Source organism: Enhydra lutris, unplaced genomic scaffold, assembly GCF_002288905.1.
Source record: "Enhydra lutris kenyoni isolate GAN:26980312 unplaced genomic scaffold, ASM228890v2 scaffoldscaffold73, whole genome shotgun sequence".
Classification (NCBI taxonomy): Eukaryota; Metazoa; Chordata; class Mammalia; order Carnivora; family Mustelidae; genus Enhydra; species Enhydra lutris.
Window position 1 is genome coordinate 4,877,691 of NW_019154157.1, and position 139,181 is coordinate 5,016,871.

General features: G+C 42.1%; 1 protein-coding gene across 2 annotated transcripts; it reads left to right on the plus strand.

Moving 5' to 3' along the window:
* The first annotated feature begins 47,343 nt into the window (after positions 1-47,343).
* Positions 47,344-111,625, plus strand: LOC111160003 (phosphatidylinositol transfer protein beta). Of its 2 annotated transcripts, XM_022522760.1 has the most exons (12): positions 47,344-47,426; positions 52,169-52,199; positions 55,006-55,151; positions 66,270-66,361; positions 66,974-66,981; positions 67,491-67,565; positions 69,299-69,382; positions 89,298-89,375; positions 102,520-102,630; positions 104,683-104,805; positions 108,316-108,401; positions 109,597-111,625. In XM_022522760.1, exons 1-11 carry the CDS (start codon positions 47,407-47,409, stop codon positions 108,361-108,363), a joined length of 816 nt encoding a protein of 271 aa, XP_022378468.1. In that variant the 5' UTR covers positions 47,344-47,406; the 3' UTR covers positions 108,364-108,401; positions 109,597-111,625. The 2 variants fall into 2 exon arrangements, with proteins under 2 accessions (XP_022378468.1, XP_022378467.1); XM_022522759.1 differs by lacking the exon at positions 108,316-108,401.
* The last annotated feature ends 27,556 nt before the right edge of the window (positions 111,626-139,181 follow it).

The following is a 139,181-nucleotide window of genomic DNA, read 5'->3' on the forward strand; positions in this document are numbered from 1 at the left end:
TCCTGGACAAATGAGCGGACTGTCCTCCGGCTGTGACAGTACAGGGAAGTTGAAGCCAGCTGAGACGAGCAGTAGTCTGGGTGGGGGGGGCAGTGAGCATTAACTTATAAAGAAATGAAATGCTAAAAGTCCTATTAGTACTAAGTTTAGTGGGAGAATTTAAACTCTTTTTACATAATTCTAAAACGAAAACCTGACCACTCTCCCCACGAGGCGGTGTCCCACGCCACATGGAGTAGACAGGCAAGGCCTGGCAGGAGACCTCCAAGGAGAGATTTTAACCTTGGGTAGGATCTCACTTTCTAAACATACCATTCCTCTGTGTACCCTGAAAAGAGGAAAGGAGAATATTTACTCAGCTATGTCACAGCAGTCTTTGCCTTTACCCCGTAGCCATGTTGGCAAAAGACACTAAGGATGTCCCATTCTAGCCCTGACCCCAACACTGGAAGACAAATCCTTTATAAAGAAGCAAGTACTTGTGTGGTTCTTTATATCAGTAGGGAACAAATAAACGGTAATAAAGTACCAGCGTAGCCAGTGGAAGCAAGTTTATAGCACTGTACGTTTAGATAGCAAAATCAGGTCCTCAGCAACAAAAACGAAACCTCAGTCACTTTCTGAACTGCGTAGATAGTTGGGCTGTTCCTTTCTCAGCCTCTTTCCCAAGTGCCAAGGAGCCCTGGAGGACAGGCCTAGGGTCTGTGCCCCCTGTGAGCGCACCGGTTTGCCCACCTCTACACACTCTCCGCGCCCCCCCCTGCTTCCCATGGTTACCAAGCCAGCGAGGAGGACTCGTGGACCCCAACCTGGTTTTAGTCCTAACTATGTTGTCGTTTTAGGTTTCATGTTGGAAAACCAACTGGTGTGATTTTTTTTTCTTTTTTCGGGTCATAGATAGAAGTTTTGATGAAGGAAAGCAAACGTGATAAAAATGGTAGGAACAATCTGAAAATCACCGTAGAGTTGCCACTTCTTTATGTTTACTGTCAGTGTCGGTGTTTTCCTTGTGAGTGAGACGGACGTCACATCAAAGTTCCTTTTTCAGGCTCCTCCCCTGAAAAACACGTGCACCTAAAAATGACGTGAGACTGTTTAATTCACAGACTTCTTTGTGCAGATCAGGGGCAGGCAGACGATGACCCACAGGCTACGTCTGCTCAGAGGCCGGGGTTGTTAGAGCCACGAGAAAGGACTGGATCGGACGTGTTTAAATCGTTCTGTCAGCACCGGCGTCATATTCTTGATTTTGCCTCGTGGCCGACAAAACCTAGAATACCTAATGCCTGACCTTTTAAGAAAAGGTTTGCTGACTCCTGGTGTAGGGGACAGACAACATAATTAGAATGTTTTGTTTCTACGGTCTAGGGAAAGTGAGTGGCAAGTTGTGGTTAAACTTGTTATGCGTGGGCACCTGAGCCACGTGGTGAGAAGCGGAGGCCTCCCGCACAGCCCATGGCTCTCCAGCCCATCTGGAATGAGCCAGTGGACGTGGGTAAAATTTACAAAAAGATCTTTGCCTCACTATATGCGGAGAGCACTGGCCAGATTTCTTTCTCAGCTCAGGAAACTGGACTGTCCTGCCCCTGTTCCGCTCCACCAGAGGCAAATACACTCAACACGAGCAATAAAACGTCCCTCTCCTAGGAACCCTGGTAGGACCACAGAGCCAGGCAGATCCTGTCTGAATCCGCACCAGCAAACCACTCAGCTCCTTCACTGACTTCAGTTAAGTCAAAAATACCAAGACAAAACAAACTCCAAAACTTACATTTTGAGCCACGTTAGTGTGTAGTGAAACAAAGTCCTCACCTGCGTCCCGTTTGAAACGCATCGTGGTCCACGCGGATACTCCCTGGGTCTCGGCAGGGGAGGAGGGGCTGCGCACACTGTCCTTCCCCTGCTCGTGCTGTCCCAGTGTGTCTCGGTGGGGGGGGGGGGTCACTGTAGCAAGTCCCCTGTGGGGCTCCTGTCCCACCGCCTCCCACGGTCACTTTCTTAGTTTCAATTCAGTTTAGAGAAAATACCATGCAATACTCTGGTTGCTTTTAGTAAGCAGGCAGAGGGTGAAAATTGCCCAATTTTCATCACACACATTGTTGTTTTACCTACAAGGATTGTACGTGTGGTTTGTGGACCAGGCCCTTGTTTGCGACAGATCTTTCAAAGATGGTCCATGTAAGGACACAGGCGCTCACCTCTCCCCTCCTCAGACACCTCCCCCACTTGGCACTCACCCCCCCCTTGTATGCAGTGTTAGCCATCTTTGGCCTATGTGGACTTTTTTTTTTTGTAAATTACAGTTTCCAGATGGCATTAAACTTTTTATATTACGAAATCTACCATGTAAAAAGAACTTCATATTTTTATTGAAATTGTTAAGGCACTTGGCCTTCCTTTGTGATTTCAGTGTCTATTAAAGCATGAGTTCCCTCGGTTTTAAGTGCCGTTATCTGAATCGCTTCCTGTACATGTCCCACACTTTCTGGGTTTCTTCGAGCACACGGAACGGTTGTGTGTCATTAACGAGCAGTCAGTCAGTCTGAAATCTCCTGAGACGTACACCGTAACCTCATGTTTGCTGGGAGGAAAGCTGGGGGTGCACACGGGCTTCGGCACCTCCGAGGCATGGGGCCCTGGGGTCGGTGGTGAATGACAGGACTGAATGCTTCTGATCTGTGATCACAGTTGGAGGACCAGAAAATTCCACAGTTGTGTAAGTGTGCTGATAAACAAAACCAGAGTTCATTACCACCAGATCCCTGTAACTAAAGAAGCTTCCAAAAGAAGTATTCCAGGAAGAAGGAAAACAATCCTCCGTGTAAAATCTGAGAGGCATGAAGGACTAGTGGACAGATAACTGAGTAAATGTGACTAAATTAAGAAAATATACTGATTGCATAAAAACAAACATCTCAGGGCGCCTGGGTGGCTCAGTCGGTTAAGCATCTGACTTCGGCTCAGGTCATGGTCTCAAGGTCCTTGGATTGAGCCCATGTCTGTCTCTGCTCTCAGTGAGAAGCTGCTTCTCCCTCACCCTCTGCCCCTATCCCCACTTGGGCTCTTTCTTTCTCTCTCAAATAAATAAAATCTTTAAAGACACCTAACATCTCATTGGAGTAGTAATAAAAAATATACTGGACAATAAAATGTAAAACTAGGAAGTTAAATTGTTATAGGTTGTTTAGGAAGGGAACAAAGAGTAGATTATTTGTTGTGAAAGTTAAATACATGAAAACACACAAATAGAAATAGAAGGTCATACCAAACTAGCTAGTGGAGGGGAAAAAAGTCGTTTTAAAAGCTTGGTTGATCTAAAGGAATAGAAAAAAAAACAACAGAAACCATTTTTAAAAAGCAGGACAGATGTTAAACAGCATAAAAGAAAGATTACTAGTAATTATAAATGTAATTTTTTAAAATTTTTTTAAGATTTTATTTATTTATTTGACACAGAGAGAAAGATCACAAGTAGGCAGAGAGGCAGGCAGAGAGAGAGGGGGAAACAGGCTCCCTGCTGAGCAGAGAGCCCGATGCGGGACTCGATCCCAGAACCCTGAGACCATGACCTGAGCCGAAGGTAGAGGCTTAACTCACTGAGCCACCCAGACGCCCCCATATAAATGTAATTTTTTAAAAAGATTATTTATTTATTTAACAAAGACAGAGCAATAGAGGGAACACAAGCGGGGGCAGTGGGAGAGGGAGAAGCAGGCTTCCTGCCGAACGGGGAGCCTGATGCGGGGCTTGATCCCAGGACCCTGGGATCATGACCTGAGCCAAAGGCAGATGCTTAACCAACTAAGCCACCCAGGCGCCCCAGTTATAAATGTAATTGAATGAACTAAACAAAAAGGAGAATGATGATGGCACTACGCCACATGCTCCTTAAAAAACAATATGCCTCTCCGGGGGTGGGGGGGACAAACAAACAAACTTACCAAGCATAAGGCCCAATGGTTGACAACCAAAGGATCAACAAAATAGATAGAAAGTAAAAGGCACTAATAAAAACCAAGAAGACCCATTTTCTAATGTTAAAAAACCTTAGCAGAAGGGCAAAATTCTAAATTTTGTATGCAGCTAATCATATCATTTCAAAATTGATAAAGTAAAAATTGACAGAACTATGGGTTTGGAAGACTATACTGTTATTATTACTATTATTATTTAAAGATTTACTTACTTATTTTAGAGAGTGAGCAGATGGGGGAGGGGCAGACAATTCTAATGCAGGCTTCCTGCTGAGTGCAGAGCCCAACCTGGGGCTCGATCCCAGGACACTGAGATCATGACCTGAGCCAAAATCAAGAGTTGGCCACTTAACCGACTGAGCCACGCAGGCACCCCAAGACTATACTATTCTAATGGGAGATCTCACCTTCCACTCTCAGTAATTGCCAGATGAAAGATGCCACGCAGTGAGCATACAGTAGATCTCAGCAGCTCAGCCAACAGGCTCGAGAAATGGAGCCGCAAAGAACCTGGCCCCTGACGGGAATCTACATTCTTCCCAAGCACACGTGGGACATATGATGGAAACCAATCCTGTACAGGCCACGGAGCAATCCTCGGCAAATCCTGAGGAATCCGTTATCACAAAACAGTACAATTCAGTTAGCATGAATAACAAGGTGATAATGGAAGTTTCCAGTCACTTAGATATTTTTAAATGCACGACACAACACATGAACCATAAAAGTGCTCCTAAGAGAAATGAGAAAATACTACAAATCCAAACTGGTAGATGCCTCCAGAGCCACCCTGGGTGTTTGTGGGTTTTCCTTTATTAAAAATGTTTCTTATTTAAGCCCAGAAATCCAAGCAGCAGTCCACAAATAATTGCATTTTCACCCAATAAAGTACAATAGATAATTTTATTTCTGCTTCCATGCTTTCAGGAATATGTAAATTATAGCATAGCTTAAGAATAAAAGGAATCTAACATCCCATAAAAAACTAGTGAGATGCAGTTACAGTAGCATGGAAAAGAAAAACTTGTAGCCCTAAATGTTGATATTCACAGGTGGCATTCAAAATGCGTCCCTGCCGGAGCCCCAGCTGATAAGGAGGGGCGTCAGGCTAGGCAGCCCCAGCGGTGATGTGCGTGGGTGAATGTTAGGGAAGAGCAGCCACTGCGAGCTACGTGACCCCGCCCGGAAGAGATCAGAAGAGTAAATCCATAGAGAAAAGAAGGGCGTAAGAAGAGTAAGAAACTGAAAAGCAATGCAGAAGATTGAGAAGGCAAAGCTTGCAAAAAAGATACAATATGCTCATTTCTAGGGACTGATCGTCTATGGCAACATGTATCTGTGGGAGAGACAGAAAAAGGAAAAAAGAAAAAGTGGACATGACTAAAAGTGCAGCAGAGATTACAAAACACTAGGAAAAATGTTGTGGCAATATATGTGAAAATGCAAAGTGGCACCTAACATGGTTCAGGCACGCACATGTGGCTGAGGTGTCTAGAAATGTGGGGACCGACAGACGGGGACTGCAAGACGGTGGCGCCTCGTTGGGGACAGGAGCCAAGGGAGCTCCAGCTGCGCGGCGGGCACCACACAGCTCTGCTGGTTCCGAAGCACACGCTCCTCCGTGAGGAATTTCAGGAGGAGTGAAAAGTACTATTACCAACGGTACAATAGGAAATCAGATTCTCTCAACTTTTAGGGAAAACATGAATAAAGAAGAAGGAAAAGAAAAAAACAAACACCCAAAGGCTGGGAAGCTAAAATGGCAATCGTACCCCCGTGCCTTTCACCCAACTCTTCAAAATCACACAGGCCCAGACGGCTTACCCGTGTCCCAGCAACTCTCCGAGGGCCAGAACATCCCTTATCTTTTCAAATTATTTAAGAAAATATAAAAATAAGAAAAGATACTCAAATCATTTCATGATGGTATTCTTAGTTCTCAGATCAACAACAGATCATATAAGAAAAGGAAACGAAGGGCCATTTCATTTGTGAATCCAGACATAAATACCCTAAACAAAATACCGGCCATTAGTCCCTGTGTTTTTGAAAGTAGGAAAACAAACTGAAAGTGGATCTTTGCATGAGTTCCTGGAGCATGAGTCTTTGTTGCCCGGTGAACACACACACGGTGTTCCCGAGGGGCCAGAGCTATGAGCCCAAGGGCATCTACAAACTCACTCAGATATGGACGACCGACAACCATTAGACGCCGGGGAACTTGAGAGTTCTGAGAACTGGGGAGGCTGGAGTCTATGGTTCACACTGTAATTGGACAAGAAGCAAATCTATTATACTCCTCCCACAAGAACAATGAAATATGTAAGTCAATGGAAAGGAAATTCCTTTTTTTTTTTTTTTTTTTTTTTTTTTAGCTGCGGGGAGGGGGCAGAAGGAAAGGGCAAGAGAGACTCTTTTTTTTTTTTATATTTTATTTGTTTATTTGACAGAGAGAGAGATCACAAGTAGGCAGAGAGAGAGATGGGGAAGCAGGCTCCCAGCTGAGCAGAGAGCCCGATGTGGGGCTCAATCCCAGGACCCCAATATCATTACCTGAGCCGAAGGCAAAGGCTGAACCCACTCAGCCACCCAGGCGCCCCACCAAAGAGACTCTTAAGCAGACTCCATACTCACGCTCCAATGCGCCTAACGTAGGGTTCAATCTCATGACCCTGAGATCATGACCTGAGCAGAAACCAAGACTCGGACGCTTAACCGAATGAACCAGCCAGCCGCCCCAGTGTGAAGGGATTCAAAGCAGTTCTACCATTTCTTAAGAACTATATATCCTGTATTACTGCTGAAGTAGAAATCGATTTCAGTATAATCCACAGAGTGAATCTGAGCACCACACAAGGATTTATGAGCAGGACCGTGTGGTCCCTACTACCTTAGGAAACACAGTTTATGTTTTCTGTTCCTGCTACAAAGTCTGCACACCCAACTGTGGAATATAAGGTTAGATGATTCCTGGACGGGGAGAATGGCTCTTCATGAGGATGTGGTGATGTGCTCGGGGACCTCGGCTGACAGCTAATCCAAAGATGGGGACAAGCAGGGCTGCCTGTGGCCACTGTAGCTGCTTCTCAATATTCGTATTCTAAACATTTATTGTCACTTTGTTTTGTTGTTTTTAACCTCAGAATTTCTGGGCATGGAGTGCAGCTTGGTACCTTTCTCAGTTTAAAGCCTTTCTTACATGCACACTCACGGTGTCTAATAACACTAAATAATGGTAAACAGCAGGGAACTGACAGGCTAATGCTGCATCCACTCCAGCAAATGAGGTCGAAACATCTGGATCCAAACACATTAAAGGGACAAGTTAGCATTAAGGAAACATTTTGCCTCTCAACTGAATTTGCATCCAATCTCAAGATATTTATTAAATTTGTAGCAACTGTGCATTTGGGCTTCAGAGAATATAATATTCTTAAATATATAAATATTCTCAATATATTTATATGAAATAAAACGTTTTAAAATTCTAAAATAACTTTAAATCCCTGTGGCAGAACTCAAAAGTCTACTTTCTTCTCTAATTGGGACAGGTCAATGAATTTGAATTCTGATTTGCGTTGGCAGCATTTTGCCAGAAGTCGAATTTTCTTCATACACGGAGCTTTCTGAAGTACAGCATTTTTTTTTAAAGATTTTATTTATTTATTTGACAGAGAGAAATCACAAGTAGGCAGAGAGGCAGGCAGAGAAAGAGGGGGAAGCAGGCTCCATGCTGAGAAGAGAGCCTTGATGTGGGGCTCGATCCCAGGACCCTGGGATCATGACCTGAGCCGAAGGCAGCGGCTTAACCCACTGAGCCACCCAGGCGCCCCCCAGCATTTTCTTTTTGAACCAAAAGCACAAAAGGAAATGAAAACTGATATGTAATTCAGGAAAGGCAATTCTTTTTTAAAAATTTTTATTAACATATAATGTATTATTAGCCCCAGGGGTACAGGTCTGTGAATCATCAGGCTTACACATTTCACAGCACTCACCATGGCACATACCCTGCGCGATGTCCATAACCCAACCACACAGGAAAGGCAATTCTTATTGATCATTTCAAAAGTCATTCATTCTACAAGTATTTGCTGAGGGTCTGTTGTGATAAACAGAATGTAACCAATAAAAAATAAACAAAAAGTTAAAAGAGATGTTTACAAGTCCGTAAAATAAAGCTTGTATATGTCACTTAATTAGATACCACTCTCTCCGGGATCATACGCAGAGCTCCAGGAGAAAATCCCTGCAATCAGACTCCTTTTCTCAGGAATTCAGTCCAGGCCGAGATCAGGTCTTTGCGGCTGCAAGGGGAGGACGTAAACTGTGGTCCGTGGGGCCAAGAGAGCCGTGTGCGCACAGCCAGAGTCACGGAGGTGCCAAAACTGAGTGAGCAGAGGAAGCTGGTGGTAGAGAAAGGAGAAAGGAACAGAAGCAAAGGCATTTTGGAAGCACAGGAAGTCCCTGAGAGAGCCGCGTTCCAGGCCACTCTACACTTCCACGTTCAGTTTCTTCCCATTTGGGGCAGCCTGAATGGGACTCTTTTTCTTTTGATTTAAAGGCCACATCTGTGGATGTTTGAACTTATGGCAGAATAAAAGTAGGAAGTGGAACAGGGAGGGAGGCTGTAGAGTCAGACGAACTGACAAACCGAAGACAGAGGTGACAGTAAAGGAGGTAAGATGTGCACGAAACAGAAGAGCACACAAAATATGGAAGCCTGAGTCCATCCGGTACTTCTCCTTGGTTCTGGACACGTGGATAGAAGTAAATAACAGAATCAATCAGAAAAGAAGTCCATGTACCTTCTTATGACTCATGCTCACCTGCCCCCGTTCTTGTCGGGGGAGAGCCACGGGGCCGCTCTCCTGGGCCAACAGCTCCACTAGCCAGACCCACTCTCACTTGCCTACCAGCAATGAGCGTGTCAGTGACCCCCGATCTCCTGCACCGTCAGACTTCTCCTCCCAGATGAATCACTCCTATCAGCACATTAACATGCTGTAATCTCTCCAGTTTAGCTCCGTATCCCCATCCAGTGAACACACCATTTCCTGCGTCTTTCAGAACCAAAAACTTCCTCCTTTTCGTCATTGTTGGTGTGGCCAATTCCACTCCTCCTCTTCTCTCTTGAACCACCCCCTTGAATCAAGACTTTGCCCTCAGGACAAGATCAACAGCTACAACCATGTTGCAAAATCTGTGGTCAATTCTTAGTCCTTCGTAATGCAGTACAAAGGATAGAGCATCACTTACAGGTAGTCTTAAAAGTCAAATCTGCATTTCATTAAGCTTTTAAATATATATCACTTTCAACTGACTGTTAAATACAGAGATTATTAGAATGTGTTACACAACATCATGAGAAAATGATGAGGTGACTCCAGAAGGTGGGGCCACCTGAGAGCTTTTCGCTACAACTCCCTGCAGTGAGGAAACCTGTGGTATCTGATACAGCAGCCACTAGACACATGTAGCTCTTGAGCAACCAAAACATGGTGTGACTGAGAATCTGAATTTTCATCTTAATAATTTATATGTACGTATAAACAAACCAATATTATAAAGAAAAAAAATAGAGGCTAGGGAGCCTTCAAGAATAAGAATTTTAAGAGACATCACAACTGAGTGTAAATACAATCATAGCTCTGTAAACCAGCAAAAAACATCAGAAAATAAAACTTGTTCTGCTTACCATTACATCAATCAAGATAAAATAAGCAATTAAAACACACTGCACTGTCTAGGTATAAGAGGCATAGTTTAGAATATGTAAATTATACCTCAGTAAAGTTGATGAAAAAATAGATAAAATGTAACAAAAGAGAAGACATCTACATTGAAAACTATAAAACATCACTGAGAAAGAGTATAAACTGAGAGAGATACTATGTTCATGGCATAAATTGAGAGAGATACTATGTTCATGGATGAGATATTTAATAGAGTCAACATAATTGAAACCAAAGTATTGGCAGGAAAAAAATCGTAGCAGACTTTTTATCAGAAACTGACAAGTTACATCTAAAACTTATTGGCAATGCTAAGAATCTAGAAAAGTCAAAACAAACTTGAAGATGTTGACTTCAAAATTTACTTTAAAGCTATAGTAAATAGGACTGTGTGGTTTTGTCATATAAACTAGTAGATTAGTGGACAGAGTCAGAAATACATGAAGAGAAAAGAGCCCAGACATACACGGTCAACTAGTTTACAGTAGAGTGTCAAAGTAATCCAACCGGGAAAGAACAGTATTTTCAAAATATGGTACTGAAACAAATGCATATCATCTAGAAAAACAAACAACTACCTCAAACCATACTCAAAAATTAATTCAAAATGGATCATAAACCTAGATGTAAAGTGATACAACTTTGTACACAGGAGAATATCTTTGATCCTGAGTCAGGCAAACATTTCCTAAAACACAAAAAGCACTAACCATAAGAGAAAAAAGTTAATAAATTAGAATCTATCAAAATTAAAGCTTTCTTCTCTTTTAAAAGATACCACTAAGAAAATGAAAAGGCAAGCACAGCCTAGAAGAAGATATTCATAATTTTTTGTGGTAACTTGACCTGACAAAAGACCTTTATCTGGGATCCTTTGCCTCGAGCAATGAAGGCAAAAGATGTCAACAGCACTTCACAAAGGAAGATATACAAATGGCCAAAAGCACATGAAAATGTGCTCAACCATTAGTTCTCTGGGAATGCAAACTGCAACCAAAATGAAGAAATTCTTCCCACGTTTAGAATGGCTCCATTAAAAAGATCAGCCACACCAAATGCTGGTGAGTCTACAGAACAAGCAGAACTCGCATACCTTGTTCGTGGGAGTGTAGAATGATACAACCACTTCGGAAAATTTTTCAGCAGTTTCTCATAGGACGTAATGTACACCCACCCAACCCCATGTCTAGGTATTTGCCCATGAGAAATGAAAAGAGATGCCCACAAAGAAACTCATACAAGAATGCTCATGGTTGCTTTAATCATAGCTGCCCCCACATGGAAGAAACCCAAGTGGCTATCAGCAGCTGAATGGATAAACCACTTGTGATACAGTCATACAACGAAATGCTCTATAAAAATAAGGAGGACTGAACTGAGGTACAAACCATGAGGTATTATCAGAAGCATTAACTTGAGCAAAAGTAGTCAAGCATAGGGTGCCTGGGTGGCTCAGTGGGTTAAGCTTCTGCCTTAGGCTCAGGTCATGATCTCAGGGTCCTGGGATCGAGCCCCACATCGGGCTCTCTGCTCAGCGGGGAGCCTACTTCCCCCTGCTCTCTGCTTTCTTGTGATCTCTGTGTGTCAAATAAATAAAATCTTAAAAAAAATAGTCAAGCACAAATGAGGTCATACTTCAATTCCATTTATATGAAGTCCTAGGATAGTCAAAACCAACTTATGGTGATGACAGATTGAAAGACTGTCTCTGGGAGGAAAGGGGGATTGACTTGAAAAGGGCAAGACAGAACTTTCTCTGCTGCTGAAACTCTCATATCTCGACTGCAGTATGGATCACATGATTGTATACGTTTGTCAAGACTCGTCAAACTATGCCCTCAAAATGTATACATTTTATTGTGTGTAAATTACATAAAAAGCCCCAGAAGGAGTTTGGGTAGAAATTAACAGGCTGATTCTAAATTTTATATGGAAATCCAAAGGGGCCAAGAATATCCAAGGCAGTCTAGGAAAAGAACAAGGCTGAAGAAGTTCTGCTGCCAGAAATGAAGCACTATTATAAAGCTGTAACATTGAAGACAATGTGGGATAGGTGCAAATACAGACAGATGAGTGAAACACCACAGGAAGTCCAGAACCAGACCCACACGCCTGATTTATGACAAAAATGACACCATAAATTGGTGGAGAGAGGATGGACTTTTCAGTAAATGGAGCTGGGTCAACTGGTATAAATATTTGCAAAAATTCCATCTTGACCTCTACAAACCACACACCGATACCAGTTCTTGGTGGACTGTGCCACCAAATTTAAGAGGTCAAAGTAAAAGGCAGAAAATCCAGGGAAAATATTTAGAAGAAAACACAAGAGGGGTACCTGGGTGGCTCAGTGGGTTAAGCCTCTGCCTTTGGCTCGGGTCATAATCTCAGGGTCCTGGGATCGAGCCCCATGTTGGGCTCTCTGCTCAGTGGGGAGCCGGCTTCCCCCTCGCGCTCTCTCTCTGTGTGCTGCTCTGCCTACTTGTGATCTCTCTGTGTCAAATAAAAAAGAAAGAAAGAAAGAAAACACAAGAGACTCCCCACAATCTGAAGGTAGGCAGGTGTTTCTCACACAGGACAGAAAAAGTAATAAGTGCAAAGGAAATGTTTGATAAGTTGGACCATCAACGAGAGAATGCACGGATTCACCAGTGGTGTATTCACCCAACGGCACACGACACAGTGACCAGAGTGGGCGACTCTCCCAAATACAAAGAAGCCAGACAGAATACATACTGTACATTTCCATTTCTATAAAGTTCAAAAGATAGCAAATGGATGGTGTTAAAATTTAGGATATCGTTTACACTTATGGTGGGAGTGGGCTTGCTTACTTGCTTGGTAAGAATTCATCACGGCGTACAATGCTGATTTGTGTATTTTTCTGTGTTATACATCAACACGTATAAAGTTAAAAACAAAACAAAACAAAAACACCTGATTTTCTCCCCAGTCTTCTTCCCTCTGAAAACTTCTACATTTTAGTAAAATGGCAGCCCTGTCCAGTTGTTAGGACAAAATCAACGAGGCTGTGCTCAGCTTTTCCCTTTCTCACACTCATCACACACAGTCCCCTGCAAACTGCTGGGCCCGACATCCTTGCCCCCCGCTGACAGCCCCCATCATCGATTGCCTGGACTCCTGTAATGGTCTCCTCACTGGTCTCTCCCAGGCCCACCGGCCTTCTTCCCTTCAAGCTGATCTACACATGCCGCCACAGCAACCACTGTAAAGCAGATGTTGGCTCACCTCACCTGTGTGTTCCAAAGCCTCCAAAGCCAAAGGCCTTCTAGAATGCCCACGAACTGCTCTGGGATCTGGCCCCAGCACTCTCCTCCCTGCCCACATCACTCCAGCCAGAGATCTTCTTGCTGCTTCTTGCATGTGCCAAGCACAATCCTACCCCAGAGCCTTTGCACTGGTCACCTTCTCGGATATGTACATGGCTGACTCACCACCCCCTTCTGCTTTCTGCTCTGGTGTCACTCCTCAGGGCCTTCCCTGACAACTTTAAGTTTTTAATTCCAATTAGTTAATACACCATTCTTTTTTATGGATGAACAATATTCCATTACACAGACACACACACATATCACAACTTTATCCATTCATCAGTCGATGCACACTTGGGCTGCTTCCATATTTGGCTATTGCAGATCATGCTGCAAGGCAAGCATGCGGATAAAGGGGAACCCTCTTGGGCTGTTGGTGGGAATGCAAACTGGTGCAGCTACTCTGGAAAACAGTGTGGGGCTCCTGGGTGGCTCAGTGGGTTAAGCTTCTGCCTTCAGCTCAGGTCATGATCTCAGGGTCCTGGGATCAATTCCCGCATCAGGTTCTCTGCTCAGCGGGAAGCCTGCATCCCCCTCTCTCTGCCTGCCTCTCTACCTACTTGCGATCTGTCAAATAAATAGATAAAATCTTTAAAAAGGGGGAAAAAAACAGTGTGGAGGGTCCATAGAAAGTTAAAAATAGAGCTACCTTGGGGCACCTGGGTGGCTCAGCGGGTTAAAGCGCCTTCGGCTCAGGTCTTGATCCCAGGGTCCTGGGATCGAGCCCTGCATCGGGCGCTCTGCTCAGCAGGGAGCCTGCTTCCTCCTCTCTCTCTCTGCCTGCCTCTCTGCCTGCTTGTGATCTGTCTGTGTCAAATAAATAAATAAAATCTTAAAAAAAAAATAGAGCTACCTTACGATCCAGCAATCACACTACTGGGTATTCACCCAAAAAATACAACAACACTAATTTGAAGGGGTACATGCACCCCCATGTTTACAGCAGCATCACTTACGATTCCCTGGCAATGTTTTAAACCTCCCTTGCCATGGTGTTCAATCCCCTTTACTGCAGCTTTAGTTTTCATCATCGTTCTTCCTACTACAAGGTAATGTATTAAATGATAATTAGTTAATATATTAGAAAACAAATGATAATTAGATCATTGTCTGGTATCTCACTGTTGGAGTTACAAATATCAGAAACTAGAATGAACCCTCTATGGTGCTGGATGGAAACTGAAACCACTGATGTAAACTCATGGTTTACATCTCCTTAGTGATGTATCTATCAACTGATGAATCAATCAATTGAAAGACATATATATTCCCTCGCTCTGACTGGCAGCAGCAATACCCTCATACAAATGAAAACACCTAGCATTCATATCCTGGCTTCCTTAATACTATTCTTCTCTCCAAGAAACCAGAGCTCCTTGGAAAACGGTTGACTTCAGGTTGATTTTCAGATGGCACAGATGACAACTTTAGGGGCTTCCACTGGCCGGATCAAGTACAATTTGGGCATCAAAATAAATAATGATAGTAAGTCATAATCCATTAAATAAAATGGAAAACTGACTCCATACAAAAAAGCACAAAAAATGAATAAATTGAAAGTTAATGAAGAATAAGATAGTTTCTATCTGTAGAAATATTTGGGAGTTTGGGGGCTTTCTTGTTTTTTTTTCATAAGATTTTCGTTATTACTCCTTACCATGCTTGTGCTCTCCTCTACCTTGGAACATAAGAAATATAATTGCTGTTTCAATGTCCTTGTTTAATTCTATCATCTGTGCCATTTCTTGTCAGTTTTAAATGAGCCTTCTCCTCGTTAAGGGTTGTATTTTCCTCCTTTGCATCCTTGGTGATTATCGGTTAGATGCTGGACATTGTAATTTCTACACTGTAGTTGCTGGGGTTTGGGGGGGAGGATTTTCCCTGTAAATATTCTTGCACTTTGTCCTGGGACATCATTACGTTACTTGGAAACAGTTTTATCTTATCAGGCTTGCTTTTAATCTCCATTAAGTTAGGACCAGGGCAGTCTGTAGTCCAAGGCTAATTCAGCAACACCACTGAGGTAACCATCTTGGGAACTCTATCCAATGCGTGTATCATGAGGTGTTTCCACTCTGGCTGTTGGGAATGTGAACTATTCCTATTCCCATCCTTGTGAGCTCTACAGATTGTTCTGCCTGTTCATTATGGTGGGGCTCTCCCCAGCCTCTTGTAGTTTCTCACAGACTTGTCAGAGTCTTGAGGAGAACCCTTTGCCTATCTCCAGAACTGTTTTACTCTCTCCTCTCTGCTACTCTGTTCTGTGAATTCTAGCCACACTGACCTCCCCATATTTTCAACCTCAACTCACAGAGACCACGAAGCTTGTATGAGTCCCCTTCCCTGTGATGAGGTCTGGAAACTCTCTCTAGGCAAGCACTTAGGGCAATCATGGGGCTCCCCTGGTCTGACGGGTCAATATCCAACTGTTCCACATATTCTGTTAGATTTCTGTTATTTTTTAAGACTTCTGGGTAAGTTTGGACCCTGTTATTTGGTCGCGGCTAGGAAGTGCATGTGGAGAATGGGCTATTTACTTTGTTTCAAAGGAACTCTCCACAAAATATTTCCCAATTACAAAGAGAAAAAGAGTAACTTTACATAGAGAAGCCTGGCAGACATCATTGTAACGAAGTGACCAAAACAAACATCATCAGAAATGGGAGAAAATGGAATCATGGGCCATTTTATAACAATGGTCCTTAACTGGATGTGCTGAGAAGATCACATCTTTACTTCTGTGATATTCTTGCCAAACTTGAATCTAATCACAAAGCAACATCAGCCAAACTCAAACTGAAAGACATTCTACAACACAACTGACGTGTGAACTGTGTAAACATTTTAGGAATTAACTGGTAACAACTATGAAAGATGTTTATAGCCTATGACTCCACAATTTGATCCCTAAGTATATATTCTATAGAAACTGATACATGTGCACAAAAGAAACCTACTAGAACATGCATTTGGTATTATTACAGCAGAACGTGAAAATCAACTTAAGTACCAAGAGAATGATGAAATGCATAGCACTGCAAAAGAATAAACTAGAGCCACACATACCAACATGGGTAAACCCCCACCAATGATGAGTAAAAATAATCTATTACAGACAATGCGTGGGAATTATGACAGATTTACAGAGTGGGTACGGAGGAGGAAATATGATCTGGAACATGCCAGCAGTTTTGATTGTATTTATAATATTTCATTTCCTAGGATAGAGGGTACACATGGATTTTCATTAGGTTATTCTCTTTAAGACTGAAACTTTTTTTTATTGAAAATTGTTGCTAATCTAAGTTGGAAACATTTCCATCCAAAGAAGTTAAAATAAAACATTGCTAAAATGGTTCCATTTATCATGGGTTTTCCGGAAAATGTACTCACACAAGGAAGTTCAATGCAGGTGTTCTCAGATAACTTTCATCGGATTAAAAATAATTTCCAAAACATCTGGCTAATTTTGACAGCAAGGTTATCAGTTTCATTTGGAACCTGCCCAAGTTGATAACTGTCCGGATTTTAATAAATGACAAAGCTTTATTATAACTTAAAAGGCTGAGTGGGATGGCCGTTATCAAATGACACTGAAGAGTAATAGAATATAGGACATTGCCATGTGGCTACTTCATCAAAAAACATTAACTTACCAACCAAAAGCTTTATTTTTAATTAGGAGTCATGAACACACAGCAGATGAGTGTACAGGATAAGAGAACATTCTGGAGTTTAAAGTTTCCTGTCAGAGGTAGCATGGTAGGGTTGTTTTTTTCCTACTCTTTGGGCAAAAACAACTGAGTGAGAAGTGAAAAATTCCTCTGGGCTGGCCATATAGGCTTCAGAATGGTTATTTTCACTGTAATCTTAAAAAAAAGAAAAAAGACCCAGTAAAAGTGGTTATATGTACAAGTTCTGAAAATGCCAATGACTTCACAACTGAATAGATAGCAGATTGCTTTCTAAGGTCATCCCAATCCCCAACCCTCCGTACGCCGTTCTTACCCAGATCCTAACACACAGAGAACTCCTCTGTAGCTTTCCAAACTTTCAGAATTTCAATCTCTCAGAAAGTTTTTCAAACTTTCAGAATTCACAGAAGGATGTTGCCATTTCTATAGAAGGATAGGTTTTGGATACATCATCCTGGCCACAAAGCAGCACCTGGCATTTACCATATTCTGTTTGAAAAATAAGTTGCAAACAATGGCTTTCTTCTTTGAAAATTTGCCATCAAAGAATTCTTTTGAAAGAAAACCCACATGCAATAAGATTTGCATAATGCCGTCCATAAATCTTGAAAGACCTGTTTTTATGTGTATGTTAATTTGGATGTTCTTGTTAAATCACATGTGCAGAAACACATATACATACACATACTCTTCAACTTCCGAGAAGATTTTTGAGAAGCTGTAAATAAAAGCACAGAATCAAATCCATCCACACAAAAGTAAGAGTCAAGTAATGAGGAAGGTGAAGGAAGAAAACGAGTTACACTAGAGGGTTTTATCAGGTGGTGGTCTGTGGTCAGACACATGAAGCTCCCAAGGGCTCCCCTAAGCTGGGACGGTGTAGAGCAGCAGACACAGCATGGTGCTCTTCTCACTAAGACACTGAGTCAACACTGGCAGAAACTGGCAATACTCTCCATGCTCAGAGACTTGGCTTGTGGCCCACACCCTGCTGCTTCTCAAGGCTTCCACCAGCAGCCCCAACAAGGGATGATCAGGTGACTCCTCTACCCAAAAGGCCAGAACTCTTAACGTTGCTCTCTGTTACCTTTTCTTCAATTTCCCCCCATGACTAAGTTGGCCTTGGGAGGACTTCTAGAAAATATGTCTGGGGAGTCCCTACATCTTTGAGACCACAGACAAGTTGCTAAGTCATTGAGAGGAAGTCTTGCCATAGCCAAGCTTTGGGGGTCCCGGCAGGGCACTAAGCACTGGACATTTGTCATGAGCTTGAGGATCAAAAGGTTACTGAACATTTCCCGCTTACTACTTTCTGGAGTTTCTGTTCTGACTTTTTCCTCTCTCCCTTGCTGTGCTCTGAACTCCAGGCAGAGGATTTTATGTTTATTGTAGAATGAACCGATAAAGGGAAATGGTGGAACTGGGAGGACTTTGTTAACGTGACTCATAAACTTTAATGGTTTATTATCCTGAAAGACATCCAATTACCACAGCTCTAATATCTTGCTAATCTTGTATTAAGTTTTTTTAAAGGGCAAAATGCCAATGAAAAGTATCTCTACTTTCCATTTTCTGAAAATTAAGCTGAACCTTAAAATGATATCATGAAAGTAAAATGTTTAACTCATCAGATTAAAGTATGGTTAACACATAAACATTTTCTTACTATTATTTTCCAGATTCACTTAGAATTCCCCTTTCAACACAGCATATCAGAATAATTTGCCAACAATATTCATCATGACTTAAGGAAACATCAATATATTCTAAATTTCTTAATGTGAGAATCACCTTGGATTTGCTGGTCCACAGGTGACATAAAGCAGAAATGCTACTTATACATTTAAGTATAATTGAGAAATTTTTCCTCAGTTGATCATGAAAGAGAAATAACACTGCTCTTTGAAATAATAAGTGATTTTTTGTCAAATTACATTGATAAATGCATATGTAGAAAGATAAAATATAACCAAATCAAGAGGTTATCTCAAGTCTTATTTTTGTCAACTAATTCTGTATCTGTAATAATGCCTAAAAGTTGACAACAGGGAAGTGTTTTTCTGCACAACCAAGCACAAAGTTGTGGTTCCAGAGGTTGGATTTATCATAATGAGATGAAATAAATTTGGCATTTCCCTCAATATTCCCTAAGGGTAAAGAATGAGAATCTAAATTTCGAATTATTTCTAGGTTGTTTTTAACACAGTAAACTGACCCATAGAATTGGTACCCTCTACCAACACCTAACAAAAATTGTTTCTCATTCTGAAGAAGATATTATCTTCAAACGTTCCAAGTTTTGAGTTATAAACATCCAGACCCATTAAAGAAGAAAAACAAAAACATCTTCAGGTAGGAAAAATTTCTCTAAGCTTCTGTTTTATCAAACTGGATGTCATGAAACCAGGTTTCATTTTCCACTAAAGATGGAACTTTGAATGGAGGGAAATAGACTTTTTTCTTTTTTTAAAGATTTTATATTTTTATTTGACAGAGAAAGACAAAGCAGGAGAGGGAACACTAGCAGGGGGAGTGGGAGAGGGAGAAGCAGGCTTCCCGCCCAGCAGGGAGCCTGATGCGGGGCTTGATCCGAGGACCCTGGGATCATGACCTGAGCTGAAGGCAAACACTTAATGACTGAGCTACCCAGGAGCCCCTTAATCCTTTTTTAAGTGGCAGAATTCATCAGCAAAACCATCTGGGCTGAGGCTTTTCTTTGTTGGATGACATTTAAATACTAATTCGATTTCTTAACTTGATATACATATATGCAGAGTTTCTATTTCTCCTTTAGTCAAGTTTTATTTGTGTTTAAGAATTTATTTATTCCATTGAAATTATCTAATTTCTGATGTTTAAGTTGTCCAATGTCCATTATGAACTTAAATTCATAATATTCTTTTTCAGTTCCTTTTAGGGTTCATAATCAGGTTTCCTCTTTCAGTTTTCACTTTGGCAATTTGGGTCTTTTTTCTTGCTTAGTCTAATTAAAGACAATATTTAAAAATCTTTTCAGAGAACTAATTTTTGGTTCCATTGATTTTCTTTTGTTTTTGTGTTTTCTATTTTATCGACCTCGGTTCTGAATTTTATTATTTCCTTCCTTTCAGTTACAGGAGATTGATTTGGTCTTCTGTGTCCAGCTTCAAGTGGAAGTTGAGCATATGAATTTCATAGCATATGAAGCTATGACCTTCCAAGCACTGCTTCTGCTGCATCTCATAAACTGTTTTCATGTTGTGCATTCATTTTTAATTCAGTTCAAGATGTTTTATAGCCCTTGTGATTTCTTCAACTCATGGATTTAAGTGTAAAGTTTAAAATCCAAGTGCGGTGCCTGGGTGGCTCAGTTGGTTGGGCGTCTGCCTTCAGCTGGGGTCCTGATCCCAGGGTCCTGATATTGAGCCCCATATCGGGTTCCCTGCTCAGTGGGGAGTCTGCTTCTCCCTCTCTCTCTGCTCCTCCCCCTGCTTATGCTCTTTCTCTCTCAAATGAATAAATAAAATCTTAAAAAAAAAATCCAAGTGTTCAAGGATTGCCCAAATTTCTATTGTTAATCTCTACATGTGATTGAAGAATGTAACTTTTTGTTTTCTGATTTAATTCTCTTGCACCTAATATAGGATTTGAATAATCTCAAACCTTTAAGCTTGTTGACGAAGCTCTATATGTACTTTCAAAGCACGTATATTCTGCTGTTGCTGGGTGGAGAGTTCTATATTTTTCAGTTAAACAGAGTTGGGACATTACTCAAGTTTTCTATATCCTGTCTACCTTTTTTATTAGAGTATTAGAGTATTGAAATCTCCATCTGTAATGGCTGAATTTATCTCTTCTTCCTTTGAACTGTTTTTGCTCCATATATTTTAGTGCTGTTATTGGATGCATTTATGGTTTTTAAATCTGAAGTTTTGTCCCTTCTATCAATATGAAACATCTCTCCATTGTTTCTAGCTGTTTTTTAAAAAGTATACTTGTCTGATATTAATGTAGTTCTTCCAGCTCCTTTGTGGTTACTGTCCTCATGGTACATATTTTTCTATCCTTGTATATTCGAGCTATTTGTATTTTTGAATTTAAAGCCTTTTCTATATAGTATAGATTTTGGATCTTGTAGCTTGACACACTTTGCTTTTGGTTGGAATACTTACTTCATTCATACTGAATGTAATTACTGATATGGCTAGGTTTACATGTACCAATTTATTTGTTTTCTAGGACTTAACATTATGATTATTAATAGATACACAGACCCAACAGTATAAATAACCATAATTTACTTAATTAAATTCCCTATTTTAATTTGGGTTTTCAATTTTTCACTCTTATAAATGATGTTGAGATATTAAATAACCTAATATATATACTGCCCAGTCTAGGTCTAGGCATATGAATGTTTACTCTAAAATTTCTCCCACTTTTCTGCATGCTTAAGAATCTTTCAAAATGGGGCGCCTGGGTGGCTCAGTGGGTTAAGCCTCTGCCTTCAGCTGAGGTCATGATCTCAGGGTCTTGGGATCGAGCCCCACATCAGGCTCTCTGCTCAGCAGGGAGCCTGCTTCCCTTCCTCTCTCTCTCTGCCTGCCTTTCTGCCTACTTGTGATCTCTGTCAAATAAATAAATAAAATCTTAAAAAAAAAAGAATCTTTCATAATAAAATGGTGCGGGGGCACCTGGGTGGCTCAGTTGGTTAAGGATCTGCCTTTGGCTCAGGTTGTGATCCTTGGATCCTGGGATCAAGTCCTGCCTTGGGCTCCCCACTAAAGGGAGAGCCTGCTTCTCCCTCTGCCTCTTTCTTGGTCTCTTATGAATAAACAAACAAAATCTTAAAAAGAAAATGGTGGGGAAAAACCTACATATGCTTCTGGCATTTTAGTGGCTTTTTAATTCAATGCTCCTGCCAGAGATCCACAGTTTTATGTACTGCAGTACACTCTAGTATCTTACAGAGAAAGTCTTTTGCCTGCCTCATCTTCAAAAATTTCTAGGCTCTTCTCTTCTTGATGAACTTTTTTCTTTTCAAGAGAGAATGGGAGAGAGAGAGACAGACATATGGCGGGGGCGGTGGAGCGGAGGAGAGAGGGAAAGAGACTCTCAGGCAGGCTCCATACCCGGTGCAGAGCCAACATGGGGCTCGAACTCATGACCCTGAGATCAAGAGTTGGATGCTTAACCCACTGAGCCACCAAGGTACCCCTCTTCTGGATGAACTTTAAAATAAACTTATTAAACTAAAATACCTTGTTTTTTCTTAAAATAAACTCAAACTTCCACATAATGCAATTCCAAACAAATCAAAATGGGATTATGTACAAATATTATTTTAGGAAAGTGTTATAATACTGTTGTGCTATTAAAAATCTTATTTCCTTTATTAAAATTCCATAATTTTCTTCTAATATTTGTACTCTTCTTATTAAATTTATTTTTCCTAGGTTATTATAGTTCTGTTGCTATAGAAAGTGGGGTCTTTCCTTTTATTATATTTCTTACACTGTTCTGGTGTGTAGAATAACCACTACTTTTTTTTTTTTTTTAATCTGCTTATATTTGGCTGTGTTAGTGCTCTCCGAGTTGATTCTTTCGGATTTTCAAAGTACCCATAAAATATTTGTGTTTTAATGATGCAATTGGATCTAAACAAGTGACAGGCAATAGAGACAGACAACAGGAGGAGGAGGTTAAGAGTTATATCATAGTATCAAGCTAATACTTAATGTTTAGGACAAGAAGCTTTGCTTCATTAGAACATATGGAAGACTAGTCAGAGAAGTAAATAGTTATACACAGAAAGGGACACATCGCTAAAAGCACTTTAATGAATAATTGTGAATGCTTTTATAGACACTGTGAGATGCTACTACATTAGTAATAACTGTATTATAGCTACTGCTGTTTTACTACACAATGTTATTTTGAGTATTTTTTTTTTTTAGATTTTTTATTTATTTGACAGAGAGATCACAAGCAGGCAGAGAGGCAGGCAGAGAGGAGGAAGCAGGCTCCCTGCTGAGCAGAGAGCCCGATGTGGGGCTCGATCCCAGGACCCTGAGATCATGACCCGAGCCGAAGGCAGCGGCTTAACCCACTGAGCCACCCAGGCGCCCCTATTTTGAGTATTTTAATCCTTCAAATCTAAAGCCAAAAATTCTAGTATTCGAAGTATAAAGTATGCTTTGTGCTTACTTAGGAAGAAAACAGATGTTCTCCTGTCGCTAATTTATACATTTAAGACAATTTTAACTTGGGATGCCTGGGTGGCTCAGTCAGTTAAATGTCTGCCTTAGGCTCAGGTCATGATCTGAGGGTCCTGGGATTGAGTCCTGCACTGGACTCCCTATTTGGCGGGGAATCTGCTTCTCCGTCTCCCTCTGCTCCTCCCCCTGGCTCATGCTTTCTCTCTCTCAAATAAATAAAAACCTTTAAAAAAGGACAAATTTAATTTAAAAAAGAAGTTTCTGATTAGTACTGGGCACTATTTTGGAGGGCTTTGTCATTGTTCAACTAGATGGGACAACTCAAATGTTCATTTGGAAATAAAAAAGGTAGAAATATCTAGAAAAACTCTGCTGAGGAAGGAAAGAAAGAATGAAGGAACGGGGCACTGGCTATACCAAACAGTAAAAGCCTTAATTAAGAAAGTGTGGTTCCAGCACCTAATAGGCAGACAAATGAAACAAAGCTGAAAGAATGGAATTGGACTCTACTACATGGAAAGTTAATACATAGTGGAGGTAGCATTGCAAGTCACTAGGGCAGAAATAGGCAATTCAGTAAACCATATTAGGATAATGCACTACTTAAAAAACTATACACCAGGATTCCGTATGGAATCAGAGTTAAATGTAAAAAATGGAAAAATGCTTTACTAAAGACACTAGAAAAAATATGGCAAAGTTCTGTAATAACTTTAGACTGGGAAGGGCCATTTTTTTAAAAAAAGATTTTATTTATTTGAGAGAGAGAGAGAGAGAGAGAGAGAGAGAGAATGAGCAGTGGGGAGGGGGAGAGAGAGAGAGAGAAGCAGACTCCCTCCTGAACAGGGAGCCCAATGGGGGTCTGGATCCCAGGACCCGGAGATCATGACCAGAGCTGAAGGCAGATGCCCAACCAAGTGAGCCACCCAGATGATCTTGGGTGAATCTTTTTTTTTTTTTTTTTTAAAGATTTTATTTATTTATTTGACAGAGAGAGATCACAAGTAGATAGAGAGGCAGGCAGAGAGAGAGAGAGAGAGAGAGAAGCAGGCTCTCTGCTGAGCAGAGAACCCGATGCGGGACTCAATCCCAGGACCCTGAGATCATGACCTGAGCCAAAGGCAGCGGCTTAACCCACTGAGCCACCCAGGCGCCCCAATCTTGGGTGAATCTTTTAACTAGATTCAAAAAATCCATAATCTGTGGAAGATATTTAACCTTATAAAAACAAAACAAAAAAAAACTATACAGAAAAAAAAGTCACAAAAGCAAACTCAAAATACAATAAACAAAGTGGGAAAAATAGTTATAATTCACATTGCAAAAGGCTAATACAGGAGACCGGCAACTTAAGAGAAAACTAACCAAAGGATAAAACTAAAATAAGATAATTTTGGTAAAAATCCAGAAACTTGATAACACATTTTGTTGGCAAGGGTGAGGGGAAATAGTCCTACTCATGTAACAGTGGTTAAGAGTGTAAATTGGTACAATCTGTACTGGTAGCAATTTGCTAACACTACTCTTCAAAACTAAACATGTACCTTTCATTTTACCCAGCAATTCTATTTCTTGGAATTTTCTCTAGCGATACCCTCCACACACATGAAGTGGTTTTGCCTTGCAGCATTGTTTGTAAGAGTAACAAAGTTAAAAATCTTAATGTCCACCAGAAGGGGACCAGTTACATAATAACTTATGTACTCAGTGGAATATACTCTGAAGCTGTTAACAGAACTCCTAGGCCAGTGGATAAAATAAATGCATGTGTAATTTTTTTAGAGAGTACCAAATTCCCCTACACGAGGGTTGTGCCATTATGTACTACCACCAGTTATGGGTGAGGTGCCTGTTTCTCCACAGCATCTCCAACAGTCTAATTTTTTGCTAAGCTAATAAGAAAGAAGTGACATTATAGTGTGGTTTTGATGGTTTTAAAATTCAAGGTTTTTTTGAGGTAGAATTTACAAACCATAACATTCACCTTCTTCGGTGTAGTCGGATCGGTTTTGTTAAACATGTTCACATGACTACCAACATAACCAAACTGCAGAATATTTTCATCACCCCAAACATTTCCCTCCTGTCCCATCCCACCACCCCCAGCCCCTGACAACCACAGATCTGATTTTCTAAATTTTTGCTTTTCCAGAATGTCACAGAAACGGAATCATAGTAGGTAGCCTTTGTGGCAGGCCTCTCTCACTTAGCATAATATCGGTATCAATAGCTTGTTCCTTTTCAATGCCAAGTGGTATCTCAGATTGTGGTGTCCATTTGAACTCCAGTTACTCTGAGTGGGGCTGAACATCTTTAAATACGTTCAAATGCCATTTTGACTCTCTTTCCTGTGAGCTGGATGTTCAAGCTTCTGCCCAGTCTTTACCGGGTTTCTGATCTCATTTTTTGAGAGCTCTTGTAGTTTAGTGAGATCAGCCGCTGTAACATTGGTTACAAATACCATTTCCCAATTTGCTATTTTTGGTATGCAAATGCTCTTTAATATTTATAGAGTCACAGTTATCAATCTTTTCTTTTATAGCTAGATTGAGCCAGAGTTAGAAAGTTTTTTGACATCACCAGGTTATAAAGGAAAGTCATCTGTTTTTCTTTCTTCCAACTCTTGTATGGTTTCATTTTTTACATTTATCTCTGACCTATTTGAACTTATTTTGGTGTGCAGTGTGAGGTTTAGATCCAACACCTTTTTCCCAAATTGTGATCCTGTGATCTCAACATCACTTACTAAAAACACCATCTTTGATTTGAGATGGCAAATCCATATACCAAGTCTCCAAGTTTATGGGTCTATTTTTGGAGTTTCTCTTTTTTCCCACCAATACATCTATACCGTTACCATCTCTTTTTGAATTGTAAAGCCTTTATGGTAAATTTCAATATTTGGTAGGGTTAATCCACAATCCAATCACTACCTTTTTCAGGGATTTCCTCATTATTTTTGCTTATTTATTGCTTATATGTATTTTATAAATAATTTTTGTTTCCTTGAAAAAAAAAACTTGTTATTTTTTAGGATTGTGCTTTTTTTTTTTAACATGGAGAGAAACTGACATCTTTGTGATACTGAAACATCCTTCTAAAGAACACATAATATCTTTCCATTTGTTCAAGTCTACATTTGTGTATTTCAAGAATGTCATAAAGTTGTCTTCATGTAACTTTTAAACATTTCATTAACTTCATTCCTAAGTACTTTATTGTCTCTGAAAATGAGAATTTCTCTTTCACTGGTCTAGGCGGTCCTTATATATATGAGAAGGGTACAGATTTTTGTGCATTAATTTGAAGAAAACATACTCTGAGCTATATAACTTACAGCAATTTGATTTCAAATTAGATTAAAAATTGTTGAATCAAAAGCATTTTACACTTGAAGTCAGCAAATTTAGAGTTTTCATCTTGTTTTCTGTAGAAAAGCATTTACATCAGAAAAAGCATCCATAACAACTACACATTCTATTAATAATCCTAAGAAGCAGCTAAGGACAAAATAAACCTGAAAGAAAACTAGACATCTTTTAAGATGGTCTTTTGAGATTAAAATTAATACAAATAGAGAAGAATGCTTATATTATCACCTGTGTGGGGAAAGAACTTTAGAAGTAATCATGTTAATATTGTCACTTTTTTTAAGATTTTATTTATTTATTTGACAGGCAGAGATCACAAGTAGGTGGAGAGGCAGGCAGAGAGAGAGGAGGGAGCAGGCTCCCTGCTGAGCAGAGAGCCCGATGTGGGGCTCGATCCCAGGACCCTGGGATCATGACCCGAGCCAAAGGCAGAGGCTTTAACCCACTGAGCCACCCAGGCGCCCCAATATTGTCACTTTTAAAAACATGCAATGGACTTCAATTAGTAGAGAGAAAGAAGCAGTTGGTGTTTCTCCTGTATGACAGAGATACTAATAAAAATATTTGAATTAATATCTGTCTTAAGCTGCCACAGAGCATATAGACTTTATACTAACATTTAATGCAAAAACATTTTCATGCATTATATTAAACTGACCATCAACCAGCCACAGAAACGAGGACTTAATTCCATGGAAAAATCAACACAATAAATAGTAAAGGCATGTCATAGAAGAAGTTCACTGTTGATGTACACAATAGCAATAATTTTACTATGTATCCATTTTTATAAAGTAGAACATGTTTTCATTGGCTAGGATTTGGTATTATTATGAAGGGTGAAAATTGCATGGTTTTTCCTTTATTTTTTTCTTCCACCACCCTGTTTGTCTTTCACTTTATAGGTATGCCATCAAGGTACTCCAGTGCTGCAATGCTGGCTCAGTGATTATTTATTGATTGCTTCCTAACCAGTTTAATTTAATAACAAATATTTAAAAAACTTGACACTTAAAAAACTATGTTTTCTGGAATCTCTCTCTTGCCACCACTTAACCTTATGAGAAGTGAACTGTAGGAAAAATTAGAGAAACCAGAAAACTTTACTTATTATAAATGGCAAGGAAAGGAGAACTCAGAAGTCACTGTCCTCCTCCAGTTTAGCAGAATATTCCCTCCAGCACCAAGTCTTATCTCTAATAGATAATATGTGAGAAGATTCTACATGAGTAAAAACAGAAAATGCAATTACATTTTATTGCAAGAAATTTGGAAAACGTATTTTTAACAAAGTTAGCTATTCAAAAGTGTTACCTTAGGCTGTCTCTTAATAGCTCTTTTTCACAAGTGTGAAATTTAATGAAGGCAACTGCACTTACAAGCAAGACCAAAATGGTATCTTAATTACTAGCTGCATTTTCTTAGGCAACAAGAGATTAAATGGAAAGAGAAATTAGTTTTACAAATGGCATCATACATCTTTATGTTATACCCCCCTCCATCAAGTCACAGATGGTTTTGTATCTGAAACTTCCTCATATACCAGGCAATTTTCTTTTCCTTGGGTACACCCAAATCCATTACTGTTCTAAATTATATAGTATTTTGAATCATTTATAAGACTGAAGCGGTTTCTCATAATGATTTAACATTTACTGACCACAGGGAATGGACTTTTCTCTCCCTGGACTCTACATGAATACAAAACTCAAGACCTGTTGAAACTCCTGGCCCTATAGTGTTGCAGCGTCCTCATGACATACAGTTCAGAGAAAGAACTTGATCTAATGCTAATAAAGGGTCCCTGGTCCAATTACTACTGCCAAATCTCACAGCCAAAGTTTATGGTAAAGTGATGTCTAATACTGTTGCCTATCATGTAATTCAGGTCTTAAGATAGGGACTCATGAGAGTCCATGTGGAACTGCTCTCCTCAGATGTCTACAAAACTAAGGCATTAAAAAGAGCCAGAGATTTTGCTTCTAATCATGGCCAAGTAACACCTACAGGAATAACAGTTCCACATATAACAATTAAAAACTCTGGACAAAATTTTACAAATTACCTAAAAGCACTGGAGAGGAATCAAAAGAAGGAAAATTCTATAGTGGAGTGTTGAGCACTGTGGTGGGTTTTGCATTTTCTACTATGGGCAGGCCCCAATCCATGCCATGTCAAGAGCCAAAAATGCAGTTTTTAAAAATCTATAGTGTTCCTTGTCCAAGAGGAAAGATTTCAGGGCAAATGCAGCAGCTGGTGAGAAAGAAAATGCTACAAAGGAGAGAACAAGAGAGGAGTACTGTAAAGCACTTAAGTCATATGTGACTTAGGAAATGTGCAAATAGTACAGAGATCTGTAGGAACCTTCTCTGGAAACAGAAGTGCTGGTGAAAGCCATTTAAAAAAAATTTTTTTTTTTTAATTTATTTGAGAGAGAGAGAATGAGTGGGGGGTAGCGGGCCAGAGGGAGAGGGGAGAAGCAGAGTGGAGCATGGGGCTTGATCCCAGGACCCAGAGTTCATGATCTGAGCTGAAGGCAGATGCTCAACCAACTGAGCTACCCAGAAGCTCTGGTGATTTTTTACCCTCCTTCTACCTAGCTGTTCTAGCACTGGTGGGTGCCATTTCTGACATTTTCCATCTACCTTACTAGAACTGCTTTCCCGCCCTGGTGTTCACCTTTGGATCTGTCCCTATAACCCACTCGCCCTAGCAGGTAACCCTCCAATGTGGTTCCCACCCTACTGGACACAGCAGGGAGCCTTGGCTGGAACTCCTGCACCCCCAAAGTGGCTTTCGCCCAGCAGCACACCAGCCCACCAGGGGCTAGCCCTGCATACCAGCACACCTGCAGCAGCTGAGTCTGGGCCTCTCAGCCAGCTGTGCCAGGAGCCAGCCCCACGCACCAGTGTGTGTGTGTGTGTGTGTGTGTGCGCGCGCGTGTGCAGCAGTTGCTGCTGGGCATTGCAGCCAGCAGGCTGGGGCACCGTCTTGCCCACCAGCATGCCTGTGACAGTCACAGACCAGCCAATAGGATGGTGCACACAGCCCACACAAGGGCTACCCCTGGAGCACCTGGTTCTGGTGACCAGAGGGAATTATCCTTTTGGGCCCCACAGGACACCTTCTCTATAGGGTCACTCCTTCAAAACCTGGAGATGAAACTGATCTACCTAACAGACAAACACACACACAGAGTCAGACAGATGAGGAGACAAAGGAAGATGTTCCAAACAAACAAACAAAAAAAGATTAAAACAAAACAAAACAGGAAACTACAAGAACAGAGATAAGTTGTCTACCTGATAAGGAGTTCAAAGTATCAGTTGTAAAGATGGTTACCAAACTCAGGAGAAGACTGGATGAATACAGTGAGAATTTCCAGAAAAAGAAAACATGGAAATGAACCAATCAGAACTAAATAATACAATAACTGAAATAAAAAACACATAGAGACTCAAATGCAGATTAGATGATAGAGAAGAACTGATCAGCAGTCTGGAACACAGGGTAGTAAAAATCAAGCTGAGCAGCAAAAAGAAAGAATTTCAAAAACTAAGGATAGTTTAAGGGACCTCTGGGACTACTAGATCAAGTGTACTAAAATTCACATTATTAATTTCTCACAGAAGAAGTGAGAGATAAAGACAGAAAACTTATTTGAAGAAAAAGCTGAAAACTTCCCTAAACTCAGGAAGGAAACAGGTACCTGGTCCAAACAAGATAACAAAGAGAGCCCCAAACAAGATAAATGTAAAGAGGCCTACACTGAGACACACAGAAATTAAGTGTCAAAAATTAAAGGGAGAGAATCTTAAAAGCAGCAAGAGAAAAGCATTTAGTTACACACAAGGGCACACCCAGAAGGCTATCAGATGACTTTTCAGCAGAAACTCTGAAAGCCAGAAGGAAGTGGCGGGATACACTCAATGTACTGAAAGGAAAAAACCTAAAACCAAGAATAATCTACCCAGCAAGATTATCTTTCAGAATTTAAGGAGAGATAGAGTTTCCTAGATGAAAAAAAAGTTAAAGGTGTTATGAACTTTAAATGGCCTTATATGAAATGTTACAGGGACTTCTTTAAGCTGAAAAGGTCATAACTTGAAGTAAGAAAACTGTGGAAGAAAAAAATCTCACTGGTAAAAGCAAACATATAATAACAGTACTTAAAAACCAAAGTAATAAAAACAACTATAATAATTAGTTAACATATATACAAATAAAAAGATGTAAAATAGGATATCAAAAGCATAAAATGGTTGGTTAAAAATGTAGCACTTTTAGAATGTAGTTGAACTTAAGCAACCATCAAAGAATAGACTGCCATATACAGAGGGTGTTAGAGATGAACCTTACGGTAACCACAAACCAAAAACCTAGAATACTTACACAACACACACACACACACACACACACACACACACACACACACAGAAAAGAATCCAAACATAACACTAAAGTCACCAAATCACAAGGAAAGAGCAAGAGAAAGAAAGGACCAAAGAAAAGCTACAAAAACAACCAGAAAGCAACAAAATGTCAATAAGTACATACCTATCAAAAATTACTTTAAATGTAGGGGCTCCTAAGTGGCTCAGTGGGTTAAGCCTCTGCCTTTGGCTCGAGTCATGATCCCAGGGTCCTGGGATTGAGTCCCGCATTGGGCTCTCTGCTCAGCAGGGAGCCTGCTTCCACCTCTCTCTCTGCCTGCCTCTCTGCCTACTTGTGATCTCTGTCAAATAAATAAACATTTTTAAAAATTACTTTAAATGTAAAAGGACTAAACGCTCCAATCAAAAGGCACAGGGTAATCAAACGGATAAAAAACCAAGATTCATCCATATGCTCCCTGCAGAGCTTCACTTCAGACCTAAAAATACATACAAACTGAAAGTGAAGAGATTGAAAGAGATATTCTATGCAAACGGAAATGAAAAAAAAAAAAGCTGCAGTAGCAATACTTGTATTAGACTAAATAGACTTTAACACAAAGACTGTAACAAAAGAAAAAGAAGTGCATTATGATAAAAAGATAAATTCAATAAGCTGATATAATAACTGTATCTATGCACCAAAACAGAAGCATCTAAATACATAAAGTATTAGCACTTATAAAAAAAACAACCTGACAGTAATACAACAGCATGGGACTTTAACATCCCACTTACATCAATGGATAGATCATCCAAACAGAAAGTCAATAGGGAAACAATGGCCTTAAACAATACATTAGACCAAATTTTATTGATATACACAGAATAATCCACTCCCAACAGCAGAACACACATTCTTTTCAATTGTACATGGAACATTCTCCAGGACAGATCAGGTTATACCACAGAAAAAAGTCTCAATAAGTTTAAGAAGATTGACTTAGTATTAATCATCTCTTTTAACCACAACAGTGTGAAGCTTAGAAATCAATTACAAGAAAAAAAAAAATGAAAAAACAAACCCTGAAACAAATAAAATGGAAACAACTTCCAAAATCTATGAGATGTGGCAAAAGTAGTTCTAAGAGGGAATTTTAAAGCTATAAAGATCTAACTCAAGAAAAAAAGAAAAATATCAAATAATCTAATTTTAAAACAAAGGGATGAGAAAAAGAAACAAAGCCCAAAGTTACTAGAAGGAAGAAAATAATAAAGATCAGAGTGGAAATAAATGAAATAGAGACTGAAAAAAAAAAAAAAAAATAAAAAAAAAAAAAAAAAAATCAGTCAAACTAAGGACTGCTTCTTTGAAAAGATAAACAAATTTGATAAATCTCTGGCCAGAATCTGCTCCTTCCCCCACTTCCCTCCCTCACAAAGAACCCAAATAAAATTTTAAAAAATGAAAGAAAAGTTACAAATGACACTACAAAAACAGAAAGGATTAGGATTTACTATGAATAATTATATGCCAACAAATTGGATAGCCTAGAAGAAATGGATAAATTCCTAGAAACAAGTAATCTTCTACAACTGAATCAGGAATAAATAGAAAATCTGAACAGATTGATTACTAGCAATGAAATTGAACTGATAATCAAAAAACTCCCAACAACAAAAAAAAAAAGTCCAGGATTATAGAGCTTCAGGTGAATTCTGCGTAGCATTTAAAAACTTTATACCTATTCTTCTCAAACTACTCCAAAAAGCTGAAGAGGAAGGACATTTCCAAATTTATTCTACAAGGCTGGCATTACTCTGACACCAAAATCAGACAAAGAAAATACAAAATAAGAAAATTACAGGCCAATATCCTTGATTAGTATAAATAGATACAAAATCCTCAAGAAAATACTAAAGGAATCCAACAATACATTTAAAGGATCATATACCATGATCCAAGTGGCGTTTATTCCAGGGATGCAAGAATGGTTCAATATTCATAAATCTATCAACATGACACACCACAGTAAAATGAGGAATGGGGTGCCTGGGGGGCTCAGTCATTAAGTGTCTGCCTTGGGCTCAGGTCACAATCCCAGCGTCCTGGGATCGAGGCCCAAATTGGGCTCCCTGCTCAGCAGGAAGCCTGCTTCTCCCTCTCCCACTGCCCCCTGCTTGTATTCCCTCTCTTGCTGTCCTGCTCTCAGTCAAATAATAAAATCTTAAAAAAACAAAAACAAAATGAAGAATAAAAATTATATGATCACATCAACAGATGCAAAAAAAAAAAGGCATATGACAAAATTTAACATTCGCTTATGACAAAAACTCTCAACAAGGTGTGTATAGAGGAAATATATCTCAAGGTAGTAAAAGCCATACATGACAAGCCCAAAGCTAACATCAAACTTGACAGTAAAAAGCTGAAAGCTTTTCTTCTAAGATGAGGAACAAGGATGACCGCTTTTCATTCAACAGTTAATCACCACTTTAATTCAACATAGTACTGGTAGTCCTGGCCCACAGCAATCAGACAAGAAATAAAAAGCATCCAAATTGGTAAAAAAGAAGTAAAACTGTCACTATTTACAGAGGACATGACATATATAGAAAACCCAAAAGATTCCATCAAAAAACTGTTAGGACAAATTCAGTAAAGTTGCAGGATATAAAATCAATATGCAAAAAAGCAGTTGTGTTTCTATACACTAATAATGAACTATCAGAAAGAGCAACTAAGAAAAATAGACAATTTATCAAGATTAAAATACCCAGTAATAAATTTAACCAAGGAGGTGAAAGACCTGCATTCTGAAAATGAAATGAAAATGAAATGTCACCATGTAAGAGTTTCAAAATGTATTTTAAAAATCAGAAAAGATGAAGGCTAAACAAACAATCTGGCTTTAATCTATTAACAAGAGCCACACTTAAAACAGAAGGTTGAAAGTCAGGGAATGGAAAACAACAATAACACTTGTAGGAAAAATTATATGGTATCTTGAATTTGCATTAGAATATACCCCAAAATAAGTAACCTGGGAAGGGAGAGTGGATGAAACAAAAATGCCAAATTGATCACTGTTGAAGGTGGGTGATGGACACATGAGAATTCATTATACTCTTCCAACTTAGATACTACAAAATTGCTTTTCTAATAATAAACAGGTTTAAAAAGACACAGAAAAAGACATCCCAGGACAATACTAACCCAAAGCAACTTCCTATAGCTATAGGAGTATCAGAAGAAAGGTGAAAGCATTGCTAGAAGGGTATTATACAGAATAAGAGCATCAATTCCTGTGAAAGATGTAAAAGTTCTACTTTTTATGTACCTAAATGTATATCCTCAAAAATAGTATGGAAAAAAATGGAAAGAACTAAATATGAAGAGAAAAAAATATATCAATCACTACATTGGGAAATTTTAACATGTCTCTTCCAGTAATTGTATAAACACACACACACACACACACACACACCCACCCCACTCAGGAAATTTGAACCACACAGAGAATAAATTTGACCTAATAGTCCAAATACAGGAGAAAATGAAGTTTTCAAGAATAGTCACACATTTTACAAAACTGTCACATGTAGAGATCTTGGAAAAATTCTGATATATCAGCATATATATCAGAGGAAAGACTGTTCAAATAAACTATGGCAAGACTGTTATCCATGTGAGGGGAAAAAACATTGGATCCCTATAGCTCACACCATACACAAAAAGTAATTCCAGGTAGATCAACAACCTAAATATAAAATGTGAAACTTTAAATTTTAGAATATCTTTATCATCTCTGGATAGAGAAGTTTATTATTTTTGAAATAATATACTATTAGCTTAATCTACAATAATTCAAGATGGTGATTCTTTGAATAGAAGGCAAGAGATAGGAGGGAGATGCAATCATACAGGTATACATGAGGGCTTCAACTTTACTGGCAATGATTTCTACATTAGCTGGTAGGCACAAAGATATTCAGTATATTATTCTATATTATTCTTCACGTCAGAAGTGTTTTATAAGGAATTCTTAAGAGAAAACAAACACTTGTCTACACTATGCAATACACACTATAACAACAGTTCAATCATGAGATTAAGGTGAAATGGATTAGATAGTACCTATGTAAATGGAAAAGAAAACAACGTGGAAAAAAAAACTTACCAAAGGAAATCCTAGTTAAAAGATAGAAGAAGTGGCAGGGCATCTGGGTGGCTCAGTTAGTTAAACCACTGCCTTCAGCTCAGGTCATGATCCCGGAGTCCCCGGATTGAGTCCCGTAGTGGGCTCCCAGCTCCGTGGGGAGTCCACTTCTCCCTCTGACCTTTTCCCCTCTCATACTCTCTCTCACTCTCTCGCTCTCAAAAAAATAAATAAAATCTTAAAAAAGAGAGAGAGAGAAGAAGATATAAGAAGTGGGAGTAGTTGAGAACATCTTTTCAGGGGTGCCTGGGTTGCTCAGTCAGTTAAGCATCTGACTCTTGATTTTTGGCTCAGGTCATGATCTCAGGGTTGAAAGACTAAGCCCTGTGTGGGGCTCTGTCCTGAGTGTGGAGCCTGCTTAAGATTCTCTCTCCCTCTGCTCCTCCCTGCACTTCCCCACCCCATGATCACACATGCTCTAAAATAAAATCTTTAAAAAAAATTTAAAATTAAAAAAAAAGGAACATCTCTTCAGATATGGAGGTTAAGAAAATGAGTGGAAACCAAGTCTCTGAGTAGTGTTAATCTGATGTAACAAATTATATATTATTACTACGTTACTATATTACAAATAGGACTCAGATATTATAAATGGTACAGCTAGAGTTTTCTCGGCTCCCCCAAAGCCAGTACTTTCTTCCATTACAACATGCTTTCATAAAGAGAAATGGCCCAGAGGGAAAGCTAGCACAAATGCACATACATGAATGATTACCAACTAGTCTTAAAAAGATGTTTGCAGGGGCTTCTGGGTGGCTCAGCTGGCTAAGCGTCCAACTCTTGGTTCAACTCAGGTTATGATCTCAGGGTGGTGAGATGGAGCCTGCCTCAGGCTCCATGCTGCTGAGCTTGGAGCCTGCTTGGGATTCTCTCCCTCTCCCCCTTCCCTATGTTCATGTTCTCGCTCTCTCTTTCAAAATAAATAAATAAATAAATAAATAAATAAATAAATAAATAAATAAATAAAACACACACACGTATCTTTTTTTAAAGATGTTTGCATACAATAAAAATTATAGGTCTTTGAGCACAGTAGTGTTAGTTGTCTCACTGGGATCTTGTTACACAACCAGCCTCAATCAAATATTCAAAAGATTTTGGAGGTTATTCAACCTAGCATAGTTCTGGGGCTTGATCCCAGGATCCGGAGACCACGAACTGAGCTGAAGGCAGATACTTAACCATCTGAGCTACCCAGGCACCCCAAGATCAGTCTTTGCATGCTAGATCCTATCATACCAGATACAAAGGAAGTTATCAAAGACTATCAGGAACACTCAAAAGTACTCAGACTACTTGAAGAGGCTCGACTGGCCACAGATAGGAGAGTGTGGACAACAATACAAATAGTATAGAAAACAGCACTTCAAATTTGTTTAAAGCTACACTAAAAAAACAGTAATTGATTACTTTTAGAGGATGACAGAAAACAAATTCTCATTTTGAAAACTGGTTTTAAAAAAAATGGATAAAAATCAAAGGTTTATTCTTCCTTTCCTACATAAATTGTGCCACTAGATAGCCAGTTTCTCTTTATAGAAGCATTCTAGCCAACACATCAAGAAATGATTGAATAAAAAAAAAATCATGACTTTGCAATCCCTAATAAATTAATGGATTTAAGCATTTAGCAATAATGGTAATGGCTACCATCACTACAAAAAGATAAACTGTGATCAAAACTATAAACAAAGGCAAAGATGTGATTCATGTAAAAGTCAAGAAGGGAAGAGGGAGTTGTAGCTAGAATAGGTACATGGAAAACTTACAAAGAGACTGGCAATGTTCTCTTTCTTGATCTGGCAGAGATAACAAGTGTTTATAATTAATAGGCAATGTTTTATGTAAGATTCTGTATCTATATTTTACAATTAAAAGTTTTAAAAAAATGTTTGAAAATACGTTCAAATAGTTTGGGATAATGGGTACTCTCCTATACATTGCTGATGGGAGCATAAATTGGTAGTCTTTATGGAGGACTCTAAGGCAAACCCTGTAAGAATTACAAATGCACATACCGTTGACTTAATAATTCCAGTTTCAAGAATTTACCTTACGATTACTATTCCACACATATGAAACGTAAAAGGCTATTTACTGCAAGACTCCTGTAATAGCAAACTACTGGGTACAACCTAAGTGGCTACTGGTAAGAGACCAATAGGAAATTATAGTGCACTATACAGTGGAAACATCATGTACCTGTAAAAAAAACTGAAGCAGCCCAAGGTGATCCACACATTTGCTACAATCTCTACAAGATACCAATGCAGAAATAGAAAAACCTACCCTAAAATCCGTAGAGGGATCCCAAATAGCTGAAACTATCTTGAAAAAGAACAAAGCTGGAATACTCACACTTCCTAATTCCAAAACTTACCACAAAGCTACAGTAATCAAAACGGTGTAGTACTAGTACAAAGGCAGACATATAGAGGAATAGCCCAGAAATAAACCCTTGCATATATAGCGAAATGATTTTTGACAAGGTTACACAGCCATTCAATGGGAAAAGGAAGTCTTTACAACAAATGTTGCTGGGAAAACTGGATGTCTACGTGCAAAGGAATGAAGTTGGACCCTACCTAACATCACATACAATAATTAACCCAAAGTGGACCAAATACCTAAATGTAAGAGTTAAAACTTAGAAACTCTTAGAAGAAAACAGGGCAAAAGCCTCGTGATCTTGGATTTAGTAATGATTTCTTAGATATGACACCAAAGGCACAGGGAATAAAAGAAAGAAGATTAATTCGACATCATGAAAATTAAAAAATTTTGTGCAAAACAAGACAGTATCAATAAAGTAAAAACACAGCCCATGGAGTGGGAAAAATATCTGCAAATCTTTTGATAAGAAATTAATATACAGAATATACAGAGGACTCCTAAAACTCAACAGTAACAACAACAGAACAATTTGAAAATAAAGGACTGGAGTAGAAATTTCTCAAGATATTCAAATGGCCAATATGCACATGGAAAGATGCTCAACATCACTGATCATTAGAGAAATGTCAATCAAAATTACAATTAGATAGCACCTCATACCCATTATGATGGCTACTATCAAAAAATATGAAAATAACAAGAGCTAGAGAGAATGTGAAGAAACTGGAAACCTTATGCACTATTGGTGGGAACATAGAATAGTACAGCATTTACAAAAAACAGTACAGTGGTTCTTCAAAAAATTAAAAATAGAATTACCATATGGTTTAGCAATTTCACTTCTGGATATATAACCCAAAAGAAATGGAAACAGGGTATCAAAGAGATGTTTGTACACTCATGTTCATAGCAGCATTCTTCACATTATTCAGCCAAAAGTTGTAAGCAACCCAAGTATCCATCAACAGGAAGATGAATAAGCAAAACATGGTCTATACACATATACAAGGAATATTATTCAGCCCTTGAAAGGAAATTCTGATGCATGCTATACTATGAACCTGGAGGACATTATGCTAAGTGAAACAAATGAGTCACAAAAGGACAAATACTGAATGATTCTATTTATATATTTATAATAGTCAAAATCATAGAGACACAAGTAGAATGATAGTTGCCAGGGGCTAGCAGGGAGAATGAATTTACTGTTTAATGGGAATGTAAGTTCAGTTTTACAGGATGAAAAGAGCTAAGGAAATGAATGTATGACATTATGAATGTATTTAACATTACTGAACCATTCACTTAAAAGTGGTTAACATAATAAATTTTGTTATGTGTATTTTACAATAAAAAATAAAAACTTACTTGACATGGATTGTAGATCTAAATGTAAAAGGTCAAACTTTTAAACTTCTAGAAGAAAGCATAATTAACATAAAGTCTTTGGGACTTTGGGATAGGGTAGGTAAAGATTTCTTCAGCAGGACACAGAAAGTGTGAATCATAAAATAAAAACTTGATAACCTAGACTTCATCAGAATTTAAAATCTGTTGTTTAAAATACAGCAACAAGAAAATGAAAAGGCAAGCAGCTGGCCGGGTCAAAATATTTGTAACATCTACGTCTGAGAAAGGACTCACACCTAGAATGTATAAAGAACTATCATGACTCGATACTGAAAAGATAAACCAATTTAAAAATAGGCAAAAGTTTTTATTTATTTCTTTGAGAGAGAGATAGAGAGGGAGAGAAAGCATGCACAAGTCAGGGGAGGAGGGTGAGGGAGACTCCCCATTGAGCAGGAAGCCCAACCTGGGGTCCTGGATCAAGCCCCTAGGATCACCTGAGCTGAAGGCAGATGCTTAACCAACCGAACCACCCAAGCTCCCTTAAAAATAGGCAAAAGATTTGAACAGATACTTCACAAAAGATATATGAATGATCAATAAGCACATGAAAAGTGCTCACTTGCATTAGTCTTTAGGGGAACGCAAATTAAACAATGAGATATCACAACATATCCATCCACTAGAATGGCTAAAATGTGTTAGTGGGGATGTAGAGGAACTAGACTGGTATATTGCTGGTGGGAATGTAAAATAGCACAACCACTTGGCAAATCAATTTGGCAGTTTTTCCTAGAGTTAAACATATACTTCCCCTATCATCTAAGAAAATTTTCCCCCAAGAAATGAAAACATACTTAAAGTTTTTTTTAAGATTTTATTTATTTGAGAATGAGCAAGAGAGAATATAAGTGGGGTGAAAGGCAGAGGGAGAAGCAGGCTCCCTGAGCAGGAAGCCTGATGTGGGACTTGATCCCGTGACTCTGGGATCATGACTTGAGCTGAAGGCAGATACTTAACCAACTGAGCCACCCAGGCACCCCTACAGAAAGACTTCTGCACAAATACAGCAACTTTATTTATAATGGCCAGCTACAAGGAAGAACTCAAAAGCCTATCAACAAATAAATGGACAAACAAAATCTGATATATCAGGGCACCTGGGTGGCTTGCTCAGTCATGTCTGCCTTTGGCTCAGGTTATGATCTCAGGGTCCTGGGATTACGCCCAGTGTCGTCAGGCTCCCTGCTCAGCAGGGAGTCAGCTTTTCCCCTTCTCTGTGCCCCTCCCTGCTGCTTATGCAGTCTCTCTCTCTCTCTCCCTCTCATATTTTTTTTTAAAATCTGATAGATCTGAGCTTGAAGTCCGGAATTGTGATGCCACCAACTTTGGCTTTCTTTTTCAATATTGCTTTGGCTATTCGAGGTCTTTTCTGGTTCCATATAAATTTTAGGATTATTTGTTCCATTTCTTTGAAAAAAATGGATGGTACTTTGATAGGAATTGCATTAAATGTGTACATTGCTTTAGGTAGCATAGACATTTTCACAATATTTATTCTTCCAATCCAGGAGCATGGAACATTTTTCCATTTCTTTGTGTCTTCCTCAATTTCTTTCATGAGTACTTTATAGTTTTCTGTGTATAGATTCTTAGTCTCTTTGGTTAGGTTTATTCCTAGGTATCTTATAGTTTTGGGTGCAATTGTAAATGGAATTGACTCCTTAATTTCTCTTTCTTCTGTCTTGTTGTTGGTGTAGAGAAATGCAACTGATTTCTGTGCATTGATTTTATATCCTGACACTTTACTGAATTCCTGTACAAGTTCTAGCAGTTTTGGAGTGGAGTCTTTTGGGTTTTCCACATATAGTATCATATCATCTGCGAAGAGTGATAGTTTGACTTATTCTTTGTCAATTTGGATGCCTTTAGTTTCCTTTTGTTGCCCGATTGCTCAAGCTGTCATCATCAAGACAGCATGGTACTGGCACAAAAACAGACACATAGATCTATGGAACAGAATAGAGAGCCCAGAAATAGACCCTCAACTCTATGGTCAACTAATCTTCGACAAAGCAGGAAAGAATGTCCAATGGAAAAAAGGCAGCCTCTTCAATAAATGGTGTTGGGAAAATTGGACAGCCACATGCAGAAAAATGAAATTGGATCATTTCCTTACACCACACACGAAAATAGACTCAAAATGGATGAAGGATCTCAATGTGAGAAAGGAATCCATCAAAATCCTTGAGGAGAACACAGGCGGCAACCTCTTCGACCTCAGCCGCAGCAACACCTTCCTAGGAACATCGCCAAAGGCAAGGGAAGCAAGGGCAAAAATGAACTATTGGGATTTTATCAAGATCAAAAGCTTTTGCACAGCAAAGGAAACAGTTAACAAAACCAAAAGACAACTGACAGAATGGGAGAAGATATTTGCAAATGACATATCAGATAAAGGGCTAGTGTCCAAAATCTATAAAGAATTTAGCAAACTCAACACCCAAAGAACAAATAATCCAATCAAGAAATGGGCAGAGGACATGAACAGACATTTCTGCAAAGAAGACATCCAGATGGCCAAGAGACACATGAAAAAGTGCTCCACATCACTCGGCATCAGAGAAATACAAATCAAAACCACAATGAGATATCATCTCACACCAGTCAGAATGGCTAAAATTAACAAGTCAGGAAATGACAGATGCTAGCGAGGATGCGGAGAAAGGGGAACCCTCCTACACTGTTGGTGGGAATGCAAGCTGGTGCAACCACTCTGGAAAACAGCATGGAGGTTCCTCAAAATGTTGAAAATAGAACTACCCTATGACCCAGCAATTGCACTGCTGGGTATTTACCCTAAAGATACAAACGTAGTGATCCGAAGGGGCACGTGCACCCGAATGTTTATAGCAGCAATGTCTACAATAGCCAAACTATGGAAAGAACCTAGATGTCCATCAACAGACGAATGGATAAAGAAGATGTGGTATATATACACAATGGAATACTATGCAGCCATCAAAAGAAATGAAATCTTGCCATTTGCAATGACGTGGATGGAACTAGAGGGTATCATGCTTAGCGAAATAAGTCAATCGGAGAAAGACAACTATCACATGATCTCCCTGATATGAGGGAGAGGAGATGCAACATGGGGGGTTAAGGGGGTAGGAGAAGAGTAAATGAAACAAGATGGGATTGGGAGGGAGACAAACCATAAGTGACTCTTAATCTCACAAAACAAACTGAGGGTTGATGGGGGGAGGGGGGTTGGGAGGGGGGGTGGGATTATGGACATTGGGGAGGGTATGTGCTATGGTGAGTGCTGTGAAGTGTGTAAACCTGGCGATTCACAGACCTGTACCCCTGGGGATAAAAACAGATGTTTATAAAAAATAAAAAAAAAAAAAATCTGATAGATCAGGGTGCCTGCGTGGCTCAGTGGGTTAAAGCCTCTGCCTTGGTCTCAGGTCATGATTCCAGGGTCCCGGGATTAAGCCCCGCATTGGACTCTCTACTCGGCAGGGAGCCGGCTTCCCCCACCCTCTCTGCCTGCCTCTCTGCCTACTTGTGATCAAATAAATAAATAAAATCTTTAAAAAAATGTTAAAAAAATCTGATAGATCTATACAGAGGAGTATCACTCAGCTGTGCAAAGGAGTTAACTACACACAACACTGATGAATCTCAAAAACATTATGCTGAATGAAATAAGCCCGATACAAAAAAGTGCACACTATACAATTTGATGATATACTGTAAAAAAAAAAAAAAAAAGAAAAAGTCTAATTTATAGTTACTGAAAGCAGTTCCATGCATACCTGGGGCTGGGAGTGCAGGGTCACTGACAGGACAGGGGCACAAGGAAAACTTTTATAGAGATGAAGAGGTCTTGCACCTTGATTGCTGTATTATCAGAGTATCTATTTGACATAACTCTTAAAATGGTATATTTAAAATAGTGCATTTTACTGTATGCAAATTATAGCTTAGTATATAGTTGGTTAACATTTTCTGCACATTATAAGACATAAACCTGACTTCTCCTTATAAAATAGGGATAACAATAGTACCTATTTTCTATGTGCTGTGATGAGTAAATAGGTTAGGGTTAGGTTATGTGAAACACTTAGGGATTGGAATATAATATGTACTCAAAAAAATGCTAATGGGATAAGATTTTCTTAAAGATAAATAACTGCATAACAGAGACTATTAACCAGTGACTTTCAAACAGGGGTAATTTTGCCCCCCAGGGGACAGTGGGCACTGCCTGGAGAATTTTTTTTTTTTTTTTAAGATTTTATTTATTTATTTGAGAAACAGAGAGAGAGTGAGAGAGAACATGGGAGGGGAGAAGGTCAGAGGGAGAAGTAGACTCCCGGCGGAGCTAGGAGCCTGATGCAGGTCTTGATATGGGACTCCAGGATCATGACCTGAGCTGAAGGCAGTTGCTTAACCAACTGAGCCACCCAGGTGCCCATGTCTGCAGAAATTTTTGATTGTCATGACTGGACAGGTGCTACTGGCATCTAGTGGATAGAGGCCAGGGATGCTGCTAAACATCCTACGAGGCACAGAATAGTCTCCACAACAAAGCATCATCAGACCCAAAATGTCAATACTATAGAGATCAAGACACCCTGCTACAAACTACATGATAAAACCACCCACAGATAGAATCCAAAATAGCTATGTATATATTCTTCTATAAATCAAAAAGAGGAAAACAAAACCAATAAGAAAACAAGCATATAAGAACACAGACAGTAAACATGGAGATCCTGACACTGCAGGGAAATGTCAAGTGAATACATGAGATAGTATTCTAAAACCAATAAAAGCCACAAAAATGAAAAATTCTGACAATACCCAATGTTGGTGATGATACAGAACAGAAATCTGTATCATGCTCTGTAGGTGAAGGGGTAAGGTACATATATGAATATATGCATACATACATGCATTCTTATTCATTCATTAGGATGAACAGTGATTAATGATAGTAGCTACCTCTAGGAATGAAGGGAGATGGATGGGAGGAACTTAATTATATATTTACTGTTCTGCTTTCTGAAAGCTATATGCTTTAAATGATTCCCATTCATTGAACATCTATTATGTATCCGGTAGTAACAGGTTCTTTACACACTTCGTAACTTATTCCTCACAATAATTCTATGTTATAGGTATTCTTTATAGAGACAGTGTCTCTGAGAGATTAAATAATTTACTCAAGGTACACAGGCAGCAAGTGGCAGAGTCTGGATTCAGGCCAAGGGTTTTCTACTTCAAAACCCCATCCTACGTCCCCAAAGTGGCACAATATCATGACCGATGCCTTAAGGTTTGATAAAATTAAAGCATTCTTGGAAATATTTCTAGTTTTCATAGAAATAGTCTCAACTAAGATAATTCTTGAATGGGAAGAAGGTTAAAAAATAGGATGGCAAAATGCAGACTAAGCAAGGCAATGTAAGCTACAGACTTCTCCCCAGGAAAAACGGACATAAAATTATATAATTTCAGTGGCTCACAAATTCCCTAATATACACCAAAAACTCCTGGTTAAAAATATCTCCTTTGGGAAAAAAAGAAAAAGGGGAAAAATTGAATTATAATATTTGAAAGACTGTTTGAATCTGAGAGTCGTACAACTAGTATATACATGTTCCAAATATAGCTTATGGTCAGAAATCTTTTGATCTGCCTCAATAAATCTAGGACTATTCTTACTCTAATGAGCTCTTTGCTCCAGAATGATACAAAGGAGATTGGTGATTATACGAGGCATGTAGAATTAGTTAAATTCAATTGTACATCTTGTGTGTAAAGTTACCTTTGTTGAGGGCTGAAAGTTAGAACAAAGAACAAGGGACACCAGGTTCTAAGATGTTGGATTTTTTCTATATCCAAAAACAATTACTAGTAAGTTATATCCCATATTATGTCCATATTTACAAAACGCACAAGATCTAACATCTTCAGTTTTAAAATAAGATATGCCACACAATCTTTATTTTTTATGTGTAATGATCTTTTTCTTTATAAATCCTTTCTCATTTTGGGGTAATGGTGCATGTCTTTGCTGCTCCTAGTCCTCTTCAATATTCCCTCATTCTGCCATTTCTATCTCCCCGGCAGACAGAAAGCACAGTATCTAGATTTCATGTTTTCTACCAACCTAGTTAATTTTGAATTAGTATTTTTTCCCCTCAAACACATCTAAACTGGTTACTTTCTTAATTTATCTTTGTAGTTTGTATTGAATGTTTTATACTTTTTTTTTTTTTTTAAAGTAGAGAGCATAAGAGGGGAGAAGAGAGGGAGAGGGAGAATCCCAAGCAGACGTCACACTCCGCTCCCAACCCCAACATCATGACCTGAGTGAAATCTAGAGTCTGACACTTAACCGGCTGAGCCACCCAGGCGCCCCTGAATGTTTTATTTAATACGAATCTTTGGATGGCAAAGAGAAACATCCATACCGTATAATGGTTCACAGTTATGCTCCATCTAGCACACGGTCTCTTTATTTCACAAACATTTAAGTGTTAACTATGAGCAGCAACTGTGCTATGCAGACAATGGAGTCAACAAACACTCGTGGGAAAACTTCAATTAAGTTATACATCCTAATTTTTCTTAATGATAAAGGAGGTCAACCACAAATTCATCCACGAAGTTTTTAAAGCTGTATTTTCACCCTGCTTAACATTTAGGGAGAAACTGTGACATAAAATGGCTACAAGTTTGATAATATTACCTCCTTGGATCTTAGAAAATATTACACCCACACACATAGGCATACTATTCCAATTTGTACTTTCTCTTTCTGCTAAGTAACTTCTAGATTTTTAACCATAACCTTTTTCTTCCTATAATTGAGAACAATTATTTGTCATAAAGTTGTCTGCATGCCCCAACTTCTTATTCATTTTTTTTCTAAACAAAACAAAACTCAGTGTAGTGGAAAAACCAGACTTTGAGTTTTCAAAACCCAGATATGAAACCTGGTTCTGTAAACAAGGTGGCTGAATGACATCTGCACAGATCACTTAATTTGGCTCCCTGAACTTCGTTTCCTTTCCTTTCTAAAGCATGCTAAAATACCTATATCATTGCCTTCTTCTCAGGACGAAATGAGATAAAGCATCTCCATTACTTAGCACAGTACCTAACATAGAGATAGGTGCTCAGTCAATGAAAGCTACTCCCAGCTTCTAACCTCTTGAAAGAAAACGTTTCCTTGACTCGTCGCCATCATACCTAGCAAAGTGCTTCACACATCACAGAGATGATCCCCCAGATAGTGCCTTGGGAGGAAATCTTCAGCTTTTTAGTAAATATTTCACTTCTAATACTTTTGAGGCACCTCTAATTCCACTGGATGTCTTCTAGTATCAGATACACCACACAGGTTTATAGCCAACATTTTAATGTTCCTTTCATTCTTCTAATAACTTTCTAACAGCTTCCCATGGTTCTCAGAATACAATTCAAGTTCTTTACTATGGCCCAGTGACCTATTTAGTGGCAGCTTATCTTTCCCCCTCATTTAAAACGCCACACCTACCCTCTACCGGCCCCTCAAATACTCCGAACTTTTTCCAGGCTCAGGGACCATCTCCCTCTAACTGGAGTGTCTCCCCCACCATCTTCACAGGCTGGGCTATTCCTAACCGTACACTCAACCTTCGCTTCCTGAGAGTCCTTGTCTTGATGATTCTGCATCCTGGGCAGTTACCCTGTTTCATTCATTTACGGAAGAGCGCTTCCCGCTAAACCGAATCCTCTCTTACTGATTTGTTCCCAAGGGAGGTCAGAGACCGTGCGGATTTTGTTTTCAGATGTATCCCCAGTGTCTGGAACTGTGCGTGGCACAACATAAGCGAGTGACCCCCGGGTCACCACTCATCCGAAGGTCCTTTTTGGCTTTCAGGCAGGTTGGAGCCTGGGTATGGGTAGGAGACTGTGACCGAGCGACCGCCCTCCCACCCAGCTCCCCTTCCTGGGTCTTCTGGGCGAGCACCCCTCGCCCTCACAGCGGACGTCGTCGCCAGTGGCCGGTGCTCCTCCCGTCGAGCCACTGGATTCTGGGGTGGATTCCGGCGCTGGGGAGGTCGTGTGGCCACAGCTGCTGGCCCTAACCAGTAAGCAACGTTCACACGGCTGCACTCACGAGGCTGCCGGAATATGCACGTGAGCCACGAGCCAGGTAACCTTTTTCGGTCCCGCGGAATCCGACGGAGCCGGTCATGGGAGAATGCGGTGGCGTCGGCCTCCCCAACCCGAAGTGAAAGCTCAAGGAGAGGACCTCCTCTCAAAAGCGGTGGAAGGAAGTTTAACGCTGGTCACTAGGAAACGACTTCCAAAGAACTGACTGAAAAACTCACCAAAGAGCGTAGGTTCCCCACACGCCCCGGCCAAACTCGACCGGAAAGAGGAGCCGCAAGAAGGGGACCAGGGAGCGCGCGCCTCAAGTGCGCAGCGGCAGTAAAAGCTGCACGACCGCCTCTCAACCAGCTGCGCAACCGCAATGGAAGCTCCGCGAGCCCAGGATGGGGTGCGGACTAGGGCGGAGCTAGCCACTCGCGAGCGCTGACGCGACGAGTCGCGGCGGAAGGGTGTGGACGCGCAGGCGCCGCGGTGGTTCGGGAGGGGGGAGTGAGGAGGCGGGGCCGCGCAGGCGCCGTGAGGGGCGGTAGCGGCGGCGGCGGCGGTGGTGGTAGCGGCGGCAGCTGTGAGGGGGTTCCGGGAAGATGGTGCTGATTAAGGAATTGTGAGTGGGTCGGTGGGTGCGAGCGAGGCTACGCGACGGCGGTGGTGGGAGACTCACTGATTGAGAAGTGGTGGAAGCGGAATATTTCTAGAAAGGAGCGATCCTCTGTCTGGCCGCTCCCTGCGCGCGCCCCCTCCCCCCGGGCCGTGCCCCCGGCCCACCGAAGGCCTCACCACGGCGCGTTCTCAGACCCTCTCCCCTGGCGTTGCCGTGGTAACACCACCGCCCACTCCCCTGGGGCGGAGGCGCCTGGGTCCCGGCCGGAGCGCGTGGCTCGGGAAGGCGAGGCCGGGAGTTTCCGCTGGGACCCGCCTTCTCCCCATATACCCCCCACCCCCCACTTCCAGTCCCAGCCTGGGCCCACTCGCAGGCCCGTCGCTGGGGGAACCGAGCCCGGGACCGAGTCGGAGCCCGAGGGTAGGGAGGCTCGGTGGGTCTGACAGTGATTTGTCGTGTGGGGTGGAGCCTACCTGTAGCCCGCGGAAGATGGGCTTGCCAGGTGAAGACAGTCCTCGTGTCGCGACTCGAGGTGGGACGTAGGCGCCCTGAAGTTCAAGCAGGAGCTGGGAGTTCGGAGAACTGCGCTCCCCGAGGCAGCGCAGTTGTCTTAATCGGGAGAGCCCTCTCTTCTGCTTTGAGTCTCAGTTTTCACATCTTTAAGATGGGGTGACGCTGGGTTCCACCTCCTTCACGAGGTTGAGGTCAGGAATTGTTAACACGTGGCCTGTCAGATGGAAGGGCTTTCAGGTGAGTTAGACCGGCGGAGTGCTTTTACTGAAAAGTTAAGGCATTTCCCACCGGCAAGCACTATAGCTATTACAGGAAATCTGTTAGCCATGATTGTTGAGCTGTCACAGCTGATTCGTATCCTCAGCATCCTGTGGGCAACTAGGGATTTCGCGTATGGCCTGTTAGGTTTTTTTCAAAAGCTCCTCTCACTTTAAATTCTTAAACGTACATTTTGGTTTAATTTAGTTATCTTAAGACGACTTATCTTTAGTGTTCTCAGATTTCCTTTAGAAAGTCACTTCTGTCACTTCTCTGCTTAAAACTCTCCAAAGACAACCCCCCCCCCCCATCTCACTGTGAATAAAAAAGTCCTTACAGTAGCCCACGAGGTCTTAACATTATTTTCTGTTCTGGTCTGATCGCATTTACTACCCTGCACGTTCCCGTGTCCATTTTAAGCTCAAGCTTCCTAATAGTTCTTTCATTACTTCAGGAAAAAAGCTCAGTTCAAGGCCTTTCTGCTTGCTGTTCCCTCTGCCTGAAGTGCTCTTGCTATGCTGCCTCCTGCAGGTCTTAAGTATCGCCTTCTTAGGGAGTCCCTCTTTGAAGACCTAATTGCAACCCCCACCGTTTGGTATTTGCGTTTCCTGCATTGTTGTCAGTAGCAATTATTACTGTCTAACATGCAATACAGTCACTTTTTTTTTTTCTGTTTTACCACCTGTATTCTCTTGCTACATGCAAGCTCCATGAATTTGTCTCTTTTGCTCACTTCCATATTCCCAACTCTTAGAATAGTTCTTGGAGCATAGTAAGGGCTCAATAAGTACTTGTTAAGTTAATGAAAAATCACTTTAGTCAGTCACAGGGATCCTGAGAAAAGACACGTTTTTGGATAAAGTTTATTTATAGTATTGAACCTCTGGATAAAGCTTTTCTTCCAAGTATTTTATGCAATGTATCGTGAAAGTTTTATTTATTACTCTGACATCTTTGTAATGTAGGTAGGTGGCAGATACTAAGACAGATGGAGGAAACAAGACAGAAGGAAATTGACTTGGCCCAAGTCACATAGCAAGTGAGTTGCAGAACTGATCTTACATCATAGATCTCGTCATTTTTATTAGAGTTATTTCCTCCCTTCTAAAATGTGAATTAAGTGTTCAATAGATCCCTTTGACAGTTAGTGAGGAGTATCAAGCTAACTCATGGAAAGCAGTTCCCATTGGGAATTTGCACAATATGCTTTTTGTGAAACCATTACTTTCATTATAAAAATTTAAATGCGCCAAGGTAACAAATGCTGAAATGTGCCCAAACATAATTTTTTTTTCCTAAACAGTTATAAATTACATTTCTTGATGTTCACGCTTCATGTGTGTCTCCCTAGACTTTTTTTTTTTCTTTCTCCTTTTAGACTTTTTAAAAGCAGAGTCTGTTTTTATTTTGTTTCTAGTACCCGGCGTAGCATCTAGGCCAGCATACTGTAAGTGCTCAGTGTTGTTGAATGAAAAACAGAATTCTTCCTATTTGTGAGTCAACTTTCTAAAATCATTTTTGGTCAGGAGCACTGAATAGGTCATTCCTATGTGAAGATGTTGGTAAACTGTAAAATACTTTGGCAAATGTTTGTTGTCTTAAAAAATGTTATCTATTTTTGACATAAATAAAAAGGTTAGAAATGACTTTTCAGGGTGGGGAGTTCCCTTAAGTTGTTACTTAAGCAATAAATGAAGTTGCCATTAGTGTAGAGTCCTAGTTTTAAAGAACTAGTTGCTAGTTCCATTTGGAAAATTATTTTCCTGAGGATTTTCAGAGAATTTTGAAAATTTTCAAATTGTTGTAAAAGATGAATGAGGCTTTGAGAAAAAGAGAAAATCAAACTCTGTCTATTCCTTTTACTTTTGGTAAGCAAATAGTGAAGAATTTGACTCATCATTCATCCAGAATGTCTTAATCAGTCACTTTGATTTTGTGAAATAAGTTTTGCTCTAAGTGTTGTTATATTAAAACAGGGATCTTCCCACTAGTGAGTAGTTGTTAAAATTACTCAACAGTGATTCTTTGGTTTTGTGAAAGTTCCAGGAAGTCTTTAACTGTTTCCTCTCTATTCCTTCCATTTCTTCTGCAGTCTGTCTTCTTGGTTCAGGCCTTTGTAAATCTTTGCCCAGCCTCCCCAAAGATGGTTTTTTCCTCACACTCCTGCCTCTCAGTGTTTTTTAAACAGCTACAGATGACTTCTTTAGATTAGCTGTAGTCATGTCACTTCCCTTTGGAACAACCTTCCTGGATCCCTTGTTGCCTAAAAATGTAATAGATTTCTTTTCATTGTATTCCAGGTCCTAAAAATATGCTCCCAACATGTATCTCTGTCTAGATCTTCTTTCCCTTTCAGAATATGCTCTCAAGGGGCACCTGGGTGGCTCAGTGGGTTAAAGCCTCTGCCTTTGGCTCAGGTCATGATCCCAGGGTCCTGGGTACAGGCTCTCTCCTTGGCAGGGAGCCTGCTTCCCCCCCTCTCTCTGCCTGCCTCTTTGCCTACTTGTGATCTCTGTCTGTGGAATAAGTAAATAAAATCTTAAAAAAAAAAAATAAAAAAGTAAAGATAAAAAAAAAAAGAATATGCTCTCAACCTATATCTTAGTCTGCCTCTCCCCCCTACCACACCCTCTTGGCCCCAGTTTATTTTCTGTTACTGAAACAGTGAGCAAATCCGTGTGTATTCTGAGGAGACAGTTAAGAGGATTAGGTATGCAAGGATTTTTTTTGTATAACAAGTTTATTTTTGATGAGAATAGGAGTTAGTAATCATGGTGTTTGAGAATGTTCATTGTCTTTAGGTGACAGAGAGTGATGAGTGACCCCAGATAGTGACAGGGGAGAATAACAGGAGGCATGTTTTATACATGCTGGAGGTCAAGGTGATGTGAAGACTCAGGCATCGATGTTTGAGAGAATAGGGAGAGAGGTATGGGTGGACGTGCAGCCGAAGAGAAGTTGGAATGAGGAAAAACTACTGGGAGTTTTCTATAAAATGAAAATCAAGGTGACCATTGTGGGATTTTTTTTCCATTTTCTTATAATAGAAAGTTAAAATGAAAATTTTACGTAACATTGCTATGGTACCCTAATAGTTAGTAGGGAAAAGTCTGAGAAAGACCAGGCCAAAAAAAGAAGTTGCTGTCTTGGACACCAGCTGTTATCATGAGATAATTGCTAGGGATTTTCAGAGTTTATGCTGGAGATAAGTTAAGGGTCTTCCCTATAAAAATCTGGTGATAAATGCAATATTCTGATATAATTTACCATAATATTCTCTTTTTGGATTATATCTTTAGGGGCATTATGCCTCCATTTCAGTCCTTTTGTTGGTCTAGTAACAAATTTTTGGACAGAATCACACACCAGTCAACCTTACATTGTGCTTGCCCTGGAAGGTGTTCTGTTTCTAAGGTTCAAAGTATTTCCCTTGGTAAAGTCTTTTCTTGTTACATCTAAAGGAATTTTTACTTGTTTTTCTCTTAATAGAACTGAGGAGTAATCAGGTACTGGGGAAAAATTTTAGGAAGCATTCATTCATGAGATTCAAGACCTACATTCTATGAGAAATAACATAAAAACAAAATATGTAGTACATAGAGAATGAAACCATACTAAAAATTTCATGAGGGCAACCTGACCAGACATTCTAAAAATAATATTCAGAACCCTGTAATTTTCAGTGATGAGTTTACTCTTGTTTCTTTTCTCCTCACAAGAATCTCTACAGCTGTGTTTTTGGGGTCCTGATATAATGAGGTCACTAAATGGGAGTGATCATTGAGACCCACAAGTGGTAGTTTTACTTCCCCAATTTAAAAATTCTTATTTAGAGCCCGAGGCATTGCAAAGACAATAACATCCTTGTATTACGCTATCATTGGATTTAAGCAAAATTTCTTCTAAGTGTAGAGATCTGTGTTTTAAAGCCAAATATTTCATATGTGACATATTTTTTTCTTTTGTTGTTTTAGCCGTGTGGTTTTGCCATGTTCTGTTCAGGAGGTAAGTCTTCCTTTTTTTCTGTATTTTGCTGATATAGCTTATTTCAATATGTTAATCTAAAGTAATATTTTTGTTGTATTTCCTTACCTTTACATTCCAGTTTGTGTGACAAAATGAATTGTGGTATATTACAGATAATTCATTGTAAACGAATTTCGATACACTGCCTTGTTTCGGAAAGCTCTAAAGACTGTGGTTTAATCTTCTGCCAGTTCAGAAATTCTGGCTACAGTATCCCAGAGAAAGGAGGTTCCAGCCTCAGCATAAGCACTTTAAGGCTAAGTAACTTGCAGCTTAGAGAAATTTTTTACTGTTGGATATTTTAAACATTTGTCTTTAAGCCAAAATTTGCTTTCCTGTAATGTTTGTTGTTTACAATTCCTTCCACTTGTGCAGTGGGAAATAAGCCTGTTCTGTCTGGCATATGGTAGCCCATCAGGTTTTCTCCTGGCCATTCTCTCGGCTCCCCTCAAGTTCTTTTGTTCCATCTTCTCTGCATGAGGTCACAGGTTAAACATTCGCAGCACGGTCATTTGGCCTAGTATAACATGACCTCTAGATTTCCTCACCAGCTGGTGTCACTACCTCTTGCACTGTAGTTGTTGCTCTTAACTGCAAACAGTATTCCAGATGTGGTCCGACCACCATGTAACTGTGAGAGATTATTGTCCTCCTTGATCTGCACATAATAGAGAAATATGCTACCTGTTCAGAACGTGCATGTCCTTCAGTTGTAGCTATTTGTGGTAGAGCCAGGAAGAGGATAAAAGCAGAGAAACTGAGATATATGTAGCAAACCCCACAAAGCCCGCTGGGTTGTTCGATAACTTGCACGCAGTTTGCACTTGCTCAGTTATCTCGTTTTCCTGGAGCTGACAGTAGATTAGAAGCAGTGCATTGGAAGTGGAACAAAACAAACTGATAACCTAAGAAGTGACAGCTGACAGAAGACAGAAAAAAACAAAAACAAAGTAAAATGCAGGAACTAAAAATGAGTAGCTCTCTGGCACAGCTTAAAGTAGACTTGAATGTAGCTGTATATATCTCAGTAGTGCCCGAGGTTTCCCCATATTTAAACACTCTAGACAAACCAGGCACTCCTGTGCTTTGCTTGGGCAATTGATTGTTTGAACTTGAATGTAGAAATTGACATTCGTTTTTGTTAATTTTTTTCTTTTGTTTCAGTTAGTTGGATCAACTTGTCGAAATCTTTCCGAGTCTTGGTGTTGTCACTGAAAATAAGCTCAGTTTTTTCTTCTTTTCAGGCTTACTAACCATGCCTTCTGTCTCTATTTGAATTAGTCTTAAAAATGAGAATGACAGGCTACTGGCATGTCACAAAATAGCAGTCATTAATAACTTTTTTGGATACTGTTGTTTAGTTGTTTCTTTGTAAAGTTCTGTTACTCTGTTTCTGACCAAGATTAAATTTACCTTTTGATTAAGACATTTTAATTATACTTTAAAAATATGACAGTGTTGAAAAGTACATTTTAAAGGACTTAAGGATTGTAGCATTATTGGATTAACCTGGTATTATATCACAAAAACCAAAGAAATACACCCTCCCTGCTGTCTAAAATCCCTACAGAAATTATTTCTGTTGCTTTTAAGAAATGTGTTTGGTTCTACCCTCCTAAACCCAAACTGAGTGATTGAGTTAGTGTGTATTTAAATTAACCTTCAAGATAGTGTCATATTCTCATGGACTTTTTAGATATAAATATTTACTGAGCTTACAACTACTCCTATTTTTTGTCTCACATAAAATGTTCATTGAATGACTAATCGAATGATTAGTTTTTAGAGAGAGCTTTTCTTTGAAAATGTGCTTTAAAACAAAAGCATTTCTTCAGGCTGTCCTTGCCGGGAGGAAGAAACTTAGCCAAATTTGAAGAGATTGGAGACAGTGCCATGATTGAGTCACTAGAACAAATTAGAACATGAGAACTTTGCTTTTTATTATTTGTTGTAACTGTTAGCAGCTCCAGATTGGCACAGAACAATACTGCCCACTCACAGGTATTGGTTCAGGCCATTGAGAACTCTGGTTCAATTTAAAATGAAATAGAAACCACTGTCAGCAATTTCTTGCCTTTTATAGTAATTCTTGTGTATTTGTAATACTTTAAAAACAGTTTCTGTTTACTGGAGAACTTTACAATTAACAGTTTGGATCCTGGATACCCAGTACTGCTTCTATTGAGGTGGAGAACAGTGAAATTGGGCATGTCAGGCATAAGTCATGGGAAAAAAGACCCCAGAGCTCTACTGAAATTTGGACTGTAATAGTTCTTTATATTTTCAGGCTTTTTTATTATACTTCATATACTTTCTCTTTATCATTGATGATGGTATTCTGGTCGCTCAGCTTTCTTAATTAGCAGAGTAACAATTATATTCCTTCATGCTTTTTTCCCCTCCAGAATTCTGTGAAATTAAATGAGATAGAATTGATCTGAAAGTGCTTTGGAAAATACAAATGTACGTTATACAAAAAGTTGGGCCAAGCATCAAGATGTTTTCTTGATAAGTGGATAGGACATATAAGGGCACCCCAGAGTATTTGTAACTAGCAGTTTTCCCAAATCATGGAAATCTCGTAAAATAGTTTCTTGAGGTTGTATGATCATCTATTGTTTAATCTTCCTAAGCATATTAATTTTTAATTTGAATCATATTTTCATATGGAACAGATGTGCTGAATGGTTTGGATAAGCTCTATATCATATGTGGTAAGATTTTAGCATAGGAAATTTCTGCAGGTACTATTGGCTTAATGAAATTCTGTGCTCTGAAATTCCAGTATCAGGTTGGGCAGCTTTACTCTGTTGCAGAAGCTAGTAAGAATGAAACTGGTGGTGGAGAAGGAATTGAAGTCTTAAAAAATGAACCTTATGAGAAGGATGGAGAAAAGGGACAGTATACACACAAAATCTATCACCTAAAGAGGTAAGCGGATTGTTCACATCAGATGCTTAGTCATTCTTTTAAAGACGATGCTTTAATTCTCTAGCTTATTTATTGAGCGGGTAATTCCCTAACTTCCTGGGCTGTATGCTGAGATGCTTTTTAAATTTTACTCTGACAATATGTTGCATTTTAATTTTTTGAGAGACCCCCCCATTGATTGTTTTTAAATTATAAAAGTGATATAATTGTTTATAAAAAAAAAATTCAAACAACAGGGAAAGTTATAAAATAAAAACTTAGTCCCGCCTCTTGCCATCACATATGCATAACCCCAGGGAGAACCACTAGTAACAGTTCCTCCTTCTGGATCATTTTCTATAGATATTCAAATAAGTTTTTAAAAATAGACATACAGAGAGCTCTATTACTTGCGTTATTTTTTGTTTTCTATGGCAAACGGGATCCTGTCACACATAAGCTTCTGCAGTTGGCTTTGTTTTTCATGGAGTGACACATTGTGAACACCCTGTGGTGTTATTTAATGTCCATGTCCTTGTTTTGAAGGCTGAGTGACCTTTCTTGCTGTGAACAAAGCATAGGTGATTTAACCATTCTCTAAATGATAAGTCAATTTAGGTGTTTTAGGTATTTTCCTTTTTGCATGTTACAAATAATATTTCTGCGAACATGGTTGCACATGTCTTCATGCCTTAGGTTACTGTTTCTCCAGGAGAAATGTATAAAAGTGAATTTTGCTGCAAGGATATGCTTATTTAAAATTTTGGTATTACTGCCAGATTGCCTTCCAAGAGTTTGGTAGTGTTCATTTTCCGTATTTTTCTCCACTTATTTATTTGCCAATCTGATACACAGAAATAGTCTCTGGTTCAAATTTGCATGCTTTATTAGTGAAGTTGAATGTATTTTCCTATTAGTAGACTATTTGAATTTCTTGTGCAACTTGACTGTTGAAATCTTCCATTCATTGTTTTTATCTCTTTGGTTTATAGAAGTTCTCCTGAGTTTGGCACAAATATTTTTTGAAAAATACTTTATTTATCTCAGAGAAAGTGAGTGAGTGGGAGGAGGGATGGGGTTGGGGGAGAGAGAGAGAAAGAGGATCTCAAGCAGATTCAAGCAGATTCTGCGCTGAACTTGGAGCCTGACATGGAGCTTGATCATACAACACTGACATCTTGACCTGAGCCACCCAGATACCCCTAGCTAGCATAAATATTTTAGAATAGAATATGCATGCCAGTATTTGTCCAAGGGCAAAAGATCAGTAATGGTTTTTAAGAGTCTATTTTGTCAGTGGTCTCCCTAATTTACTAAAAGTAGGAGGGATCGGGACATCTAGGTGGCTCAGTCAGTTAAGTGTGTGCCTTTGGTTCAGGTCATGATCCCAGAGTCCTGGGATTGAGTCCTGCTTTGGATTCCCTGCTCAGAGGGGAGTCTGCTTCTCCCTTTTCCTTTGCGCATCCCCCTCTGCTCATGCTCCTGTGCTCGCTCTCCTTCTCTCTGACAAATAAATGAAAATTTTTAAAAAGTAGGAGAAATCTTTGGTCTTTTCTTGGCTTTACTTCTTCATAATGAAATGAGTAACACCCATTTTTGTAGACTTTTTTTTTTTGTAGTGCTCCTTAAAGTTGTAGGTGAGCTGTGTGATAATAAGTCTTTTCTGTTTTCTCAGTTTAAAACCATCACTTGGTTTATACTGACACATGAATATAAAGTAGGTTATCACTTTATAGAATCTTAAATTTTATTTATTTATTTATTTATTTATTCTCCTAGAATGCAGTGTTTCTTTGTTTCTGATGCAGGTTTGAATGAAGGCAGTAATTCTGATCAATCAATTATCCATAGAGACTCTTATTTATTCCTGTTAATTTGTTAGTTCCCTAAGTATATCTAAAAAAAAAAATGTGTTATTTGGAGAAAAGTGTGGCATTCTAGATAGTATGATCTACAGAGTATTTATAGTATTGAATTTGTGTATACTTAGTTTTATTTTTTAGTATTTTACATTTACTCATTAATTGGATTTTACCAACACATAAAACTTTTTTATTGTAAGCATTTAACTTTCTTTGGGGATTCTAAAATTAACCAGAAAGTTCACTATATAAAACTTTCTGTTGGTGTATGATGTCCATATGTGAATAATCGTGAAATAGATTCAAAATACCCTTCATTTGAAAACTGAGAGTTGGAAATTGAAGAAATGTTTGATGTATCATTAAATGGAAAAGATTAATTGCTAAATATGTACATAAATATAAATATGCAGTGCATTACATGTATTTTTAAAAAACTAATCAGAGAAAGGCCTAGAAAGAGACTCATTAAAATGTTAATTTTTTTCTCTTGGTGGTGGAATTATGGGTGGTTTAAATTTTTTTTTTTACTTTTCTCTATTTTTAATTAGAAAAACGATAAATATTTTGAGGCATCTGATTCAGATGACATTCCACTCATAAATAATAAATCTCTTAATTTGAAGAGGGCTGTATAGATACAGTTAGTTCAAGAGATGTTATTGTTCTGAAGAGCGTATTTGGGGACAAGGTTCAGAATTCCTCTCAGGCTTTTAATAGATTAAATAAAGAAAAACCATGGCTCTCTGGAGGCCAGCCTCCCAGTACTCTCTTGGCTTCTTCATTCCTAGAAGGAGCTGAAGTTATTCCCAGTATCCTTTGGTTTTACCCTGTCATGCACTCATTTACTCCTCATTACTCCTATTGAAAAATAGGGGATATGCCTGTTGTACCTAAGAGGATACCAAAATGCATGTTTGCCCAAAGTCACACAGCTAGTAAGTGGCAGAATGGTAACTGTGATCTGGATTCTCTGGGTTCTAATCCCATGATTAGATCACAGTTAGGCAGTCCTAACTCCCTGACAATAAGCACTCAGGACCTGATGAACACAGGTGTGCCATGAGAAGGAGGGGAGGGGGTCTGATTGGATGGGAAGGGCTGTTTGATGCCCATAGAAGGCTGGCTTTGTCACACAAAGAAAGATGGCAGCTGGGGACAGAGCGTGGAGAGGCCTGAGACTGGAAAGGAATAAAGAGGATGGCATTAATGGATCTCAGTCAGTGTGGTGGGTAGTAGCCTCTCTGACAGTGGTGAAGAACAACCAAAAACCTGTCCGGTAGTGCAAACAAAACCAGGACCAACTGTTGCTGTAGTCTGGGGGAGGGAGTGCAAGGCAGTCACATGTCCACATGCTCAAAGGCATCCGTGTTTTGCTGAAGGCCCAATAGCTATGGGATAACTAGATTATGGAAGGGCAAAGAATCATTTAGCAGTGAGTGCTGAGGCCTTCACTGTGCCATAGGGAAGATAGCAATCATGACATAGGGCTGGCTGCATAGCCAGTGAGACCTCAGTATCCTGCAAGCGCATCCTGCAAGTTCAGCATGCGGGAGACCTCCCCACAGTTCCTAGAGAGTTTTAGAGCTCTCTTCCTGAGGAAGTTAAGTTTGTGTCCTGTAATATATATTTCCTTTTTCAGCATGTGCTCCTTGGGTAACTTCTAGTGCTGTGTGCACTATCACTGTATAGCAGCAATAGAATTGCAGACTTGACTGGCTAAATCTATTGCCTGAAGCTACCCACACTTTATTGTATGTTTGAAATACTTGAAATTCTGAGATCCACTCTACCCAGTGGAATCAACATCTCTGGATTCTCTGGCCAGTATGCTTTCCCATTTTGGCAAAACACTTCTTGGTGTAAGATACACACACTTCATCTTAACCAGAAGATTGAGAAACATCTTGGGAAGGTATTAAAAAAAAGACCATAGTTTAGTGACCATTGACTTCCCCGCCCCCCTTGAATCTCAAATAATAATCTTAGAGGATAATGAGATTCTCTCCATATCCTTTGATAATTTATAATAAGTAGTTGCCCATGGTAATTCTAAGCAGAGGATCTAGTCCTTATTGTGTTCTCACTATGTGCTGGTTACTGTACATGCTCTAGGTCAGAGCTCAGTGATTCCTCATAGCAGCCGTTTCTAGTGAGGAAATGAAGGTTCAGAAAGGTGTAAGTAACTGGCCCCTCTGTCACAGGTGTTGGTAGCAAACATGGGCAGTGAACCCAGGCAGGCATTGTGACTCTAGAACTTGCCCTCTTAATCATTTTGCTATACTGCTGAGCCCTGTGGGAGGGTTAGAATATTTTCCGTTTTCAGAAGTAAATGCCAAAGAGGTTTGCAGAGAAATTCTTCCAAGGCGATAGTTTTCACTGATTCCCATGTTCCCATAGTCTTTGAAGTCTCAAGTCATCTTCCAGAATAAAGTTAAGTTTAATAAGCTACTCGAGATTATCCATGTCGCTCCAGTTGTTATAACTGTCCAGAATAAAAACTATTAGCTCTTAGCAAGCCTGACTCTTCATTGTCTTCTAGAAGTGCCCTGTTCAGCCCCTAAGGTTCTTTTCTTCTTGTGATGTGGGGTTGCCCGTAACCTGTTTCCTGAGCATAGCTCAGCTCTGTCCTGTTTAGAAGCATTCCTAGACTACTTTTATTCTTCCCTAAACTTCGTCACTTTTTGTCACATCTACTCATTTTAACACCTGATCATGTGTACTTCATGTCTATTTGTCTTATACCCTATTTACCATAAAAGTTTGAGTATGTTTCTTTATGATGTTCAGTATACACTTAATAGTGGATGATGGGGAGAGAGGACAGACTGTCGGGCAAAAAAATTTGAAGCAAGGCAAGGAAATGTGTTGCAACCTTTGAGATGGTTATTTCGGAGAAAAACTTGTAGCTCTCCTGAGACTTTGTAGGAAGGAATACACTGACCAGTCATTTTGTTGTTTTTTCTCCCTTCTTGGGGAAAATCAGCTTTACTGTTTCATTCTTTATAAGCATTATATCTTCACCATCTCCAGTCAGTCCTGAATGACAGAGAAGTCATAAAACCATGCCCCTGAATGGTCTTGTTCCCCAAAGACTGAAACAGCAGAGGTTTAATTGAAAATCATTTAAAAATTTCATGTAGTTCCAGTTAAGAGCTCATTTTTGTATGCAAAAGAGTCATTTGCCAGGAACTAAAGTTACATTCATGTTTAAAAATGAGAAGTTTAAATCACCTGAGAATGCACAGATCGATTATATCTGATGATTCACAACAGAGCATCTTTGCATAAGTATACATAAGAAATTTATAAATACCAGCCCAATATAGTAATTCATTCTTAAGTCGAGAATTAGTCACCAACGGAAAGGTTTTTCTTTGTGTATAGTTCTAAGTCTTCAGTTTTACACAGTTCAGAGTTTTCTAAATAATGACCCTATTCCAGGGGAATATCAGAAATACTTCTGTAATGCATTGTTTCCTTTTTATGGTATGTTTCTCATTGGTATTCTGTTTCGTTATGTGGAAAATACTTCTTTCCCTCTCTCTTTTTGTTATTTCTCCAAAACTTTAAAGCCTTGTTTTACCCTGAAAGTTAGCCAATTTGTGTCTGGTTATTTTACTTCTTTCCTACAAATCAGGATTTGAAGTCATTTTGTAATTTTTTCCTATTGTTCTACCCATTTTTTCCATCTCCATACCCACCACGTTAATGCACGTTACCATTATCTCTTTCTTTTGAGCTTTTCCACTTGTTTCCAGACTGATCTCTTGCCACCCATTCTTTTGACTCTTATAAATAATGCTGCTGTGAAGACTTGTGTACAAGTTTCCGTGTAGACAAGTTTTTATTTTTCTTGGGTGTGTGCACATGTGCATACGCACACACACACTCACTCATTCTCTCTCTCCTAGTTGGAATTATTGGGTCATATGGCAACTCCTCACTTTTTGAACTTCCAGACTGTTTCCAAAGTGACCGAACCATTTTACATTCCCCCCAACCATGTGGGAAGGCTCCAGTGTCTCAGTATCGTTGCCAACACTCGTTATTATCAGGATTTGTTTTGTTTTTGTAATAGCCATTTTAATGGGTGAGAGGTGGTATGTCAAGGTTTGGATTTGCATTTCTTTGTCGATGCATGATGTTGAGCATATTTTCACGTGTTTACTGGTAATTTGTAGATCTTCAGAGAACTATCCGGTCAAATCTTCTACCTGTTTTTTTAATTGGGTTGTCTATTTTAAGAGTTCTTTACATATTCTAGATAATAACCCCTTGTCAGGTACATGATTTGCAGTTTTTCCCTTTCTTGAGTTTTCTCCTCACTTTCTTGACAGTGTCCTTTGAGGCATTAAAAGTTTATAATTTTGATTAAGCCCAATTTACTTCTTTTTCATTCATCATTTATGCTTCTGGTGTCCTATCTGAGAAACCATTGTTCAGTCCATGGTCCCAAAGATTTATATCCACATTTGCTTATAAGAATTTTATAGTTTTAGGGGCGCCTGGGTGGCTCAGTCAATTAAGCATCCAGTTCTTGATTTCAGCTCAGGTCATGATCTCAGGGTCATGAGATCGGCCCCACACTGGGCTTCATGCTCAGCAGGGATTCTGCTTGAGATTCTCTCTCTCCTCCTCCCTCTGCCCTTCTTCCCACTCGAGCTGGAGCTCTCTCAAACAACAACAACAACAACAACAAAGAATTTTACAGTTTTAGCTCTTAAATGTAGATCTTCAGTCCATTTTGAGTTAATTTTTGCCTCCATCCACTCTTGCCCTCTCCAGTTAATTTTCATTTACTAACACGACTCTACTAAATTGACAAAGAATGTTCTTAAAACTTAAATCTAGTTGTGTCATTCTTCTCCTTAAAGCCTTTAGTAGCTTCTTGTCATACAAAGACTAAAACCCAAACCCTTTGGCTTATAAAATGGGCCTCATTGTGATCTGTCTGCCCTCTGCTCTCCTCAGGATCCTCATCTTATGTCCATCCCTCTGTTCCTCCTTCACTACAGTCTAGCCATGCTGGAGGCCTCAGAGTGACCCAGGCAGACCAAGTGTTTAGCTATTTTAGGACTTTGGGGCCTGTGTCTTCATGTGGCTGGCCCTTCTCACCCTCAGATCACCATTGTATTATCACTTCCTCAGGGAGGCCTTCTTGGGCACCCTTAAACATGGTATTCACAATGTCCTGTGCTCTCTTCCTCGACTTTACTGCACTTCAGGAGAGGTAATTCACTCCTTTTGTTATTTCCTGCTCTGTTTTCTGCTTCTTTCCCTGGAAGGTGAGCTCAGAGTAGGAGTTGTCCATTTGCACACTGTTATTTATGTAGCCCTTGGCACACTGGACACTCAGTAAATAAATACTTAAGTGAATGAATGAGTGAGGTGGCCATGTATTTAAGGTATATTTCATTTGATTATAAAATGAAAGATTATTTATGGCAAATTAATCTCATCTTCATAATCTTTCATATGTTTTTCTACATTTCGATGTTTACAGTAGGTTGTAGGATGGAAAAATAGAACTGTACACTTTGCTCATTTTGTTTATAAGTGGATGTAAAATTTTCACAGGAAAAATGCAGTTTGAAATGATTTGCCAAGATGTTATGTCTCAGGAACAGATTTTAAAAAAAAAGAATGCTATTAGGTCAGAGGTTCAGTGTACATTATGGTCATTTATTATGTATCTTTGAAACCATATAAGCTCTTTGTTTTACTCTGCCACCATGACAGAGTTGTCTTACACTTAACAGGTTCACAGCCATTGTTGTAGAAGTTAGATCTTCATTTTATCTCCTGTCAACACAGTTGATGGAACATTTTGGTTGAATTTTACCCTGAAGTTAAATGTTCTTCATATACATTTAGAGTTGGGATGGGAAAAGGACTATGTATGGCAAAGAACTTTTTGTGCTCTTGGACATTATTTTATGCCTGACTCTTAGACAAATCTAGAAGTGTTTAGCTTGAGTTAAGTTCTGTCATGAGTTTGGTTTGTCATGAGAGACTGTTTCATGATTGTTGGGAGAACAAGAAGAGGAATGTCCTTCTTCATCTGTTTTTGAAGGCCTGTCTCCCTTTTGTTAATTCACTTAATATTTGTTCTTTTTCTGAGACTCTAAGCTTCCAAAACAGAATTTCCTTGGTAAGTAGGTGATAGAAAACCAATGTGTGTGCTGTCAATTATATAAATGGCACATTTGCAGCACCTTGTTAGGAATATTTTAAAGTTGCCACTAATGAAAATTTATCTCCTTTAAAGCAGAATTGAAATTTAGTTTTATTTACTCCATGTATGCATTTTCCCTATGTTTAGCCCATAATGGGATTCACTGAGGGGAGAGGTTTGTTAGTGTTTTCATGTTAAATGTAGAAAGCGAGTCAATTTGAAATAACTGTTTCAGAGGTTTGGTCATTCTCAATTAAGTAAAAAAGTTGACTCTTGGAATTCACATAGTGGAAAAGTATCCTGGTGGAAGTAAGAAAATAGGCATTTGGGAGCAAAATGAAGACATGTTAAAACTTTCTTTTAGATTTGGTTCTTTCTGGCCTTTAGTGACTGCCAGTTTTCTGTTTGGATCAGTAAATTTTAGAGCTTTTGATGAATGTTTAAGGTTTTTAGACTATTGGGTACTATGGGAATAAATAGGATAATTAAAATAGGTTTCTGAGCTGGTATGTAACTTTTTTACCTGCCCTTTTTTTTTCTTTTTAAAAAACGTTTTTTAGAAGTTTTATTTGTCAGAGAGAGAGAGCAGATGCACACACAAGCAGGGGTGCAGCAGGCAGAGGGAGAAGCAGGCTCCCTGCTGAGCAAGGAACCCTATGTGGGGCTTGATCCCAGGACTCTGGGATCATGACCTGAAGCTTAACTGACTGAGCCACCCAAGCGTCCCTCTTTTTTTTTTTTTTTTTTGGAAGAATTTACTTATTTGTTTTAGAGCATGCATTTGCCTGTTAGGGGGAGGAAGAGAGAAGGGGGAAGAATCTTTAGCAGACTCCCCACTGAGCGCAGAGCGGGAATCCCAGGACCGACAGAGCCTGACCTAAGCTGAAACCAAGAGTAGAATGTTTAACCACCTGAGCCACACAGGCACCCCTTTCCTGCCTTTTTCTACATGAACCACTGATAGAGCTGTTGGTCATACTTTGAGATTGATAGGTAATCTTGTAGGTATATTTTAAAAATCACCCAAACGTGTTACATTATACCCAGATGAGACCTCTCCCAGTTAAAGGGATTTTGGTTTCAGTACTTGAGGGATGGAAGAAATAATTAGGATTTCAGGTATTCATTGACTTTAAATGTGAAAGTATTTTCAGGTAGCTTGGCTTTATTTTTGGGAGGCTGTGCCCCTTTGCATGAATCTTCCCTAGATTTGAAAAGAATGGGGGCTCGAAGAATTAGTTCTCCTTTATTGTATCTTTTCAGGGTGTAAAGGCATAGGTAAATCTCTTTATGCCATTGGACTCCTATTTATAATGTCATGTAACAGTGCTTCAGCTTTTCTTTGCCAGTGGTTTAATTTGCCACAGTAGTGGAAGCTCCAAGACAGGCACATGATTTTGTGTACTGAGGAGGCAACGAAAGGGCTGTCCAGACTACCTTTTCTTTTTTCTTTTTTTTTTTTAAAGATTTTATTTATTTATTTGACAGAGATCACAAGTAGGCAGAGAGGCAGGCAGAGAGAGAGGAAGGGAAGCAGACTCCCTGCTGAGCAGAGAGCCCGATGCAGGGCTCCATCCCAGGACCCTGGGATCATGATCTGAGCCGAAGGCAGAGGCTTTAACCCATTGAGCCACGCAGGTGCCCCCAGACTACCTTTTCTATAGTTGCATGGCTCTCTACCTGGTGGAGGTTCCTTACATTCACCTTACTTAGCTTCCAGAATTCATAGGGATGCTTCTGGCTACCCGCTCCATCTTAGTACAGAGGCAGAAGTCCTTTCTAGGCCCCAAGTCTCCTTAGTTTGTTCTTTTTCCTAACTTAGGAAATGAAGTTGTATGTGACGGTTCTCAGAGAAGCAGTTCTGATACAGAAAAAGTATATAGGGCTTCAAGTTGGAGGAGGTAGTTTTGATATGTAGTTATTTAGCCACTTAAATGCTGGTTATATGGAATAATAAATGAATGTGTACCTTGCAGTGCTGTTGGAAGATATAAGTGAAGAAGGGCACGTGAAAGTACTCAGCTTTATGTCAACTTATAATTAAAGAGCAGTACCTACTGTTTATTGAGCTCTTCCTCTATTACACAATGTGCTAATAAACACATATAGGTATTATTTGGTTGAATCCTCCCAATAACCTTGCAGAGGAGGTAATAGGAACAGTGTTCAACTCATGGGGAAGTTCAGAGAGCCAAGTGATGTGTCCAAGATCACACAGCTTCTAAATGCTGATGTTGGGATTTGAATCTGATCAGTATGAAAAGCCTGTGCATGTCAAACTGCTTTCTTTAAAATCATTAGAAATGGTCATTCCATTTGCATTTCTCTGAAGACTGAAAAGACTGATTTTTCCATTTGTTAACCAGTTTTGTGTTTTCTATTTGTAGCGTGTCTGTGGATGTCTTTTTTGCCCACTTACCTCTTGGGATCTTTGCTGATTACCTGAGGAATTGGCACAAACTCCTCATGTATTATATACTTAACCCTTCTCCCACTATAGTGGAGGCATTCACTTTCCAAACGTACAGAATTCTATACTTGGATATATTTTAAGATCTCCTTTCCATCTGGGTTCCTCAGATTGTCACTTTTAAGTTTATTCTGCAAAATGTATTTGAAGATTTTTATTCAGAGATACTCCCATATTCTAGGGACTCTTTCATGTTAAACAATGAGTGTGATCTAACCACATGCATAGCCTCTGAATAGCCTCAGTTAACTCTCAGATTTCACTTTAGGGGAATAGAGCAGAAGCCAAACACAAAATTGTTTCTTTTTTTCCTCGTTACATCTTGTATACAGCTAAATGTTTTTAATTAGCAATAATCGCGCCTCGGATAAACCTCATTGGCTACGATACTGCCACTGCGCAAAGCTACAGCTAAATGTTTTTAATCATGTTGTTGTTTTTACATTAATTTTCCACTTGATTACTTTGGGATTGACAATGAAACCTATTGATAACAATCTTGAACATTGGTTCATGGAACTTAGAACATAATCACCTTTGATGACAGCACTCTTTGAGGTAGCCCAGTAGATGCCAACAAAGAAGTGATGGTACTGTTGAAAATATATTCACTGTTCCTTTCTTCACAGCAAAGTTCCTGCATTCGTCAGGATGATTGCTCCAGAGGGCTCCTTGGTGTTTCATGAGAAAGCCTGGAACGCATATCCCTACTGTAGAACAAGTAAGCCTGGTTGCTGGCAGTCATTCCACCCCGCTGTCCCACTGCTGATGAGGAGAGGGACTCTTGGTGCCAATGCCTTTGAGAAGTGTGGCGCCCAAGAAAGTCCTCTGCGGGTTCTTGGGCAGTCCCTGCAGGTGCTGTGGCAGAGGAGAGATTTCTGTGTTCCTCCTCCAGACCTTTGTGAGGGCATTGGTTCATTCCCAGAGGTCCTTGCTGACTGCACTGGCTTCAGGGGTGAGACCCGAAAGTCATCCACACTCAGAAGTGTCCTTTGGTTTAGTTTTAATAGTTTTTTTCTCATATTGCCACATAGAGTAGGAATATGGCAGACTTCTGGAACAGTTCCCTGTTGTTTGCTAAATTGGCCTTAAAGTGATATATTGCTTTTACGACATTATTCTATCATTGTTTTAAAATTAGATTATTCACTCTAATCTAAGGCAGACTGTAGTGTCCCTTGTGTAGAAACTTTTGCAGACATAAACTATTAAATGCTCTGTTTTCAGGTAGTTTAATCATTGTGACATTAAATAATATGACTGATTGTTTTGACTTGGTTTAATATTCTGAAATTTTTCCCCTTTTATTGCCCACCTGTCCATTATGCCTCAGTTGTAACGGTGAGTAAAACTATTTTTGTGTCACTTACTCTTCGTCTTTAAATTTTGCTTTACATAGTAATTATTTTCAGTCTTTCCTTGCTTTTTAAATTCAGACTGCCCACTGCTGCATGGCCCTCCTCTGTGCTCTTTCCACCAGCCTACACTCCACCACATGTTCCCAGTGTTAATGGGTTTTTCCAGCCTTGTCTCAAAATCTCCCTGTTGACTTTATTTTGCTTCTGCTACTTCCTTTGAATGCTGTATTTGCTCACCAAACCTCCCAGCTTCTTTAATATTAGCCCTGTATGCTGCATGACAAGTGGGGTTGTTTAAATTATTTAAAAGCATGCAGCATTTGGTTTGCCTGACAAGTCCATAAAAACAGGTAGCTAATGATTCTTTGTCACTTGAGGATTAGTCTTATATAGTCAAAGCACGGATGCTTATGCTGGGGAAGGCTCCTGCAGACAAAAGCCCCAAAGAACCGGTGAAGGATCACTGTCATTTTGCTGTTGTGTTTTCTGCAGAATGAATATATGAAAGATGATTTCTTCATTAAAATTGAAACATGGCACAAACCAGACTTGGGAACATTAGAAAATGTAAGTTTCAACTCTGGGCTTTCAGTGCAGAAGCCCCTGGAAATGGGAATATTGTAGTCCATTCTGTCATCATCAGAGTGATGCCACCTGCAGGAGACCAGTACCTGGACACACCAGGGCATGTCCGATTGCAGTGAGGCAGGCCAGCAACCAGCAACAAATGGGGCTTTCCCTCTCAGCCTCCTTGCCTTCATGCGAGAGTGGACGGTGGGGAGAGTTGGTGTTTTTTATCAGCACTCTTTACCTGGGACAGGGAGAGCAGAGATAAAATTCACAAGCCTATTTTAGCCGTTAACTTTAGATATCTTTCATCTTTTCATCTCTGTATGTTTGTCAGAGCTACTCTACAAAGCAAATTTGACGCTTTAATTTTCACCTCCGCTCTGCTTTGCAGGGTTGATGTCATAAAAATGGCCAAAAGGTGAATGGGAGGAGCAACTTTGAATATTTTGTAAAAATATTGGCAAGCTTCTTATTTTTACAAGTTGGAGCACATTTATTCCTCAGATGTCAAGAAAATCACTTAAGACTCATTGTAATCATTAACTTTTGATAAGATGTATCAGAGACTTAGGGGAAGGCATCTGGTGTTGATCGGTGCCTTTGGCCCAGTGACTGTCCAAAGTGTGATCTCTGCAGCAACATCTGGGAACTTGTTAGATGCGTGCCTTCTCAGCCCTCACCCCATACTTACTGAATTAAAATCCCTGGTGGTAGGGACGCCTGGGTGGCTCAGTTGGTTAAAATCCCTGGTGGTGGGGCCCAGTATGCTGTGCGTTGTGGTGCACGCTCCAGTTTGAGAACTACTGTTCCAATCTCACCCTATGCTGTTAAGGGAGAGTAAGTTCATGTTGTGGTAGATGATGCTTTTATGTGATTGGTGCCAATTAATAGAACTTTTTATTTATAATTGGTAGTATTTGACTTGAGTTTTTCTTCCGGGTGATCATTTGACATTTCATGTCTTTTTTTCACAGTAATTCTAAAATTTCGAATTTAGATGAGATGATTGGATGTGCGTTAGTCTGTTTTTCTTCCGGGTGATCATTTGACATTTCATGTCTTTTTTTCACAGTAATTCTAAAATTTCGAATTTAGATGAGATGATTGGATGTGCTTTAGTCTGTATGAGTTGATCTGTGTTTTCCAGCTTCCAAATGGACAAACTTTGGCAGTGTGTAAACAGTTCTTAATTGGTTCATAGGGGGAGTTTTAGAAATAAATGATTAATTAACATGAGGAATGGAGGAATTGCTTTCCTATCAAAACTGAAAAGCTTTGGGATAATCAAATTCAGAATAGGTTTTAAACCTCCCAGTGCAGCTTCTTGAAATCTAATTATAATGTCACCTTACGTTTGTCTAGGACTTAAAGGTTACAAGGACTTGGTCGTGTATTACTGGGTTAAACATAGGTTAGGTACATTTTGTTATATAATTCTTCTCTAAGGACTACCAGAGAATAATGATGACACATTTCTGTTAATTGGGCAGCATCCTCTCACACCACCCCCTCCACATGCTTATTTTTTAGGGATACAAGGGTAACACAAGATTTCTAGATCCCTTAAGGCTTCAGATTTCTAATTTAATGAAATAGCAATCTGGATTTTTAAAATTCTTTGTATTGTGGTCTAAAAGACTCAGATAAAGATTACATATGTAAGTGTAGTCATTTGTCTAGTAAGAATAGTCTACGGTTTGTTGTGTTTCATTTCTCTTTGTCATTTATAGGTACACGGTTTAGATCCAAACACGTGGAAAACTGTTGAAATTGTCCACATAGATATTGCAGATCGAAGTCAAGTTGAACCAGCAGTAAGTACTGAATACTCCCCAATGACATTTTAACCTGTTGCCTCTTACATTTAAAAATGATCATCTTTCTTTCTTGTATGGCCTGCGTTTCTACATTGCAGGGAGCCTGGAGTTTGGGTATGGGTCTGTGCAGCAAAAAGACCATAGAGTAGGAGAGAGGGTTATTTGTTTGCTTGTGTGGATTTCACCTTTGCACAAATGATCCCTTTGAGAAATCCCAGTATATCTGAGATATATAGAGGTTTCTTTTCGTTGGCAGAGGTGGGGGTGGAGACTAACATTATTTTATAAATGAATTCTCCTTTGGGCTTCTATAAATATTGTGGGTCCCTTATACTTTTAAAGTGGGATTGAGAAACCTGAACAGTTGTGTAGCTTTCTAATCTTGATTTTTACTAGATGTAAATATTCATAGGCTAGGCTTTTGACTTAATACCCACCCCCTAGAAGTGAAGACCTGCATTCTCCCAAAGTAAGACCCTTTTATTACTTCGCCACAGTTTGAAAATACTAACTCAGTTCTTAGAGTATGCTGGTGCTGCTTGCTTTTGCAGGGCACAGTTGTGGACTTTTCCTATGTTAAGACAACCATTGACCCTCTTTATGCTAGTGTAGAGAGCAGAAGCTTTGAGACAAGATTTCTTCTGTCATGGTAAAGCCCAGCATGTTCAGTTAGCATTTTTATTTCATGACTTTTCCATTTCATTTTTAGTGCTCATTGTCTGAACACGAGCAATGTTGTAGGCTGTACAGAAATAGAAATAACCCAAACACAAAATGTCTGTTTTTGCTGTTGAAATTTAAAGGTAAATCTTCTAGGAGCACCTGGCTGGCTCACTGGGTTAATGTCTGCCTTCATCTCAGGTCATGATCCTGGGGTCTGGGGATTGAGCCCTGCATTGGGCTCCCTGCTCAGTGAAGAGCCTACTTTTCCCTGTCCCTCTGCCTGCCGGCTCTGCCTACTTGTGCTCTGTCTCTCTGTCAAATAAATAAAAAAAACCTTTAAAAAAATAAATGAAGATCACCCTTCTAAAACCCAGGTCTCCCACCTTTTCTCTGAAATTGCTGGGTTTGAGACTGCCAGCTTTGACCCCCTGCTAGGCTGGGTTCTATTCTGGTAGGACTCCCCTGATTAGAAATGTGAGCACTAATGAGGGATCTTTGTTTGTAGAACTTCTTAAATTTTAGTTGTGCTATGATTTGACATGATTTCAATTTTAAGGATAATTATATATTGAAATTATGTAGGACTTTGAAATTATATAGGACTTTTTTTTTTAATCCTCAGAAGTGAATGTATGTTCTGTTTTAGAAACAGTATTCAGATGTCTGTTTTGTCCTTTTATTTCTCTTGTCTTTTCCAGCCATGTTTACTGCATGTGAAAGAATGATGGTAGGAGGAAAAATCCTTGGTAGTGAGCAATGAGTGAGTTGGTTAATGGGCTAGGTCAGGGTAGCCTACGTGCTTGGAGCAGGTCACAAGATAATGGCGAGCGGCAGTATGGGTGACCCCGGGAAGGCATTCAGGTTATATTGTTGGTGTTTGAAAAAGTCCTGTCAGCCAGACAAAACGACATGATCTTGTGGTTCATGGGTTTGCATTCTAGGTTGTTCTCCAGCAGAATACAAGGCACCTTTGGTTTTGCTGGGGTCATAAGAGTTCTTTGTTCTTGTTCTCAGGCTAAAATGGATGCTCAGTCAGTGTTTGCAGGCATGAATGCAAGTAGATAGAACAGTTAAGGCCGATTGTGTAAGAGCCCTGGAGGCCCCTGGTCTCATTCCTTCCAGGTCTCATTCCTTCCACCCCAGCCTAGACCAGTGAGGAGAGAAGGCGCTGCTGGCCTTGAGGGGTGTGACAAGGGCACTTGAGATTGGTGCTCCAGGTGGAAAGCACTGTACATGAGCAGAGGCCCAGCGGGTGCTCCCCTGTGTGGGATGTCATCTTGGATGGATACATGGGGAAAGAGAAGGGATTGGGCCCGAATGAGAAGGGTCTGTATTCTGAGTCCATAGAGCTGTGACTAAAAGCATATGTTCTGAAACTAGATTGGCTTTGGGTTCAGATTCTGAGGTTCTTCTACCTGCTGGCTGTTCAGTCTTGGATGGGTTGCTTCCTCTCTCTGTGCCTGTTTTATCTTGTGTAAAATGGGGCTAATTATCTCACAGCATTAAGTGTGAGCACTGGAGCAGTGCCTAGTTTACCCAGTGTTCACCATCATTGGCATTGTGATTGGCCACGGTTGTGCAGGGGTTCTAAGAACTCTTCACACCAAGCATTGTTTGGGGAGTAAATCAATAGGTATATGTGGTTTTGTTTTTCAGTGTTGGCATCTCCTGTTTGCCAATTACATTGTAGAGATTAGTAAGATACAAACTTGTTTTAAAGTTGACTGAATTCCCAGTAGTTTATTTTATTGATGAACTACACATAGCATTTACCATTTTAACCATTTTAAAATGTACAGTTCACTGGCATTTAGTACAAGTACCTTCATACCATTACTGTCTAGTTCCAGAACATTTCATCACTCCTAAAGGACACCCTGTACCTATTAACAGTCACTCTCTACTCCTCCCTCCCCCCAGCCTTTGGCTACCACTAAGCTGTTTTTGTGGATTAAGCTATGCTGGATAATTCATAGAAGTGGAATCATAGCAATATGTGACTTTCATTGTTGGCTTCTTGTACTTTAGGCTGTTTTTATTCCTACTGTGGTGTGTGTCATTACTTCATTTCTCTTTATGGCTGATAACAGTCCATCCTTTGTGTATGTATTCATCTGGGGAGGAAGGTTTGGGTTGTTTCTACTTTTTGGCTATTGTAACTAGTGCTGCTGTGAAAAACTGTGTCACAGTGATCATCTATTTTCTCAGTTGTGAATCCTGGAAGTAAAACTGATACCATGTAGGGATTCTTAGACCTTTGGATGTAAAAAAGGAACCCTGACATGCATATTTGGTGCAGAAGGGAACTCTGTGTGCTAGGAGGCAAGGGTACCCTGGGCAATTTGAAGCCTGGGGATGAGGAACAAGAGCATTGAGCTGCCTGAGGATGTGTGAAGGCTGAGGGGGTGTGGGGTGGGGATGGGTTGTGGGGCCAGTGCCCATTCTGGCAAGGAAGTGGGGAAGGAGGGGGGCAGGGACCTTGGGTCTGCCCTTTTCTTCTGCTCCTCCTCTTCTTCCCATACTTTGGGAAGTTTGGGACATTCACCCTGACACTCACCCTTTTGGTTCTACCCCATCTATTTTTGGCCTTGAGTATAATGGTTTTGTTTTTTTTTTTTTAATTTTTTTAAGATTATATTTATTTATTTGACAGAGATCACAAGCAGGCAGAGAGGCAGGCAGAGAGAGACAGGGGAAGCAGGCTCCCTGCTGAGCAGAGAGCCCGATGCGGGGCTCGATCCCAGGACCTTAAAGACCATGACCTGAGCTGAAGGCAGAGGCTCAACCCACTGAGCCACCCAGACGCTCCGAGTATAATGTTTATCCTAGGAATTAGCTTCTAATGCGAACACTTGGACCACCTGGCCATCCTTACTGCTTACTAGATCCAGTTTGTTTTCTGTTGCATTTATTTGTTCTTTTGATTCTGCCCCCCCCCTTTTTTTTTAAGTTTTTATTTATTTGAAAGACTGAGAGAGCGAGCTCAGGAGCAGGGGCAGACTGAGAGGGAGAGAGAGAAAGAATCTCAAGCAGACTTCTCTCTGAGCTCAGAGCCCAAACGTGGGGCTTGGTTTCATGACCCTGAGAGCATGACTTGAGCTGAAATCAAGAGTCAGACACTTAACTGACACTTAACTGACCAAGCCACCCAGGCAACCCTTGATTCTGCACTTTCATGTTCCTTGAAAATTTTGGGCTGTGGTGTTGGGAAAGGGAAGTTAAGCACGTATTTGCAATTCTCAAATGACAGTGTTTCCATAGCAGTTAACAGGCATTGAGTGCCTGTTCAGTCTGTGCTCCTGGGGTATTCCTGTAGTAGCTGTCCAAGATTGGGATAGAACCTTTGAGAGGCTTGCAGTCTGGGGGAGACAAGCCCACCACAGTGAAACAGTGAACAAATGGCAGAGGCTTATGCATGGTCCAAAGTGCTAAAGGATTTTGGAGGAAAGAGTAAATGATCTGTTTGGACAAAAATCTGGACAGACTGAATCGAAGAGTCGTACCAGGAGGGAGAGTAGGATTTGATGGGTGACAAATTTTTTCTGTCACTGCAGGTGGATTATAAAATAACCCCCCACCCTCGTTACACTTTTCTCTCTTACCCTCATTACTCTGACATACTATAAATTTGTTTACTTATTTTTCTCTTCTCCCTGAGTAGAGATTTAAACTCAGAGGGAAGAATCTTTGTATTTTTAACTTGTCTCCCCAGCTCCTAGAAGAGTGCCTGAGCTATACATAGTAGATTCTCAGTGAATGAATGCGGTGTAGGGAAGCAGGGGTGCGGCTGTGTTATCTGACACTGAAGGGAAAGTTGGAATAGTTTTTAGAGTTAAAGGGGACCTGAGCTACTCAGGCCACATTGCTTTTGAACAGTGCTTTGCGTAATCCTAAGAATTTCTTGGAGCCCACCAGTTTCTCAGGCTGTCAGGATGGAGCGACTAGAACTGGGGCTGAGGAGTTCCCTCTGTCCCCCTCTCCCAGCACAGTTCTGACTCTCTGACATTAGTCTTCACTGTGCAATTTACTTTGAACACGCAGTTCTGCAGATACAGAAAGTTTGATTTCAGGGCTAACCACCCTGTTTTACAAGTGAGGAAACTGAAGCCCAGATAAACTAGTTTCTCTCAAGGTTGTTTAACCAGTGCCAGAAGTAGAAATTCTAACTCTTCAATCCAGTGTTCGTTCTTCTCACTCTTGGTTCCTTTGGCGCCAAGGCCCTGCTTTGTTGCTCTTCAAGCTGCTGTCTTCCTCTCCTCGCTGTTTGTTCTGGCATGCCTTCTGGGACTTTCTCTCTATCCGAGGCCCGTGTGTCCTGTAAGACAGATTTCATTTTCCCCAGGGAGATTTTGCCCATGTTAGAATCATCTACCGCTCTGCTTTCACTCATTTCATTGATGTATTTTGTTCTCCATGGTCAGAAACCCATCCCCTTTTCAGAGTGAGTACTTCATCAGTATTTGTAGAGTGAACCTGATGAGCTTGAGGATCATGATGAAACTAACTTTTTTGTATCAAGAATTTGTATAAAATCAATTTGATGTCAGTTTGTAACACCTGGGTTGGCAAGGGGTGTGGAAACAGACACTCATATACATTGTCCCTGGTAGTGTAAATCAGCATAACCTGTTCTGCAGAATTAGAAATGTACATGCTTTTTGACCCAGCAGAATCCTGTTTCTAAGAATTGATCTACTCAGGGGTGCCTGGGTGGCTCAGTCAGTTAAGCGTCTGCCTTCGGCTCAGAGCATGATCCCGGGGTCTTGGGATTGAGCCCCGCATCAGGCTCCCTGCTCAGTGGGGAGCCAGCTTTCCCCTTTCACAGTCCCCTTGCTGTGTTACCTCTCTCTGTCTCTCTCTCTCTCTCTGTCAAATAAATAAATAAAACCTTGAAAAAAAAAAAAAGAATTGATCTATTCGTTAAGTGACTTTTATAAAATAAGACTGGAAACATTCTGGAGTCTAAATGTCTCCCTCCAGAAGAATTAAGGGAGTGAGCGCTACTTGTACTGTTTGGGAATCCTTCACAAGGTAATGTGGCTGGAGAAAGATAAAAAAGAATATTATAGGATACTTCCGTTTGTAATATTGTAAAAGGGGTAAAATATATCTCTGCATTTATTTGATTGCTCATGTATAGATGGTTGAGAACAATGTAAGATGGTAGGAAGCGTGATTCCTTCATGAACAGTGGTGAGGGAGCTAGATGTCTGGGGAACAGGATAGAAGAGTTGAGGTCTTTCAGAAATGTGTGCAATGAATTGGGAATGGCCTCTTCTCACGTAGTGTATTGGTTTCCTGTTGCTGCCTGACAAATCACAAATTTAATGGCCATGTAACGCAACTTAATCAAAGGAGTGACAGCCCTTCTACATATATAGTCTCTTGGTGAGAAGCAAGTCACAGGTTCCACCTGTGCTCCAGGAGGAAGCTTATACAGGAGTATGATTCATTGTGGGAGTCATCTTAGGGGATGTCCTCCATGCCATTGATCAATTTTTAAGAACTAAAACTTGCTTTCCAGGGATTAAAGGGACATTAGAATTGACAGCTTGGTAATTCTGACAAGACCAACAAGGTGGATTTTTGGTAGGAAGACCTTGTGAAGGTGTGGTGATCTCTCAAAGTTCAGACTGTGGTACCTTAACCCCCAGAGGTTTTGGTCTGTCTCAGTCTGTCTGAATCCATTGATTTTCATTTGGTTGTTAATAAACTCTGGTTTTTCCTGAATGAGCTAATTTTTCCAGAACTTCTTAAATGGTTGAATTTCTGTCCTGCCTATTACTTTAAAAAAAGTAAAAGCAGTTAATTAGTAATTTTGAGAGGATAAATAGCCAAATCTCCTTCTCAATCAGGAGAAATATGAAATAGTGGGAGTTCATTAAACCCAAGAATTTGGAAGTGAGGCTTGCATCTTTTGCCTCCACCTGGTGGGGGTTTTCTGTCACTGCAGGTGGATTTAATTCAAATACAGCCCTCAACGTTTTAATTCAGAGTGACTGTTGATTACTTTTAGGATTTACTCTCTTTGCTGGGTTGCTGGTTTCAGACAGATTGTATGTCACTCTCGTTGTAGACTTGCTGTTTTTTTGATCATGCTTATGAACTGTACTTAACCATGCATAGAATGGATGTGATTGAACCTACAGAGTAACTAAATATTTCAGTGGATGCTTTGACATATTTATGTAATCGAAGGGTGACATTGTCACAATAACTCTAGGACTCAAGGATTTGTAGTAAAAGTTTGTCAGTGTGCCCCAGGGTCACAGTAATTTGCTTCAGAAATCATACGTATGTTTAAATGTGTGGGTTATTCATTTTTTTGTTGTTGGTTAACTTTGGAAAGTTTGTATAGAGCTGTTACTGTAGCCACCATTCTCTGTAATTTTCTAGAAGATGAGTGATTGCCTAGTGAAACAAGCTGAGGAGTCTAAGATTTCTGCCCAGATGTCCCCACTCATTTTCCTTTGTCCGCTATACAAAACAGGTTTCCTATTTGGGGGGAAAGCAGCATTGTAGTCAAGGGTTAAGGTATTATATCCCTTAAGAAGGAAGCCTACTTCTACTTGGTATGCTGTTCTAGAAGAACACATCCCTTAAGCCCCCACACCCTTCTGGCCCCTCCTGCATTTCAAATCTAACCCAGGAAATGCTCCTGAAAAACCTTCCTTTTTTCCTGCTACCCTTACCAAAGGGTAAATTGGGTACCCTTTGGGGGCCCAGACTATACTGTACCTCATCATCTCTGTGTTTCCAGGATCTAGCAAGATGCTCAATACAAGACATCAAGTGAACTTTTCAATAAAGATTTGGTGAATCAAAAAGAATTTGCAGATTTTTCCTTTGTTGTGTTTTTAAAAAGGGGAGTGGGGAAAAGACCATTTGGAGGAATTGAGGTTTTTATCATTCAGATATTAAATGGACAAAATGCTACTCTATTTCCTTCTTTACTAATCCTGAGTGATGAAGCACATGTGATATGCCTTTAATTCTAAAAATTCATTTCTAAATGAGCAAGTATCTTTCTGTCATATTAAAAAGTGTTTTCATTAGACCAAACTGTAATGAGTCAAGGTTTTATCTAGCATACAAAAGATACCAGAATATAATTTTTTTTAATTTCTAAAGTTTTTGATACAGAACCGCAGTAAAAAAGTTGAGAATTCTTTAAATGTCCTGATGAAATGCGCATGTATATCTTCAACTCATTTCCAAAACTTACACAAATGAGTCAGTTGACATCTGCTTCTGCTTTTTTTTTTTTTTTTAAGGTATAAATGTGAATCTGACTCCTTTTAATCATCTCCAGCACTTTGTCTAAGTAGCCTTTCATGATTTGTATACAAAAGTCACTTCCCAGGAGAGGAAGACTCTTTAAAGTATAAGCTGAAATATACACACGATTAACATGAGAGAGACCTTCGTTTTTGGAAGTAATTTGAAAGAAAATGAGCATGGTTTGAAAAAAAGAAAAATTGGAACCACATTTTTAAGTTATGTGTAACCAGAAAGGACTGTATCAGTCTTCCTCTATAGTGTATATTTCCTCTGCAGTGTATGCTGTGTGACTTCATCATTTCCAAGAATTTATTTTCATAGAAATAATGTTTAATTGATGCTTTTAAGGCTCATAAGTCCAAAAGTGATATAGTTTCATATCCAGCTGTTTTTTAAACATCAGTAAGAAGGAAATACTAATGATATGAAACTCTGGTGATGTTTCACTGAAGATGATATTCCTGCCAGTCGTTTCTGGGTTACAGAAAGGATGTGTAGGGTGTGCTGTGACTGATAGGGTCCTTCTTAGGGACTTCCCCGAAGAGCTTGAAGGGTCTCTTTGACTGTGACTGACCCAGTAAGCTTATGTTTTTAAGATAAAGCTCAGATTTCATTCCTACCTCTTCCTTCTTTTGTTTTTTTAGCCCCTCTTGTTACCCTCTTGTTGTTTCTCAGTCATATTTAACCCAAGTCTCCATCCTTTCTTTCAGTCCCTCTCCTTTGCAGATACCCCCCTGCCCCAGGGAGAGTTGGGATAGGTGTGTCCTGCAGCGTGGTCCCGAGTGTTATAGCCACCCTGCAGCCCTGATGCCTGCTCTGCAGAGCCAGACTTCCTGGGCTGTGGTCCTTGGGTCCTCACACTGCTGAACTCTGGACCACCCTCTGTGCCACCTCTTGGCAGTACAACCCTTCTCCCAAGCAGTTTTTCAGCATGAGCTTCTGGACCACTATGTGGCTCCACTCCCTAGTCACAGTTCTTTCCTTGATACCTCACAGAACACAGGCATTCCCAGCTGAGGGGGTGGGCTGCTGATAAAGTTTGCCTTTCCTTCTGGTACCTGGAATTGCCTCCCTCAGTCCAGCTCACTTGGCCTCACTCCTCTTGTTTATTTTCTTTTGGAGAACACCCCCTATGGTGGCTAGAAGGCAGGTCTGTACATGTGGGAATCCCAGTTGTGGCTGAATCTGCCCACAGGTCCAGTTCTCTGAATTTGTTTGGAAGCGAAGAGGTTCTTTTTAGGGTTCCTGAGGCCCTCTGTGGAGCATTGTGACTAATTCCCAAGCTTGCCTCTCAGAGCCTTAAAACTAGGACTCTAGCCAAAATGCTTGAGGCCCTTTTCTTTCCAGCTGCCCAGAGACAGCTTGTTGGAAATGCAGATTTTTAGCTCCCTCCCTGGTCAGTCTCTGGGTGGCCTCTGGGCTCCATCCAGCTCTCTGGGCAATTTCTGCGCATGCTCACTTGGGACATGCCTCCAGTACACTATATACCTGGTGAAGATTGTACAGTGTGCACTCTTCAAAGATTTTAAAAACGGAAGGAATCTCACTTGGAGGCCAGGATCCAAAATATTCACCCCAGCCTTTATTTTTACTGTTAAGGAGTTTGAGCCCAGGGGAGGTGCTATAACTTCTCTAAACCACGTAAGTGCTTGAAAGGGAAGTTAGGGACTCTCTCCATCTCCCCTGGTTCCTGGAAAAAGCAGTTTCATCAGTGGCCTCGGTCACCTCCTCCCATGACCACTATAGACTCTGGGATAGTTTGAAATTTGCAGATGTGCAATAGAATAGTAAAAGGATTAGAGCCCCTAAGATGTCTTTTGGTTTGGGTGCTTAATAGAGAACACCACTCATGTGTTTTCTCATGTGTTCACTTGGCAAATAATCTATTGGAACTTGCTGTTTGATCTGTGTGTGTACGGTAAATATTTTTCCAGATAGAAGAATAATTGTGTCTGTCTAAGGGAGTGCAAGATTCTTAATCAGGGAAAACTTTAAAGTATTTCTAAGTGACTTGTAGTTGGTTGCTTGTTTAGCGTGGTGGTGCTAAGTTCCCCTGTACCTTGGGGTTTTTTCTTTCTTTTTTTCCCTTTTCCCTCACAACTGATACAAACCAGTGCTGGGCTCCAGGCTGCAGCCAGAGTGAGAGTTCGAGGGCTGACTAGAACCTGGAAGCTTGGAATTTTTGTACTTTATACTAAAAGAAGACTGTGGCCCATTTTCATTGTACATCGAAAGATAATAATGGAATTGTTGGGCTCTTCTAAACTGCTCACTTAAGCCATTTGTAGAAATCCCTTGATAATCTTTTTAAATTTTTAGAAAGATTTTATTTATTTATTTATTTATTTGAGAGTGCATGAGAGGGAGGAGGGTCAGAGGGGGAAGCAGACTCCATCCTGAGGAGGGAGCCTGATGCGGGACCCCGTCCTGGGACTCTAGTATCATGACCTTAGCCGAAGGCAGTTGCTTAACCAACTGAGCCACTCAGGCGCTCCCTTGGTAATCTGTTTAAGGATTGTCATGTTTTGAGTTTGTTCTTAAAATTTGTGCTTTTTCTTTGTTCTTTCTAGAATCGCCCATTTGTTCTTTGTTTATGAACGATTTGTTGGTATGTTTTGGTAGGCGGAACAATGCCCCATTTTAGTTGAGAGCAGAAATAATGCTGAGCAACACCTCATTTTCTGAAATCCCATTTACCTTTGTAAATGAATATATAAAGGCCTGCTTTTCCTTGCATTTAGCCATTTTTACTTTGAACACACCATTCACTTGTTTGACTGTTGAACAGTCTGACACTTTTTAATTGTTTTAAACTGTGAGGGTATATTGTTTTTAGGTATTGCTTTTTTTTAAAGAGACTTCTTGAATGTCAGCCTTGGAATGCTGATGAAACTTGGTTTAATTTATTTAGGCATGTAAGTTTGGTCACACCTTTAGCAATGCTTGTTTCTGGTGCTCAAGGAAGGATTCAGGCATATCTTTTCTTTTGATCAGACATTCCGTGAGACAGTGCCCAGATGTTACACATTTGAGTATATTCTTGGCAACATATGCTTTACTGTATTGCCTTTAGAAAAAACGTCATAATTTTAAAGAAATGCAAGAATCATAAAATGCACTTTCTAAATCTTTTTAAGATTAATTTTTTTCTTTAAAATTAAAAACATGAAATCTGGCTGGAAAAAGCTAAATATTAGATCATACTTCGTGAAATTGTTAGTATTTGTCAGCTTTTGAGCACATAAATGACATTTTTGGGGACCAACCTAGTAGACCTTCCAAATTAATCTTTGATGGATGATAACGCTACCAGTCAACACCGGTTCATTATCTCTCACAGCTTTCAAAAAGCTTCGCAGTTGTAGATGTTGCTTTCATTCCAGCTCTTGCTGCTTACTTCCTAAGAAGGCCTTCCTGCTTCTCAGAGCTGTGCAGTGGCAACCCAATTCTTTAGCCCTGAAGAGAGCTTTTGTTCCTTAGAAGTCCATGGCTGAGATCCAGCAAGTCCGAGGAGAGCCTGTGTTTGCCAGTGCTGCTTCCGTTGTTCTCTTTGGCATGAGCAGACACTTGATCTAGTAAAGTACCTCTTCCTTTTACCATAAATGAACCTAGACACTCAATTTCTATCTTAAAAGTTTGTAACATATCTCTAAGATATGTGCAAGAGCTCCAAAAGCTCTTTGTTAAAGTGCGTGCATAATGAAGAGGTGAGACGTCTGACCCAGCTCCTAAGTGTATTAGTAGCCCCCTTGAATGCAGAAAAAAGCAAAGCAAAACAAAACATGGGTTTTCAGATAGCAGTGATTTTGCATTTGCTTACGAAATTTCCCCTGGTCAGATGCTCATCTTGTCTTGCCTTTTCTGTGCCGTGAAGCATACTGCTATTGAAATCCTTTCTGTAATAAGTTATAGGGGTTCCCCCCTCCTTAAAGGACATATGAATAAACATAAGCGTAGTTTCTATTAAAAAAAAATGTAAAAATGTTTCTCACTTTATTCTGTTGCCTTACACGGTCACCTTTTGGAACTCTTGGAAGATTCACATCCCGTCATGTATTTAGAGAATGTGCTCTAGTGTATTTGAAGGCATAGTTGGATGGCAGTGCCCTCTTGTGGGAGAATAACATATTGCTTATTGCATGCTTGGTTAGATTTTAGAGATTTTTAAATTTCTCTTAAAAATCTGCACGTACGAAGAATGCCTGGATGGCTCAGTTGGTTAAGCATCTGACTCTTGGTTTTGGTTCAGGTCATGATCTCGGGGTAGGGGGAATCAAGCCCTGCGTTGGGCTCTGCTCAGCACTTGGAGTTGGCTTGAGATTGTCTCTCTCCCTGTGCCCCTAACCTCCCTGAGATGACCTTATTTCATGCTTGGTTAAATCTTAAGAGTGCTTATGTGCCTTCTTTCTCTCAAATAAATAAATCTTAAAAAATCTGCATGAACCAGTATATTTTGCACAAAATATTTTTTCAACTAGAACCTATTAACTTAATGTTTATTTTTGATCTCTTCCATATTTTAAAAATAAAGTAGGGAGGGTGGTGGAGGTGGTGAGGTGTGAAGTAGAATTGCTCCAGTTTCTGGGTGGGGGAAAAATGCATTTTTGAGCAGCTGAAAGAAATTAGCGTAAGTGGCTCCAAAATCGAGTTTTTAAAGTGTGCATTCCTTACAAAAGCCCCTTACCCCACGCTTTTTTTTTTGTTTTTTTTTTTTTTAAATAAATCAGTGTTACTCTTTCTTAGGGAAAGTTCTCCAGGCAGAGAGGGAGCCAAGATCCCTTCAGGTACTTGAGTCTTCTCAAATGATAAAATGTAAATCACATCATATTAGCAGTTAAAGTATGGTGTTTGGCCTGGGTATTGACAGAACAGCATCTGAGTCTTGGTTCTTCTGCTCCACAAGGGCAAAGGATTTAATTTCCCCACCCCCAGAAGTGGTGGTATTACCTTTGTTTGAGGGTTAACTGAGAGAATGTGTGTGCCTGACACATAAGTAAGTTCAGATATAGTAGCAAGAATGATGCTATTTATTGGGTTTTGCTCTTGCTGTTAAAAAAAAAAAGTATAATTTTTTTCTGTAATTATTTCCTATTTAGTATTTGTTAAATTAGTGCTGATGTGTTAACTGGGGTCATGGGTCTTAGGAACAGCTGCGTCTGAAGGTCAACTCATAAACCAACATGAACATTTTGCTGGAAAGGGCTCACCTGAATATTCATTACAACTTTCTCCCTTGTTTTAGTTTAAGGAATTAGATATGGTAGGTTTATATTATCTATATTTATCCATTGTCATTTAAGGAAGTAAATACATTTTGTGTTAAGATTTTCTTAAACATACTGCATTTCAGGCATTTGCAATTTAATCTTAAAATATGTAACGTTTAACAAGCACCTTTAACCAAATTGACTTGTTAATGTGTTAAAACTTATTGGTGTCAAGAGTTTAAAATATCTTCATTTTAAAATGCTTTAATAAATATATAAACATAATAATGAATATGTTGTAGTAACAAACATACTGTCTATTTGTGTATGAAATGCAAGCTTACCCAAACCAGTAGTAGCCCACCTACTCTGAAGGCAGGGCTAAGGAGTAGCCCCCCCTGCCTTGGGCTACCCAGGAACCCCCTTTCCCACCTGTCCACATCTAGAGCACAACTATTTGGTTTCCCTGTTGGGTTGTAGATGGATTTGTCACATCAGGCTTTAAAAAAAAAAAAAAAATTTTCATTTGGAGCCCCAGCATGGGGCTCGAACCCATGACCCGTAGATTAAGAGTCACATGCTCTAGGATCTGAGCCAGCCAGGTGCCCTGTCATATTAGGCTTTTGGTTGTAACTTATTTTCAGGGCTGGAATTCTGATTTCTTTCTGTTTATTGTAACCTTCCAGAGGCTTTGGGGATCTGCTTTCATAAGCATGACAGTGTCGACTGTCTCTAAGATACTGATAAGATGAGAAAGAATGGAAGAGGTGCTTAGACTGACTGTACCCCAGCTTGGCTGTTCCCTACCCTGACTGTGCTCTAGCCAGACTGTGTTCCAGCCTGGCTGTGCCCCAGCCTGACTGTTCTCTAACCTCGCTGTCTGTAGCCAGACTGTGTTCTGGGCTGCGGCCACCTTTTAACATAGAGCTCTGTTGACAGCCTCTGCCTGCTTCCTAAGCTCAATGCCATCCTCACCCCCACCCCACATCTCTATGCAGGGTCTCTATGAGATTAAAATGATCACAAAACAAGTGTTCTCTTCAGCCCTGTAGGTTCGACTGCATTTCTTTTCTCAGTGCAGTTGTTTAAAAATTCTCCTTTTAGGATTCATTGGTGGGAAGCCGGTAAGGATTAATGAGAGGGCTGAATTAGAGAATATTTTTTAATGCAGTTTTGTTCCTCTGAGGTACATTCAGTAATAGAAACTAGGCCAACAAGTTATTGACAATTAGTGGTCCTTTGGGAATCTGCTTTAATGAATAGATAAGAATGATTTGTAATTAGCATAATAATTATATGCAAATGAATGCTTCGGAATTGCTCTAAAACACTTCTGAACTGTTTAAACAGCCCTCCTGAGATCTTGTTACTCTATTAATTTGTGTAGCAAATCTTTTTTTCATAGATCACGCAAAGATAAACTTCAGTCCAGCCCCTGTCCGAATTATTATGAATTCCAAGGTGGTAGGACCTGAATTAATGAGATTTACTTATACTATATTAATGGTGCTCTGTGGGAACCTGAAAGGGTGAGGAGTCCTTGGGGAGATGTAATTAAAAATAGGAAAGAAAGCTGCTTATTGCAAATAACTGTTGAAATGAGTTTCTTAAACAAGTTCGTAAATGTTATTTGTCTTTACACCTCTGTTACTTGCTTTTGCAAAATTTAATGCAAACATTTTTTTTAATGGGCTTCCCCTCTGGAGTTTGGCTTGAATTTTGTCAGGTCCAGTTAGTTATGCACTAGGGTCAGCGGTGATCGGATCCAGGAACTCCTTGTGTTCCACGTGCCACAGTGTGTACTGAAAAATGAAGGGCATTGATAATAGATGAGGTTTGTTACTGATCTTCGTATTTAATTTGGTCTTTTCCCACTCATCCTGGTCTTTACTTTTAGGATGTGATTAGAGGAAATAAGCTTTGCTAGGTTGAGCAGCAATACCCATGCATTCTAAACTTCGTGATTATCTTTGAGCTATTTGAATAGACACCTAATTAATCATCTTGTGCTAAAGGAAAGCATTTTACAGCAGGCTGCAGGATCCTAATACCTCTCTCAAGTTTTTATTTTTACCCTGTAGAATTGTTTTTTTGTGGGGGTGAGAGGCAGGGGAAATGCCCTTTTATAAGCAGGTGTGGAGGAGTTGCTAATGCTTGTGGTTTGGGCCCTGTTTTCCTCAGCTTACATTTAGCCTCACCTGTGGTAACCCATGCATGGTTCTTTAAGCAGTTTCTTGTATCTGGAGCTCATCTCGATTTTTCCACAAGCTGTCAAGAAACTCCTACCAGTCCCTCACCTCCTACTCACTTCCCCATTCATAATCATGAGTTAAATCTGGGCTCAAGGACATTTAGGTTGGCTCAGCACAGATTTTGTACTTGCATTTTGGGGAACAGCCACTATGCTAAAAGATTCATAAAACTAATATTCTTTGTCTTCAAAATGAATCTGGTTTCTGTTGAGAGTTTCTGTTGAGAGCTGTAGTGAGTAACAGATGTACACCCAAGAGGTAGCACAACTTCTGTATTCCAGTGACAGAAAACGGCTATTTATAAGAATTTAATGAATGTATTCTGTGGCTTCAGCGTGGAGACTCAGTAAGCCATTTATTTACCATATTATATTTTATTTGTTCTCCAAAGGGTGTCTTGACTTTCACTTGCCTCCTTTTTTTTTTTTACTTAAATAAGAGTTTTCAATTAAATAGAGTTGTATTAAAACTAATCCGAATCTACCTTATGCTGATACCATTGTGTTTCCCTGTTGTTCGGGCACTAGTATTGGTGGAGCGAGCAGTGTCTAGGGACATTACACCTAACTTGATAATGATGGTTTTACTAAGCCCTTATCCTGGCCAGGCCTCTGGGCAATACAGATAATTAAAATTTGATCATAAAAAATTTTAAACACAGTGCACCTTAGCAATAAGATTTTTCTACTTTTAAACGTGATTTTAAAACTCATTTTAAAAATACATTTCCTTGGCCTAGTGAATTTGCTTTCTTTTTTTCCCAAGGATTACAGAAAGTGCATAGCAAATTCAGCCTTCAGAATACCCAGGAGCTGAAGACTCAAGTAGGCTACAGCTGTCTTCACCCACAATATTCTAAAAGAACTAATGAGATGAGAAGTCTGCAGCTGGTGGCAAGCACAATAAACCATGAGCCAAGGGCTTCTCTTCATCAGAGCCTCCCCTTTCCCCATGGGATCCCAAAGGAGACAGAATACTAACAAAGCCAGCAGGCTGTCTCATTCCACACTATTGCTCATTTGCAGCTATAATTGGTAGCTGAGGTTGCATTCTGTATGCTGAAACTGTCATACATGAAGGAATATATTTGTTCATTGTGATAGGGATATAAGTCGGCCAGTTCTCAAATGCAGAAAGACCAGACTAGATACCCAACAATAAAATTGTAGCAAAGACGATTCTGTTCAAAAAAATTAAATGTTTGTTATAAAGGTACAAAACTGAGGTTGTTAAAGTGACACCTGCTTCCTGCTTTTTAATACCTTGCTACTTAATTCACCTGATTAAACATTTACGTATTCAAACTAACATTAAAAAAAAAGGCACAAAAATTCCTAGGTTTTGACAAGATGCATTATCCTCATCTGTCAGGGTTAAGGTGCTATTGTTAATAATTGGGTTCTGTTACATTTTCAGTATAATACCTTTAATATTTGCTGCCTTTTAGTCAAGAGAAAAAAGCCAGGAAGACTTACCTTTGGAGATCTGTGTATGTGTGTATGGTATTTTATATGCACATACTCCCGCCTTACAGGCAGATCTACTTTGATAACCCCTGCTGCTGCTTGGTGTTGCTGGAATGTGCTTTGCTTATCTAGCTCTTCTGCCACCTCCTGTGTGGTGTACTAGAGTGAGCTGGGGACGGAGGCTAAGAGCCATACCACTTCCTTGCTGGGACTGTGGCCTCCTCATCTACAGAAAGAGGCTTCTGGGGTGGTCTCCAAGGTTGGGTTTTCCTTTATAATTCTCTGAGTTCTTAGTTCAGAAAAGTATCACTGAATAACTGGTACCGGTGATGGGGGCTGGGAAGTGGAGTACAGCGGTGTGTTGGGCACAGAGTGGAGAAGTTTTGGAAGCATTATTCCATGTTCTTCATTTAATTAATCTGTCAGATAGGCATTGAGAAGCCCTGAGGTTGTCACCCTGGTGTGGAGCTGGGGTTGGGAAGGGCCTGAAGGAGTGTTGTCAGTGAAGTCTGCCTGATGCACCTGTTCGTTTTCACCCTCACTGGGGCCATAATCGTGTGGTAGTTCTGGAGGCTCCATTTTATCAGTTCTAAGGTTCCCCTGCCCTCTTTTCCTCACATTTTAATACATTTGAAATTAGGGTTTGTCTTCCAGTTGTGGCATATTTTATTGGCTGAGTGTGTTCCTTCTTAATGGCACATAGAAAATGATGGAGCATCCTCTCACTGCCAGCCTCTCAGATTTGAGAAATGTGATATTTAATCTTCAGTGTGTGCCAGGCTCCGTAATATCTCAGATTTTGCATTAAAAAGAATATTTTGAATGGCATACCACAGTGAGGTCACACCTGAGACAGTTTAAAAAAAAAAGTATTTTCCCTTTAATCGGGATGAAATATAAAACACTTGTCAGGCCTCTGGGCATTATAGAGATAATTATAACTTAATCATAAAAATTTTTAACATACACTTTGGTAGTTAAGATTTTTCAACCTTTAAACATGATGTTAAAACTCATTTTAAGAATACATTTCTTTGGCTCGTTTCACTTGATTTCAATTCTGAGTATAATTCACTCCATTCTCTGTTGGCAGTTAATCTGTGCTCTCTGGGGTTTCTGTTATCTTTTCTTTGTTTGCCTCTCTTTCTTTCCCTCAGCCCAACTGTGACTTTCTAGGAGCTAGCCCCGAGTAAGTGTTGGTTCTCCTTACATCCTCAGACTCCTCGGACTACCTCATAGTATCTTGCTTGCTGCCTTCCACAGGTGGTGGCTACGGAAATAAATAGACCTCGATGGAGGGAGATGGTGTCAAAAGTGATTATTTGATAGAATGTTAAATATTTTCAATTTTGGAGAAAAGTGAGCTTGTGTCTAGGTTTCAGTTCTAGGTGTCAGAGCTAGAGAAAATGTTTTCTGGCACGACGTGATTATTTACGTTTGCAGGATGGCGGAGTCTGCACTTTGAACCCAGGTCTTGAGACCACCTGTCCAGTTGGTTCTTTTCTCAGCAGTGAAGTTGTTAATTTTGAGGGTGCGGCTCTAAATTGGAATTTAAGAACTTGTGTTACTTGACAGTAATTGAACTTCCTGCTGATGTGCCCAGACACATGAGTAACTCCAATTCTCCAACTCCTTGCAGACGGCTTGTCCTGGATCACTGTTCCTGGATAATGCTGACTGACCTAATGCCTGTGGCTGCACCACACTGCGTCTTGTAAAGCACTAAGACCCAGTGTAGCCAGCTAAGTGTGCTTGTTTAATAATTATGGTACGCTGTTGGGGGCCTTTCTGAAGTTTGTTTTCTACTCGAACTTCACATTTTTCCTTCTTCACACTATTTACCTATAACTTTGTCAGTAATTATTTGCATGTCATGTGCATTTCCTGAGTAAGTGTTGAATCTTGAGCGGCTGCTTCTTAACATGTTTTCTTTGATTTGTGAAAGTTTGTCATATACTTTAGAGTCTGTTCAGTGCTTGCTGTTTTCTCTAGAACAATGACTTTTCATATTTGACTTGTATGGGCATTTCCCCCAAAATATGTGGTCCTTCCATGAATGCCATGAAGGAACCCTGGCTGAGAAATTCTACTCAAGAAGGCAGGGGCTCTCCTTTTGTAGGATTTTCAACTCATCAACTGACCTCTGCTCATTGGTACCATTAAAACTGATTTATTTTTCTGAATCTGGACTTTCGCTCTTCAAAGGGAGTTTTTTCCCATCGCTGGATTGTGTGTGTATATGTGTGCAATGACAAAAGAACTTTTGTAAAGCAGACAGGCTTAAAAAGATTTACTTCTTTCATTTCCTCCATTCTATATGGAAGAGGATGTTAGGGAAATAGAATTGACACACGCTATAGAACTTTGCTTAAAACCTAAGTCTTAGGGCCGTTCCCCTGTGACATGATATAACTGAGGTAGTCCCATCACAGAGTCATAAGCCTTTCTCTGACCTTCTATGACAACGAGGAGTTGCCATGAGAGCAGTCCCTCTTCCATGAGCAGACCAAGGGATTTGCACTTTATGGGTCTCTGGACAAGGGTTTGGAGAGGCTGGCTTTGTCGTGAGGCATCAGGCACAGACCCAGCCATGAAAGAGATGGGGGTGTTGCAGGATCAGGAGTTTTCATTCTGCGTTCCCAGCCACAGTAGTCGCTCTTGGTCATCACCTCTGGGTATTGTCAAGACTGGGATGGGTACCTTTTATTTCTCAAATATGACTATATATGTATCAAAATGTTGAAACTGTTAAATGTGGGATTTGTTCATGGAGATAGCTGTTCAGTAACCAGTGGTTTGCTCATCAAGACTTTTTTGACTAAATATTATGTAGTTGTCTGGCCTTAACATGAAAGTATAAAGCAAAGAGAACCAAACCATCACTTAATGTTGTAATGAACTATTTTGCTACGTTTACACAAAAGCACAGCAGGTGTAATCAGTTTCTGTCCCATGTTTTAGTAGTGGCAAAGAACTGTTCTGGCAAGGTTAAAGCATTTTCTCTGGGTTTCTTCTCTGCCTCTGACTTTGTTTTGCTTTGCAGGACTACAAAGCTGATGAAGACCCAGCATTATTCCAGTCAGTCAAGACCAAGAGAGGCCCTTTGGGACCCAACTGGAAGGTACTGGCTGCTGACCTTTCTGACAGGCAGAGTCTTGGCAACAGACCACTTGACAGGTCCCGAGTCTGGAAGAGCTGGTGATGTTTAAGTGAAAAATAGAAATGGCACAAAAATAGTTTCATTTGTGATAAGGACTTACAGCCGGTTGCAGTTGGCCAGCAAGTGTGTGCTGTATTAACAAACAGAACACAGCCAGACTGTCACTTTCAGCATAATGTTATTCTGATAACTCTTAAAAGAGACAAGTGATTTAGTCTTTGGGGATTGTAATGTTCTCTTTTGAGACTTGAAGCAGTACAAAAATCCATGTTAAATGAAGGTTTATAGTTTAAATTTAGTCTTAGTAAAAACTGAACAAGTTGCCTTCACCTGAGCTCATGTTCCTGGCCTTTTAATAGTTACATTCTGGAAACCAGGACACCAGAGAACAATTTTGATGGCAAGTAGTCATTTTCTAATAAAGAACACATCCTTAGTTTATTCATGGGAGTAGGAAAAGCAATGTCAAGATAGTCATTTAGATTTCTATAGAAATATAATATATTTTAAAGATATCCACTAAACGAAATGACAGACCCTTAAAGACAGCCTTAATGTGGTGATGGCAAGTTATTACAGTTAATTTGACAGGAGCAGAGGAACATTAAAACCTAAACATGCCCAAAGCAGATTTCCACCAACGTGTTTTAACTTGGTAACTAATCTCTTCATGTTGATGCCAGTCACTGGTCATCGATAAAATATGTCTGGGTGCTAGTTGTTGTTTGCAGAAAGAGGATTACTGTAATTGCCCCACAAATAACCCATTGAGTGGTTCTCCGTGGGTGTTGGACTGTTTTGCAGACTGTCTTGCACATCAGCTAAAATGAAGAGTGGGTCTGACTTTGTTCTATAAGAAATGATTCATAATTGGGGCGCCTGGGTGGCTCAGTGGGTTAAGCCGCTGCCTTCGGCTCAGGTCATGATCTCAGGGTCCTGGGATTGAGCCCCGCATCAGGCTCTCTGCTCAGCAGGGAGCCTGCTTCCTCCTCTCTCTCTACCTGCCTCTCTGCCTGCTTGTGATCTCTCTCTGTCAAATAAATACATAAAATCTTTAAAAAAAAAAAAAAAAGAAATGATTCATAATTACCTTAATTTTGCATTTGTTCTCTGGGTAGAGTTTAGTTCAAGATTGTCCCAATTGAATGGTCATGGCCAGAGACTTTTAACTTTAAGTCCCAGGAAGTGATCTATGTTACTTACAAATTAAGGAACAGATTTGGTATGTGTGATCTAAATTTCAGTGACTGGATTTAAAGAATTTCCCCACCCTTTTGCAGATTTCTAATTGTGGACTTTAGAACTCACACTGAGTCAGAGCAGAAGTCTTTCCCCTTTGAGATTTAACCTGGCCTTCCAAAAAAGCAGGTCGTGTTAGAGCAGTAGATGGGTGGCCACTTCAAAGGCAGCCCTATCTTCTAGAAGGCTGTCTTGCTCCATTAAGTCCTAATGCTAGCTAACAATGCTTTTACAGGGACTAGAGAGAGAGAGCAAAGTTGAGACTAATTTCCAACCTTTTAGAACTTGGAATATGATTTTTATTCCTTTTTTATTTATGATTTTTACTCTTTTAACCAACATTGCTTTGTCTTTTATCATCAGTGATTAATTAAAATTCTATAATAGGTTTAGTTTTTAGAAATGTGAAATTTACATTTTTTTATGTCACATTATAGCATTCTTCCCCATTTTGTGTGTGTGTGTGTGTATGTATGCACATGAGACAGTTGCTTATTATTTCTCTGAGAGGATGCTGGTTGAGTGATCCCTTTCTACCCATTTATCTCTAGGTTATTAACTTCAGCCAAATGATGGTGTATGTAGCTATTCTTAAAAGTGGAGTTACTGCTTAACTGAATTACACTGAATTTTCACAATCCCAGAAATAACCAGTAGTCTGTTATTGTCTGCCCTCACCTCACCCCCTGCTCCCCACCCCCACCTCTGCAGTTTCTCTTTTTGAGGTTTCATTTATCCGTGGCCAACTGCATTCTGGAATTAGTTGTTCCTTCTGAGGTCAGAAGGTCAGTGGTAGTCTGACGCTGCGTCACAGTGCCTGTGTTGTTCACCTCACTGTGTAGGCATTCTGTCATCTCACACCATCATGAGATGGGTGAGCTCAGTACAAGAAGATACTTTGAGAGAGAGAAAGACCACATCGTGTAACTTTTATTACAGTATTTTGTTGTGATTGTTCTGTTTTGTGATTAGTTGTTGATGTCTCACTGATTTATAAATCAAACATGATCATAGGTATGTACATGTAGGAAAAAACATAGTATATATAGGGTTTAGAACTACCCGTGGTTTCAGGCCTCCACTGGGGGATTTTGCAGCATACCCCCCACGGATAAGGGGGACCTGCTAAATTACACCATCTGCTTACTCCTCTCAAGGAAAATAAAGAGTAGAAAGGATGACGGTAACTGGTAATTCAGCATGTAGAAAACTGTGGACTGACTTGATCTTGATCTTGATCTTCTCAGCGGCTCCTGTCTCCAGCAGGCCCAGTTTGTCAGTAACTATACTCCTTATGGCACTGAGGACAGCACTGGGTGATAGTTGCAGATTTCTCTGCTTCTGAAATAGGAGAGAAGGCAAGGAATACATGGTAATTAGGGCAAGAAGGATGAAGAAATGCCGTTCTGGACCCACTTACCCCAGTGTGTGTGTGTTGGAATGTTCCTGTGGCAGAGCTGCTTAGTAGCTCTGCAGCTGCTTGAGAGGCCTTCCAGGTGCCATCCCACCCTCACTCTTCAGTCTCCCTTCCTGCGGCCCCTCGGGAGAAACTCCCCTTATAAGAACATATTCATAAGTCTCTTCAGCACTAAGTGCAAACTCTGTGATCTCTCTGAAACTTTTCCTTACTTATCCCACACTGGGGTGTTCTTCTGACCTACTGCAGTATTTACTGCTTGTCTGTATCAGACTGGAGAGTGGAAAAGAAACTTCTCCTTTGGTGCCAGGCACTATGCAAGGTCGTGTTTAATCTTCACGAACTTCCTGTGGGGTAAGTACAACTGCTTCATTGTATAGGTGAGAAACTTGGTCAGAGAAACACAGTTAATAGCTGTAGGAGAAACAACAGGATGTCTCCCATTTCCATAGCACTTGATTCAGGGCTTGGCACAGAGATGTGTAATGTGCAGAGACATAGCAGTTTCTGACTCAGAAGCCCATGACTCCCCAATCACCAGTGCATCTTTTATACCCTGTTGCCTCAAGGCACTTGTATGGCTCTCTGTATTCATGGCAGTTGTATGTTTCCAATGGTCAGGGAGTCTGTGGGTGAAATCCATTCCCTTATCCCATATGTTACAAGTTGTGAGTTCAATAACTCAGTCCTAGCTCTGGGTCTGGGTTTCCACATCTCTGAAATGGGAGGGATGTTATAACTGCCTCAGAAGGTTGTTGCCAGGACTGAACGAAGTAAGGCATGTCACGTTCCCAGTGGAGAGGAAGCTTTGGTCTTTGGGAATGAAAAGCCTCATCATACCTAGGGGTTGATTATGCATAAGCTACCCTGTTTATGACACAGTTATTCCTTGTCTCTGTCTAGTCTCTAGGGCTTCCCTCATTCTAGTATCTGGGAGTTGTCAAACTCTTCTTGACTCACCTGTCCTTACCCTTTATGGTTATGCGTATTTATTTTTATTTTTAAAGATTTTATTTATTTATTTGACTGACAGAGATCACAAGTAGGCAGAGAGGCAGGCAGAGAGAGAGAGGAGGAAGCAGGCTCCCTGCCGAGCAGAGAGCCCGATGTGGGGCTCGATCCCAGGACTCTGGGATCATGACCTGAGCCGAAGGCAGAGGCTTTAACCCACTGAGCCACCCAGGCGCCCCGGTTATGCGTATTTAATGAGTGCTTGGCTTGGGTCAGCCATAAAGCAGAGGCTGCATAAAGTTGAGGGAGTCTTTGCTAGCAGGGGATCATGGGGATGCCAGGGAATAGATTTTCATATTTTCCAATTGGGCAGTAGATATTCATATTTTCCAATTTCCAGGGTTTTCCCCCCTGCCGTGGTATGATACATACCTTTTATTTTTTGAAAACTTCAGACCCAGAGATGTCAGCCTTAGTTATGTATTCATTTTCCCTCTGAAAAGGTAATTTTTTAAAAATCTGAGTGCATGAATTCTGTTTTGTTAAGTAGTGTTCAACATTTAAGTTATTCTGTGCCTAGTAATAGAATGATTTATAACCTGATAAAGATTTTTACTTCAAGGTAGATTTGTGCATTTCTTATGGATTTAAATGTTTATTTTGTTATAGCACTGCATGCACATGCTTGTGTGTGTGTGTACATGCTTTGGTTTCTTTTTGGTTTTGAGGGCTTTGTGTGTATTAAATCATGGGTATGACTGCCTATTCTAATGGCTTATCAAAAACAACATACATGTGGATTCCTTTAGCCTTCCAGTTTACCTCCTCCAAACTGAAGAGTTGTCATTTTAGCAAATTGAAATACCATCTTTGAAGATTATAGTGTCATTTTAATTCTATGGCAAGGCCTCATTTCTTTCTTCATTTAATCCAGACTCCTCATGAAGACTTAAGCTTCTGTGTCTACATATATAAGATAGTTAATAATTAGGCCTCTATAGGAGGCTTTGCCAAGGTATCTGGCCCTTAGAGTACTTGACATGTCTCGAAAGAGTCATCTTGAGTCTGAACATTGAGGTGCAGGGGATCAGGTCAAATGAAGGTATTGATCTAGAAATTGGGATTTTTATGTTATCTTTATATGTATATTACATGCTCTATCTAACCATAAAGACATGTCTTGTTAATGTTCTAATTCCACTCTGGAGCAGAAGCTCTGGCAGTTGGAGCTTTCACAGCATTATGTCATGCTGTTTACCTGCTCAGTCCTGCTTCAGACTCATTTTAGAATTACCAGAGAGCCTGTTCTGGATCCTTCAAGCTAGTTGGAGGGTAGCCATCTTTGTGGGTTATAGGGACGCTACTTTGTTCCCTGCCCTGCTACCAAGACTCCTTTCTCCTCCCGCCTCACATCTGTGGAAAGAAGTGGGAACCTTGCTTGTCAGTAGCCTGAAGTAAAGATACCTCAAGGTCCTCTTGGCCAGGGATGGGAAGAATGGAAGTGGGGTGAGGGAGAAGTTACAGTTGTGGAAGATTTCAGTTGTGGAAATCTCTTTGAGATAGAGGTTGGTGAGAACATAGCCCAGAGAGTCCTCAGGAGGCTGATGAGCACTGATAGCCTCCCAAGGAGAGAGACTGAGGGTGCTCTCCTGAGGTCTTCTTCTAGACATCACTGTGAGTTCCAGGAAGGATGTGAAGACATTTAAAACGTGTTCCCTCCCTAGAGTCTCACTTTCAAAAATCTATAGTGGGTGACATAAAGATGCTTAATAATTAGTTTCTGGTTAGACCACATGTGGATTATGTATAATAAAGCAGACCTTAAAACATGGCTGTTTTGTTTGTTGAGCATCTGGTTTGGAAAATAGATATTTTTGTTTTGTTTTGTTTTGCTTTTTTAAGATTTTATTTATTTGACAGAGACAAAGGGAGAGAGGAACACAAATAGGGGGAGTGGGAGAGGGAGAAGCCGGCTTCCCGCTGAGCCTGGAGCCTATGCGAGGCTTGATCCCAGGACCTCGGGATCATAACCTGAGCCAAAGGCAGGTGCTTAACAACAGCCAACCAGGCACCCCGGAAACTAGGTTTTTAATACATCGTAAAATATAAGTAACACTTGGTATGTATGAATTATCTAACACCTACAGAGGACACAAAAAAAGCTGTTCCAGGTCTTCAAGAAGCTGAGTGCCCCAGGAGTGATACATGATTAGTTCTCACCTTATCTTGGACACTGAATGCCTTTGTTCTCAGGAGCACCAAAGGATTCAGGCTTGGACAGATGGAGTGTCTTACTTGAGTTCGAGAGGTGACTTGACAGGATGGGCTCCTTGCAGAGTTCTTACTGATGCTGTCAGGGACGATGTTTTCTTCATGGGTATTATCTGAAGGGTGAACTTGTGGTTTCGCTTGTATATAGTGTCACTCCTAGAGTAATTGGCCACAACAAGCATGAAGGACATGTCAGAGTTCTGATTAGTAAAATGGGTGTGAGTGACTACAAAAATACGAAGTTTGGAGACATGGAAAATGTGACTGATTGTCCTGCCCCAGGAAGGAGGCTTTCCTTTTTATTTTCATTTTGCCTATTTTCATGAAACTAGTTTAACCTGTGATTAGTTTCATCTTTTGAACTTTGATTTCACATTTGCTTACTCCATTTAACATTTCCTATTTGCCCAGCCAGACAGGAATCTTCCACTTCTGAACCCTACTGAAGTCCTTTGTTGGTGACCTTTCTCTTGGTACTTTTTGTGTCTCATGACGGGGTACTGGTTTATGTGCTCACCCTGTCTTCCTTCCCCACCTCCTTTGTCCCCTTGTATACACTGAGTTTTCAGCCATAGGCTCTGTGTCTTCTGACCTACTTAATATGGTGCACTGCCTAGCACAGAGGTTTGCTCCTGGGAGAGGCTTAGTAAGTACTTGCTGGATTCAAGTTAACTGCCTTAAACCAAATAAAACACAATCAAATGTTGGACTTGCTGTATACTTACAAAGAATATAATGCCCACTGTAGGTATGTCCCAGTGGCTACCAAAATCTAAACAAAACTGAGGGAATGGTATGGCTGAGTGAGGAATTGGGTTTTGCTTGAAATTTTGCTGCACATACTTCACATATATTCTGTAATCTTCTGTTGGTGTTTACTGATGCATGCACTGGCAACAGCCCCAGCAGTGCATTTATTTTTAATTTTCTAAGTGAAATCTGGGTTGGAAACTTAACATTATGAAATCAACAGTTGAAATTGAGCATTCAGATTGTCTAAAATTGAAAAATTAAAATATGAAGGCAATGCGAGCCTACCAGAAACGCCTGTGTCCTTCCAAAGTATTAACTCTGATTAACTGTAGCACATACCAATTCCATCTTCATCCGAACGCATTTTAGGTTGGAAAAAGTGTGTGGAGTTGCCATGTAGCATGAAACTATAAGAGGACCACATTTTCAGAAAATGAGTTCCCAGAATGCCTTTGGGTTTGTTTTGTTTTTTTCTAATTGTCTTTTACATTTGTTTATATTTGTTTGTCACAGATACAAGAAACTAGTTCTTGTGAATAACGTGGCCTGATTGCGCACCATTCCAGTCACACACGCTGCGTTTTGTTTAGTTCTGTTGCGTGGCTCCAGTATACATTCCTCTCCCTCAGGCCCAGTCCGCATACCTCAGAGTAACCTAATACGCGTCGTTAAATTAAAAACACAATTTGAGTTTGGGGGTTTCATTTATGGTTAGAAACATGAAATGTAAGGAATTCAGTGAATACACAAACTAAATACAATTTTGGAAACGTTTTCGCAGCTAGCTTGTGCTTGCTGTTTTACAGATGAAATTTAAATTATGTCGAGATGAGTCATAATTTGGGGTTCTTCAGTTAGCTCAGGATTTTCATTTAAAACTTGTGACTGTTCTTGTCTTTTGGTGACCAACCAGTCTATACATTTTATTTTCAATTGCTCTTTTAAATTTTCATGCTTTAATCTATATACAACTTATATTTATCAGTGAAATAATTGTATTTACTTCTAGATTTAGGAAAGAGTGAATCCTGTCTTGCTTTAAGTTAGGAAATGTTAAGTTTGGGTTATGTTGGAATGTTGTGAATGATCTGAATTTGGATTTTGGCTTTATTTGCCTTGGGTTTTTGTTTTGTTTTGTTTTTTGTTTTTTGGTTTTTTTAACCTGATGGAAGAGGAAAGAGTTAGAAAACATTTGTATTGTTTAAGGCTAGAGAGGAAGCTCTGCTCGGCCCCAGTGAGCCTCCTGAGAGCTGAGCAGACAGACTGGAACTCCTTTGGGTTCTCTGGATCCTAGAACATTCCTCTGAATGTGGAGGCCCAAATATTTGCCCTGTTGAGATTGTTTACATTTTTAAAATTATACATTTTTTTCACAAGAATATTCCTAATAACTTTGAAGAGTATATATTATTCTGCATGTGGACCTCATTTTTACTTTAGAAGTTTAAGATTAGGAAAAATGTAGTATGGACTGCACTAAAGTTAGATATTTAAATCTAAATTTAGCTTTTAGCTTGATTTTGTGTAGCTTTTATTTATTAAACATCAAAATGAAAAGAAGCAGGAAAACATTTAGATTGTTTATAGTCAAAGAAGAATGAAGATTTGAAATAGTACCCAAGGCAATTTAGGGCAAAATAATTCTTTGTCCTAAAATGCTCAGCTTAGGGTAAAAACTTCTGTAGTGTATTTTTGAAGCATAATTTTTTTTCTTATTACAAAATTATATATATTAAGTTTTGAAAATAAAGAATTATACACAGAAGAAAGTAAAAATCAATTAGTGTTTCACCATTTAAGTATTGCTATTTATTATATTTCCTGATTTATGTAGTTTTGTTAATAAGTGTTTATGCCATGCACAGATAAACCTGTTTCTGTTCAGATTATGCCTTTTTAAAAAAAATGAACATTCTTTAAAAAGATAGGTTTTTTATCTCACAAAACAAACTGAGGGTTGCTGGGGGGAGGGGGGTTGGGGGGGTGGGGTTATGGACACTGGGGAGGGTATGTGCTATGGTGAGTGCTGTGAAGTGTGTAAACCTGGTGATTCACAGACCTGTACCCCTGGGGATAAAAATATATGTTTATAAAAAATAAAATTAAAAAAAAAAGGTGGTTTTTAGTGGCTGGCTGCACAGTAACCCATCGTTAAGTCCAGGTTTTTGCAATTATAAATAAATCTGTAGTGTTTTTCCTTACCTGATGAACTGGGATACGTTTCTGAAAGTGGAATTGCCGAGTTAAAAGATAAGTGGTATACATAGGCAATGAACAGCTTTAAGGCTCTGTAATGATGTGGGGTCAGATCTTACCCCAAGAAGATGGTGCCAAAAGTATCATTTCAGCTTTTACTTAACTACATCTGGGCAATTTCTCAATTTTTGGTTTCACCATTAAGTATGGATACTTTTTTTTTTTTTTTAATTTAAGTGATCCCTACACCCAACATGAGTTTCAAACTCAGGACCCCAAGACCAAGAGTCATGTGCTCTTCCAACAGAGTCCACCAGGCGCCCCTAAGTGTGGAGACTTTTTAAGTCATTTTTTAATTTAACCATTAGTCTTAAGGCCATACATAGCTCAAATTAAGAGGAGAATTCCATGAGTCCTTTTAAGAGCTGAGTGAGACCTTGACTGTCATATATATTAATAATGAGAAAAACACAACTTCTGTGTTCTCAGCTCTTTCTTCTGGTTATTTGAGATTATGTTTCTGTGCCTCATGCTGTAAGGTGTTGATACTACAGAGAATTAGGCCAAGAAATAAAGGCAGCAGGCTCTTCATTTGCTTGTATGTTCTTTAATTGGTACATATTCCCCCAATTTTTCTTCTCTTTAATAACTACTTACAACTTTACTGGAAAACAAAAAGCCAGTGAGACTGGAAGACACATTTTAGATCTAGGGAAGATAGTTCAGAGAACAGGTTCCTTTTGTCCCACCACTTAAACTAAACTTTATAGATGAGTGTTAGTTTGTAAATTACCAGTATTACCTTAATTGATTTGAACAGACTGCCAGAGTCACTAGATAGAATGTGAGAAACAGACTTAGGTAATTGTTGAAGTCCTGTGTGTCCTGCTCTTGGATCCCAAGTGTGGTATGGACATATTTGTATTAAATTTAGTATACTCTTTAATTAGAACCATGCTTCATCCCACTGCTTTTATAAAATGGTAGGAGAATTCTGAGGAGTTGGTGTTCTGCTGAAAACACCCAAGGCTTTTGGTTAGCACAAGGTGTGCAATGATTTGGAGTTTCGGAACGAAGCCATCAGCCGCCCGTAATTAATAGGACCTTGGAATGTTCCATCTGGAAGTTATCTTAGGGCTAATGAGTGGTGCATCAGAGGTTCTCAGCCGTAGAGGGAATTTAAGCCCAGGTGCATGGGCAGGAGGATATTGCATTAAGCCCATTCTAGAATAAAGTGCAAAATTAAAGAAAATTTTAAGACAGGCCATCAGATGTCAAGGACATGTGCTTACTGCCTGTAGTAGTGGGCTACCCCCGTCCCTAACTAAGTTCACTCATCCTTCCTTTTAGTATTCCATCAGTGGAGGATGAAAAGTTGCACCTTTCCTTTTACTGACCGAGAAATAAGGCCCAGAGAGGTTAAGGATCCTATCTGCCTTGCATAGGAAGTTACCTTGCATAATGGGAACTGCAACCCATGTCCCCCTACTATTTAGTCCTAGCTACTATTTAATAGGTATTTAAGTACTCTCTTCTTCATATCCAAAATTGTGTTCCATATGAAGGTTTTCAGTGACACTCTTTGGATTAGAGAGTACCTCAACATTGGCTAATGGCTTATTGAAAAAATGACCTGTGAAAGACCAGTCTTGTGATAATTTCAGTGAGGCTGGGCATTCAGAAGCTAGTTGTGTGGAAGGCTGGCTGGCTACTTCCACACACAGAAGCCCAGCTGAAGTGCATGGGACCAGCAGGCCAGGGACGGGGAGGGGGAATTGCAGATATGTTTCAGGCCAGGGCCGCAGCAACAGCAACAGAAGGGTATCTCTTCTGGTAGAGCTCTTTAGCACCAAGGATATTGGTTTTATTGTTATTTATGCACATGTAATGACTCTCGTCTCTACTGGCCACTTTTGTGACCTCTTACACCTAGCATGGATAGGGTTGTAAATGCCACCCTCTTAATACTTGCTGAATTAAACTTGTTCATAAAGTGTATGGGATTGTATATGTGTGGGTGTATATATACACATCTGTGCTGAATTTTAACATTAGTACTCTTTTATGGCAGGGGAAATAGAGCTCAGCTAACCAAATTCTTCTGTTGACATAGAACTCACCTGTATAAGGACAGTTTGCTGTATATATCATGTTTTCATTTAAATGCTAATGGTGCTACCTCACTGATTTAACCCATGTACCAGCTCATTAATAGGATGAAATGTTTTGACAGAAGAGATTCTCTGAAAAAAGTTGATCAATCATGCAGGACTCTACAGAACATGGAGTCATATTAATAATAATACCAGGAAAGAATTTTTTCATCTATCTAGTCTTTAGAATTCACTTGGAACTGGGACATTATTGAGGATTTGTGGGGAAATGTGGTCTGGTGCTATGATTGCATAAATGAAGAATAACTTTGAGGTTTAGACATGACCTAGAAATTCGTGATTTTTTTTTAAGAGTATGTATGTATAGTTGAATGGAACAAATATTTGCCACAGCAATGAACCGCCTGAAAGTGGGATGTGCAGAGGGGTTGCAGCTAACAAAAAGGGACAGCGGCACACAGTGTGACCAATGCTGGCACTGCAGTGTCTTAAGTGTGGGGTGAAGCTGAGAACAGTGGTGAAGAAGGGGGAAAAGCCCTTCCTTATAAAAAAGACTGCTTTCTCTTTTCACTCAATAATTCAGTGTTTATAAAAAGTGCCCCCATAGTATTGCACATGACTTTGTACTCTTTTGAGAAGTTTTACTTAAAATTGTTTTGCAAACTCAAACTGGTTATTCCTACTCTATGAAAGAATAAAGGAGAGTGAGAAGTAATATGTATTAAGCTCTGGAGTTCTCCCAGCTAAGCATGGAGCTCACACTGTTTTACTTAGTCTTCACAAGAGGGTCCTGAGACATAGCTTTCATCCTGTAAGTACACCGGCCCTGGGGCTTTACCAGTTTACCAAATAGTTCTTTCCTCAGACCATACCTGCAGTCCTCTCCTGCAGTCTGTGATCCTTTGACACGCACCTCCTTTCCATGCCCATCGTCAGGACTGTGTCTGCTTTTGCTCACTGGCATGAGCCCGTCCCAGGCGCTCTTCTGGCTCAGCCCAGGAGGCTTTTGGTCTCCTGCACACACCTTGCAAGACCCCCATGAAGCTCTCTCCTTAACCCTTCCCTCAAACTTGCTGGTGCATTGAACTTCCCACAGCAGAAGCCTTACTCATTTTCACAGAAATGGGCAGTAATACAGATTGCAATCCCCTGCCGAGTTTTTACAATGGAAATTTCACAATTTTAAATAAAAATCTTAAAAAAAAAAAAATTTCACAATTTGCCCAAAAACCCGGAAAGAACAATGAACACCTGCACCTAGATTCACCAGTTGTTAGCACTTCACCGTCCCCTCTCCACTTCTCTTTCCTCCTTCCCTCTCCTCCTCTCTCTACACAAATGTATTGCATATTTCCAAGATTTTTGGCTGAACCGAGGTTGACATAATCTGAAGTTCCAAATTCTAATTGCTTTTTAATATTTTTCTGAAAGTACAGTATAGACATTATATTTTACTTCTTTAGTCTCTTTTAATCCAGATAACCCCCCCACCTCTCTACCTTGTTCCTTTTTTTTTCCCTTTCTTTTTTTTAACCATAACAACTCTTGTTTTGATTCCCTGACTTTGCCATTTGCCATTTAAACTACGAGGTGTGATCATTTGTAGAAATTCAAGTCATGCTGTATGGGACTATCTTCAAACACTTGGTCATTGGAGATCATTCCTGCTGCTTGCCATGTCCCTTTTCAGATTGCCCTTGCAGGGAAGATACCTCAGTTAACAAACAGTGCCACTCCCTGTGCCTGTGTTAGAAGACAAGACAGCTACACTTCACGATTGTTCTTCATGGTGCCTCAGCACATCCACGGCGGGAGTGCGATAATGGTGTTAGGAGAACCCTGCCGTATCCGAGTTCACTGTTGACACGATATGGATAGATTTGGTATTTAATATGAAATCTGAACGGGGTAATTTGAGGCAGAACAATGCACCTATTAAACTGCAGAGCCAGGAAGTAACTTCGTCTGTGGAAGGAGGGTTTGCAGCAGGGGAATACCGCTGCTTTTGCTAAAATGATTTTGAATTTCCAAATACCTGAATTAAACACATAAGAGATTGTACTTTTCTTCATGTATGTCTGTGATGTTGTTATGCAGCAGTCAATTTTCATCAAAACATAAATATTTAAGTCACGATTTCTCCTTTTCAATTTTCTTCATCTAGAAGGAGCTGGCAAACAACCCTGACTGTCCTCAGATGTGTGCTTATAAGCTGGTGACCATCAAATTCAAGTGGTGGGGACTCCAAAGCAAAGTAGAAAACTTCATTCAGAAGGTAAAGGGCTGTTCAAAATGCAGTGACTTAAATTAGGTAGCTGTTAATGGGATATTTTCTGTTAGCACTGCTTTTTCTCACTTAAGAGGTAATAATTATTGCCTCTGTATAATTCCTCTCGTGTTTCTTTTATTCTCCCTAGAAACAGCAAAGGCAGATGCCAGCAGGTTTTAAGGGGCTTTCTTTGGGGAAGAGCATAGGAGTTTTTTGTTCCAAGTGCTTTCCCAGTGGTTTGCCCAGCTGTTCTGCAGACAGTGCTTTCTGCGTACAGTATGTCCCCAATGGGACCTACTGTCCTTGCACTGGCTGGAGGGAGAGGCCAGGCCTTCCCTGGTGAGGGGCTCCTCTGTCCTAGCCCAGCTGGCCCCCCACTCACACCCCAACCCGAATCTCTCTCTTGACACACTTTTTTACATACTTGGCACTTTCTCATGGGATGTTTTCTTTAGAGGTCCTTACTGGGAATAGTTCCCCTTTGAACCTAGGGTGACAGAATCTGAGGGTCCAAATTCTGATTACCTCTTTTTTGTGTCTTCTTTATTAAAGTGAGAGTAACATGGACAATTTGATCTAGAAAGAGGGGAGAATTGGAGCTCTGTAAATACGTACACATGTTGAAAACACATAGGGAATGTGAAAAGTTTCTTCAGTGTCTACTTTTCCTGCAGTGTAGTGTATTTTTTCTGTTATCATTTTTTTTTAAGATTTTTATTTATTTATTTGACAGAGAGAGATCACAAGTAGACGGAGAGGCAGGCAGAGAGAGAGAGAGGGAAGCAGGCTCCCCGCTGAGCAGAGAGCCCGATGTGGGACTCGATCCCAGGACCCTGAGATCATGACCTGAGCCGAAGGCAGCAGATTAACCCACTGAGCCACCCAGGCGCCCCTTCTGTTATCATTATTAAGAAACCCCTGGTATACCTCTGAACCCACAACTGCTCATGTCTGTTCCACCATAACTTTTCTACTGTTAAGCTGGAACTGCTCTGACATTTTTTTTTAGAAGGGTCCTAATGTGCTGGAAACTGTGATTACTCTTGGGCCTGCTTACAGCTGGCCCACGATAGGCACTCTGTAAATGTTGGCTTCCGTCCTTCCTCTTGGATCACAGTAATAGATTAACAATCTAGTTCGTCACACGTGTAATTGATGAAGTCCCTTCTGTTCGTGGAAAAAAATTATAGAGTTGAAGTTTGTCCAAAAGTATTGAAGTACTCCCTGTTCAGTGCATTTTTTTCTCTTCTTGGGAAAATTTTGTAAAATTTAAATAATGCAGCAATTAAAACCACTCATTATATACATGGTTGTATGTGTGTGTGTGTATAGTTCAGTAACATGGGAGTATAAAAATTGATGGAGAGTGTGTAATAATTCTTTTTTTAAAGATTTTACTTATTTGAGAGAGAATGAGAGAGGGAGAGAGAAAGCATAAGAGGTGGAAGGGTGCAGAGGAAGAAGCAGACCCCCTGCTGAGCAAGGAGCCTGATGCAGGGCTCGATCCGGAACTCCAGGATCATGACCTGAGCTGAGGGCAGTCACTGAACCAACTGAGCCAGCCAGGCGCCCCTGTGTGTAATAATTCTTGATTTAGATAAACGTCTATTCCAAAGAACCAGGATTCTTTAGTTTCAGTACACATTATAGTCTACCTCATAGTATTTCTTTGCATTGCAGAGAAGAATGACCGTGTATAGTCTTATAGTAGAAGGAATCGAGTTGACCTTTGGTCACTGAGATATAGAAAAAGGTAAAAATAGATCAGGTCTAGCAGGAGTTGATGTGGGATCAGAATGTGTGCACCATGGTTTTTTCAGTTCTTGATAAATTGTGCTGCCTTTGCAAGGAAGGATTGTTTCACATTTCACAGGGAGATTTTTCTTTTTAATTTGTTTTACAAAATGGTAATGGGATGGAACTAAGATTTCTACTAGTCGACAAAGTGGTCTTTTCAAACCAGGTGTATGGAGGTTGCATGGGTTAATTGGGACGTAGAAAGTATGTTATTGATCTTAGATTTTTGCTGTCTTACGCTACTTTTCTTTTTTTTTAAAGCAAGAGAAAAGAATATTTACAAACTTTCATCGCCAGCTTTTTTGTTGGATTGACAAGTGGATTGATCTGACAATGGAAGACATTAGGAGAATGGAGGATGAAACTCAGAAAGAACTAGAAACAGTAAGACTTCCCCTGTTTGTGGAAATTCTCTCATTTCCCCTTTCTAAAACTGTGTGCATGCTGAGTAAGTGTAGACTTAGGATTAAGAAGAATGTCGTTAAAAGCTGTTTTTAAATATTTACCCTCATCAAAGTCCGTTTTCTTAGACACTAACATCCCTCGCATGTTCTGATTTCTCTTTTCTTGAGCATCTTCCGTGAAAGTAGGCTAGAGCTTTATTGATCTAGAGTTGGTTACCTGTAAAGTGCCCAGTGGTTCTGTATTCTTTGTCATGCATTAGCTCTCTCTTATGGTTCATAGTCCTTTTAGGTACTCACTTTATCAGACCAAGTTGCCTTTGGCTCCTATCACTGAAAGTTACTGATTTTAGCACAGTGAGTCGTACTTCCCTCTTCTATGGAAAAGATAAGCCTGGCCATATTGTCACAGATGCCAGAAATGCCTCCTTCCCTGCAGCTAGCACTGAATCCTTAGCTCTTCATAAGCTTTAGGCAGAAATTGAGGTGATGCTTGGGCTGGAGGTCAGCATGCCATGTTTCACGGTTAAAACCTGCCCCAGCTCCGGCCCACCACCAATGAGCAGGGCAGGCCCTGCGTCCTGTGAGCGCCCCCTTTCTGCCAGGGTTGGATTCTTCCCACTTCATCTTAGAAGTGTCTGGTTTTGTTTTTGCTCTGAGCTGCACTGCTTTTCAGTTGAAAGTAAGGCCCTCCTGGGGGGAAGTGAACCCAAGGAATGTCCGGGATAGGCTAGTGGTTTCCATGCAGTCATCCAGAGTCCCGCCAGCAGTCCCAGTTTTGGAAGCCCTGCAGACGGGAGTGTTTGACAAACGCCTGTGTGTGAGGCAGGACCCCCACTTAATCACAGGAGAATGGCAGCAAATCAGGTTCTTTGGCACAAAAGGAAATCTATTTGTCTGGCACACAGCATTATAAAGAATCTGTGTTTAAAATTGCTTACTTTTGGTGATTACAGCAGATCTGCTTCTAATTAGCTTTATACAAACCTTCTGAGAGGACTAGGACATATTTTCTTTATAAGGCAATAAAATGTTTTAACCTTATCTTATACAGAAAGTAAACTTTCGGCAGTCTCCAACTTGTGAATGGATTTTGTTCCAAAGTTTTAAGTTGACTTTTTGGAATTTGGGATATGTTTTACCATGGAGACAACATTATAAATTGGAGTTCGGTTTCTAGGCCAGACAATAGAAGCCTCTTTGACCTCCATTTCTCATACTAATAGTATGACTCTGAGTTCTGGATCTCAGGAGTAGAGTGATAGAATGGCAAGCATGGAAGGCTCTCCCTCATCCCCTTAATTTTAGGCTGGCCCCTAATATTTAAGCCAGCAAGAGTAAGTCATGGATACTTCCTTTTTCCCCTTGTCCGTCTCCCACTTCTGTCTCTCCTTTTTCAAGAGTCCAGTGCCCTTCCCTAAGAAGCACCCCTTCTCCCACCCAGTTTTAGTCCCTTTTCCCTTGTCTTGCCTGATTCTGCTCCCTCTAGGTGCTCCAGTCTCCAGAGACACCTGTCAGCTGTCCCCAGCCCCCCTGAGCAGCTAGGGGCATGGTGACCATGCTCATTCCTACTAAATTCACGGCATAGCCTTGGTATCTTCAAAAAGGATTTGCTAGTGTTGAGATAAAACAAAACATACTTATTTTTCTTGGTTTGAACTCTCAAAGAGGAGTTTTGGTTTTGGTTCTGATTTATGTTTTTAATATTTTATTTATTTTGAGAAAGAGAGTGAGCATGAGCGCAGAGGGAGAGGAAGAAGCAGACCCCTGCTGAGAAGGGAGCCCAATGTGGAGCTTGATCCCAGGACTCTGGACTCATGACCTGAGCCAGAGGCAGATGCTCAACGGCGGGCGCTCCTGGTTTTGAGTTTTACTCTGAGAGGACTGTCCATAAAATGAGGAAAAGAGGTCATGGTTGGAGGGTGAGGGATGAAACCCTCCCCGGTTGGAGCTCTGAGCCCTACCTACTTCTGGACCTCTCAGACAGGCCTCTTTCTTCAGAAGGGCGTCCTTACTTGCCTCCCGAGTTCCCAGTCTCAGGACACAGAGCATTCCCAGTGTGAACACAGTAAGTGCCCTGATGAGGTGGGGACGCTCGCTCCCGTCTTTTGCCGCGGGCCTGCAGGCTCAACTCTGCTTCGTCATGCAGGTCCGTAAGGTAGACAAGTAGTTACACAGAAGCCCGGTTTATTAGAAGATACCATTGTTGTGCCTACATGGCTCAGCCTGACTGATTCCCACATGAAAATCGTAGAAATCTTTTGTTGGTTCAGGGTTTGGGGGTACGTGTCATTTTCTTTGTTAAGTATTTCCAAAACATTTTAAGGCAATTTCAGCATTCTTTGCTGATCATCGTAACGTAAAATCCCACTTAAGTTACTTTGCTCTGGGTCATTGGGGAGGCTTTATTCCACATCACGTTGCTGCTGCTTTGAGCCTTGACAGTTGGTTTGTGAGCGTCTTCAGACTCTGGGCAGTAGCATGCCTGCAGGCCACAGCGCCCTACCCAGAAAGCACCTGCCTCATGATGGGGTCTTAACATTTCCAAGTCTTTGCCACCAGAGGTTTCCCCTTTTCTTGAGGTCCTGTTTCCCTGAGACCTGATGAGAGAGTTTGATACATTGTATTCTCTTCTTAATTCACAAATATTTTAAGACTTGGATTTCGTTCATATGGGTTTTGGCTCTGGAGAAAAGGAACAGCATCTTGAGACCTTAGGCATGACAGGAATGTCCCTGCCTGGAATCCTAAAGAGAAATTGGGTTTAAGGCTCAGCTGCTAAGAAAGTACCGAGGGTAAACTTACTGCCTGTTTGTTCACAACTGGCACTTCTGGGGGGTGGGGAGAAGTGTTGAGGTTTAGAAGTGTGTTTATTACATCTGTCCCTTTTTCTGTCCATTCTTTTCTGATTTTCTCATTGAGTTTTTTGGAATTGTCTGTGGTCTACTATACGAATGCCTGTCCTTTCTGATGCATCCTTATGTCCTTTGTTTTTTTCGTACATTGTTCCCGTGCTCACTTGTTCTTCCTTTTGTCCTCCGTCTTTTAAATAAACTTCCCATGAAGAACTCCTCTCAGGGACTCTAGTCTCGGAAGCAGCAGAGGTGGCTATACCTCATGTCTTCCTGTTTGGTCCAGGGACTATGAGAATCTGAATCAGACTGTCAGGGCATTTTCTCACATTGTATTAGTGAACAAGAGTTCATTTACCCTTGGCTGTCTTTGATAATTTCATGCCATCTGCAGGCTTTTGTTTCCTGGATTCAAGAATAGATACACATTTTTTTGTGTTGTTGTAAGAAAAGCCTTTTGCAGGATTTAGATAACCAACATTACGAGAGGGGCCTCAGAACTTCATTCTCAGTGTGGATGTGGTGTTATGAACAGGCAGCAGTCATTCACAATCTTTCCTAGATCCTTTCTTCTGCCTTCGCTTACTAACCCAATTTAGAGTCTGTGATTTCAGTAGCTCATGATTTTATTTTACGTTTAGATGCGTAAGAAGGGTTCCGTCCGAGGCACGTCGGCTGCTGATGTCTAGATGAGTTCCCTGTAGGGTCAGAGACAATATCAAACTGTGTAAGTGAAGACCCGGTAAAAAGAATGTTTAAAAACCAGTACCTTGTTGGTAATGGGTAGTTAACTTGCTGAGCAGAGACTAAGTATTAAATGTGGTTTAATTTTTAGAATTTAAAGAGATAACATATTTTAGAGATTGATATGGGACACTGAAGTTACTTAGAGTTTTATTCTGTGGAACAGGTTGAATATAGGAATCTCCAGTTAGTGCTTAGTGTTAGGGCCAGAAACCAACTGTCAGGCATACTCATTGATCACGTAGTGTTGTCCTGGAAGCCAGCTGATTCTTCATTGATGGCCAGTTAATTGACCTATTTCTCAATAGGACCATATGTGGTTAGTAAGGAAATACATAAAAGCATTCTAAACCAAACAGAGCTCCTTCATCCCATACCAGAAGGGATCCCATACCAGAATCACCTTAGTGATTCATTGTAGTTGAAATTTTTTCTGAACATCTCAACGTCTTCCTTCATGTTGAATCTTCAGTTACCTTTACAGTTAGCTTTAATATGTATAAATATGCTTTGGTTTTCACAATAATATAAAACATTTCTCTGGCTTCATTTTCCTAACACAAATTTATATGCTCAGATAAGAGATAGTCCTTCAGGGGAAACACAGGAAAGCAGCATGAGTAAACGCAAAGGGACAGTCCACTGCCGCCAGTTGTTACTGTTGAGCTACAGTGTTTATTGAGGAAAAGCACAAGACAGAAAAATACTCTCCTCCCTCACTGTGGTTCTTTGGTGCTCCTTACGTGTGCTACCTGCTCTTTAGTTATCGAATTATCGAACAGGGGAGAAATGAAGTGTTCAGTTGTGAACACAAGTAGTTGTACAAATGAGAATAAAGGAACTCTGCCAGGATTCCTCCAGAGCCCTGTCTTTAAATACAGTGTTCATTTAGAAAAAAAAATAAATTGTTACTTTTGTTAAGTTCTTCTAAGTTCTCTGACTTATTTCTACTTCCAATGTATTTTCTCCCCGATGAAACAAAATGTTATGTCACAGTGAGACCAAAATTTTCAAGAGATTCAATTTTTTAAAGTAGTAGTTGAGGTACATTTTCTGCCAAAAGTTTTGCCCCGTTGAGGATTTTTTTTTTATTTTTCTGGAGATGTATGTGACACAGTAACATTTTTTGTGTGTCTCTGTGTTTTAACATATTGCCCTGTCTTTCGCTTTTTTTACAGTTACGTAATCAAGGTCAAGTGAGGGGAACAAGTGCAGCCAGTGATGAGTGAAGAAGAATCTGACCAGTATCTTGCAGTGTTGACGTTTCCCAGACGTGTGCTTGTGATGATGTACTCACTTGCACAGGTTCCCAACCACGTGTGTATATATGTTTGTGTGTGTATAAATCTGTAGCTGTATATAAAACGCATGTAGAGCTACAGATCAAGATACACACACTTGTGTATATATGTACATACAAACATACTGAAAGGATTAGTACAATTTCTCCAAAGTACTGTACCTATCTTCAGCAAGAATGCAAAAGAAAATATTTTCAATATATATACCTGGAACAGATTTTAATAATTATCAGAGTAATACCATTAATGGACAAATTGACTGCAATGTAATACTAGCTGGTATGTTTCATAAATGTCAAATTGTGGACCAATATATATAGCCTTTTATTACTTTTCTGTTCTTTTAAATTAGTCTCTTACAAATTTTTATTTTAGTTCCATGAGCAACAGACTCCCACAGAAAAATGTATTCAAAATCTTTTGGTATTCCAATGAATCTGGAATGTAAACTTTGAATGTATTTATAACGATTTATTTCGGGATGGTTATTATCTTAAATTCAAATTGGACAGAGTCTATTAGTAAGGAGTATAGTTACCGGCCAATTTTTACTTGTTTGCCCTGAGGGGAAAAAATCCTTAAAAAAAAAAATTCTGGTTTTTATTGGATTTTTGTATTTTAAATTTCAAGTATTTTTCTACATCAGATGTAACAAAAATGGAGTTGATGGTTTGTGATTTATAATAAACACTATACAATTTTCAGGCTCCTGTTAGGCAAACAAAGAAATTGATGAAGAAATGAATAGCATCGTAGGCTGTAGGAAAACTTGGAAGTAGAGCACTTCCATGGAGTCTTATTTCTGAAATGACTGTTTTCTGAAATTAGAGCTTGGAAACTATGCAAATGATCTAGATTCCTCACAGCTGACACACTAGAATACAGATAGTGATGACGGTTTTTTGTTTTTTGATTTCTTTTGCTCTTTTCATATTGAAAATACACCCTGAGGGGAGGCACTGCCTTTGAGATGGCGGGTAGTGGAATTTCGCCTTTGAGAAAGCTGATCAGAGGCAGGATCAGAGGCAGCCGCAGGCTGGTCTCCTGGCCTGGGAGGTTCCTCTGAGGGAGCCGTGCTCTGCCGCCCACGGGGAGGTGCTCTCTACTAGGATGCCTTTGGAACCTGTCATGAGTAAGCGTCATGAGCGTGCGGGTTAGCAGCCGCTGCCACCTTGTCCTTCTTCCTTCTTTAAGAAAGGAACCATAGCTAGGTAAGATTTTTATCAGCTTTCTCTGTCCAGATCCAGTTTTTCTCCTGTCAGTCGTGGAAGCTTGACTAGAATGATATTGTTGAAGCCTTCCGGTCACAAACTGTCTTCTTTAACCTCTCGTCCCTCCTGCCACATGCCGGTCCCTGTAGTCCTATCACATTTGTAATCTGATTTGCTGACAGTGCTGCCCACCCTGCTCCCCGTTTTCCCACACGCCCTGTGTCCCCACCGTGGTGGTGGCCGAGTCAGATGAGGGTGTTGAGGATCACTGCCACACCGTGGTGCCCTGTTAGCCTTGGCTCCGAGACCCACATCGCATATGTCCCCGGTGTACTCAGGATCAAGACTGATGTTTACTCTCTGGGCACTGTTGTAAGATAGGTGTTGTCCAAGCATAATCATTGTCTGCAAAGTGTTTGGTGCAAGGAAGATTATTGCTAATTTTGTGAAATAAAGAATCTCGCCCTCTCCTTTTAATGGACTAAACTCTCACTGGCGTCTGTAGCATTGTTGGGAGCTTGGGCACACATGGAAATCCATGCCCAGTGCACGGATTCTAATGTTTTCCTAAAAACTGTGGAGATTTGAGGGAATGCGTGGTGAATGTAAAATATCTAGTTTACTTGGCAGTCTCTTGTGTAAATTACAGTAAAACAAAGTAAATGAAATTGAAACAAAATAAATTTGATCACAAAATGCCACTTGTGTGCTTGAGTGGTTGTTTCCCCGGTGCCGCGTCTGGTTCAGCACACTGCGGACCCCTTCTCTGCCTCTTTCTCAAGACGACTCTGTTGTGCAGCCCTGACATTCTGGGAAAAATAAAGGAAAAACATGGTTTTTAAAATTTTTTCACTGCAAACTCTTACTCTCGAAATGTGCCTATGCTACAGTAACCTGTTACATTTGTTTTCTTAGATAATATTCTGCTTTTAAAAGCTAAGGAGAAAACTAAAGAAGGGTTATTTCTTAGTGGTCTCAGAGGTTTTTAAAAAATTATGTTTCCAGGGGAAAAATAAGGAAAGCCCATAGTATTTCTAGAAGCACTCAGGATTTTGTTATCAGCCTCTGATTGTTTCAAGATGGTGACTTTTTGGTTTGGTTGGGGTGGCGTTTCACCTCTCCTGAGACGTCGTCGTTTCCACTCCTTGTTTCGAGACATGTCACAGCTATTTTCTCATGATCCCGTCTTGTATTCTAGAGCTGCTCAGCATTAGGTGGCCTGCTACATGGATGGGCTCGTACAGAATGTTATATTTCCAGGTGGTCATTTGTTTCTTGAGGTGATTTTCTTAGTGGTGTGTCTCAGGGTTAGTGTCTGCGTTCGCGGGGCCGGTCTGTTGTTCGGGATGCTGATGCTAAAGCTCAGCGTTTGGGTCTCTCCGAAGGCACCAGGATGAGTAAAAGCAGCACACAGTCCAGTGTGGAAGACAGACACATGGACAGATAATTACAGTTCAGTAGGATGGTTGAGAGAGAGCTTAGACATCATCCACATCGTTCAGATGCAAAAGCAAATGTTCAGGCCAAAGGCAGCTGGACAGGAGTTGGGCATCTGAGGAGCCTAGGGTGCTGCTCTTGGGCTGGCATTGCCCCAGGGGGCCTGGGGTCAGGCACACCCCTGCGGGCCTCCTGCTGAGTCCCACAGTGCCCAGCTGCAGAGGATTCAGGGTCAGTTGGGATGTGTTACCGAGCACATGGTGCACCCTCTAACATGTCATCTCTCCCTTACTGTTCCTTCGGCAGACTGCCTCCTGGTTGATCGGAAATCATAGTGGACCCAACACCTGGCTTTTATAGAGCTCACCTCTCTCTCCGTTTCCAACTTGCTATGCTGTATGGTTTCAGAGCCCTGCCTCCTCACTTCTTGTCTCTGAGGAAGTTGCTCTGTTCATCTGTTCATCTCTCAGCAGCTGCATTGACAAGGGGTCACTGTGGGGTACCCTGTTCTTGACCATTTGGAAGGAGAACATTCTGCCTGTTTAGACCCTCCAATCTGACATCCAGAGAGCCACTGAATGTTACGATGTTTTATGATTTAGGATTTTTTTTCAAGTTGCCCTCACTGGCAGTTGTGGAGTTCGGGACTTGGAATGGTTGGGGGGGAGGGAAAGTGCCAAGAGACAGGTTGCAGATTATCCCACTGAGCTTGGAGCATCCACTGCCCGCAGGGGAGTGCTTCCTAGGGATCCTGCCAGGGTCATGTGAGGTTGTGTCTTCTGACTTGGAAAAAAGAAGCAACAGCTGGTCTCTTCAAAACCAGTCTTCAACCAGATTGGATTGGAAAGAGTAGAAACCACAGCTGTTCCAGAGCAGCCTCTCACAAGGCCGTGTCCTTCGAGGCCGTGCTAGGCGAAGCAGTGGTCAGCAGCTGGAGGCTCCTGCTGCTTTGATGCCCATCCCTTTTCTCCTTCCAAAAGTGCCATGTTGCCAGCTTACGGTTTAAAAGGGATTCAGAGCCAACTCGGTTTGCTTCCCCAACTCCCCAAGATCACTTGCGGTCCCCCAGGTTGGTGGGGGGTGGAGGGAGCTGTGTGGAGACCCCCTGCTTCCTGACTTCCTCATGTTCTTCTCCAGCATTGAGTTTTAGTCTATGTGCTGCTGAAGCAAGCACTTCTAGCATCGAGTTAAATCGTGAATTAAAATCTGTCACTGGATAACTCTCTCCCCAGGCATCTGAGGGGTTCGCATCTCTTGAGTATTAGCTCTGTCCTGCTAGGGCTGCTGGTTTGAAAAAATCCAGTGCATGTAAACCAGAGATTCTCAGCCTTGGCAGTACCCTTGAGTCACGTGGGGGAGCCTTTGAAAGTATCAGCTGCCCACCAGTTGCCTTTTCTATGGCTTGGGTTCAGTGTGTCCTGTTTTCAAAGGACAGGGAAGGAGGGCCCAGGGAATTCCCACCCTCTCCCTAGGGGATGACTGAGAAGACGGCTTTGTCTCCAAGCAGTCAGACTCCTACCCGGTTGACAAAGCCAAGTGCCACTTGTTCCACACAGCCAGCCTTAACCCGGTGTGGTCTCTGCAGCAGTCTGTACCCCTCCTGTGGCACCTGTGGACTCCGTGCTGCCTCAGTAGGTTATTCGATGCTGTCGTCTTCCGTGTCTGTGGGTCTCATATCCCAAGTTCGCTTGGGACCTCCTTGTGGGCAGGAGCCACCGTTGTTACCCCTCCACAACCGGGACGCCTCCCCTGGGGGGAGCTTGGCCTCTGAAACTGCTCTGTTCCCCCGTAGTGCACACCTGCCCACCCTGTACAAGGCCCCTTTTGAGTCCTGGGGTCAGAGGGGAAGGGAGCAGAGCCTCCAAATCTAAGTAAGCTCTGATATCTGCCCTTAGAGAATTAAGCGTGGCAGCGAGCTGAACCAGGATGTAGTCATTCTAGAAGCTGACGGTACAAAGTACGGGGAGAGGACAGAGGAGGGAGCTCCAGGTCCACATTTCCTCCTCTCTTTCCAGACCTCTAAACCGGAGCTTTGGTAGTCTCTTCCAACTCAAGAAGTCTTAAACCAGATTCACGTCTTTCCTCCTTCCCCCAGGCGTACTGTCCTCCATCGGTTACCTGCATCGCCGGCTGCACTGCCCAAGCCAGGAAGCCTTGCTGTCCCCTGAGTCTTAGAATTGCCCCAAGTGCCTGTGATACACCCCACTGCTTGCAGGGGCCCACTCCAAGCCGTCCTCTCGTCTAGGGCAGGGGCCTGGCAACTTCTCCGTAAAAGGCTAGACAGTAACTATTTGAGGCTTTTTAGGCCGTTTGGTGTATCCCAGCTCCTGAGCTGTGCCCTTGTACTGCCGAGACAGCCACAGACAGTACCAGTACACAAATAAGTGGGTCTGTTTTGATAAAAGTTTATTTACACAAATAAGTGGTGGGCTAGATTTGGCTGCTGGGGCCAAAGTTCGCCAGGCTCTGGTCTAGAGCACAGATACCCCAAATCAGGCTGTGCCAGGGGAGACTTTCTAGAACGCCCCTGATTGTGCCGAACCTCTGCTTGAACACCTGCATGGCTCCCTGAGGCCCAGAAGACCAGTGCGGCCAAGGCCAATGACCAGCCAGAACCACCTCCTGCTCTCCGTAAAGTGGAGTCAGTGATGCTCGTCTTCCTCACGGCCGATGGATGGCCAGGCCTGGGTGGAAGGGACTGAGCTGATGTCAGCTGTGCATAGCGCGGATGTTGTCCTAGAAAGCGCTCAGCTTCGGAAGACAGTTGCTGTTGTTTGCCATCAGATTGCCAACCAGTACCAACCCCAAGCTGAAGGGTAGAGCTGTGATGTGCTAACAAAAGCTGTTGGTGTCTGAAATACAATGAAGATAATGCCGGTTAGCTAAACTTCTCAACTGGCATGTGTTAACGTCCCTGTCTGTCGTCTGTTGTCCAGAAAATACCATCTGTGGCTGTTAAACTGAATGCTGTGCTCACGGAAAAGCTCATAGATGCCCTACGTGTTTCCCACAATTGAAAGTCGGTTTTCTAGATACCACTGCTAACAGGTTAACCCGAGCTTGGCTTCGTGACTCCTCATGGGGCACGGCAAAGCCGGGCCCTGGCCTCGAAAATCAGTCCCTTTTTCCCAGAGTCAGTGACACTCCACCCTGGGTCGACTCTGTTTACTCCTTGAATTTCTGAGAAGCAGTAAAGCACCGTGACGTGCCTCCGCCTCGTTGATCCCTTATATATTCTGCCACCACCTGCTAATCAGTCGATAGCAGAATTGCCTCGCACTCCAGACTGAGGGAGGTTCGTGAAGTGGAACGGAGGAGTGGCTTCCAGTGTTTATTAATGTATGTGCTAAACAAAAGCTTTGCCTCTGGGCATCCCGTTGCACACTGGCTCCCTGCAGCCTGGAATACTGATGGCATGTTTTCTCAGAGCGGACTCCATTTTCCCATGGCCTGGGAAGCCCCGAAACAACTCAGCCTACCGAGAGGTTCTGTGAGTGTTTTGTATCCCTAACTCCAAAATGTCATTCCCGGAGAGGCACTGTGTAGGACAGGAGACTTCTCCCAAGTAAGGCTGGAGGGAGGCTTAGAATCAGGCCCACAACAGCACCGCACGGACATCACACGAGCCCTCCGTGCCTTTCTTTAGATGAGTGATCAGCAAATTCTATAAAGGGCCATATGGTAAATATTTTGTGCTTTGTGGGCCGTGCAGACTCTGTGGCAACTATTCAACTCTGCCTTTGTAGCGTGAAGGTAGCCTTAGAAGCAATGTAAACTAACGAGATTGGTGATGTTCCAATAAAACTTTATTTACACAAACAAGTGGTGGGCCGGAGAGTTTGCCAATCCCTACTGTAGATTCTTCCCCCACAAAACAGCCAGCATCTAAGAGCGTGTGTCAGGCATTGTTCTGAACACAACATATAAACGGCCTTACTGAATCCTTAACAACTGCCTTGTGAGGTAGGCACTGCTATTACACCCCCTTTCTACAGATGAGGAAACTGAGGCCCAGGCTAATAATGTTGCCACGTCCCGTTCCCAAAAGCGGCAGAACTAGGGATATCTCCCGTGGAGTCACACCGGAGTCACCCCTAACTAACCACTCCCCATCCTGCCTCCCTGTCTTTCAGGACCTCTGAGGTCCATGCTTGTGGCATTTACTAAGGGTCGAAGGAAGGAGCAACCCTAATGATAAAAATTCTATTGAGGACCCTTTGTTCTTAAACACCCCTTAGGAGCAACCTTCCATGACTGATTCTTCGCAGAGTGCAGACCGGAGAAAACATTTTTTTCCTAGTCAGTGTCGAATTTCCCCCTCAGTCTTCGGTGTCAGGCAGCTCCCATGTTGCATTTTGTGTCCAACTGAGGCAACTTCTCTAGGCAGGCTTCCGGACCTAACTCCTTCACCTCCCTCCCAAACCCAGCTGTCCTTCTCAGCCCTCACACTTGTGCAATGGCTCTGTGAAAACGGAGGGTTTGTGGTTCTCCTGTCTCCGTGCCTCCTGCGTCAGGCACCTCAGAGTACACGGGGGAAAAGATTTAGTGATAATTCTGAAGTGCGTGTGGAAATACAAACATTCTCTGCAATGTAGAGGTGAGAATTCAGAGCTGCAGTCTCTCCTCAGTGGCAGGAAATCTCGAGGCCTGTGAACATCTGGAAGGGAGCCACCGGGCTTGTTTTGTTAACATGGCGGGATTGTGGGTCGTTCTCCCCCACCGCCCCCGACCCCCCAAATTGTCTTCAGTGTTTCACTTTGCAAGAGAATCTTATTTAAAACTCTATTTGTGTTGTGCCAGGCCTTGAGAATGGACACCCCCATACGCGAGTGCCCAGCAGTGCCTTTTATCACTGGGGATAAGATCTTTTGCTTCTGCATCTGGTGGGCCATGAGCTCGCTCCTCTTCCTAGGCGCGTGCCAGAAAGCCATCGGGGAGGGGATTTCAGGATTCCTCCCAGCCCCTTCCAAACCCAACAGGCTCAGATTTTCCACTTGTGCGATTGAGGTCAGCGCCTGCATTCCGGCCGGCGGGCTCCCCGCGCATGCGAGCTCCAGGCCTCAAGCAGGGGCTTCTCCCACTTGCCCTGGAATTCACCACCCCCGCCCCATCTTTGGTCCTCTCCATCCTGGGGCTGTTTGTGTGCCGCTTGGCCCCCAGCATCCGGGGTTGTTCTACCGGTGACTGAGGACAGCCTGGCCTAGCCCTGGCTCTGGGCCACCAGGATACAATGTTGGCCCCCGTGTTTGCTCAGGCCTTAGTGTGAGTCGGAAGGAGTTGTCTGGCCAGGCGAGGAATCGTGAGATGACTGTTGCTTACGAAGAACTTTGTTCCCTTCCTTGTCAGCCTATCCAGAGAGTGTGGAGCTTGGTAGCCATGACCTCTGCCACTGGGTTTTACTAACGGTTGCTGCTGCTGTCTCTCTCCCCAGTATCTCCCCCGGGAGAGGCCACGCTGGACAAGGGGGTTTTGGCATCCGACACCTGCATTCCGAGTCTGCCTAGTCCACTTACTGAGCAACAGGCCAGTGAGTAAGCCTCAGGCCCTCTGAACCTCTGCGTCCTGCCCGGGAAGACTGGGGTACTAATACCAACACGGAATAAGGCCCCGAGATAAGAAATGTGTAAGTCATGGGTGAAAATCTCTCCAGCACTGGATTTGCCCCTTAGTGGGTCTCCTAACCAGTGAGGGCGACGAGCCATCCCAGTTCACCCAGGATAGGGGAGTTTCCTGGCAGGCTGGACCAGGACGGTCCTGGGCAAACTGGGGACAGTGGGCCACCTTATTTTCAGCCCCGAATGTTCACATTCTTTAAGCCAGCAGCTTCATTTAAAAACAAATACAAAAGCCAAACGAACATAGTATGGGAGACGAGCAGCCTTGTTCTGTATCCCGATGTGGCCCCGAACCAGCCGCCTCATCCTTTCTCCAGCCTTCATAGGGCACAAAAGGTTTCAGGGTAGGGTAGACTCTGAGGAAGGTGCTGGCCAGGGGGGCCTGGGAGTACTTTGCTCCAGCAGGGCCATTCCATGGGGCAGAGTGTGAACCCCCTTCTCCACCTGAGCACCCCCTGCTGTGGCTCACACTCCCCGCCCCCAACACTGGCCCCCTGGGGGAGCGGGGAGTTCTCACATTTCCCTATCCTTGAGGAAACTAGGGCACACACAGGTCAAGAAGCTGCCCTCTGCTGAAAAGAGGAGAGCTTCCAGCAGCCCAGGGGCTCTCCAGAAGGAAGGTGGATCGCCTCATTCCATCTTTGCTTTGAGGACGGGCAAAACTTCCTCTGAGGTTTTGAGGAGGCCCTGCGTGTTGGGCCTGGCCACCCTCTCCGCCCTAACCCCTCACCTCCACGATTCAGGCTCTCGTGACCGAAGCCCACAGTGTCCTCTAGGCCCAGAGTCCCTTTCCGTCCCCCGTTCATCCTTCGACCTCAGCCCAGGGTCCAGGTCCTTGAGGACCCCCTCCCCTGACCAGCTGACTAGGCCCGCATCCCTACTGGATGCTCAAAGGGCAGGTGCCAGGATCACCGGCCACCGAGCAGATCTGTGCTGAAAGAATGGAACAGAGAAACCCCACATTTAACCGGTTAACCCTCCTCCCATGCCTTTTCTCACGGAGCAGGCAGGCCGTCTCTTTCAACCGTTAACTGCCAGCCATTCCCCTGACCCCCACCAGTAGCACGGCTGAGGCTGCAGCCCGGTAAGACCCCTTCCGCCTCGATCCCCTCCCACCCTTGGCGAGGAAATATTTCTGTTTTATGACTAACTCTGCTCCTCATTTCTCTCGCGTTATCTTAATGAATTAACTGGGTCCCCATTGCTCCCCCGGCCCCCCGCAGTTTACGAGCTGTACGGCGATATCTGCGATCTGAGTCAGCCCCACGCAGTTGTTGTGCTGGTTCCTATTACAGTAATTGGCATAAACTTTATTCCTTTGCAGAGAGATTTTTTGGCCCGCTGAGACGGCATAACCATCTGCCATAAATTGAGACTAGTACGGCTTATTTTGGTGAATGCAAAATTGGATCCCATTCTTTACTCTGTGGCTTGATTCAACTTCCAGATGGTTAGTCCACATGAAGTAATAGGAATGCGCCACATCTCTGCTTAGCTGAAGATGGAGACGTAATATTTATTTGCTGATGTGGAGGCCTCTGAACGCTGCCCTGTCGGGATGTCAGCATATAACACAGCAGTGCAAAATGTCAGCCCGCTTCATAGGAGCGACAGCCTTCCTCTGAGTTGCCACGGGGGACCCCCGGATGTCTTTTTTTTTTTTGGTCTGCCCTTGACCTAATCTCGAGAGGTTTTGTTCTCTCCTGGGCTGTTTCTTATCAGCTATGTCTGCCCATGTAGCCGGCTTCGCATCTGCTTTGACTTTAGTGCCTGTGACATTTTCATTAATACTTCTTCAAGGTTGAGGCTTTCCTTCAAATATCCTGCAGCTCACAGAAGCTGGAGCTCAGCTGTGCCCAGCTAGGGGCCGCCGAGAAATTTGGCTCAGTGGTATCGACAAGCTCAGTTGTCTCCACCCAGTTGGGCTAATCAATCCATTTTTGGTTTTGCTTTTCCCCGCACTAGCCTGCCATGCTGGGAATGCTCTGAAGGAGATCTAGGTCAGCAGATTCTGGGTGCTTAGACCCCCAAGGGCACTTTTAGGAGTCTTGACTGCCCCCTCTGCTTTGATTACCCACGCCCCTACCCCCGGCCAGCCGAACTTGCCCTTGTAAACTCCCCACCTACTCTACCTCTGGACTTCAGAGGTGGGCCATGATACCCCGCCTACCCAGGGGTAACACTGGGGCTCAGGGCTTCCTGTTGGCTCCCACAGGACCCTGTGGAGCACCCACGTTTGAATCACTTGGGGAGTTTTAAAAATGCATACTCCTGGGTCATGGGAGACCAACCGTCCCAATTTGCTCAGAACTGTCTTGGTTTTAGAACTAGAGGCCTGCGCCCTGGAGAACCCCTAAGGTCTGGGCAAATGGGACAGTTGCTCATCCTACTTGGGCCCTACTCCGGACCTGCAGACGGAAAAACCCTGAGGGCTCAGGCCTAGGGTTCTGCATTTTGATCGGTTTCCAGCAGTGATGCTGGTACACACTTGAACTTGGAAAGCGTAGCAGGAAGCCACAAGTGCCCGCAGAGCCCATGCTCTCTCACTCGTGTGCCTGGCACAGATTGGATGTATAGGACATTTGGCATGAATTTAAGCACCAAATGCCATCATCACTTACTTATACAGAGTGTTTTTTCCCCGCTGACTGTGAAACCCTCAAGAGAAGAAAAAGGCTCTGCCCCGTTCACTTTTGAATTCTTAGTTCCAGGCTCTGTGCCTGGCCCTCAGTCGACACTCCAAACAGACTGGAGGAATAATTAGATACAAGCAAATATTCGTGGTAGGGAAAGTGACCCAGACCTGTTTCCCACGTACTTCTCCAAAGTTCTGGGATGGACTCGATTAGAAATTAGATCAAGGAAATTCGAGTTAGGGCAGGAATTAGATCTAGGATATTTTTTAAGGAAACAAAAAAAACCTTGGAAGTCCCAAGATGGAACACACAAGAAATTAGATCTAAGAAATTCTAAAATGGAATGGACGGGAACTGTGAATGTTCTAAGACAGAACCGTTCTTTCTTCCTTGATCATCCCGGGAGCTTCTGCAGCCAGAAGGAACAAGAGGCCGGATGCCTTGTACCTGATTATCACAGCTCCACATCCCTTAGGTACCTTCAAATGTTGAAAGTCTGTAACTTCCCAAATAATCACAGCTGTGGACTCAAGTGTGAAGTTTCCAGGCTGGGTCGGGGGGAGCCAGGGAGCCCGGAAAACAAGCTGGGCCAAGGGTAGAGGAGTGGGAACCCGTGCCTGGCCCCAGTAGGATCTCAGCACCAGGATCCTTCACTTCTCAATGGGCAGAGCTCAGCCAGGTGACCCCCCCACCCCGTCCCCTGAGCGCAACCCCCAGCTTTATTCTAATCTGTCAGGTCTCACCACCTCATCTGTATGATAAAGATGGAAAGACTCTCCTCTGGATTGTGGTGCAAACATAAAGGATTATTTGCATGGGTTTGCATTGCATGTCTGTGAAAACACTGCCCTTGGCTCAGGGTCCTGGTCCCACATCCTCAAGATCATCAAGTTGGCAAGAGGGAGCAGATGTGAAGAATAGAGGCAGCAACTGCGAAAGGAGCCAGGGGCTCACCTTAAGGGACCGAAACCGCCGGTTTCACTGGGTTTAGTGGCTGTCAGCATGGTTGTTCAAGTGTATCATCTGAGGCCCCAGCAGCAGGCTGTAGAAGGAAGCAGGGGACCTATCTCAGTGCCCCAACTCCCTGCCTGGGTCAAGTGTGCCTCTCACTCCCTACTTGAGATCATGTAGGCTTCACCTTCAAAATACTTCCAGAATCTGACCATTCTGACCATGTCCATCCACCACATGGTCAATGATCCTGACCCAGTCTAGCCATCATCCTTTCTTCCCGGGTAGTGGCTCAAGACCTTCGCAACTGGCCCCTTCCCCTCCCATGGAGGAGCCAGAGGGTTTCATTTAAGTACCAGACAGGTCACATCCCTCCTCTGCTCAAAGCCCTTCCATGTAACTAAGAAAGTATAGGTCTCTTTTACTGTGACCCCTCTCTGTGACCGCCCTCTCTTAGGCTTCCTGTCCCTCACTCCCTTCCAGCCACACTGGCCTCCTGCTGGGTGCTCTCCAGCACTCCGGGCAGCTCGCCTCGGACTTTGCACTGGTTCTTCCGGTGTCCAGAGCACCCTTTCACCAGAGCCCCTCACAGCTTCCTCTCTTGTCTCACCTGGATGCTCCAGTGTTCCCTCTTCAAGGGGGCCTTCCCAGGCCACCTCATATAAAATCAGGCCCTCCCCCATCTGTCATAGTTCCTAATCCTTCACAGCACTTATCACTACCTGCACGGCGCATACATGCCTACGTGTTTGCGTGCACATGCATGTGTACAGCTGGTCTCTCCCAGATGGAATGGAAGTTCAACGAGAGCCAATTTTTCCCAGTCCTCTGTTCCCAGAGCCAGGTATGGTCTCTTCTAGGTGCTCAGGAAGCATGGGCAAAGGAGCAGCTCTGATGTTTCTCCCACGTTAGACCAGGCTAGTGACTCTCGGCGAGATCACAATATAACCGAACAGGGCTGTCCAAATGTAATGATGGCCATTAGCATCTCTCTACCCCAGAGCGGCGATTCTGGAGCATTCTGTGTAATTGGAGCACAATTAAGCATATGGCCGTGTTTCCACCAGGCCGTACATCTGATTCTGAGCTTCCTCGACATGGGCTCTGGTTTCTTTCTTTTTTCCCTGTAACAACAAACCTGGATCCACCATCGGGCAGGCCCCGTGGTCTAGATCACAGGGGAATACTGGGGAATGAGATTCATACTAACAGGATTTAATCTTGAGACATTGGGCTATATATCCAGTGGCGATTTCCTGGATTTTGCAGCCAACATAAATAACAGCGAGAGGATTCCCGCTGTGTGACGTGAGATGCGTCCTGCTAGTCTGGGGCAGGAAGCTGCCCAGCCTGGGCTGTTATTGATGGAGCAGGCAGGGCCTCCCGATGGAATCAGTGGAGCTGCACATACCCCCTCCCCCCAGTGCCAGACCCCCTCGCTCGCCTTGCTCATTGCTCCAGGAGTGCTGGGCACTGTGGAAAGCATTCTCAGGATGGGAGGAGTTTAGAGACTGGTGGCTGAGATGAGAATTAAGAAACATATTGGCACCCTATTCAGCCAAGCAGTGAAATCCCTTTTCTGTACATACAAATCTACAATCCCTGTCTTTCCGACTGGACTATGACCTTCAGGGGCTGGGTGGGGGGAAAGCTCTGCTTTTCAGGTGCCCAGCTTGTGGGAAGCTGGAAGTCACCTGTGGCACCTCATTTTTATAGAAGAGATAACTAAAGAAGGAAAATGTATGTCTAGTAGGGCAGGGTTAGAAATATCTTGTGTCTCCATCCATGGGGAAGTGGACAGATAAAATAGGGGATGGTCATGCAGTGGAATATTACACAATAGTCGAAAGGAGGGTAGCTCCCTCCTTTCGACTACACTTCCCAGCCGGGATGAATCTTGGAAATTAATACTAATGGAGAAAAGAAATTTGCAAACAAGCCACAGAAGATGATATCTCTTATGTTTGTTTAAAAACCACCTACCCATTATTATTTGTTGTTCTTAAGTATATAAATATGTACATAAAGGGCAGCAGGTGTCCTGGAAGGATGAAGCTACATTAAAAATATGGTGGTCCATGTCCACGGCAGCAGGGAGGGGAACAGTCTGGTGGGGAAGGTCTGGCCAGCCTGGTGATAATATGAGCTCTCCTGGATGAGTGCCCTGAGGGAATCCACTCATTCCTGTGCACCTGCCAATCAAAAACAAGTCAGTCGAGCCCCATGTTGGCTATAGAGATCACTTAAAATATATATCCCAAAAGAAGTAAGTCAGACTCCCAGTGTCTCCCAGACTATGGTCCTGGGTTCCCTGAGCCTCAAACTGCCTCTTCTGTGGGTTTTCATTATATACCTGTTGAATTCATAGAACTTCTGCATTCATGGAACACTGCCGTGTCTGCTTGTTCTTGCTGTTCTATCTGTTGCTTTTGCTGCTCTGTCTGCTTTTTCTCGATGCAGGAGCCTGATCAGCTGTAGCACCCCATGCCTTGGAGGTCTTTTCTCTTCCCATGACTGAAGTTTTCCCTCAGTTCTTATTTTTTTCCCCCCCTTCTCTTTATTCAACCCATGTGTCTTGAATAGCTTCTCTGTGCCATTTGCTCTACTGGGATTCAAATGTCAATGCAAGATCTTTCCTCCTTTCAAGATAGGTTCAAATTTAATACTCTCCCTTTCTTAGGCTGATCAACAAGCATTAAGACAAGGCCAGGGGTGGAGAAACAGGGATGCCCACTGGGAGATGTCCTCTGTTCTAAGCAGGAACTCTTATAAAGGCCACTGACACCCAGGCATGTATGCAGAGGAGGGTGGGCAGAAGGAAGTGGAAACTGAGTTTATAAGAAGGCTGGAAAGGCCTGGAAGTCCACATTCCATTTTGGAGACAACGGATCTCTCCTCCTGTCTGCAGCCCTCAAGGACTAGTAATGTGAGTTTGTGGGAAGGAGGGCCCCAGCTGGGAGTCCACACAGGTTGAGACAATTAGGAGGATAATTTGGGCTGAGTCATCTTGGCAGAGGCCAGGAGGAGAGTGTTGGGTGGGTGGGGTCCCCAATCAGCATAATTGCTCCAGACTTCTGCTTCTCTTTGACACAGCAGTAAAATAAGTTAATCCACTGCTTGAAAAGGGTTGAGTATACTCAGGCAACGTGGCATTAACAGTAAAATGTGCCCGAACCTGATGGTGACCTGGCAAGGACCCTGTCCTGGGACAAGAGCAGGGAACATAGAGGGGACAACAGGCGTATTATACCCTTGCCCGGAGCCTCAATGCCCCAACCAGGAAAATGGGGAAAATGCTGTGTTTTGTCAATTCTAAGAAGTCCTTCCCTCCCCACCCTGCATTTTAATAGCTCTAAAACTGGGATGTGATTTACAACTGATAATGTCCTAGATTTGGTGAAATTTGGTGCTAAGAAGAAAAAACTAGGAGAATCATTCTAGTTTGTGGCATGCTTACTCCGTACCAGGCACGGTTTCCTGGAACCTTACGGTTTAATCCTCCTCAATGAATACTGATTTTGTGCCCATTTTATGGATGGAAAAACTGAGGTTCCAAAGTGAATCATATGCCCTAGTTTCCAAAGCCTGGGAGTAACAGATACAAAATCCCGCGTAGCGGTCTTATGATGCTTCCATGTGCACATGTAACTTGGAGCGAGAGCGCGTGTGAAGTTTCAACTTGGTGCCTGATTGCGTGGCAGGTGCTTGACTGTTTCTGCCATTCCGAGCTGCCCTCTGTTCAGGGCATAGCACCGCCAGCCATATGGAGGTCCGAGAAATGTTCGCTGCCTGCCAGACCAGATGGGTGAACAAACTTTCTGTAATGGATGCCCTGGAACGTGTCCTGGCCTGGCCCACCCCGGAGGTCACGTGCACACAGGCCAGCAGCTGTGCTCTCCAGCCAGGTGAGTGAGCAGGCTGGCTGCAAACCCCAGAGGGTCAATGCCCCCAGCCCCACCCCAGGAACAGCCTTAGTCAGAGCAGGATGGGCATTGGGGGATATATACCCCAGCTCCCTTGTCCCTCGGGAGGAGCCCCCCAAGTGTAATCTGCACAGCTTCCCAGACGGCCCAGCAGAAAGGCATCCCTGTTGCCCACAGTGGTACCCCACTCCTGAATGCATCCTTTATTGGCTTTCCTCTCCTCTCACTTCCCCCTTCCTGTTCCACTTCCTGGATCTCCTGCTAAACAAGGGGCTTGCCTCCAAATCCTTGCCTCGGGGTTTGCTCTTGGCGGAGCCCAGACCGAGTGTGTCTAGATGCCAGCCAGCATGGGCATGTCAAAGGAATCCAATGATAATCCAGGAGACCCACAAGGGGGACGAGAGGGGCCAGGCCCTGAGATAACCATCAGCGAGATTCCGAGCTCACTGGGGTTTGAATCCCAGCTCTGCAGTTCCCCGGCTCTGTAACCATGGACAGGTTGCATGCCCTGTCTGAGCCTCACTGTTCTCATCTGTGCAGTGGGGGTGGTAATGGTCTCTGTGTCATGGGTTGCTGGAAGGATGTATCACAATAATGTGTGTAAAGCGGCTCACATGGAGCTGAGTACAGAATAACCCGCCACTGCAGTGGTTGGGTCTGCAGGTGGTCAAATACCGGCTTTGGAGACTTCCAACATCTGCGTTTCCATTTCCTTTTATCTGAAAAACAGCGGGGGAGGGTGTGGGATACCCTCACCATGGAAGCATTATAAAGATTAAAAAAGATTACACACAGGAAGCTGTGTGGGTCCCTGTGCAGCAGCCACACAGCAAATGTTAGCTGGAACCATTGGTGTTAGGAGCTAATCAAATTTATTTTGTTCCCTGGACACTTCCTATGCTCCTTTCACACTGATCTTTTTGGGTCCTACCACAGTGCCTTTGCACATGCTGTTTCTATTGCCTGGAATACTGTTCTCTCCTTTCTTTGTTTTGTTACCTCCCCCAACCTTTAGCTCTTAGCCTGTGTGGCACTCCATCAGCGAAACCCTCTGTGGCCCCACATTCTCTTGGCATCCTGTACCCCTTCATGTCTTCTGACTGTATAGCTTCATGGGTCAGGAAGCGTAAAGAAGAGAATGTAAAACCATGTCCCAGCAGAGCCAGCTTCGTCTGCAGGCAGAATTACTTCTTCCACTTCCCCTAGAAGAAGGGTCTCTTCTTACCCATGCAGATGACACTCTAGAACTCTCCCCTGAACCTGGGGCCAAGGGATGCGCTGTGGTTATGAGGTCGTTACCTACCTCAATGTCATCATCACTGGGTCAGATTTCATTGCGTGTAAGGAGCAGATGGCCACCCTGGGCGGCTCTGACACATTGCTCTGTTTGCTTGCCTGGCAGTGCGGCCCCAATGGGAGCGGGTGCTTTTGTTCTCAAGACTCACACACAAGCCGGGCTGCAGCCATGCGGGTATGTTCCAGGCCATTCCTGTCTGTTGCAGAGACTTCTCCGGCCAGTGTCCCTCCTGGTCTGCAATGGGAGACCTGAGACCAAGTCTTGGGGCAGGGGCCCAGGGTTGGGGAACAGCGAGGGTGCAGGAATGATAAGCAAGGGGAAGAGAAGGATCCGGAGGCAAGAGCTCTGTCTTCAGCACTCAGGAGGGTGGCAGAAGTGGCTGGTGCAGACCAGGGATGGCACACAGCTCCACACAGGGGCTTGAGGTCCCCCTCAGTCAGCTGCCAGTCGTCCCAGCAGCACCGCGTGCCAATGGCTGCCTTCCCTGACTTCAATTGCCTCATCTCTAAAATGGGAATAATAGTACCAGTGGCCTGAGGGGATGTAATCGTAAAGAAACTTTAGAAAGAGCCGAGGTACTGTCATCCTGACCCCACGGCAATGTCCCTCCTGCACTCTTGTCCTGTCCCTCCCACTCTTGTCCTGTGTGTGCGCTTGGCTCCCCTGGCTGCAGGCACAGGGCACATTCCACTGTTCCTAACTCTCTGTCCCACCCCACTTCCTGTGTTCTATGTGTTCCGCAGAGTTCGCGGTCTTAGGGTTGCTAGATGGTCCATGCCATGGTGTCTCAGGAGTAACTAAAGCGTGTATGTGTATGCACACACACACTCGCACTCACACACTTGCACACACACTTATATACACATATACACACACATACACATGAACACAGAGACGCACACTCACACACATATACACACTTACATACACACACTCTTTGCCACCTGTGAGGTGTTCCCATTGTTCCTAGGTCCCCACCATGACAAAGCACTAGAGTGAACATCTTCTTATGGATATTTTGGGTTTTTTAAAAAAATTCCTTTGAACTCTCTCCTGAGAATAAAATCCACAGTGGGAGATCTCTGAATCTTGTTCTGTCATTTTGCCATCCTGAGGGGGTTGAGGATGACATTCCTCGCGAGGCTGTCCAACAAAGAGACAGACTGTCTTGGGTGGCAGTGAGCCTCCTGTGCATGGAGGTGTGCAAGACCATGGGGGCTGCCATCCATTGATCTGACAACCATTCATTGGGCCTTATGGTGAGGACACAGGCAACATGGCCCCTGGTTTCCTGGAGCTCACAGTCCAGGGGAGGGGACAGAGGGGTAAAGGGCAATGACTCACAGTGGGTGCCATGCTGTGCTGGGAGGGGACACTCAGGGCCATTTGCTCTCCTGCTTACGCCACAAGGAGCCCCCTTCCAGTAGCTACAGCTCTGCATTTCAGTACTCCCCACACCTGGTGCTGAGCCCCTGGGGCCTCATGTGCTTCACGGCCCCCGAGCTCCATCCACCTGCAGTCCTCTCTTCATGGCTCCCACATGAAGCAATGTGTTCTGGGGGCTTCCGTGCTCTCTTCAGTCCCAGCTCTAGATCAGAGGTTGCTTGAGGCTTCCCATCTCCTGGTTAGTGTCTATTGAGAAGATGCTTGCAGGAAAGCAGCTTCTAGAGTCACTCCTTAAATGTTTGAGGCTCCCTGGACGGCTTCTCTGAGTTGTTATGGGGAGTGGGCATAGCTCCTACCCTGTAGGGGTATTGTGAGCTTTTGGCCTTCGCAGTTCTCTGAAGGAAGTCTGGAGACCCGAGTCCTTTTGGGTGGCTGTGTGACCTCCTGCCAGTCACTTTACCTCTCTGTTTCCACTTCAGGGAAATGAGAGTGGTAATCCAGTGGAATCCAGTTACAGCCCAAGGCTGGGCTACTCTTTGCTTCTTCCCCTTCACGGCCCATGATCGAGGTTTTTAGAAATAGAATTCAGATTTTCCTTTGGGGACCAGTCCCCTTCCCATCTCAGACTGTGGCTTTGGAGTGGGGCTGATCCCACTCCCTAACTCCAAGTGTGGGCCTTGATGTAGACCTGGTCAGTGAGATACCACTGTGACTGGCTGAGATGTGGGTCTATCCAAGCCAGCAAGTGGCAGCACTAGGACTTAGGCTGAAAGTACTGTGACAAGCATTCTCTTTCTGGTGGGGTGTCTAAGTCACAAAGCCAAGCCTTGCACTTCTGGGGGCAATCCTATCATCAAAGAGAGAAGGTCTATCTGGGAAGATACCAGAACAGACTAAGACATGGAGAGAGACTGGGTTCTTAATTGAGCACCTGGATGCAGCCATGACTGAAGCTAATTCAATTATGTAAGTCAATGCATTTCCAAGCCAGTTTGAGCTTGGCTTCTTTCACTTTCTTCTTAACTGTTCTGTTGACCCCAGTCACAACCCCTTCCAACATAACCACTGCATAGGAACTGGAATTTTCTTTCCAAAGTACAAATTTGACCTTGTCACTACGGTTTAAACCCTCCCATGGCTCCCCAGTGCCTTCAGGATAAAGTCCAAATTCTTTAGCCTGGTGTTCAAGGCCTCCAGACCTGGGCTTTTCAACAGCAGCTTCCTTTCCTGCTCTGTCCCTCAAGGCATTACATTCAAGTACAGGCTCATCAGTCCTTACAACTTTAGGCCCTGCCTCACACTGTTCCCTTAGCTTGAATTCTTGTCTCCATCGAACGTCCATTCTGTGTTCACTTCCAATGCCATTCCCAGTGGAGCTTGATAGAGCTTTGCACACTGAAATTACTTGCTCATAGGAGCACTGGGAGGGTGCGTTATAAACACAGATCCCTCAGCCACTGAGTTCGATTTTCTAGGCATGGGGTCAGGGGATCTCTGATTTTAATAAAAGCCCCTGGAGATTTTCTACTCTCCTACTGTTTAACTTCTCCCACTGATTCTCAGTTGTCTGGTCTGTAAAATAGGCATAACATCCCTGAAAAGATGATCTATTTATACAAAGCCTTAACATGACAAGAGGCACTGAGACGGTGGTCTCTAATGGCTATGATGGTCTTGTAGGGTGACCAGATTTCCCCATCTACCCTAGACTAAGGGGTTTTCTTGAGTGTGAGGCTTTCAGTTTTAATGCTAGGAAGGTCTCAGGCAAATCAGGATGAATTGGGTACTTTATATCTCTTGGTCTTCCCCCTCCCCCTGAGCCGAATCAAAGATCTTGCTTCCTGGCTTCCCTGGCCAGTAGGAATCACTAAACTGGGGGGCCCCAACAGAACAAAAGGGGCTGTAAACTCTGAATAAAGGCAAAAAACATTTTCAAAAATATTAAGAAGTGGTGTTTTCCTTCCAGGAGTCATATGGTCTACGTGTTGCCCTTCATCCCACTAAAAGGGTCACATTATGACCCCCCACTCTACATTCCTGCCCTCTTGGCCTCACCCACATGCATGATGGGGTAGAGAAAACCACGTTGGCCTGAGTTTCCTGAGTTTTTGATGCTCCAAATTCTACCTCTAAATATTCCTTCCATTAGAGCCTTGAGGATTTTTTTTTTTCTTCCCCTGCATTGAGTTCCTGGATTTATTTTGAGCCAAACAGCTCCTCACCCAAACTCTTCTGCCTCCTTTTAAAACCCAAGGCCACGTCCAACCTCGCAGGCCCAAACCACGCTTACATAACCTGCAGTGACACTAAGTGTTTGTGGGGCCAGTCAGAGCGAGAGTGGGGCCGGGGCCGCCAGCACTGGAGCACAGGGGACATTCTGTCCTGCAAAGTGATGCTGTTTGATGTGTGTGTGTGTGTGTGTGTGTGTGAGCGCGCGCGTGTGTTTTTCCCCTCCCAAGATTCAAAAACAGCTCCTTTTGCTCAAGCTGTCAAGAAGAAGAAGAAGAAAAAGAAGGAAAGAAGAGGAGGAGGAGGAAGGAGAAGAAGAAGAAGAAGAAGAAGAAGAAGAAGAAGAAAAATCGTCTGCAGTAATTTCAGTGTTGGGCCCAGATCAAGAATTGCAAATGCTAAGAGAATATTTTCCAAAGTTGTGAGGCGAGTAGGAGTCGCCGAGTTACGGGAAATCAGAGGCTGACCTTGTGTAAGTTCCAGGGGCTCTGTCTCCTGGCGCGTGCCTCAACGGGGGTGATGAGGTTTTTCTTTGATCATCGTCGCTCTCAGAATGATCTGGTCCCTTCCAGACCAGACCACGCGCCAGGCACTTCTATCCTCATCCTCTTCTTATCCCATTCCACTTAGGAGAAAAATCAAGTTCCGAGAAGTTGAAGGGACTTGTTCAAGGTCAGTATCCTGGTTATGGGAGAGTGGTGATAGGAATCTAGTTCTGCCCAACTCCCAAGTCCTGAGTTTCACAAGCATGAGATGTGGACGTGAGCACCTACTGTGTGCAGATAGATATGGTTGGGTTCATCTTTCCTGTGGCTTTCTTGCCAGATATCCAGCTAAGACGTAATATTCAAGCTTCTAACCTGTCTTCTGAGAGTGGCATTTGGTGCTTCCTGTGGTGGGGGGTGGTTATGTTCAGGAGGGTGACACCCGTGGCCACACTGTGTGCCTCACATGGATGAGGCTGTGATGAATGCCCCTATAACCTACTTCTTTGATGGAGAACCCTGAGGCCTGAGTTCAACCCCAAGGGCTCACTTAGCTCAGAATCTGCCTCTGTGGAACAGGCCAAAGAGAAGAAGAAACTGCCGGTTGTTGAACAGCTCCCATGTTCAGGGTGGACCTTGTTTGATTTAATTCTTGCAACAAGGTCTGAAGCCAGGTGTCGCTGCATATACCCAGTGTAGAAATGGCAGAACTGGGCTCAGAGAGGAAAAGGGATTGCGCAAGGTCACACAGCCGGGAAGCAGAGAAACCGGGATGAGACCCAGATTCACCCATTCAACTGGTGTGTACTTGAGCACCTACTCTGCTAGATAGGGGCCCAGGCAATACGGAGGTGGATGGGACACATTCCCCGACCTTAAGAAATCTAGCTGAAGAGATGGGTCAACTTTACAAGATGACAGTATTGGGATGGGGTAACACCTGGAGCCAGGAGAGCTCAAAGGAGCCCCCTGGACAGTAAGGAAGGGCTTCTTAGAGGCGGTGATCATCTATATTGAGACCCATTGGTCTGGAAGGTCCATCATAGCAGAAGGTGAGTTTGTCCTGGTCACTGCTGTGTTCCCCAGTGTGGTTCCTGGGACATTTCAGGTGCCCAAAATATGGGCCTTAGATCACTGAATGAATGAGAGAGGTCAAGGTCAGAGGCAGTGATCGTCTCAGAAAGAATAACAGCCCCCAAAGATGTCCAAGTCCTAAGCCCTAGAACATGTGAATATGTTTTCTTGCATGGCAAAAGGCACTTTGCCAATGTGATTAAGGTTAAGAATCTTGAGATGGGGGATTATCCTGGTTTATCTGGTGGCAGAAGCACCGTAATCAGGGAACCCTTCAAAGCAGAGCATCTCTCCTGAGGGTTCAGAGGGAGAAGTGACTGTGGGAGGATGGCTGGAGAGATGGCAGCATTGCTGGCTTTGAAGATGGGAGAAGAAGGCCCACGAGCCAGGCAAAGGGGCAGCCAAGGTCCAAGAAAACAGAATCTCCCCTACAGCCTCCAGCAAAAAACACCTTAATACTAGGCTAAGGAGACCTGGACCTCCAGAACTGTAAAGTGATACATGTGTGTTGTTGGAAGCCATTAGGTTTGGAGCAATTTGTTACAGCAGCAACAGGAAGTGAAGACAGTGGTGGAGACTCGCTCCACCATGGGAACAACGTGTGTGCAAAGGGCCAGGGGTGATCATGGACATACTGCGCCAATAGGAGCCTGAGGCTAGTATGCTTGCTGCTCTCCTCTCCCTTACTTGATTGCCAGCGACAAGGGCGGGTCCTTACCTGCACAGGTAGGCACCTGAAGGCTCCCCTGGGTGCTCCCTTTGTGCACCCATAGTGCACCCTCTCAAAAGCTGGCCAGGGCAGACCCACTGGCAGGTCAAACTCAAAGGGTACCCCTCCTCTCTGACCGGCCTTCTTTCCAGGGATTTTGTGAGAACAAGGTGCAATAGAACCCTTTGGGAAAAGGAGAAGGCTGGGCCAACCTAAGGACAACCTAAGGGATGTCACTTGTCTGCATGGAGCCCAAGGTTTGGTCCCCATTTTGCTTTCATGGCTGTCATACAATTTCTTGAACCAATGGGGTCTGCCTGAGCTTCCCCTGAGCCCTGTGAGGTCTGCAGGGCCAAGAGCAATAGACCCGATACGTGGAGGAGGATAGAGATGCTCAGAGAGGTTCCCTCACCTACCCAAGGGTGCTCAGCATGGAGGGCAGAGCTCAGCTGGTCTCTGTGTCCTTTGATGCTATTTCCTGTCCCTATGCTGCCTCTTGCCTGCAAGAGGAGTGATAAACACGTATGTTTTTATTGTTCCAAAATACATACAAAGTGATCATTTGGACCATTTTAAAATGAATGGGTCAGGGGCACCTGGGGGGCTTGGTGAGTTAAGCCACTGGGTCTAGATTTCGGCTCAGGTCACGATCTCAGGGTCCCGGGATGGAGCCCCGAGCCGGGCTTCGTGCTCAGCCGGGAGCCTGCTCAAGGATTTGCTTTCTCCCTCTTCCTCTGACCCTCCCTCTGCATTCTTCCAAATAAATCAATACACCTTTAAAATAAAATAAAGTGAGTGATTCAGTGGCATTGAGTACATTTACAGAGTGGTGCAACCATCACTTCTAACTAGTTCCAGACCATTCTCACATGGAAAGGAAACCCTGTACCCCTTGTAACAGTCACTCCTTATACCCTCCCCTCCAGCCCCGCTTCCCCCAGCTCCTGGAACCCCCTAGGCTACTTTCTGGGTGTGTAGATTTGCCTGTTCTAGACCATTTCACATAAATGGCATCGCATGGCCGTGGTCCTATGACTGGCTTCCTCCACGTAAGCAGGACGATGTCCAGGGACATCTGCATGGTAGTCCAGGGACATCCGCATGGTAGTGCATCTGTACTTTGTGCCTATTTAAGGCGGGCTGATATTCCGTCATTCGGATACACCACGTTTTGTTTATCCATCCCTCTGTTGCTGGACATGGGGCTGCTTCTGCCTCTTTGGCTGCTGGAAGCCCTCCTGCACCCGTTTATGCCGGAACCCTGGCTTTCAGTTCTTTGGGGTCATACACGCAGAGTGGACTGGCTGGGTCCGGGGCATGACTCTGTGTTTAAGTTGTGTCAGCACAGAATCTGGCACCGCAGTGAAGGTAGAGATGTTTGCGGACATCCCCACCTGCTTGTTCGCTGCAGGCTGTGCACGCGCTGCTGCTGGGGCTGGGGCGGCAGCGGCGGCCAAGGCAGCCATGCCCTCCCACCACACAGACCATCTGGGAATGTGATGTGTCCCCCGGGGGAGCACTGAGATAGATCACATCGGGGCTTCCTCTAGGAAGTGATGCACAGGTGATCTGTGACAGGTGACATGGCTGTTCACTGGGGAACAGGGATGGCAAGAGATTCTTGGGCGGAGGGGACAGGGCTGCAAAGTCACATACGCTGGAGAGGACTTTCGATGTCACTCAAACTCCCGTTTTATAAAGAGGGAGAGACCGAGGCCCCGGGAAGGGAAGGGACTGGCCCAAAGCTTATCATGGCTAAAGACCAAATTAGGACCCATGTCCACATCAGCTACGGGTCCCAGCTTGAGACAGAGAGTGCTGGCCAGTTTTAAGAGAACAGGAGCTGTCCCCTGAGTCCTCCTTGGGGACTGTGTGCGTATGAGTGGCAGGCTCGGTGCAGATCTGTCACCTGTCTCACAGACTTGATCCCTGGCCCTTGCTCATGGGAAGGGCCCTTTATGAATCCCCCATCCCATTCCTTAACTCTGAGCTCCTGCTGGACCCTGGCAGATGTGGGCACAGAGTGAGCCCTCAGTGCATAAACATGGAGACTGTTTTCAGCTGCTCACGACGCACAGCACCTGGTCCCATGAGAAAAGTCAGAAGCTAGGACCAGAGTGGGCCCAAGGTCTCAAGATACAGTTTGATTCGAGAAGGATCATTTGCGGTGGGGCGCCTGGGTGGCTCAGTGGGTTAAACTTCCAACTTGCGGTTTTGACTCAGGTCATGATCTCAGGGTCGTGGGATCGAGCCCCGTGTGGGCTCATTCGGTGGCTGGCAGGTTCCAGGCTCTTGCTAATGCACCCAGCAGAGTGGGGAGTTGGTGGCAACTTTTTGAACATCTTCTTTTCTGGAGACATCCCTTCTCTTTGAGGAGGTAAGCAGGGCACGGTTACCTCAGTAAGCTGAGGCCCACACCCAGCTTGGGTAGGAGGCTGCCACAGCCCCTGCCTAACTGCGTGACTTTAGCCGGTTCACTTCACCTCTGAATCTTGGCAAAGGGGCAACAGAGTGGTTTTGAGAAATAATAAAATAAAATAAAATAAAATAAAATAAAATAAAACAAAATATAAAGTGAGTAGCTGCTGTTTTTAACGGGGTGTCAAGCTCCTTAAATGCGTCATTTTGTTGTGTTCTCAAGGACAACAGCTGCGCCAAGATCAGATAAACCGAGGCACAAGCGACTACATGAATTTTTTTTTTATTGTGGTGAAATTCACAGAACATAAAATTCACCATTTTAACCACTTTCTAGGGTCTCATTCCTCAGTGTTTGTGGTACCTTCCCAGTGATGTACAGCCACTACCTCCGTATAGTTCCAAAATGTTTTTGTCATCCCAAAAAAAGACCCTGAACCCATGAGCTCTAACTTGCCATCCACCTCTCCTCCGGGCACCAGGCAACCACTAACCTTGTTTCTGAGTCCGTGGATCTGCCAATTCCTAGAAACGGACTCATCACAATATGTGGCCTTTTGTGTCTGCCTTGTTCCCTTAGCATACCGTTTCCGAGGATCCGCCACGTCAGAGTGTAGCTCAGTAGTTCACTGTTTTTTTTTTTTTTTCATTGCTGAATAATATTCTGTCATAGGAACTCACCACATTTTGTTTACGCATTCGTCCGTTGACGGACATTGGGTTTTTTCCACCTTTCTCCGCTGTTATGAACAGTGTTGCTATGTACATTCATGGCAAAGTTTTTTTTGGAATAAACATCTGTTTTTAATTTTCCTGTGTATATCCCTAAGGGTGGAACCTCTGGGTCATTCAGTAATCCTACAGTTTCACTGCCTGAGGAACAGGAATCTGCTTTGAACCTCCCCTTGGTCACAGGGCCTGTGAACGTCCAGGTGGAGCTGGTGTTTCTGAGTCAAGTCCAAGTTCTCCTCCACCGCGCGGTCCTCACGCTGAGGGGTGTGGAAGTGTCTGTGTGCTTTGGGCACTACACAGCCCTGAAGAAATGTCACTGTCATTTATCAGAAACTCGAGGGGAGCCAATGGGTTCCTTCAGAGGAGGTGAGACCAGTCGGGTGGAGAGGTTCTGGGGGGGGCGGTGCTCACGTGTGAACTTGAAGGAACAGGGTGTGTCTGGGGTTGAGTGGCTGTCGGATGTCCTCTCCGGTGTGACCAGTAGGGGTAGAGCTCGGAGGTGGGAATGCATTCCATGTGTGTGACCATCAACTGGATGAAGAGGGTACAAAGGAAACAGTTTAGAAGATCCAAGACACCCAGGTCAAGTCTGGCCACCTCACGTGGACCCATGCATCCCGACGCCTCAGTTTTCCCATCCATAGAACGGGAGTCCTAGTCTCAATCTCCCGGAGCGCTGAGGACTGGTAGTCACGTGCGTAGGAGGGCTGGCACCTGTTAGGGCTCCGTGAATCACAGCTGTCATGATGGCTGTGGGATTATTTCCCCTTAGAGACTTCCCAGCCCAAGTCCAAGGCCCCAGTCTGCCCTGAGCTAATCTTGTTCCTAAAAAAGCACAGGGCAGATTCTGTTGGAATGATCACCCTCACATTTGAAACAGGCTCCTCACAACATTTCTGAACCGTTTTGCAGTGTGATCTCCCTTCACTGCTAATATCTTTAGGGATTTAAAAAATATATATATATATTTGCAACAAAGAAGCTTTTGTCTGCTGGCCTGGGTAGCCTGGCGGGGATTTTAATCAAAATCTGATCGGCAGAGGCTGGCCACGAGTCTGCTGTTTTGTGCTTCAGCCGCGGCCACTGTGGCTGTGGCTGTGGCTGGGTTAAACTGGGCCTTTTGTTGGGGCGGGAAGGGCCGCCAGCCATGTGACCCAGCCTTCCCCTTGCCAGCAACCCTTTGGGACCAGCAACCCCCACCCCGAAGTCACCCAGCCTTGGGGATCTTTCACAGCAGCCCCGGGGGGGGGCAAGAGCTCCATCCCTGCTTTCCAGATGAGGCGTTGGTGAGGGACTTGACTAAGGTCACCCGACATGCGAGTGACATAGCTGGGATGTGGGCTAGGATCTGAGCGCAAGCCCTGCACTCCTCTGTGGAACCAGGCCTTGGGTTTTGGGTCCAATCATTCAGCAAATGTATGTTGAATACTTACGACACATAACTCCCGTTCCAGGCACTGGGGATCTGTTAATGAATTAGATAGACAATGACAATGGTTCATTTATTCATTCATTCATTCATTCATTCATTCATTCATGTGTGCCACTAACATTTATTGAGCTACAGGAGCCAGGGAACCAAAAGAGGAACTGTCCAGCGAGAAATCGACTTTATCACTCACACACCACCCCCCATGCCATGTTCCGCAGCCCCAGAGCTCAAGGGAGCAGCCATGTTACTAGCTCTTTCCCTGTTGCTTTCCCAAGGCCAGGTACCACGCCTGGCACACAGTGGGCTGCTTCAAAAAGAAGCAACTTTAGGAACGTGTTTGCAACAGCACCATCCACAATAATGCAAAGGCAGAAATAACCCAAGTGTCCATCTGCAGGTGAATGGACACACGAAATGTATATCCTCACTGTGCCGCGTCTTGCAGGAGCATGAGAAAGATGCAGAAACACGAGTAGGATCCCAGTAGGTTCTTTTAGCCCGGTGGGTTCTATGCTATAGAAATATTGTTCTCAGGGGAGCCTGGGTGGTGTAGTCAAAGCCACTTGCTCTTGGTTTCAGCTCAGGTTGTGATCTCAGGGTCGTGAGATCGAGCCCTGTGTCGGGCTCTGCTCTTGGCACCAAATCAGCTTTGCGGACTCTCTCTTCCTCTCCCTCTGCCCCTCCCACTCATGTTCTCTCTCTCTCTAAAATAAATCTTTAAAAAGCAATATTTTTCTCACCACCCAGACTCAGTCCTATCTTCTTCAGCCCAAATTATCCAACAGAGATTTTTTTTTTAAATTTTAAAATATTTGTCTCATTTTCTTTGGGTATAAAGCTCAAAGGATTACAGTACTTTTTTCTGGCATGAGTTATCATTATAGTTATCATTGATATACAGTTGATCAAAGTAACAGAAATAGATTATATCTTTTTATAAAATTATAAACTGTTGATTATAAGAATGCAATTATTAAATAAGATATTTATCATCATAATACAATTATAAAACAACCCTAGTTAATGAAATAATTATTATTAACTGTTCAGTGGAACATATCCCGTCATGAGGTGACTCATGATCAGACTTTTCCTCTGCTTTGAGTGAAAGACAAACCTAGATGTTGCTCAAGCCTAATTGGTCTGCACTTATCTCCTTTAAAAATTTTTTTTAAAATTTATTTGACAGAGAGAGGTCACAAGTAGGCAGAGAGGCAGGCAGAGAGGGGGCGGGGAAGCAGGCTCCCCGCCGAGCAGAGAGCCCGATGCGGGACTCGATCCCAGGACCCTGAGATCACGACCCAACCTGAAGGCAGAGGCTCAACCCACTGAGCAGCCCAGGTGCCCCCTCCTTTAAAAAATTTTTTTTGTTGTTATTGTTGTCGTTCATTATTGGCTGAACCTATGAGATGAACTTCAGATTATCTGTCATTGGAGGACTTTGTGATTTTTAAAAAAATTTTATTTATTTATTTGACAGAGATGACAAGCAGGCAGAGAGGCAGGTGGGGCGGGGGGGGGGGAAGCAGGCCCCCCACTGAGCAGAGAGGCCGATACGGGGCTCTTGCTCAATCCCAGGACCCTGGGATCATGACCTGAGCTGAAGGCAGAGGCCTTTACCCACTGAGCCACCCAGGCACCCCAGGACTTTGTGATATTACCTGATAAAATATATTTGAGCATCTAATCGAGTCCCACCTGCAGAATCTGGACAATTCTCATCCATGGATTTGATCCAGCGTATCTTGGAAAAGTCCCTGCGAAACGCTCTAGTTGAGTTAAAGGAACCAGAGTGCACTGAGTCGAATAGCCTATCCCCGCAAAATTCAGGCCCACCCAGAGCTTGGAGATGTGACCTTATTGGGAGAGAGGGTCTTTCTTATTTGTGGATGTTATCAAGTTACAATGTGTCCGCACTGGGTTAGGG

Coding starts and splice junctions, on each gene's coding strand:
- LOC111160003 (XM_022522759.1), top strand. CDS start 47,407: ATGGTGCTGATTAAGGAATT. Junction 47,427..52,168: donor ATGGTGCTGATTAAGGAATT/GTGAGTGGGTCG, acceptor TTGTTGTTTTAG/CCGTGTGGTTTTGCCATGTT. Junction 52,200..55,005: donor TGCCATGTTCTGTTCAGGAG/GTAAGTCTTCCT, acceptor CTGAAATTCCAG/TATCAGGTTGGGCAGCTTTA.